Source organism: Lemur catta, chromosome 13 (assembly GCF_020740605.2).
Source record: "Lemur catta isolate mLemCat1 chromosome 13, mLemCat1.pri, whole genome shotgun sequence".
Classification (NCBI taxonomy): domain Eukaryota; kingdom Metazoa; phylum Chordata; class Mammalia; order Primates; family Lemuridae; genus Lemur; species Lemur catta.
The window spans coordinates 36,457,714-36,601,892 of record NC_059140.1 but is presented as its reverse complement, the minus strand read 5'-3'; the positions used below and the strand labels follow the sequence as shown (position 1 = coordinate 36,601,892).

General features: G+C 38.1%; 1 non-coding gene across 1 annotated transcript; it reads left to right on the top strand.

The window, feature by feature from the left end:
* The first annotated feature begins 62,419 nt into the window (after positions 1 to 62,419).
* On the top strand, positions 62,420 to 62,523 carry LOC123649547. The gene has a single exon (XR_006739052.1). It is a non-coding gene; the product is annotated as a U6 spliceosomal RNA (small nuclear RNA).
* Positions 62,524 to 144,179: the final 81,656 nt, after the last annotated feature.

Here is a 144,179-nt window from a genome sequence, read left to right as displayed (position 1 = left end):
TGAGTACCCAGTTTAAGAAATGATATGTTACCAATGCAGGTGAAGTCTCCTACATGCCTCTTTGCCTCTGCTCGTGTCTCTTTCTGTATTGCTCGGGAATAAACATTATTTTATTTCTGTACATTTTGGTTATCATTTTATGGAAGATATATTTGTACTCATACATTAAAATTTTTTGTTATTTTTGGTTTTTACACAAATGGCATCCTAGAGTAGGTATTCTTCAGTGACTTAGTTTTTCCACTCCTTTTTATGATTCTGAAATTCACCCATGTTGATGTGTGTGGCTGTAATTGATCCATGTTTACTGCTGTATAGAATTTTATGTGTTGGATAAACCATAGTAGATTTATTCAGTTTCCCAGTCTTGGTCATTTGGGTTGTTTTCAGGCTTTTTTCTTTTTTGGAAGCAATGCTGCTATGAACATTCTTACACATATCTTTATATATACTTGAAATTTACTCTAAGGTATGAATCTTCCTCCTACCCCAGAACACCACTCTGTTAAAAATTTATACGGTAGTATGTATCTATCAAGGAAAACTTAAATAATGTAAATTTCCATTCATTCTGGCTGGCTTGGTGTGAGTTTGTTGCTGTTGAGTGCTGGCTTCATGGAGTGTGAGCTAAGTCAGACTAGAATATTTTAACTTCAATGATCCATTATTCTTCTTTGGCTTTTGAAGAAAATTTATAAAATAAATCCCTGAAGGTGTAATCGTACTTCCATTAGCTATCTCACTTTGTGAAATGTGGCTAGGTTATTTTGGGGGAATTCTATGCTATATTCACGGCATATCACTTCTCTGAGGTATAGGGTTGTATGTGTCAGAGCTAGGTTTATTTCCTAGAGTCCTCCAAATTTCCTTTCCTGCCTCCTGACTAAGTGAAGTTTCAACTTCCCAGCCTCATTCTTTTATCTTAAGATTTTACTTCCCTTTAAATAGCAGACACAGTTGTTTTTTATTTTTTTTTTCTGACAGTATATAAGGGATAAGCAAACTAAGTTTAAGAGAAGCAGAACTAGTCTTAATTCTAGAATCAGAAAGAATAGTGCCCAGGGCTCTCAAATGAGGATAATTTGGTGGGAAAAATAATGTCTTTAGTGGCATCATCATAGCAAATACAGGATGATTTTCACAGACCTTTTTTTGGTAGTGTCCATTCACCAAGGCAGATGGCATCACGCTGACATGATATTGAGTCACAGATGCCTCTCAGTGGGGTAAATCTATGAGTTTCACATTAAAATAACCTTCCTATAGCCCAGAAGAAGGGCAATGTTTTCCATAATAAGAAAAAAAGTTAGCAAAAAATTAGAAAGACTTCTAAGTAAGAACTATAGGGGAATAAAACCTGTCCTTGTAGCACAGCCTGATTAAGGTTTGGCACATGGCTTGTTCATCAGACACTCAATCTTGTATTTCAACATAAATTTCTGGTTGCTCTCTCACATGACTCAGAGTTTGCCTATAGCTAGAATTTGCCTACGTGGGGAAATCCTTTCAAACCTTACAGGCCTAAAGTATCTGGGAAAAACAAAACAACTGACATTTTAAACTGTGTGTTTATTAAATTACATGTTTGAAAAACTTCTGCAATTTTAAACCACATGATAGTAGAGAACTTTATTTTCCACTTATAAAATTGTGTTATTTGTAACAGTTTTTCTTTGAAAGACAATGAGGCTGAGTGAATGCAGAACTTGTCAACTCCTTTTCTGATTTGCTTCCTCACTGTGAATAATTTCTCAGTCCTTTGACTCTTCAGAATCTGTTATTTGTGGCTTGATATCCTAGTGGCCTAAGATACAAAGTACTAGCACATCCAGGTAAGGCTTTAGAGCCCAAATGCCTGGATTTGAATCCCAACTGTGTCAACTTCACCATGTTCCCAAATCTATCTGTGATTCAGTTTCTTAATTTATAAAATAGAAGTATTTATACTGATACTTACTTTTTAGTGTTTTAGTAAAAAATCCAATAACCTAATGTAGTCAAAAGCACTAATAAACCCTATTATATTATTTTCCTCCTCAACAAATATTAGTGAGCCTACCTTCTGCCAGACACTGTGCTAAGTGCTGAAATAAGAAAATAGTGTTACTTCCTTGGGGAAGGAGCATCACATAGCTCAGTGTGGAGACAGAAACTTTCCGTAGCATAAAAAAAATGCACTCATAATTCAGTAAGTGCCATTCTTGTGTTTGTACACTATTTACTTTCTTCATCACCCTTAATCCCCTGTAATTAATTTTTGTCTTACTCTGTCTGGATTGCTATAACAAAACACCACAGACTGGGTAGCTTACAAACAGCAAAAATAAATTTCTCATGGTTCTAGACGCTGCGAAGTCCAAAATCAAGGCACTGGCAGATTCCGTGTCTGATGAGAGCCGCTTTCTGGTTCATGGATGGTGCTTTCTCTCTGTATTCTCACGTGGTAGACAGTGTGAGGGGTCTCTCTTGGGCCTTTCTTACAGGGGCACTAATCTCACTCATGAGGGCTCCATACTCATGACCTAATCACCTCCCAAAGGCCCCACCTCTTACTACCATCACAGTGGGGGTTAGGATAGCAACATATGAATTTTGAAGGGGAAGAAAATATTCAGACCATAGCAATTTTAAAACAATGGTTTATACTTTTTGTTACTACAAATATCCTTTCTGTAAATAAGAAAAAAAAAGAAGAAAAAAATGTATCCTCATCCTGAGATTCTTTTAACTTTGTATAGGTTCTCCTAAGTCTGGCTAGGTTGTGACAGAGGCAGGTGACAGACTGAAAGACCAGACTGGGGTATTATGAGATGTGTAGGGAACCCTTGGTCTCCTCAGTGAGTTCTTGAAGCATACAGAAGAGAAGCTTTTCCAACACTCCTGCCCTCTCAGTTAAGTACTGGGGAAGAAGTTACTTCTGTCTCATGTCTTCTCCCTGGTTGAGATGACGCATCTTTCCCATTTGCGTGGGTTTAATATGTCCAAGGTCACTCCTCAGGTGTGTTCTATAACCACTTACCCTCTTGAGAGCTCCTGCTGGCAGTGAAGGCATTTCCCTCTCCCCTGGGCCTCTCTGGGGAAGCTCTGTCCTACAACAAGGATGGACAAAGGGGACGCACCTGCAGCTATTCAGCTGCTCTGTAGGTGACCGGCTCCAGGTAGCAGGGCCAGGAAACCCAATTTGACTTGAGTCCAAGCTATGCTCTCTAATACAACTTTCCCAGTTTTGATGTCTAAACAAATCATGTATCTATTTTTCTGTTAAAACAAGATCTGGCAGAAAGAGACATATCATAGAGCGTACAATCCCTAGGTTGTACTCTCTGTTTTGTCATTTACCAGCTCTGTAATCTTGGGTAAGTTATTTCACTCTCTAGACCTGTGGTCCTGAACCCCTGGGCCACAGAACAGTACTTGCCTGTGGCCTGTTAGGAACTGGGCTACACAGAGGAGGAGAGCGGCAGGCAAGCAAGCCAGGATTCATCTGTATTTACAGCCGCTCCCCATTGTTGGCCTCACCGCCTGAGATGCTCCTCTTGTCAGATCAGTCACTGTCTCCCATCACCCCCGGATGGGACCATCTAGTTGCAGGAAAACAAGCCCAGGGCTTCCACTGATCTTGCATTATGGTGAGCTGTATAATTATTTCATTATATTTTACAATGTAATAATTATAGAAATAAGGCCGGGCGCAGTGGCTTACGCCTGTAATCCTAGCCCTCTGGGAGGCCGAGGCAGGTGGATCGCTCGAGGTCAGGAGTTCGAGACCAGCCTGAGCGAGACCCCGTCTCTACTAAAAATAGAAATAAACTATCTGGCCAACTAAAAATATATATAGAAAAAATTAGCCGGGCATGGTGGCACATGCCTGTAGTCCCAGCTACTCGGGACGCTGAGGCAGTAGGATTGCTTAAGCCCAGGAGTTTGAGGTTGCTGTGAGCGAGGCTGATGCCACGGCACTCACTCTAGCCCGGGCAACAAAGTGACAATCTGTCTCAAAAAAAAAAAAAAAAAAAAAGAAATAAAATGCATAATAAATGTAATGCTCTTGAATCATCCCGAAACCTTCCCCCCATCCCCATTCCATGGAAAAATTGTCTTCCATGAAACCAGTCCCTGGTTCCAAAAAGGCTGGGGACCGCTGCTCTAGACTGTCTGTAAGAATGACAGTCATTAGTTTCCTATTGTTGCTGTAACAGATTGCCACAAACTTAGTGGCTTAAAGCAGCACACATTTATTGTCTTACAGTTCTGGGCATCAGAAGTCCAACATACAATCAAGGTTTGGCAGAACTGTGCTCTTTCAGGGGGCTCTAGGGGAAAATCTATTTCTTTGCCTCTTCTCAGTTTCTAGAAGTCACTTGGGTTTGTGGTCTTTTCCTCTGTCTTCAAAGCAAACAGCATAGCATCTTCAGATCTCTTTCCTGCTCTGACACTTTTGTCTCCCTCTTATAAGAACCCATGTGATTATATTGGGACCACCCCAATAATCTAGGATAATCCTCCCATCTAAAGAGTCTTAACTTAATCATACCCGTAAAGTCCCTATTGCAATGTAAAGTAACATTTTTACAAGTTCAGTGTATTAGGATGTGAACATCTTTGGTGGGGGAAGCATTATTCTGCCTACCACAGACAGTTTGGATAATCTCTAAAGTATTTTCTACTTGTTTTTATTATAAGTTGGTTTTGCAGATTTTACAATTTTTCGGACTGTCGTGTCCTCATAAAAATATGGCTTAGTTTAGACCCAAATCCTAGCATTACTTTCTCCATCTCAGCCCTTATCCCACCTCCTCTTCATTCTTGCAGAAACCTATTAATAACTACCTTCTCCTTTATAGATCCTTGACTCTCTATTTAAACCCATTATTAGAAACAAACCCAGCTTCTAATTTCTTCGCATTCCTTCTCTTGTATAAATGATGCGTATTTAGCCTGATATACTATTTGCAGTTCAAATATTATTCTTTGCTGATGTTTTTTATCTTATCAATCTACTTATTCATAAGTGATGAAAGAAATGACTTAGCCTCCCCCCTTCTCTATATTTTAAGGGTAGTTTAAGTCTAGTGAAATCTCAAGGCTTAAAAAATACATACATTTTATTTGGAATAATCAACTGGGTTTTAGGATCAGAAATAAGAGGTAGTAGACACCATGCTATTAATATCTTGCTAAATAATTGTAAAATCTTATAGTAGGTCTTCAGGTTTCTGAAGACATTTGTGGAGAGTGCTTCTGGAATTTGCCAATTAACAGGAGCTTGTTTCTTTCTTATTATTCCTTATTGCATTGTTTGTCTTTCCATAAAATCATCAAATGGAATTTCATAAACATCAACATATGTTTTCTTGATTTTTTCTGACTCTTCTCATCAGGAGAGAACCTCATTTGTAAACAGCTGTATTTCTGATTTGGTCTTGGCTGATGCAACACTCTTGTAACTGTGGATGAAATAATGGGATGGGAAGTGTCAGAAATGCCGGCATTTTATCAGGCCCTTATTGAGGCATTTAGAAAGATGGTGATTGCTTATTCATCCAAAAATTCTCTACCTCTCATTTAAGTGTCTGCTTGCTTCAGCTAATTGTACAATAATGAAGAGATCCACCCCTCAAAAGATTCTTTGGAAATGTAGCAAGTATGGTGATGACTAAATTTCTTCAAGTGATACCTAGAAAAGAAAGTACTTGCTTTGTGTTCATTGTGAAAGCATGATTTTCAGACCTTTTCAATAGGGCTTGAATTTTACTATACTCTTCAAAGAGCTGCTATTATTTGGGGTTACTTCTGGCAATTCCCATGAAAATGATAAACTGCTAAGGCCTGAATTCTTGACACAAACTGTCACTAGCAATGTGTGCATGTGTGTATGTATGTGGTGGGGTAGATTATTAGCTTTGATGTGTTAATTAGGTGGTACCTCTTGCTCCTTAATCCTCTTCCTTAAAATTTGTATGAAATTCAGGTGAAAATCATATCATCCTTGCGGGAATCTATCATATAGAAAGGAGGAAGGATCCTTCCAACTGCTTTTTCTCAATTAGGGCCACCTTTTGGGTATGCAAAGCCTGAGGCAAATATTTATTTTTTTGTAGGGCCTGTGTCTATATAAAACCTATTTTTTAAAAAATGTATTATAATATTCATGAGGTCATGTATAATGCCTTATCAATGAAGATTTAGAATAATAAGTAGAGAAGAGGTACTTATTTATTTGTTCATTGTCCAACAGAGCCTGTGAAGATTCTTTGTAGTGTTCAGGCACCAGCTCTTCATGCTCTTAATTGTTAAATATAGTAATTCCCACAACAAGAATAAGGTAGCAGTGTTGCAATTGCTACCATGCTCTTTGGACCCTGTTTGTGTTGAAACAACATTGGTCTTTTTGCCTCTGAAATTCCCCAGTACCATGTTTCCATTTACCTGATTCTGGGTGCCTCACTGCTCACAACTGGTGTGACACATCCCACGGCCCATGAATACTGGCTTCCACAGATTCTCTCAAAGGTTTTTATCAGGCTTTTTTAGTGATGGTGGCAAATGCAAATCTTATTTAAAGTACACAGAAAATGTGAACAATTATCCATGTTCTGGTCATGTTGAATTTATTGTGCGGAATTTTGTAAAATAAACGTAGAACGAATACATCTTCCAACCATGTCTTCTCTTGAACTCTTTGGGTCATAATCACTGCATTTCTAGATTGTGACATCTTTGAATGTTGATCAACAACCTGCCTTCCACACATGGCTACCAGCAGGAAGGAGACACGAGGGGCCATAGGTGGAGTGAGGAAAGTGATTCTTGCAAGGAAAGTATTCCTTATCCAGTATGGCTTAAGATCAACCCAGAGAGTGTGTTGTCACCACGTGGATGGGAAGGGCCCGTTTGCACTAGGGAGCAATGAAGGTCCTAAGAGCAGATGGATGTGGCCACCCTGGAAGACTACCTGCCACACAGAAGAGATGCGAAAGGGGTGGGGTGAGCATCCTGGCTGCCAGTGCAGGGTGGGGAGGGTTCCACGTAATAAAGGATGCCAGCGCTACCCACCATCCTCAGGTGCTCTGGACCCAAGGCTCTACTTCAGTGCACACATGCAGAGGGCCCATACGTACTGCTTTGGGTTGTCCTTTGTCTGATGTGCCTATGGTAAAATTGGTCCTTTGCCTGATGTGAACAAAAGTCTATCCAAATCAACACGTCAGCAGCACTCTTCTGGCAGCTCAAGTACCACATTAAACAATGAAAATGATCCACTTGCATAGAACCACATCCCAGCCACAGAACTTTAAGACTACTCTGTAGGTATAACTACGGGCATCTGGTCAACCTCATATTTAAGAGAGGTGGATTAAGAGGGTTAGAGGTATGGAGAGCACCTCAAAGGGGTGGAAGAGAAACTGGGGCCCCCAATGGTCTTGACTAAGCCTTGGGGCAAGTGGCCCCTGGTGGTCCCAGAAAAAGAGGGGGACTTGGAAGAAAATATTGAGAATGACCCCCTTGAAATGCAGCAGAGGTCCCACTTCCTTGGATCTAATGACCTCAAGTGATAACAGGGATGTGTATGTGGGGGTCAGACTGATCATATAGGTATGAATTTTTATTTATTTTAGTATTAGCTGGCTGGGTGCATTCTCTTCCCCTCTCCCACCCATTATCCATTCATCAGTGACTGAGAGCCTTTGAATATGCCCAGCAAGGCCAACTTATCCATTAGGCACTGAGGCCAACAATAATTTTGGGGGCCCAGAGAAACGTTCTAATTGCTTTTACAATCACAAGGGAAAAAAGGAACTTTTAGGTCCAACAAAATGTTTTAATATATAGTTTTAATCTATTCATCTTTAAATCAACAGTCATAGGAAATAATTTTTAATATTAATATTTTGTTACGGAGGAAGAAGCACACAAAGGCTAAGTTGCCCAGAACTCAGGGAGATAATGCAGCCCTGGTGAGCAGTGAGCAGAAAGCAGCCCATGAGGGCTTGAGGAAAATGGAAAAGAACAGAGGAAGTTACATTATAATATAATGCATTCTTCCAACAGAGTTAAGCCAAGGGAGCTTATGAAAGACTTGGTAGCAAGATTAAGAGTATGTCTTTGCAAATCAGGGATGGGTTGGAGGCAATTGTCTCATTTCACCATGCTGGATAGCCAGTTCACCAGGGTTTTACCTATTACTCTTGTAACAAATGCAGATGATGATCCAAGCGTACTAAAGCCAGCTACTGGTAGAGATTTAACTTTGATACTGGTTGCTTTGAAGTATAAGCATCCCATTTGAAAGCATTTTTAAATAATTGTGAAATGTGTAATAAATGTATATATAATTTGCTACCTGGCTCTGTGTTCATGATTACTTCCAGGTTCCTTAAAATTATCCAAATCGATGGTAATCCTAACATACCCTACTTGAGCTGTGGAGAAGGGAACGGACATCTCCAAGTGATGTCTTTTTAAATACCTCCCAGAGTTGTGATCTCATTACCTCTCAAACTAGTCCACAAAGGAAAGTTTTGTATTTTAGTCCATTCTTTTTGTAACTTCTTACTATAAAATAACAACAACAAAACCAAAAACCTTCCGTGCATTTATTTTAACATAACAGATAATGATGCTAATATATATGCCTCATTAGTTTGGCTTGTATTTGATAATACCCAAGTTTCTTTCAAACTGTAAGTGCCTCATTTATTTACATTTTATTTGATAAAAGCAGGCATTCACTTAAAGACACGCACCTTATTCAACAAGCAAACATTTACTGAGCACCCACTGTTGTGTTAGACATAATACTACTGTAAATGGTAGTGGGGACATTTAAGCAACACAATTCTTATCCTCAAAGGACTCATAATTTAGGAGAAATTATAGGCAAGAAAAACAGTCGCTACAATTACTTTATGGTCATTCTCCATGGAAGATAGACCCTCCACCCAAAGTTCGGTTTGGATATTAAGATTTCTGATGCCACATGCACGCCGAGAGGATAGGAAAATTTTTATTACTTATGAAATTGAGATCTCTGAGACAAGAAGAGCAGGACTTTCAAGTAGGTCTGAAATGACTTAAGAGAGCAAGGAAAGGTGGCTGGCACCAGGTTTTTGTTGTGGTTACAGGACGAAGTCAGGGTGACAGTTCCTGAACATGGATGGGGGTTTGTGTGGTTTGAAACTCCCACCAGTGTGAATTGATGGAGCATCCATGTTGTCTTCTCAGTTTCTCCAGATATGTGGCACAAGAGAAGGAGAAAAGAGTGAGGCTTAGAGGCTCTCAACATCAAATACCTAAAAAAATGGAGTCAGACTTCTCATTACAAAGATGGTGTGATCAAAAGTTCTACAAGGGAGGTTTGCAAGGGGTGCTTCCCTCAGATGGGCATCTAGCCCAGTCTTGGAGGGTTCCAAAAAGAGTTCCTGGAGAAAAGCCCTCTTGAGCTGAATCACAAAGGGTAAAAGGAAGAGTGAGAGGCTGTCAATCATGAAATTTAATTCAAGGCAAAGCATTTGCAGTGGAAGGGTCTTGTGCTTGAAGCACCAAGGGGTAACAGTACCTTGGATTGGACAAAACTTGAATGACAGGGAACGTGTAGAGGCACAGCCAGGGATGAGCCTTAAGGGTTTGAAGTTTGAGCTTCATTCTGAGGATGAAGGAGAATCATTGCAGAGTATTAATCAGGTTTGCATTTAGAAGGTGACTATTCCATTTAGAAAGCTGTCTGAGGTTTAACAAGAAGAAAAGGAGTAAAATCTATGAATAGTGAGAGAGATGGGACTTCATTAGTTACGCTTCTCTTGGTAATCACAGTGTTCATTTAAAGCAGCTGTTCTCAACAAAGTCTTAGTGCCTTTCTAGTAGGGATGTGCAGTGAAAGGTGGGAAATGGGAGGGGGATAAGAACCTCTTGGTCAGTCTTCTCAAACTACAAAAATCTCTATGCTGTTCCAAACCATTTTGAAAGATTCCCTAAGGGAAGGAATTCTCTGTTTTGTTTGTTTGTTTGCTTTTTAAAAACCTGTTTGGGTGATTCAGGTACATGTCATCCTCCTCTTAGCACAGAATTACTGACATAACAAAGTAAAGCTCTAAAAGTGAATTTCTGGCTCAGGTATAATAGGGACAAGGTGTTGAGTTAGAGGATGGAAGGGAAGCAATGAATAGTGTAATGCTTTTGCAAATTATTAGAATCATAGGAAAGCAGGCTCCAGTGTGGTTATAGACAAGAATAGAAGACCTAGTCTTGATTCTTGAGAAATGTTCAATTTAGTGGAAAAGCACCAAATAAAGAAAGAAAGAAAAACAATACACAGAAAAGGTCAGGGGAAAGAGAGACCTGAAATTGCCAAGAGGGGCTAGACCCTGAAGGGAAGCTAAGAAAAGCTAAGTCTGACGTGCCCATCACATTGGACTCCCTTCCTCCTATTTTTGACATGAGAACTAAGAAAACTTTCAAGACATTTGAGACTGGGAGACAAGTACTAATTAGATATTTGTAATAAGCAGCCACTGTTTCCTCACCAGGTAACCTTGAAATTTTCTCGGCCAGTGGTCTTTGTCTTCTTGCCCACATTTCCGGTAGCTCTCCTGGAAATCCTTGTATGACACTGGAATCAGCTGCCACGGAACCATGGTCTCCGTGCTGTTGGAGGCAAGAGGGACTGGTCTGCTGAGCAAAGGCTCTTTTTTTTTTTTTTTGCAAAGCAGGAGGCTACAGAGTTGGGGGAGGGGGAATTTGGTTAAAGCAAGAAAACCTTCTGTGACCAAGGCAACCAGAAGGCCCCCCAAAGCCTGTGGGAGCTTGGGGGAAGAGGCATGAAGAAGTCCTGTAGATTTGTTACATCAAGATGTTAATGTTTTTAATCAAGGTTCCTAGGTGACCCTTAGGCAATTAACGCATGGTCCACTTGCCCTATTATATATCTTCAGCTGATTCTTCTCTTTGTACATTCTCCTCTCTTTTCTTGACTGGCACTACTAACTTTGAGAAGTGGTTTTGAGCTGCTACATCAGCATTCATTTAATCCTATTGCTTAATTCATTTCTTTTTCTTTTGTAGCTGACTGGAAAAAGGAGGAAGTTATTTCAATCAAGGTTTTATCCTTTTCAGAGAAAAGGAATAATTTAAATACGTGAAACATGGTGTTTCTAAAGCCAAGGCGAACAGCCTAATAAAGTAATTCTGACCATACGAATGAATCCATATTTCATTTTCACTGCCAGGTACACCCTACAGGGGCTGAAATAGCTTTATAGATCCATGTTCATTCAAGTGATTATAGGAAAATGGTTATAAAAGTACTGTTTTAGAAAATTTAAATTGTGAGAGCGTAATTGCAAATATATGGATTCATAATAGTAGACACTGTTTTTAGCATTGCATGAATTTAAGGACAAGGTGAATTGACAGTTTGTATTTAACTCTACAGGTTGATATCAAAGTTTGAACTGAAAATGAAAGTACAAAGAAAAATAGGTAGCTAATAAAAATGGCCTTTAAATAGAAGAAACCTGTATTGTAACTCAACTTGCTGTTTAACATTATTCTTTTTTTTTTTTTGAGACAGAGTCTCGCTGTGTCGCCTGGGCTAGAGTGAGTGCCGTGACGTCAGCCTAGCTCACAGCAACCTCAAACTCCTGGGCTTAAGCGATCCTCCTGCCTCAGCCTCCCGAGTAGCTGGGACTACAGGCATGCGCCACTATGCCCAGCTAATTTTTTCTATATATATTTTTAGTTGGCCAGATAATTTCTTTCTATTTTTAGTAGAGATGGGGTCTCACTCTTGCTCAGGCTGGTCTCGAACTCCTGACCTCGAGTGATCCACCCACCTCGGCCTCCCAGAGTGCTAGGATTACAGGCGTGAGCCACCGCGCCCGGCCTAACATTATTCTTAAAAATGCTTTATATCACATTCTCCCATCCTCATCCAGTACTATTTAAATTTTTTACTCCCTAGTTAGTTTGTAGGATATTGGTTCCTTAGGATATATATGGTTAGTTGATTTTTATCTATGATTCATCAGAGCAAGTGTGCTTCATTAATGGATATGGCCAGCACAGAAGACACTCAAATATTCACAAAAAATAAGTAATATTCATTGGATAGGACTGCCAAGAGCACAGACTTGACCAACTAGGGAGGATTTACAATTTAGCTAAATTTCTAAGAGTTCAATTTTCCAGAGGAGAGAATACCCAGGCACAGTGGCAATATGCTTAAAATTCAAAAGAAGGAATCTGTGAGCATCTTTTGCACTGCCGTTTCCAGCATTTCTAGGGAACATGATGGCTGACCTGCTGGCTTCCAGGTAAATGCTGGAAGAAGGTTCACTTTACAGCTCTTTGATTTTGTCAGCTAGAGAGCAAAATGGGAAAGAGATATGAAGAATGGTTTGGTTCATCTTGGTGGTTAAGTGTTCTGTTTTTCATGACATCGCTTACTGTGTTTTGAATACTCTTTCTAGCAAATGATTGATTTGCACAAGTGTATCTACATTCCTTCAGCTGCCTTCCCAATTGCTAATAGGGATTTATGAGTTAGCTTTCCTACGCTTTGGGAAGGACTCTTTGGTCACATCTTATAGTTGGACCCTAGAGCAATCCAGACCTCTTCAGGGATCCTGACTGTAATTTATCCCTGTGTATGCTCTCTACATTGATGGAAAAAATTAGTAAAGTGTCCACCATTTTTCATTATTAAATATAGCATCTGAGCTAAAATTACTTTATCCAGCACAGAAACTTACTTTTAATCCCATAACTAGATCTGAGAAGAAGCCAGGTCCACATAAGCAAACAGACTTGGACTCTGGCAAGAACTAGTCTGACAAATTGTCCACCACCTGCTCAATAATTCCAAATACACTAATGCTAGGGTGATCTTAGATAGATTCTTAAAATAATCTTACTAATTGGCTTGATCATACCGAATCAAAAGACTGAGAATCTCAAGTGTCTGAAATTCAGGTGTCTGAAATAGGGTTCATAAACTTACAAAAATAATGAAGTCAATGCTATTTATTGAAAATATTATTAAATTTCAGTAATAAAAATCACCTTTAATCATACTGAAATATATTGCACTTTGGCCTGTAGCCTGAAAAGGGGTTTTTGTTTCATTTTATTAAGTTTGAAATACTTATGTTATATAAATCGGAGCTCAATTAATATTTATTCAATGAAATAAACAGTGCACACCTGGTAATAAATATGATGCACTTTGAACACATTTACAGAATAGTTGAATCAGTACTATCTTTAGTAGGTTGTCTTTTGTTATTAGCCTTGCTATGCCTTTTTCCTATGTAAACTTTTTTTCTATTCTTATTCTAAATACTATTCCTTCAATATTTGAAAAGTGTGAATATTCCGAGAATCTCTAGCCTAGGTATTTTCAAGTAAAAAAATAACTTTTTCCCCAACTGTCATTGTCCCATGCTAATATAATAGTGTTGCTAACATTGTTGGTATTTCATTAACACACACTTTGTTGCTTATTTCTACTAATCAGATGTTCAAGGGAAGGGACTGTAACATCTGATTTCTTGAGTATGGCCCATCAGGCTAGAGCTGGTGCTTCATTCTGCTTCAGGTCATACCAGCTGTGAGTGAGCAGGCAGTCTATTTTCAGTTTCCTCAAGACAGAACCTCTCTGTGTACTCCTGTTTCAACAAAGGAGAAACAAGTAACATAAACTTGCCAACTGGAGACAGCTGTATGTGTGTATGTGTATGTGTGTGTGTGTGTGGTTTAGCAAAATATACAGATTACCTATCAGAAATCATAAGCTAGATGTTTATTCTTCTGATGATGGATATAATTTAATATTTATCAGTGAATCATGAAAACGGAGTAATTTTGATAGATAATGAAATGAAATAGTCTTAATGGCCCTGTCTTCTCAATCTTCCACAAAAGCACAAAAAGAAGAAAGGCCTTAAGCAACATTTTATTTTGCTTGTGTATTTTGTGGGTCAGGAATTCAGGCAGAGCACAGCAGAGATAGCTAGTTTTTGCTTTACCATGTCTGAAGCTTCAACTCGGGAAGATTTTAATAACTGAGCATAAATTGAGCCATCAGAGGCTACAATCATCTGAAGGCTTCTTCATTTATATGTGTGGAACCTGGGCTGCGTCAGATAGTTTTATGGACCAGAGCTCTGAGCCATGGGCTCTCCATGTGGCTTGAGCTTACTCACAGCATGGCAGCCTCTGGGTAGCTGGACTTCTGAATGTGCATTCCAGCAAAAAGATGGCGGTCACAATGTCCTTTGTGATCTGGCCTTGGAAGTCACTTCTGCTATACTGGTCAACCATGTTGCAAGGCCTCCCGTATTCAAGGGGTGAAGAACAGATTTCATTTCTTGATAGGAGGAGTGTTGAAAAATTCTGGTCTCACTTTGGAAGAGCACCAGAAGGAATGACTTTCCTCTGAATCAGCTTTATTCAAGGATTGTGGATGCTGCTCAGATTGGTTATTTCTTGATTCACTGGTGACTCTATTTCCATGTGCCTGAGACTTCTCATTCTATGTGTGAGGAACATGTTACTGATATAAGAGAAGTTGAAAACCTAAATTTTGCTGAGTGTTGACTAATTATATGTGTCATATTTATCACCACTAAACTCACATCAGCATTAGATACACCTAATATATTCTGGAACTAACACTTTCTTAGAACCCTTGGGAGTATTTTGTTCTGGGGTCATAGAGGTTTTGGAGAGAAGTTGACTTGATTGGCTCAGTTTCCTCAAAGACTACGTATCTCCAACCAGCTAAATGTGTCAAACCACCATCTGAGATTCTCTCACAGAGCTGTTTTCCATTCTTGAGAACAAAGCAAGTTAGGATCCAGAGAATGGAAAAGAACTCAAATTTCTGCTTCTGTGGTAAACATTGATTACCATTAGAATAAGAAATTTATGAATGCCTGAAGTGCCAAATGCTTTATGAGAAGGTGTGGGGCCTTCCACAGAAAAGGATAGATTTCCTGTCCTTAAAGGAACTTACCATCTCATGCAAAAGGTAGATAAGCATATTCATCCTCTCAAAAATGTACATCCACAGCAGAAATATATAAAACTACACATGGCATGTAAACATATAGGTAGGAGTAACCATTCTTAATAGGCAGTGAAGCTGGAATGCCGAACAATTAGAGCCACATGATGTTAACAGGAGTGCTCAGTGGTGAAGGTGAATCTTAGGGGGAGGAAACAGATTCCATGGTGATGAGGTAGAGAAGGAACAGTAAGAAGGAAATCCAGAGGTCTCTCTAGGTTTCAGAGAGGTTGAGATATTTTGAGGTCCACTTTCAGAGATGTGTGCTTTTTTGACCAAATTGAACATTTGGGTCTAATTCTACCTGCCTGGAAATATTTCCTACTGAATATATTCCCTTCTACCAACTCTCACCTCCATCCAGATACCAAGATCATTGATTTCATTAAAGCAAGGACCATTCTTCACTAGCCTTTGTGTCTTCTGCAGACTCTAGAACGATGCTTCAGTGTAGGATATGCCGGGTACATTTTAATGGAATTGGATTACCATGAGCAGAATTAGCTTTTGATACCTCATGACCAGCCCACATCTTCTTAGATCTCCATTTCCTGCTTTCCCCAGGACTGCCCTGGGGTCCTTCTTAGATCTGCTTTGTAATCTGAACCTCTTCCATAAAACAATGTCATTCCTTTGGAAGCCCACACAGCTGATTTTATTGAGCAGTCATATTATGCTAGTTATGCTCTATTATTTTTTGGTTATACCAGATTTTTATGATTGAGCCCAGGGCCTAAGCCAAATGTAAAATGTATATATAAATATTTGCAAAACTTATATGTATATATATGATTGGGTACTTGTATATATATCCATGTGCATACATGTGTATATATGTAGGTATAGATGTATATTAATATATAGATATTTGCTTTCAACATATTCTTTGAAATAGAAAGAAAGACCCCATCCATATTTCATAATTAGTTCTCTCTCTCCCCACTTAACACAATTTTGTTGTTAGCATTTTCTTTTCTCATTTCCTGTGAAAACAGTTCTAGGTTTCGAGACTTGCTTATTCTTCTTATACATGTGAATTTTATACATTTCTAATGCCAAAACTTCTGTCATTCTAAGGAAGGCAAAGCTCACATCACAATGGTTCACAGGCAGGACTAGCCCACAGAAGCCCCACTGGTTGGCTAAGGCTGGTCCAAGACTCTTTTTGCCAGGACACAGCTGGTACTACCAATTCCCTGCTGGCTCTTTGGAGGAAAGCCCAGAAAGTACAGGTTAGTTTGGGCTCTGACAAGGTTATCAGAAAAGCCCCAACACCAAAGACTCTAAATCTGATGCTCACAATCCTCACAATGGAGTCAAAACAAAACAGAAAGTGATTCTGTTCTTGTAATCTTAGCTCTGCCCAGGTCACCATCTTGCCTGGCTGGTTTTGTTAATGCCAGCATAATGTGACACAGATTCCAAAGGTGGAGTCATCTCCAGGACCAGGGGGTGGTGGATTATATAACCAACCTGGGGTAGTGTCAGATTTATCAAAGACTGATAACTAACAACTCGCAGCTATTTGCCTTGGCCAAAAACTTCCTGAGGCAGAGTAAAACGGCTTGAAATACCGCACAGTCAAATAAGTTTCTGAATACTTATTTTCTATGTAAATCTATAGTTTATTTAAAAATCCATTCCTTAATACTCTTTTCCAGCTATGCACCTAATCTCTGTCAAGGCTGGTGAACGGTACAGGAAATAAGATGTGTAATAAGACCCCTCAAATGATGGGAATGGTTGGGTAGATAAAAGAGCCAGCAATGGGTGAATTAGTAAACTGAGTTCCGATTTTAAGTTTTGTTTCTTCAGTACATACAGGTAATAGAAGACAAAGTGCCAAATATATAAAAGGAAAAAAGCCAAAATTGCATTTCAAGAAGTAATGCAGCCATTTATTTAAGATGCAGGAAGATATCGACTCAGCAACCAATACTTAAGATCAAGAGTGTTTAGTTCATGACCCCCTGTGAAAAGGGTCTGAGTTTCAGGCTGTGTCTAAAATGGAACAATTATTTTAAACGTTTCTCATTCTTTACCTCACATCAGCCCACTTATCTGTATTGTGGCTTAAGAATGTTATAGACAAAGTTGAGATGAAAGAGAAAGGAAAGAGTAGGCACATAAAGGGGAATTTGCCCGGATCTAGTCCTGAAAGATATAGAAGATCCTCCATTTTTTCAGGTTTTTCACTAGTTCAAAGTATTCTTGGAAGTCTTAATCTAGATCCAGCCTCAAGTGAAACTCTAAAGTGATCAAAGCTTAAACATGTGTTCTCAGTGTTTAGTCCCACACGCTCTCCTCCTGCCACCAGCCAGAGCCAGCCTTATCTTTTGGAGAACAAGCAGGTAGGGAATGATTGAGTCATAAACTATGGGAATTATTTTGATCTGAAACAAAACCTTGTATTATATTAATTATTATTCATTATTATGAATAATACATGCAGAGCATTTCGTCACTTGTTAAGACATTAATATGTCTATTATCTTAATTGATCAAACTAAACAACTTTGCAAAGTAGATCCAGAAAACATTATACCCATGTCATAGAGCAATTCACTGAAGCTCTAAAAGGATAAATAATATACACCAGATAAATTAGAAAGTGATAGTCCAATTCACTTCCCATTAAAGGACTTTCGTGACTCTCTCCAAAGTGTGTTCTTTGGAATACTAGTTGTATCAGGCAGAAAAGTGGCCCCTTCAAAGTTGTCTGTATTCTAATCCCTGTATTACTTGACATTGCAAAGGGTAGACTGCAGATTGAAGTAAGGTTGCTAATTAACTGACCTGAACGTGGGGAAATTATCCTGGGTTATCTGGGAGGGGTCAGAGTAATCACAAGGGTCCTTAAAGGTAGAAGAGAGTGGTAGCAGACGTGATGCCCAGCGAGAAGGACGCAGCTTACTGTTGTTGGCTTTGAAGATGGAGGAAGGGGACCATGGACCAAGGAATGAAGATGGCTCTAGAAGTTGGAAAACACAAGCAAATGAACTCTCCCCAGATCCTTCAGAAAGTAATGCAAATACCTTGATTTTAGCCCAGCGAGACCTGTGTCAGACTTCTACCTACAGAACTGTAAGGTAATATGTTTGTTTTGCTTTAAGTCACTCCATTTGTGGTGACTCGTTACAACAGCAATAGAATACCAGTACACTAGGTGCTGTGATATGCTTTATTAATAAGGGTTATGGTGGTAAATGTTTAAGAACTAGCTCCTTTGTGGAGGTTGTGGGGGAGAAGCTCTGTTAGTGTTTGTCAGTTTCTAGGGTGTAAATACTCCCTCCATGGCCAATTTCAAACCACCATGGTGACATCACTGAACTCAGAGTTAGGAAGAGATGGCCACAGTCTTTCATGAACTGGTTTCAGCCCTGCAGCATACCACTGGAGTAAGTTTGAGAAACTATATATGTAGCCCTTTTGGAATTTCACTATACACATTAGCTTTATCAGAGGTAGCCCTTCACTAACCACTTTGCAGGGCAAGGCAAGTAGCAACAAGGAGCTGATTAAAAAATGATCTCTATTGACATCAAGATCTACTGACTGAGGAGTTCTCCTCCTCTGCCCTGATCAGTCCAAACTGTCAACTGAATGAGAGTCACCTCGCTTCAAAGGGCCCAGCTTTTCAATACTAGGTGTTAATGTAATAGGATAAATGACATTTGCCCTGTGAATACTACTCCATATAATTCCCTCTCATAGGCTTTTCAGAAGCTTGGGGAGAATCTTTTGATAATGATTTAATTTTTCTTCTGAGCTTATTAACTCTGCTAGTTAGAAACATGGGATTGGGGGTTGGAGTGCTTAATCTTGCTAATTAACTGCATTTCTGTCTCTTCCTGTTTAGATAATTTCTTTAGATGACTCAGCCTCTTTAGGTAAATGTTCAGTCTGTCAGAATTTCCAACTGTTTCTCTGCTCTTCCCTGAGATAGTGTTGTATGGCTGGGGGTTTGGGGCCAGGGGGAGATCCTGTAATCCTGTGGCAACAAGGTTGGGCTTGTTTGAACGCAGGTCCTTGTTCTGTGCACTGTTCTCAGGCTTTGTGGTGAGGAAGTTAGCCTGTACTGGCCCACTGGGGTCCACTGACATGTGGCTGGCTCCACACAGCCTTTAGAGAGACCATGCTGATAGCCACACCTGATGTTTGTGGGTTCAGCCACTGCCTGCAGCCTCGAGTCTCCCTGCTACACTGCCCTTGCTTGCAGCTAGACTTTTGCCAGCCCTCCCAACACTTGTGTGGCCTCTTTGGAGCTTACAGAATCCAGGCATGTCCCACACAGGAAGGTGCTACTTCAGGCTATTCAAGGGACATCTCTCCTGATGCTGCATTATCATACTGGTGGCACGTTGGATGAGACACAAAGACAAATGTAGAACTTTTCTATCCCCCAAATTATAGCAGAGAAAGTGGGTCACTAGCTCCAGTGTTCTTGGATCGCCCAAAATGTTAGGGGGTAGTGGGGATTAGACATTTAAGAATCTGATCCTATCACTACTACCTGACACTTCTTTACTTCTCTTTACATTCCACTGTGCTCAGAGAGGTGGCTTCCTGTTGTGCCTCCTTACCATCTTTCTAATTGGAGCACTTTTTAGGCCACATCTAATTCAATAAGCTTCATGGCTTAGCTTTCACGGGTAGCAGAGAGAAAAACTTTTAAAACATGAGGTAGCCAGGCTTAGTTTTTTATGTAAGAAATCATGGGGATGCTAGGAGGTAAGGATTGCCTGGGATGAAAATATATTAATTTATTATCCTGGTTATTCCCATTATACCTGCTGATAGAACTATGTTAATGAGAATGTAAAACTCCCTCGCCCCTGCCCTCATTACAGGATCACTTAAGAATATAAGTAAATCACACTGAGGTGTTTTTGTTTGTTTTATAGCTTTAGGGGGTGTAAGTGCAATTTTGTTACATGGACATATTGGGTAGTGGTCAAGTCTGTGTTTTTAGTGTAGCCCTCACCCAAATAGTATACATTGTACCTATTAGTTAAGTTCTCATCCCATACCCCCCTCTTACCATCCCTCTTGCTCACTCTTCTAAGTCTCCAATGTCTATTACTCTACTCTTTCTGACTATGTGTACACATTATCTAGCTCCCACTTATAAGTGAAAACAAGCAGTATTTGACTTTCTGTTTTTGAGTTATTTCATTTAAGATAATGGCCTCCATTTCCATCCATGTTGCTGCAAGACATTTTCTTTATCCAATTATCCACTGATGGACATCTAGGTAGATTTCATATCTTTACTATTGTGAATTGTGCTGCAATAAACATATGAGTGCAGGTGTCTTTTTCATATAATGGGTAAATATCTAGTAGTGGGATTGCAGTATTTGAATGGTGGTTCTATTTTTAGTTCTTTGAGAAATCTCTATATTGTTTTCCATAGAGGTTGGACTAATTTATATTCCCACCAACAGTGTATAAGTGTTCCCTTTTCTCCGTATCCTCACTAACTTCTGCCATTTTTTGACTTTTTAATTATAGCCATTCTAACTGGTGTAAGATGGTATCTCATTGTGCTTTTAATTTGCATTTATTTGGTATTTAGTGATGTTGAACATTTTTTCATATGCTTGTTGGTCATTTGTATGTCTTATTTTGAAAAATTTCTGTTCATATCCTTTGCCCACTTTTTAATGGGGTTATTTGTGCTTTTTATGTTGAGTTGTTTGAATTCCTTGTCGATTCTAAATATTAGTCATTTATCAGATGCATAGCTTGCAAATATATTCTCTTGTTCTGTAGGTTGTCTGTTCACTCTGTTGACTATTTATTTTGATGTACAGAAGCTTTTTAGTTTAAGTCCCATTTGTCTATTTTTGTTTTTGTTGCATTTGCTTTGCAGATCCTAGTTATGAATTCTTTGCCTAGGCTGATGTCTAGAAGAGTTTTCCCTAGGTTTTTTTCTGGTATTGTTATCATTTCAGGTCTTACATTTAAGTCTTTATTTCATCTTGAGTTGATTTTTGTATGTGGTGAGAGAGAGGGATCTAGTTTCATTCTTTTGCATATGGCAATCCAGTTTTGCCAGCACCATTTATAGAATAGTGTGCCCTTTCTCCAGTGTATGTTTTTGTTGATTTTGTCAAAGATCAGTTGGTTTTAGATAGGAGACTTTATTCCATTTCATCGATCTATGTGTGGTTTGTGTTTTTTTTTTTGTTGTTTGTTTGTTTTACCAGTACCATGCTGTTTTGGTTATTATGGTCTTATAGTATAATTTAAAGTCAGATAATGTGATGCCTCTAGCTTTGTTCTTTTTACTTAAGATTGCTTTGACTATTCAGGCTCTTTTTTGTTTTTATATGGATTTTAAGATTTTTTTTTTAATCCTGTGAAAAATGACATTGGTATTTTAATAGGAATTTCATTGAATTTGTAAATAGCTTTGGGCAGCATGGTCATTTTAATGACATTGATTCCTCCAATCCATGAGCATGGCATGTTTTTCCATTTGTTTGTGTCATCTACAGTTTCTTTCACCAGTGTTTTGTAGTTTTCCTGGTAGAGATCTTTTACCTCTCTGGTTAAATGTATTCCTAGGTATTAATATTTTAATTTTTCTTTGTAGCTGTTGTAAATGGGATTGACTTCTTGATTTGGTTCTCAGCTTTATTATTATTGTGTGTGTGTAGAAATGCTGCCAATTTTTGCATGTTGATTTTGTATCTTAAAACATTATTGAATTCATTTATCAAATCTAGAAGTCTTTTGGAGGAGTCTTTAGGGTTTTCCAGATATAAGATCAGATATCAGCAAACAGAGATAATTTGGCTTCCTCTTTTCCAATGTGGATGTCTTTTATTTTTTGGTGGGGCAGGTGGTGGTCTTTGGCTAGGACTTCCATTACTATGTTGAATAGGAGGAGTAAAAGTATGCAAACTTGTCTTCTTCCGGTTCTTAGGGAAAAGCTTTGAGCTTTTCCCCATTTAGTATGATGTTGGCTGGCATGTATAGGTTTTATTATTTTGAGGTATGTTCCATCTATGCCTAGTTTGTAGAGGGTTTTTATCATGAAGGTGTGCTGGATTTTATCAAATGTTTTTTTTTCATATATTGAGATGATCATTTTTGTTTCTACTTCTGTTTATGTGGTGAATCACATTTATTGATTTGGGTATGTTGAACTATGCTTGCATCCCTGGAATAAAACACATGTGATCATGGTGTATTATCTTTTTAATGTGTTGCTGGATTCAGTTTGATGGTATTTTGTTGAGGATTTTTGCGTCTATGTTCATGAGGAATATTGGTCTGTAGTTTTCCTTTTTTGTTGTGTTCTTGTCTGGCTTTGGTATCAGGGTGATACTAGCTTCATAAAATGAGTTAGGGAGGATTCCCTCATCCTTGATTTTTTGGAACAGTTTCATTTCTAAAGAACTGAATTGGTACCAGTTCTTCTTTGTACATCTGGCAGAATTCAGCTGTGAATTCACCTGGTCCTGGGATTTTTGTTATTGGGAAATTTTTTATGACTGGTTCAATCTCACTACTTATTTGTCTGTTCAGGGTTTCTATTTCTTCCCATTTCAATCTTGGGAGGTTGTACGTTTCCAGGAACTTATCCATTTCTTCTAGGTTTTCTAGTTTGTGAGGGTAGATTTGTTCATAATAGTCTTTGATGATCTTTTTATTTCTGTGGCATTAGTTGTAATGTCTCCTTTCTCATTTCTGATTGTGTTTATTTGATTCTTTTCTCTTCTTTTCTTGGCTAGCCAGTAGTCTATTAATTTTATCTTTTCATAGAACCACCTTTTCATTTTGTTGATCCTTTGTATATTTTTGGTATCAATTTCATTTAGTTCTACTCTGATCTTTGTTATTTCTTTTCTTCTGTTAGCTTTGGGTATAGTTCATTCTTGGTTTTCTAGACCCTTCAGGTGTGATGTTATGTCGTTAATTTGTGATCTTTTTATTTTTTGACGTAGTCATTTAATGCTATAAACTTCCTTCTCAGCACTGCCTCTGTTGTAAGCCAGAGGTTTTGGAATATTGTGTATCCATTTTCATTTGTTAAAAAAATTTTTTTAATTTACATCTTAATTCCTTCATCATCCCAAAGATCCTTCAAGGGCATGTTGTTTAATTTCCATGTATTTGTTTAGTTTCAAGAGTTCCTCTTGAAATTGATTTCTAGTTTTATCCCACTGTGGCCCAAGAAGATACTTGATATGGTTTTATTTTTAAAAATTTACTGAGATTCATTTTGTGGCCTAACATATGGTCTGTTTTGGAGAATGTTCCACACACTTGTACATTCTTGCATTTTTTCTCATAGTAAAGAAGGCATTTAGCTTCATTTAGCAGAATTTTCTTTCCATTATATTCAAACCATCTTTTGTGTTTTTAGAAATTTCTTCTTTTTTAAACATGAGAATTTTCTTAATTGGGCTATGCAATTGATTAATAAATTATTCCCTGGGCCTGGTTTTTAGTCATAGGCTCAGCTATGAGCCCACATCAAGAACTTAAAATAAAACAGAACAATAAAAAATATTCCTAATACACTGTAACATCCTAAATAAACAATTGCCACTTATTTGTTATTTGAGATAAACAAAACAAGCTGAGTCAAAGGGAACATTGTATTTTGTATAGAAGGGGTTTATAAGCACATTAGTAGGGAAATCAAATTAGATGGATGAATGTAAAGAAATATTAAAGGCAGAGCAATTTAAGCTCTTCATTAGGACATGTTCTGTATAAAAGATTCTAATCTTACATACTTTCTTCTTATCTATATCATAAAGTGCTATGTAACCTCTATCAGATAAAATATTCTGAACAAAACAACAACTTTTGGCTTAGTTTGGGTACTATGTAAATTTGAAGATGACAATACTGCATTCATTTAAGTATGCTATATTATTAATCTTGCTATTCAGAATGTCTCTCTTTTTATAATCTATTGCACTTATAGCAAGAGAAATTGTCAATTGACGGTGAGTGCATTTTAGCATCACTATCTTGAAATAAGTTGGTATTCCTTTTGATACTGAAATTGATAATGTATGGTAGAACAGTATAATTTTTGCATGGCATAACAGGTCCCATAATTTAGTGTAATTGAAAGTCAAAGATTTTATGGGAATGGAAAGCAAAGTATTAAATGACTGGTTGCCTAGGAATGTTTTCTAATTTTTCTAGAGTATTTATCAGATAACACAAACTTCAGAAAAAATATTTTCTGTGACTTATGTTCTACTATAAAATATTTAATTACATTTGACTCTAAGTTCTTTGTACATGTGTGTGTGTGAGAGAGAGAGAGAGGAGGCATGTATGCGTTTATGTGCTAAATTATGATGTGATGCAATTCTAAATGTATTCTATGAAACAGAAGCTAATAAGGAGTAGGAGCAAATTCTGGGGAAGGGACATCTGCAAATCTCAGTGTCTAATGAAAACAAAGAACAAAAAAGTAAATACTTCTTTTTCTTACAGACATTGAACTTTTTGTATGAGACAGATATTATTACATTACCTGATTTCAAATGACTACTAGAGAGTGAAAAATGAAAACAGCATTTTACTTTTTATGTTTATAAAGTTGTGATCTAATTTTAATTTGCTCACTTCAAATAAAAGGCATTTTATAGTCCTATAAACTAGGATTCCATTAATTAACGGAGAGTTCTGCAGAAATAAGATATAATTCTATTTATCTCTGCTGTAGACAAAAATTTACTAGTAGCTTTATGAAAATAATTCTAAGTGACCACAATTATATTTGTTAAGCATAAAAATCATTGATGTCTAGAGTCCATTTCACTTTAAAATTCTATTCTAAGTTATTTCTCAATGAAGCTTAGCATTTTCCAAGTTGTTTGAGAAAAAGAATGTTCTAGTCTTTTTTCAACATTGCTGAAACAGAGTGTTTACATTATTTTAGACTCCTTAAATTGCAAACGAACTGTTCTGCCATCTGTGCAAGTGAATGCACAATAATACATAAGATTATTTGCCACGAATTAAGCTATTTTATTTTTTAAACCAGGAATTAACTACGTTTCAACTATGAGAAACTGAAATTTAGACTTTTCTGTATTTAAATAGCATGACAAAAATGACCCAAACTGGTAGGATAATTTCTAGAAAGTCTCAGTGTAGATTTTAAAACACGCAGGCTTTGGCACACTAGCCTTTGGGAGTGGAGATGAGCCCGTGGAAACAAACAGCTTCCTCTTGAAGTCTCCAGTCTTGGCATGCTCTGAGCTCACCTTTGAGAGCCTTAGAGGGCTGGAAGTAGACTGTGTACTTGTGAACATTTAAATCCTCCAGTAGCTATGTAAACACGGTCACCAAAAGGGTTTTAGAAGATTAGAAATGTTAAAGACGAGGTGGCCATAGAATGTAGAAAGGGATGATTATAAATTAGAAATGAGCTAGAAAGTAGATTTGGGTTATGTTGTGACTTATAAGGGAATTTTATTGATTCTTTCAACAAATGGTTGTTGAGCAGCTGCAAAGTATAAGGCACTGTGCTATATGTTGTAGAGGGTCTAGCTATGCTGTTCATAATAGGAGATTAGGTAAAAAAAAAGAGAACTACAATAGCAGTGTTTGATGTGAGCAATTTAAGAGGTATAGATAAGATAGCTGAATGAGTTCAGAGAAGAAAAGATCAAATCACATAGGATGGTCAGAATAGAGTCGCAGAGAAAGTAGAATTTGAAGTCAGGACCAAAGAAAATATGAGTTTAGTAATTGTCTTAGTTTGGGCTATTAAACAAAATCTCATAAACTGAGCGGCCTAAACAGCAAACATTTATTTCTTACAGTTCTGGAAGCTGGGAAGTCCAAAATCAAGGTGCTAAAAGATTTAGTGTCTGATGAGGGCCGGCTTGTTGGTTTACTGATGGCCACCTTCTCATTGTATCCTTGTATGGTTGGGAGAGAGGAAGCTCTCTTGTGTCTCTTCTTATAAGGGCACTAATTCCATTCATGGAGGCTCTACCCTGATGACTTCATCTAATCCTAATTACATCCCATAGACCCCACCTCCCAATACCATCACATTGGGGGGTGAGGTTTCAACATTTGAATTTTGAGGAGGGGGATACAAGAATTCAGTCCATAATGACATCGAGGACAAGGTGAAAGCATTCTCTACATAAAGGAAAACGTGAGTTCAGGGGCAGGCATGGATGCCAAGTAGGCTGGGGCAAAGAGCTCAGGAGGGGAGTGAGCAACATGGCACCTGAAGCCATTGATGTGCTGATTGTGAAAAGCCTTGAGGGCTAAGAGTTTAGACTTTTTTTCTGAAGGGATTGGGAAACCACTAGAATTTTTGAGCAGGAAATGTGATCCAAGTGTTATTTCAGGAAGATATATCTGGCAGCAGTATGCAGACTGGATTGGGCAGAGAGAAAGTTGATAGACCATATTAAAGCGTGTTGAAAATAGACCATATGTGCAGTTGTAAGGACCTGAACTTGAATATCAGCAACTTCCTTTGGACACATACTATAGTGAATCTTGAATAAAAAAAGCTTTTTTTTGGTAACAGCATTATTAGAATTCCAGGTCCCCACATCTCCCTAAATAACTGATTTCTTTACATCTTTCTTTCATTTTCTTCACAGTCACAAGGATGCAGATTGCCCAAAATTCATAGCAGAGCAACAGGAGGGACTCAAGGACAAAAAGGTAAGATCAGTGGGAAGCAGAAGTAATTCAGTCTGAAGAGAGAAATAGAATCAGACCATTTTATGCTGGAAGTCACCTGAGAGATTTAGCGAGCTGCAATCTTTATCTTAACCGCCTCCATCCTCAGTGCTTGCTCTGCTTACACAGTGGTGTGGGGGAACCAGCTGGCAGTGGCACGTGAGATGCCATTGTGTGCGTCTCTTCTCAATTTTGCTTTCAGTGAAGTCTCATGTTGAGAGTGTTTACACCACGGAAATTGGCAAATACTATAAATCAGGGCCGTTTCCACCCCCAGCTGGGCCCACAGAGCTGTGTCACTCCTATGCCCACAGGAACCACACAGGTAAGTTTGATCTCCTTTTTAAAAGACAAGACTAGAAACTAAAGACCCAATTGCACCTCAACAGCCTTACCAGGGGCAGGGAGACCAGTTCTTCCAACCTAGAGTTTATAATCCCAGGTGTTCATATGTATCTACACTGTTTTGTAATGTCATGCACATCCTAAGCTACGTATAAAATGCTTCAAATGTACTAAGTGATTTTAGGTTTACTCTTCCTTTATTGCTTTGCCGTGGAGCTATTCAGGAGTCACTTTTCGATTTTCTTGTTCAAATTTTATGTAGCTTGACCTGTGATTTATGAACAGGAAAGATGTCTGCATAGTTACACTCACTAACTAATATATATTGCACATTTCCCTTTAAGTTTAAAGAATAAAAATTATTCTTTCTCTTCTAATGGACTTAGGCTCCTCCATACTGTGTGTTTTTCTTACTATTCCTCCTGCAGCATTAGGGAATGATGCCTGCTACGGCTGCTGTTTTACTGTAAGTACAAGCTGCCATTTGGTCAAGTGTTTATTATATACCTAGTACTATCCTAACCGCTTCCCCTGCACCATCTCATTTAATCCCCACAGCCATCCTTTTAGTTAGAAACTGTGAAACTCATTTGCCAGATGAAAAAATTGGACCCCAGAAGTTAAGAAACTTGCTCAAAGTCACATAAGCAATTGAGCTGGGATGTCAATTCAAATCTCTGACCTTATAATGCTGATTCTTCATACAAATGCCTAAGCATTAAGCCACGTTGCAGGGAGAAAAACTCTTTTCTGTTAGTGCTGAGGACTGCCAGGTGCTATATAAGTGATGAATGGCACCCCCAAAGGCTTTGGTGACCAGGAATGAGGCTTTTTTACAGTGTGCCCAGGAGGATGCATTACTATTGCTTTAAGGGCTTTGGAGGGGAATAAAGGCCAGGATGCACATGGACACACAGAGGCCCTGGTTATGGAGATCTTACATTCTCCAAAACCTTACAAGGAATTAATGGAACTGGTTGTTCTGATAAAATGCTGGTGAGAATTCCTAAATTGAGTCAGGGTCCCCAGATTGAGAAAATCTGTGACTAAGTTTTTCCGTCTTGCCTTACCCCAAAACCCTAATGTTTTAAAAACAGCAACAATAACAAACTATTTAGACATTTCTGAGATTCGTAAGTCACAAAAGAATTATTTCTGAGCTGCATTCTACACATACAGTTGTGGGAAAAATGATTCACTTGCAAATACTTAGAATACTGCAGCATGGATAAATGATTCTGAGGTCAAAAATGCACAAAATGTACTTGCAAAAGGACCCAATTACAACAGTAAGGAAGGTTTGTAGAACTGATGCCATTTTGTGAATTGGGTATATAACATGGCAAAACTATCTGTTTTTATAATGTCATGTTTGTATATATCCACACTTATGCATGGACATGCATCTATTATAGTAACCTGGTAAAATAACCAGAGGGCATGGAAATTCCTGCCTAGACTTGGGTTTTTAGACATGCTTCCTTTATTCTCAACACCCGTGCACATGAAAAACTGCAGCTCGAGCACAGATTTGGCAAACAGAGCCTGTTCACTGTTTTCTTAAATGCTCTTCCTTTCTCTGCAGTGGTACCTATTTTGGGGGCACTAAGCAGCCTCACACTCGCCTCTCAGGCTTCTGAAGGGTATTGAAGACTTGTTTGGAGCACATAATTTATGCTGCGCTGAAAAATAGCTGAGATTGTAATGGTGCTCAGAGAATCCAAGTCCTCTGCAGACCAAGATCACATTAATATGCAGTATTTCATTTACAATCCCCTTCTAAGTAGGTTTGAGAGGCTAATGCCTTGTTTGAATAATAATATAGCACATTTTACTATTCAAAGTACTTTCACATAAATCATCCATCTCATCTTATTTTTGAAACAATGAGGGAGATAAGGCCAGGATTATTACCTACAGAGACTCAGAAGCTCAGAAAGGTCAAGTGATTTACTCAAAGTCACATTGCAAGTTCTCAGCAAAGCTGAGATTAGGAGCTGTGATGCTTCATTCCTCGCTCAGCTGGGTCTTTTTAATAGAATGTTAGTACCCACAGCTTCATGGGTAGAATACTGAAATTCTCAGGCCCAGCCTCTTGCTGCTAAGTGTTTCGTTTCTATAGTTTGCTTTTAGTATCATTTAGAGTTTGTGGCCTTCTAAAATGGCAAGGAATTTTGAATTAAAAATTTATAATTTCACGTTTTCTATTAGTAAATAACTTTAAAAATCCAACCTGAAAGTATATCAATTTCTTAAACTAAATTTACAAAATGGGATACAAGTTGCATATAATGACAGTGATTCTCAGTATTTGTTTTTCAGCCTTATGTTTAATCGCAGGCAGTAGTTTGTGTTTTGTATGAGACTATTAAAGAGAAAGCACTTGGTAATCTCTGAAGCACTGTGATAGTGAGAGCTAACATAATAGGCTACAAGTGTCAGAAATTATGTGATTCATTGAATTTGTAATTTTAATGGTTTCAACTTGTTAGAAATGGCATTTTGACTAGTATCTATGCTTAGTCCCTTTTTATAAATTTCATTTTAAAATTCTTTTACATACATGAATATTATTTTACATAATGCAGGATGCGATGATATATGTGTATATGTGGATATGCACTAAAGATGTTGCGTGTGATACTATTTTCTTATACTTGTTTCCTTGCAATAACTGCTTCCTCTGCTCATGTTTCCCACCAGTGACCCATAATAACAACATATTTATTCATCTTTTATATATTTTACCATGTTCATATAATTGCAAACAAAAATATACACAAATACACATATGTATATATATACATCTATGCACATGCATAATAGCGATTATTTATGATCATTGTTCTATAAATACAAAATTGTATTATAAAACTTTCCTGCAACTTACTCACCAATACCAGTTGAAATACTTCTACCATATGAAATGGTCTAGTTCTGTTTTCTTATCACTAATGGCCGCACGATATTCCTTGGTAAGAATATACCACATGAATTTAACCATTCACTTATCAATAGACATTCATTTGCTTCCACTCAGGTTCTTTTGAAGCAATGCTGCATGAAATACGTTCAAACAACACTGCATAAAATATCCTTATATAATACTGTTTTTATTTCTATAAGATGACCAGAGTAGGAATTCTGGATTGAAGACTGTTTTTAATTTAATAGATTTTGCCACATGGCTTTCTATAAAGACTGCAACACTTCATATTTCCACCAATGCTGTGTAGGGGTTCCCATTGTCTTTTATTCAAGCTATACTATTTTTTTAATCCAAACTCACAAACGTTCTTATTTCTCCAGTTTGAGGGCAAACTGATAGTGATATATTGTTGTTCCTTTAAAGTTCTCATTCCTGACTGCTAGTGAAATTATGCATCTTTTCATATAATTGCTAGTCATTTGGATTTGCTCTTCCATGAACTGCATATAACTAACTATCCCATGCCTGTAAGACAATAGTTCTTCCTTTTCTTTGTTTATTTGTAATATCTATCTATTGTAATACACATATGTATTAACCGTTTTTCTATTATTTGGTTTAAAAATATATTTTTTCCCATTCTGAGTTGATACTTTCACTCTATATATGATATCTTTTGCCAATTTAGTTTTTCAAAAGTATGATATATCTGCTTTTCTTTTAGAACTTCTTGGTTTCCTATGCTGGTTAAAGTTGCATATGAGGTATCCAAGATCTTTTCCAAATATTTTTTATCATTGTGTTATTTACTGTTGTCTTTAGTCTATCTGGATTAAAGGCTGCAAAATTAGAGTTCATGTTGATTTTTCTCCCAGTGTCATTGCTAGTAATTAAGTAAATAATCCATCCTTTTCCCAATGAATTAATTACATCGCTACTTATGTCTTTATTAAATTCTCATACATACTTGGATTCTCTTATTTAATTTCCTGATGTTTATATTTTAAAAAAAATTCTCAAAGCTGATGTAAAATGTACCAATTAACTCAGTCTGGCACCACAATCTACCTGATGGTAACTTCGAAGGGCTACACTCAAAATCCAAAAGCCATGAGCTTCTGTGGCAATTATTTGACATTTCAGAGGAAAAGGAAAGCACTACAAAATAAGACGACAAAGTATAGGACTCACATCACAAACAGCTCAAGGGTAAGGAAGTTTGAGGGAGCTAAGTTACTGGCCATATGTTTCATAAACATAAGCATGATGGAAGTGACTGTATTAATGTCAGTGAAGACAGAAGTGTGAAGGTGTGTAGTCCAGTGTGGACACTATCTGGCAGGCATTGTTCTTTGTGTTCACAAGAGTCTGGACCGTGTCAATACTCAAAATTGTTTTAGCTCTACTGTGCAATAGGTAGGTGTCAGCTCTGGGACTGATGCCATAGTAACAGTAGATTTACAATGACAATAGAATCAAAATAGATCTTTGTCAGCAAAGTATTTGACAAGGTCTTGGGATATCCTTATATGTATATTAAAGAAAGCCAGACTGGATGAGAACATAACTGGAGATTCAAAGCTCACATCCCAAGGCTGTTGATTAGTTAAATGAAATTCTGAATTTTTATGCTACTGAATTCTTTTCTTAGCCATGCATTTAATATTTTTATCAAAGTCTTGGGTGAGAACATTGAGGGCAGGGTCATCACATTTCCAGATAACAAACAGCACTGAGGAATAATTTCATGACAGGTAAAAGAATCAAGATTCAAAAGCATCTCAACGGGTTATAACCACATTATGACATTTACCCAGGATATCACAATAGTTAAGTTCCCCATATTGATTCAAGAAATAAATCATATAAGTAAACATTGCATTTGAGCGTTAGAAATATTATAAGGTATTTATGCATTTGTCATCTTTTTCAGAGACAAATGAACTGTATATCCTGACCAGAAATACCTACATAAACGTGGTATTTCTCTATTTTACTTCAAATATAAGATTCAACCTCAGTATTCTAAGTATTAGAGAATATATTTTTATAAGTATTCTTGTTCCAAATCACTTGACATCAGTTCAATTCAGTAAATGTGTGACAGGTGCCTACTATGACTTGGGTGCCATAGAACATTCCAGAAAAAAGGAAATGATGTCATCCCTGATCTCAAAGAACTCAGGGTTTAAATGGCGTAGGCAGGCCCCAGAAACACACAGTGTGAAGTCACTCATAAGAAGGGCACTGTGGTCACCTAGCTGTTGGCTGTAAAGGTTGTTAATGGATTTTCATTTTCATTTACACCACTTTTACCTGAAAGGTGTCCCTTGCTCCCTTTTAACTTTGCCATATGGGAGTGAGGCAGTGAGCTATTCTCACACTGCTATGGAGCCATGAAGTCCGGCTTTCCCTGACTAATGGCTATAAAGCAGCAAGAGTTTCCTAAATTGGCATTTCAAAGAACAATAAGGATCATTTAAACAAAACATGTTTATTTATAGAACTATCGTAAACTACAGGTTCAGTTTGTTGAACCCTCTAATAATTAACACAGATTTATAATAGAGAAAGCTAGGCTATTCCAAATAATTTTACTATTGTTTTTCCTACAGGAAAGAATTAAAAAGCTCACAAACCAGCCAAAAGAGTAATAGCAACATTTTCTTCCGGGCAAAGGCAAGAGCAGAAAGGTTTACTCTACCTGTCCATTTATTTGCCTCAATCGTCTTTCTATAGGCAAATACTCATTCTCGATCAATCACGTCTGGATTTGGAAATAATTTCCTTGTTTATGAGGCGTTTCTTTTACTCATATTTCTCAAACAGCAAAAGTGTATTGAAGCCCTTCAGATTATCCCCATATTGTTTTTCCCAAATTGTTTTCTTCAGAACACCAGACCAGGGAGAATTCAGTGGTAAAGGGGTACAAAAAGTTAGGAGAATATTTCATACTTTCTCCCCTCAGAATTTTACAATGTACTTTATCGTATGAGTCCTATCACTTGGGTTGACCAAATATCTTCCAAAAACCAAACAGCTTTTTATATAAAACACGTATCAACATCCCTGGGACCTTGGAAAATATTACTTTAGATAATAGAAAGTATGTGTATTGGCAGAATTTGATAATCAAAGTGCTAAATAGTTTTATTGCTTTCAGAAGCTTAGCATTACTCCTATTGACAATATCTACCTTACCAGAGGAAAAATTATATATGGAGAAAAAATCCTTGAAATTTGGAATGGTTGGAGATGGGTAAATTCACACCTAATGGGTGCGGTACATACTGTCTGGGGATGGGCACGCTTGTAGCTCTGACTTGGGCAGTGCAAAGGCAATATATGTAACCTCAACATTTATACCCCTGTGATATTTTGAAATAAAAAAAAATTTGGAATGGAAAGAGGAAATGAAGTGTGTGTATGTGTGTGTGTGTGTGTGTGTGTGTGTGTGTGTCTGTCTGTCTGTCTGTCTGTCTTAGGAGGAACATTGGGTGAGAGAATATGAGAAAATATTGTAATTGAGATTTTCTTCAATTAGCATTTAGGAGCACCAAATAAATTACACTGTTTACAGAAATTTAAAAAACACATGATATAATCAAAACCAATTTAAACTAAAGTATTCCTTTGGCAGGTAATGTCATGTGGTTACAAACTTTTCAGACCCATGAAATGTACCATAGTTAGTGTCATTTAAAACAGGTCAACATCGCTTTAAAAGTATGTTAAACTTTTGACACCTGTGCATTGGTAACACTAATGCCCAATTTTACAAGTAAACAGGCACAGAGAGGTTAAGAGACCTGCCCAAGGCCACAGAGGAAGTAAAAGACTGAATCTGGAGCAGACTTTCTATTATTCTCCGTTTCCAGAAAAAACTACTAAACCATGCTTCCTCTTGTCATGGAAGCTTAAAATATTTGATATGGTTGTCTTGCCTTTTTTTCTTTCCAATGACCATGTAAAGGCTCTCTAGATGATAGTGGTCAGGCTGTCCTTTGCTTTTGCAGCCTTCCCCGGTGCTTGCTTCCCTGGTGCTGCAGGAGCAGCTTCTATTTTCTTTGCTTGGCTTAGGAAGCTCCTTTTTGAGGGTTTCTGAATTGCTGGCCGTTTGGTGACGTTTGATGCAGCAACCCCTCTCTACCTGCAACCCACATCCCTGACCTTGGCGCTCAATGAACTTTTCATTTACATGCACAGTCAAATTAAATTTGCCCGGCCTTTGAAAACTTACATCTGTTGAGTGTATAATTTGTATTGCCATTTGTTCCACAGATGTGTAACAAGACAAATACCTGTCCAGGCTTACAAGGGATTCAGAAATGCTTACGTTAATCATGCTGGTAGAAAGAGGTTAAGGGCGATACAATAAATCAGTCTCCAAATGGTTTCACTTGGAAAGGCCTGGGAGAACAGGGTTATTTTTATCCTAGGATGCTTTTAATTTGAATCAAAAATGCTTTACCACATGTTCTGCCACAAGTTCAAAAGGATTGGTAACAAACATTTAATCTTTTTCTTCTCGGATTGGCGCTAAGCCCTCATCAAAAAGCGTACGCAGTCAAGCGGCTTATCTCCGCTGAGCTGCTTCCCTTAATGTGTTCCTAATTATAATCGTATATATTGCTCACTGTGGCCGGTTGAACAATATGGCAGTAATTTCTTTACAGGCCTCCCTGCTCTTTGAACTGTGAGTACAGAGGGCTAGAACAGAACCAGATCAATGGGATTTGAGTACTGGCAAATCAAGCCAGATGCGATCTTTAAAGAATGAATTTCCAGCTGTTTCCCAGAAAGGGACTTCAACAGACAGCTGGGGACTTTATCATTATCATCATCATCGTCATCATCATTCCCACTGAATACGCTCACAACTCTTTACAAAATGTGCAACTATTCTCATCTCTTCCTAAATCACTACCCACCATAAAGTCTCCCAAACGCTTTGAAATGGTAGCTGTGTAACACAGATAAGCCCGTGACTGATGATGTGGGGGATGGAGATACAATAATATTATATCGACACTACACATTTGTCAGTACTGTGTGATGTGCAGCTGAAAGCATTGTCCAAAATTTATTTTTAAGATACCAAATGCTCACAACATGTCCACGTGTTTGTAAAAGGAGATAACATAATCCTCATTTTCTTGGTCAAAATGGCATGTTATTGCTTTGTGCGTACAACTTTGTATCTTCTACATCACTGTCACCATGGCTTGTCTGAGGTAATATCCAATAAATGTTCCTAGGAGGAATAAGTGCTTGCTTTGTATAGAGCCTTGTGCTGTAGGGAAAGAGGACAAGCTTAATACATTCAAGAGAAGTTGCTGTGGCCCTGAAAGAGGCTCCCAATGTAAGAGAATAGAATATACATGAGTTTAAAATGATTGTTACTTTGGACAATTTAAGAACTGTCCCAATGAAAAAGAATGTCCAATAGCAGAGAAACTCACAGGGTGAGTCCACATGCAAGTTTCAGTTAGCTGGTCTATGGGAAATGATTTATGCCCCCTTCAAAAGCCTGCCTCATAAAAATCTTTCCCCTCCAGCCTTTTCTGTTGCTCCAATATCCTGCCCTTGGCCTCTCTTTTCCAGGACTTTCTGTGGATATCTCATTTCCATTGGGTTATGGCATTATATCTCCAGGAAGGAACTTCAGAAGAGCTAGGATTAGTAAATCAAATTAAACTCAATATAATCTGTTGTCACCTAAATAAGGTTGGTCAGGTAAAATACAGAGAAGGTTGACATGGGAGGTCAAGGGCAGGAGAGTGAGACTATTCAGTGATTCCAAGATATGGGCAAATGAAGAGTAAGACCAGGGATCTGTTTTGTGGAACAGTGGTCACAGAAGAGGAAATCTGAAAGAAGGAGCAGAGGGAGGTAGACATAGAAGAGACACAGGCTATAGGACTTTGTTTATACTTTGCTTATAACGCTGTCTCCAATTTATTTCAATTTTTATGTTTCTTCCATTAGCTTGTACATTCCATGAAGATAGGAACCACCAATGGTCTAATGGTCTTTTGTTCATCACTTGTTCCACAATACCTAGCACTTGAAAAAAAAAAGCAAAAACTATAGTAGGTGCTCAATAAATATTCGAGGAATAACTATTTACAATTTCAATTTTAACTATCCTTAACAAAACAACTCTTCTAGACATTTTTAAACTCTGGTTCTCATACAAAACAAAACAAAATAGAAACCTTTTAGAACTCAAAGCATATTATACAATACACTTTCAAAGTGCTTTCGAAACAGACCTAGAGCATGTAGGTGATGAATCACGAGTATTTAGTTTCATTTGCTTAGCTAAACTAAAAGTTCTAGTAACTATGCCACTTTATTAGGGAACAGAGAAAAATAATTTATTTTAATTTGACACATGTATATAAGAGTACATGAATATTACCTGAATGGGATTGAAATCATGCAATATGTCTTAGAATTCTTTTTTCTAAGGTCACACAGATAGAAAACATGAATTGCTTAAAGCTATGATCTCCAAATATTTTTGAATGATTACTCTTTTATCAGTTAAAAATATTTATAAGAAAAACTTTTAAGCATGCATCCCCAATATATGTATATTTATTCATAAATTATACATGTACTACTGTTAATATTTGTATTAAGGTTTAATTTCTTTCTTCTTTGCTTTAGATCAGAAGAAATTTAAACAGGAATTAAAATGGCATCTGTCCATCACCTACTGGCTTATTTTGCTCTTGCCCTGGGTGGGCACATCCCATTTGGGGACCAACCACAGCTCTAAAGTGACTGGAAAGTTGTGGATGTCATTATTATCATGCTTCAAATTTGCCCTCCTCTTTAGGACACAGGCACGGCATTAGGGAAGGGCATAGAGCTGCCTTTGGCTGTGCATGATGAATGCCCGAGACCTACGTAAGCAAGGGAGGGGACTAAATGCAAGGAGAGAAGCATGGGTTTTGAGGCCTTTACAATGTCTGTTTCTTCTTGGAAAATATTTCAGTAAGTGTAGCAAGTTTATCTCTACAGTAGGGTTAAGAGAACCAGTGTCTTCTCAAGAATATGTGAAATCATCACATCTGTGCTTTGCAAAAATTAAAGTGAAACTAATTTTCAGTATGAATCTATTACACTTCCCTGTTCCCAGGCCGTACGTTGGTGAGCACATTCGAGTCAAGAGTTGGATAAACACGGATAAGTGGTTCCCTCTGAGGGGCATTGGCAGTAATGTGAACAGGCATGGGGAAACAGAGGACTGCAACTCTGTATGTTTTATTTCAATGCATGAGTGCAGAGGTGATTATTGTATAGTCTTTATTTCTCATTGAGTATCTTTTCTAAGTGGATAAATAGTAGACATTACACTTGAAATATTTTTAAAAATTTAGAAAAGTCATGGAATTGGGTTTACTATTATAGAATAATTTAAATAATCAGGTATATATGGGATTGGGGACACATAAATTAGAGAGATTTGTTGTAATAAGGCCCAACTCAATGGAGCAAGTTGTTAGAAAATTTGGTTGTCTTCCTTTAAGTCTGACTTTGGAAGAATGAATACTGTGGTATTAAAAAAAAAAGCAACTTCCTTTCAGGAGTGCATACCAGTTCTTATAGCTTGTATAAATACTCTATTTTATGCCAGTGGGGTCATCACAAGTTCTGTAAAATCCTCCACTAACATTTTCATGGAGAACAAATCAATTCTAATTCAATTCAACAATTACACATTGATCGTCTAAAATGTGCCAAACATAATACAGAACATGCATTTTACAGGAAAATTGGACTGCACTAAGATAGGCAGTAAATCATCTGCAATTTTATAAAAAGGGAAACCAGGCATGTTAATGGAGTTTGTTTTTATAAACATGAAGTGTTTGGGCATGTTTGATTTTTCAGTTGGGCTGCTCAGCCAAGCTTAGTTAACACCTTGTAAAAAGTGAGTTGCTTCTCATTTCCTTAATGGAAAGCAGTGAGAGTCATAGTTAAGATCTCCGTATCAGCTGGAGGCCTTCCGCAGCATTCCTTAAGCTTCTGAGGTTAGATCTAGGATGCAAATCCATCTGGATACTTGAGACCAGAAAGTGTGTTTCTTCGGAGAATTCAAACTCTCTCCCCATCAATCTTAGACGAGTAAACTATCTAAAAGCAGATCTTTGTTTCAAATCTCTAAGTTGGAAGAAAGGTTCTACTTATAACCATTTACATCTTAATAGTTTCTTGAAATATGTAGCTGGATCATCATTTTTACAACCCAGTTGGCCTTCAGAACTTGCCATATTTCTGCATCTGCATGGATATCACTTTTCTTAGTAATATAATGTTAACTTAAGAATGTGATAAAACAGGAAGCACGCTGGAACTTTTCCTTGTCCTGTGGCCTTAACAAGCCACAGCTGTATCAGCAGCTGGTCACTGAAGGCGCCTGGTCCTAGCCTCTCCCAGCGTCCTTTTTCAACTAGATCAAAAGGAAATAGACCAGGCAGAAGGTTTTATCATCAAAGCCTATAGAAATCTGTGGGAACCAATATTTCCATTTAGATTGCTTCAGCCTCATCAGACTGAAAAGATTTTTCTCTAGTGGGACAGAGGTTGATGAATCAGCCAATTTGAAAAGCTTTTTCATCCTCGCTGAGTTTATCAAAGAGGAGGAATATGGTGTCAAAAAGTTTGTTCGCCCTCCAACATGCTTTGCTGACCTGTCAGCTTATTCTCTTACTTATTATTTTAAAAGTTGTGCTAATTACCACGAGTGATTGTTTAATGGCATTTTTACTGAAAGTAGTTGCCACAAATTTAATTAATGAACCCCCAAATTCTTCCAATGCAGGGAAAGCTAAGGAACAACTACTATGAGGGAATGAATATATTATTCACTTCTAGAAGGAATAAAATAGAAACTGTTTCATTTAAAGTAGTAAAAATAAATATTTATCTTAATTCTCTTAGTTGCCACTGTTGTCATCAATACAATCGTTTGCCCATCCCTGCAGGTTAAGTTCAACCTATCATTCAGTGGACTCACTGATGCCATAGAGAAATGTTAACACATATTCTGTGTTAATTTTTAACCTAAATTCTACCTATGGTCATCTCAGGTTTTTTTAATTCTAAATTTTACTTTAGCATTGTATTAATATGTGAAATATTTTCATAGAGAATATTTAAGTATACTAATAGGCATTCTTATCATATGCTTCCTGGATTTTTGTAGTAGATTTCACTATAATCAATATCTTCATCTCTGTTCTTTTCTTCCTGAAGAACAATTCTGCACACAACTTCAAGATTTATCTTCTTGAAACATTGATTTTAATCAGTTTCTTACCTACTCAAAAACCTTCAATGACTTTTCCATGCATACATGATCAACTCCAAAATTCTTAATTTTACATTAAATGAATTCTTATGTAGTAGTCCTAACCTGCCTTGACTCCACCTTTATCTCTGATTGTTTCCAGTGAAATCTCCTGTTTTCTACCTTTGTCTCATGAAATATAAAAACATTCATTAAAAGTAAATCAAGTTTTATGATATTAGATTTGGCAATGATTTCTTGGATAGGATACCAAAAGCACAGGCAACAAAAGAAAAAATAGATAAACTGGATGACATAAAAATTAAAGACTTCTGTGTATCAAAGAACATAATCAACTGTGTGACAAGGCAACTCATAGAATGGGAGAAAATATTTGCAAATCATATATCTGACAAAGCATTAATCCAGAATATATAAAGAACTCCTATAACTCAACAATAAAAAAGCAAACAGCTCAATTAAAAAATGGGCAAAGGGCATGAACAGAAACTTTTCAAAAGAAGACAGAATAATGGCCAGCAAACATACAAAAAAACGCTCAACATCTCTAATCATTAGGGAAATACAAATCAAAACCACAGTGGGCAAAGGACTTGAGTAGACATTCTTCCAAAGAAGATACACAAAAGGCCAATAAACACATTAAAAGATACACAATACCACTAATCATTAAGGAAACAACAACAAATGATGGGGCATGTTAAATGGACACAGGAGTCAACTGAAAGAGTCAACTGGCCAAAGCTGGAACAATTTGAACAACAAAGTAAATAGTGTAGTATTGGACTCAAAGTATAAAATAAATACCCATGAGTCCATACTACTATAAATATGTGAATAAACCAAAAAATAGAAGAGATGGGACAAATCTTCCTTACAGAAGAATTCTGTGTATAGACACACTCTTTCGAGGTGGAGCTTAATTCCCCTCTTCCCCTGGAGGGGAAGGTGTAACTGGCTTAGTGAATGGAGTATGGAAAGGGAAAAAAAAATAGTAATTTTACAGTGGGGACACCTGGCAGACACTACCTCAATCAAATTAACATCACTGGTGATAAGTAAAGTTGAGATCGTGCATTCGCTTACATGATGTGATGAGGAGGCACTTCTCTGTGACATTCTTCTCTCAAGGCCAGAACCCCAATCTAATCATGAGAAAAATAGACAACTTCAAATTGAGGGGCATTTTACAAAATACCTGAGTAGTACTCTTCAAAGTTGTCAAGGTCACTAAAAACAAGGCAAGACTGAGAAACTATCACAGGAAACTAAAAAGACATGATGCATCAGTCCAATATAGTAACCTGGATGGGATCCTGGAGCAGAAAAAGAAAATTAGTGAAAGAACTGTAGCGATCTGAATTAAATATGGAACTTGGTTAAATATAATGGTATGTGCCAATGTGAATTTCTCAGTTTTGAGAAATGAACCATGGTTATATAAGTTGTCAAATTAGGAGAAATAGGGTAAAGGGCATGCAGGAACTCTCTGGACTGTACTTTTCTATAAACCTAAAAATTATTTTAAAACAATTTCATTTTAAAAAAAAGAAATGCAAGGTTCTTGTTTTTGCATGATAAGCTGTAACTATCTCACACTAATAGCCAATCAGCTGTTTATGAATATTGGAAACATTCTTTCCAAAAAAATCAGTAAAAATATAGGACAAAATTTAAATAATAATAATGTTTATTAAGCAATTACAACAAGGTTAAGTATATTATGTGTTCAATAAGTGACAAATGTTATCATATAACATTGTTTTGGAGATACCAATACTTGAATATGAAGCGAATAAAAATTATATTTTGGGGAAAGACAGAAATAGTATTTCCATTATCATATATTATTTCTATGATACTGTATTTGTCCATCTCTGCAAATAGTAAAGAATAAAACTGAATGACTATTATTAGTAGCAACTATAATTATTAGAAAAGTTTAGTGATGTGACTTAGCACAAGGTACTTGTACAACATACACGTTTAATAACTTTCCTATGTGCCAGCAATAACCATCTCCATAAATATATCAGAAAAAGAAAGCATTATAGAATCAAATGATGTAAGGTATGTAGAAATAAGTGCCCAAAAATAGAAAAATAAAAAAGTAACTTATGATTTATGTACATGATGTAATACTATGTAAATATTTATCATTATCTTTTCACAATTTGCATTAATTCAGGTGTCTGACAGTATAAAGTTAAGTGAAAATTCAGGATGACAAAGCATTCAGTAAGTAGGTTTGCAACTGGGAGGAAATTATGCAAGTAAAAGGCCCTAAAATTGATCCACTTGATAATCAGACATAAATAGTCAAAGAGTAAAACTTGTCAGTAGAGGTGGGGCATGGAGTGAATACCTTTTATAAAAGGTAAGGAATTTGGTTTTTCATATATTCAGTGAGGGTTTTGGATGTAAACTGACATGAACCAATCTGGCCATTCATAGTTGTTGGCTTCTTTTTTGTAAATTTTAGGTGGTCCCATTAGAGAGAGATAAGAAGGTTAAGTTTGAGATGTGCAAAGGAGACAGTGAATGGGCAACTAAGTAAAAAGCAAGGAGAGTTCAGAACTGCTGATATAAATTCGGAGGTCACCCAAGGCTGGTTAAAGCCATAAGCCTAAACGAGATCCACTGTGAGTGTGAGGATAGAGAAGAAAAGTGAGCTGTGGACCAAACCCAGACTACTGCAACAACTTTTCCTTTGACTTGATTTCAATTATTTAATTTAGAAATAAAAACACCTATCTCTTTAAGTATATTTCAAGGATTTTGCATGTTTAAAATTATGAATGACTTCAAACCTCCACTGGAAAGAATGTAGAACAATAGGAACACTTACACATTGCTGGGAGAAGCCTAAGTTGGTACAACCATTTTGGAAAACAATTTGGCATTATCTAATTAAGTCCAGGCTTTTTTTGTGTGTGTGCTCAATTTGTATCTAAAGATAAAACAATGATATGCTTTTATCTGTATATATTGAATTAGTCTGAATGTTCCTGCCTGCTTAAAAATTCCTTTCTCCATACTTCTCTTTTCAAAGGATAAATAGCAAAAGGGGGAAAAAGGCATAGGGTAACAGACATGAAATGAAGCCCCCTGCTATTTCAAAGGCTCTACAACTCAGACTGACTCATGCCTCAACTCGTGCCTTTAAAATGTATGCAGTAAGACTTGGCATGGCTAGTACAGATAATCTGGGATGGTTGGGGTATGAATTACCTGGCTAGAACAGGTATGGTTGGAGCATCTGTCCTGGGCTTCAAGGAAAAACTGAAGAACAGCAGCAGCATCTTGACAAACTGCTATTGTTCCTCGAGTTAGTACTTTATACCAAAGATCACAACACACCCATATTCAGTCAAAGCTACCTTTAACAAATTCCTGCTTTAAAAAAAAAAAGACTCTCATGATAAACATTGTACTAGGCATAAACAAAAAAAATTTGTACAGCAATAGACTTCCAAAAAAAAAAAAAAAGTCTTTTGTGTCACAGTGTGAAATTGATTGGAAGGTTTTGTCTAGTCCATGCACAGTGTTGGTTCTTTGCAATTTCTGCAAATGCTGAACAGAAGTGGAGATCTGCTGTGACATGTATTCAATAATAAAATTGTCCCTTACAAGGACATTGTACTTGAGGCTATGCTGAAGAATCCTTCTAACATTGCAGTGCAACTTGACACCATCCCCAAAGGCTGGGCTGAGCCTTAAATCATTGCATCAGCCCGAGTAAAATGTCCTTATTTCCTCCCCTTCCCCCGTGCTCTTTATTTCTATTAAACTTCTTCGTAAATATACGCTTTGTAAAGTTAAGAGTGAGAGAATGCAAGTGCTGCCGGAAAGAATGAAGAGTTCACAAGCTTAGAACAGAAAGGGAGTTACTAAACTATTAAGTTCAATTAACAAGTGAAAAATGAACTAAGTTGTTCCAGCGTGATTTTTAATTCGGTCAAATAAAGAGGAACCAGACTGCAGGGTAAACTCTTATTTATTAGTTTTGGTTAATGAGTTTTTCCATAAGCAGAATTTCTTAAATTTTATTGAATCAATAAAGTCACCATTTGGAAATCTGGTTTTTCCCACCAGAGTAGGATTTTAATTGAGCATACAGCAAACACCCAAGTGCTGTAAAGTGACTCTCTGGAGGTGAAATGGTCTATGAGTTGTATTATTGGCTTGGCTGACAGGGTTGCACAAGCCCTTCGTTTGAATTTAAATCTCTACTATGTACCTCTTGTGCATTAATTTTTATCTTCAGGATGATGCTACTGTATTTTCCTTATGTTTATTACGAAGGAACCATGATAAAAACAGTAACGTCAGGGCCTCCCCTTAAAGGAGGAGTAATAGATCCTTTTTTTCTAGGCTCTGACTAGATAGAGTATCATTATATGGAGAACATGCTGGCAGGTCTTAAACCTCTGCAACGAAGGACCATGGCTGGGGTGTGACAACCGCTTTATAGTACAGATAGCTTTGCTGTGTTCCGTGGCCAAAGGACACATCCTACCCTAGTCAGCTGCCTTGTGAACACCTGCCTTTGTTTATAAGAGAGTCAAGGGGGAAAAGCGTGCTGGAGGGGCATAAATCTGTCCCCACAACTCAAAAATGGCATAAAGAATGTGCTTTGAAGATAGTTGGTGAATACTTCCTTCCTTATTTTGGAGTTATTGGTGTAGAAGAAAATTCCTTTAGTGTGGCCCCAAGTCCTCATATTTCTGTTTGCATTATATGATTTTAAAGACACAAAAAAGAAATGAAATGATGAGGGTTTGAAGATTGTAGACTTACTCCTGAAAAACTGCCCAGATCAGGTAAAATGTTTCAACGCTTGTTTTTTGTTAAATGAAAGTCATATGATATAGGACAACAGTAGTACACTGGGGTTGAGAAGAATTGGTTTTCAGTCCTATTCTCCAGACCGTGTGTGTATTTAGCTACCAAATGGACGGCTTTGCCTGAATTCTACAGGGCTTCAAGCCAGACATGTCAAGAAACCAAGAAACCAAGGGTATACTTACTTCCCTTCTCTCTCCAAATACTCCTTCTACAGTTCCACCTCATGAATGGTAATCCCAGGGGTAAATTCAGGTTCTGTGGGGTCTGGAGCATATAAAATCTAAAACCCTTAAGAGATTTTTTTTTTTTCCTAATTATTGTCTACCATACCACGCTAATTGCAGAGTAACTGTAGGGTTAGTATTGGTGTTAGATTCATTCCACCGCTCTAGATAGCTGTGCTTTTCTAGTGTTTTCTCCAACCGGGTAAACCTAAGGGCCATGTCCTTCAGAAGCTGTATGCCGTGTGAGCAGACAGGCATGGCTACATAAAGGTTGCACTGGCTGGCAATGTCAATGGCCTCACCATTACCACTCTGATTTTCCAACTTGAGAGTGTTTATCGTGGAAGCTTCTGAGTCCAGGATTAGGTTTGTGCCTTAGATGCAGATGTTTGACTTGCTGTTTCTAGTCTCAGCATGTTTTCCATCCGCTAGTAACCTTGCCAGGTAGCCTAGGTATCCTCAAAGGCACAGGAGAGTCTGCTCTGCCTCTTACCTCCCTTTCTGTTACCTTCAAAGTCTAACCCTAGAAAGTCAAGTTGAGAGCTCTGTGGCAGCCGCCGCACCCATCACCCACTACTAACCTGACATCCCATTGGAAGTGTGTTCCAGATGAAACAGCAGTCATCCTGTTACATGTATGTTTTTTCTGAAAAGAATGATTTCCAATTTTATGATATAATAAATAGTCAGTTAAGCATTATCAAAAACTCAGGGAGTTTGAGGCCAGCCTGGGCAACACAGCAAGACCCCCATCTCTAAAAAACAAACAAAAAACTGTAAACTTCTGCCTTCAGATTTTACCACAAACATTTTCAACTGTCATTTTTTCTATTCAAAGGAGAAAAAAAGACTGAAAAAAATCATCCTTTGTATTGGAAAGGAAACAGCAAATATCCAAAACCAGATATTAATTTCTTACGGGTCTATGTCCTTCTTTCCATGAGTAACAGTTTTATTATATTTTTGTTCAGCCTAAGGTAGAAGATATTATAGAAACTTATCTGTAGTCATTTTTTCCCCAACTGCTAATAGTAATGCTTATATCATAGTTGTTTTTCAAATTTGCTGTACACTTTGGTCATTTATTTTTGGAGTCCTTTCCCAAGATTCAGCATAGGCATGATAAAGGTTTTAGAGAGGAGGAGATCCGGAGTAAAGGTAAAATATTTAAATTGTAAGTAATGTGGCTATTAGTTTTGAAATGGCCTTAGACAGTAGAAAATAAGATAGCACATATATATAATTGGTATCACTTACTGAACCAACTTATTGAAATAATAACAATGAAAATCGTTAGCCTTTTAAAGATATGCTACATTAAGACTTTCTGTACTGATTATTTGGAATGATCTCTCTGCAGTCTCTGGAGTTGCAATGCATCAATTGATACAATGAGACACTCAATATTTGAAGCATAAGCATCCCTGATGATTGCAGACAACCACTGCCTCTAGTTTTGCTTGTAGGATATTCCAGTAAAGGTCAGGTCCATAAAATGGAAATATGGCTGGTATGAAAATAAGCTTCTGAAAATAATTTCTGTCATATTAAAAAAAATAAACTATTAATTCTAAGCTTTAGAACGTTCTAATTTTGTTGGCAACTGCAACTTCAGCTCTCTTTCTGTATGTAACATTTTCCACCCTTCACATTCTATTGGTTTTGTGCCTCCAAGAAAACACAATTCACCCAGCCTGGCCTGTAATTATCTAATATTGAATAATCAGGCTTGTGTACACTTGGGCATTTTGTGACTTTTCTAACACACCTAGAACACAAAATGGACAAATCCATTATGACTATCAGTGTTTTGTATATTTTAGTTATCTGATTGTTTTTGATCATTTTCTAATATTCTCACAAAGTCCTTTGCACCGTCTTTCCCTATGTTATGAAGACACTTAAAACTAAGAAGAATATTTTGGACTTCACTTTTCTGTTGTTGTTATTGGACACTACAGGCTTCTGCTGAATTTTCGTACGTTGAACTACTCTTTGATTTGTGAGCAAAGGTTTAAAAGGTTAAAAAGGGGGAAATTGGTTCAATATTTCAGGCACAATGAAACATTTCTTTTGTCATTTTATTTCCCTGCTGTATTAATTTGTGGTTACTCACCTTCTCCTCAGAGATCCCCCGGGAACCCCAAATCTGACTCTCTATGATCTGACACATGAACTCAAACATTTCTCCCAATAAATTACATCTCATGTGTAATAAAACAAAATTGCCTTCTTTGGGGTACAGAAGAATGTTTCAGGCATGAATTGGCCACATTTTAGTGTGCTGCTCACATACACCCTGACGATGAGGATCCCTGTGGCCTACGTTGGTCTGGGAAGAGGAATGTTGGGTTCGCTCACTGGACCAAACAATGCCGGCATGTTTTTTCCTGTCTATTCACTTAAACAATGTGCCATTCTGTACCTCATAAGCACTTAATTTATTCCAACTCTTTGGCCTGACCTGTAATCCCCCTCTCCTTACCCATCTGACCCATCTGTGTTTCATTTCCCACTCATCAGCATCCAAAGAGCTAGGCCCAGGCCCTGTTTGGAACCATTAGACAGAGATTGGCACTCTTCCCTCTTCCTGCGCCACATCCTCTGCTGGAAAAAAAAATGACCATCAGATCAGAGAACAGAGCCTGCTTTGTCCCCTGCAACGGGGATCTGGAAGCATTTTCAATCATTTGCACTCTATACCCACTCAAACGCATTAATGTGATCAACATTAGGCCTGTTGTGGGCATTTTTTCCAGCAAATAGCTTGCTAACATTCCAGGCATGTACTTCCCTGAAAACAAGACTGAGACAGGGCCCTGAATATTCAATTGGAAAATCACCAAGAGCAAAAGCTTAGCTTGGCACGGCTGGTGTTGATTCTTAATAAGTGACTTCCTAAAGCTGAGGCATGGGGCTTACAGCGTCAATGACTTGTTTGAAAAATATTTTGTAGGTGCCTCATACCACTCTATTTCCTGTGGTATGCGTCATATTGTGAGCTATTCCAAGCCAGCCTGGTTAAGCACGCTAACTTTTTTCCCCCCCAAGATTGTGGTGTTTAACTAAAAATGTCTTTATACAAGATGAGCTCATAGCTATTAGTGCTGATGTAGTTTTAACTGCTTGGATACCAACAGCAGTTGCTTGAAAATGTGCTGAAAAAGGGTAAACCTGAGCAAAAACATATCTCACCCTGTCTAAAATGGCGGGATGCAGTCCCAGTGGCAGCGTTTCTTCAGGGGAAAAAGTTCCAGATTTAAGTACAATGCATACCTTTCACTTTCATTAAAAAGACTTACTGTTCTTAGTATATTACTAAAGTCAAGGTGCTGAAGACATCTGGAACACTGGAATAAAATTAACCCTTTTTATTGCTTCGGGTATTTTGTAAAACTTGCCAATGAGCAGAGCTAAGGTAATTGGAGAAAACGAGCGTATCTTTTCAATCAAATTTCCAAAAAGGAAACAAAAAGAAATGCAAAGACCTAAAAATCTGTCTCTGAGATTAAAGTAAATACGAGTAGGATTTGCGTAAGGATCAAATAAGATATCTTGACAAGCATTTGGAAATCTAGAGATGGGAAAAGGAACTAATATTGTTGAGCACCTACTGTATGCCCCACACAGCTTTTGGCATTTTTACAAACTTGGGTAAAGTGTTCTTCACAGCACTTACGATGTACATATTATTGTTTTCATTTTGTAAACAAGGAAAGAGAAACCCAGGGAGATTCAGTAAACTCCCCAAGGCCATGCAGTTGGTTAATTATAGAAGCAGGATTCAAAAGTAGGTCAGTGTGAGTAGCAAGCTTGTGATCTCTCCCCTACCTTGCTACTCACAGATAAAAAATATTCTCATCTCTATTATGTTGTAATTGTCTACTTATTCAAAGGATGTGTGTTAGCCATGGTGTCACCGTCTAGAACAGGGGATGAATAAAAATCTGTGTTACATTCTTTCCTGCCTTTCTCCCGTGAATAGGTACAGACAATGTCTAGTTTGGGGTCCATACCCAGTGTGTGCCCAGTGGCTATTAAGCGATTAGACACTGTACATGCCATCTCTGAATGATTTGTGTTTCTACAATAGGGCCTTTTACAACGGAGAAGAGGAGGATTGATACTCTCGACACTGCCTGGGCTGTGTTTGCCTCTTGGGGCAAATAAGTTTCCTTGGTGCCAGGAGCTGCTCTGACGTGGCTGCTCTGCCCTTATGTGGCCTGGGGCTTTGAGCTCTGGAACAGGGGCCTTGCCAGGTCTGGGATGAGGCAGGAACACTGCAAGGTGGAGTCAGGGAAGCCGAACTGTCAGGAGAAGAGCCGACCAGGAATGTGTTTAACTCTAGGTCGCTGGAGAGGGAGGAGGATGCCCCTAGGAAACGACCAAAACATTTTCTGAAGCAATGAGCTTTGGACAAATGCACCGGACAGCACTGTAAGGGGGAGGAGGAGCCTCTGTTCCCGTCCACATTTAGGAGGGCATGTAATGAGGCTCTACCTGCAAAGTGGAAAAAGGGGCTTTTGTGTTGGGTATTATCTGTAAGTAAGTGCGTGCTTGGGCTCTGTCGAGCTTAGGGGCTACAGAATTATGCACCAGGACTAGAAATTGTGAGTTGGTCCTTTATGACCTGATATGTGTAGTGCATTATCTGAGGGAAATAACTTGTAGCTTCATTGAGATTTACCAAGTGGACAAGTTTTCTTTTCACAGTACGGTGTTTTAAGAAATATAAAATTTTGGAAAAGTTCTGTGACTTTTTCTCACTCCCTACAATTGAATAAGTTAGTGAAAACATTCAGTTCAAAATGTTGAGCCGAATGACAACCATGAGATTGGGTTTCTGTTCTCAAGTTATAAGTAGTGTTTCTACCTGAGGCATTAGAAGAAACCTTCCAAGTGACTAAAGAAAAATACTCAGTTATTATTTTGAAGCAATTCTGACTTCAGGAGCTTACCACCACTGGATCATGACATTTGGGAATGAGCCATATAAATATGTTCCTAAACTAATAAAATGTTGACAATTTTTAGAAATATATAGATTTCTTCAACTCTTGTAGTTTAAAGCCTACATTGGAACTATTTAACAAAAAGGAAACATTAGAAAAAAATGGATTGTTTTCTAGTAAAAGCAGATAGAGTGGGTGCTGCTCAGAAATCAGTTCAATTCAGGTCTTTTGCAACCTCATCAAAAGTCAAATTTTTTTGCACTGGATATTTTTGTGTTATTATTATATTTCTTGCAAGCTGATTTGCTCTCTCTTGTTTGAGAGACTTTCATCCTTAGCAAAAAGTAATGGGAAGGGAACATGTAAGCAAATGTCGAAAGACTCAGATTGTATGATCCATCATGGTGTTTCAGCATAAATTTGGAAATATTGGCTACAAGTAGCTGAGGTCCTAAACCCATGACGTGCTTGCTGATTTGAGTTTTTCCTAAGCCAGCTCCATAGCAGGCTTTCGTGTTTACCAGGGACATAAATTCACTATGGCTCTTAAGTAAGGACTATGTTTGAAAGAAGTCACTAGAATGCCGGGATTTTTCTCTTAAGATTACACGTACCCCTTCAAGCAAAGCTCCATGCACCTTTCCTTCCCAGGGCTGTGCACACAAAATTTCAGGAAACAGCAGGTCTTAATTAGGCCTCCAGTTTATAGTTTCACCTGAAAAAATACATTTAAAAAAATCATATATATTCGGCTGTCGAAATTTTTCACGTCAATAAATTCTTGCTAATTAATCACATTAACGGTGCTCCTTAAAAGTTGAAACAGAATCAGAAAACAAACCAAATTCCCCATAAATATCCAACATAAAGGCCTATTCACTGATGCGTTTTCAGTTTCTAAGAATTTTACAAGTGTTTTTTTCTCCTTGACAGGACACACACACACACACACACATATACACTATGTCACTATCTGTTGCTGTCATTATCTGCAGAGGAAAACAATTCTGGTGACAAATTTTAATACTTCAGAATGATGTCATTATGTGGGTACTTTGCTGCTTGGTGCCCATGCGTGTGACAGTTTTAAGAGATTAGAGCCTAGAAACCCTAACAGCAACATGTCGCCTCATCTCAGAGCATCTCCAAAATGAGGGAATTAACCATGTGGGGTGAAGAGAAGCTAAACTGGGAAAGCAGAAACTACAGGGCCAAGTGGACTTACTCCTGTTTGTCCCCCATTGCATTCTTCAAAAGGACGATAATCTTGATATAAACTTGCCCCATTAATATTCTATTTGATTCTTTGGTCTGAGGCGGCACATGCTGTACAAAAGCAGGATTGCTTAAATCCCCTTCAGAAGCCTAAATAAATAGATCTAATATCTCATCTCCCTCTGTGGTATGTTTCCTGAGAATAGTGCTACTGCTGTTCATTAAGAAAATAACCTTTCAAACTCGTAAACCTTAGTTGTCCAAATTTCTTGGGTGTGTGTTTATCAAGATGTTGTATTGAGTGTGCTTTGTCCAGTTTTACATCTTATTTGTTACTGCTCTGTGTGTAGCAGCTAGCCACTTCTCCAATAGGATTTCTGAATGTGATAGATCTTTCAGAGAGAGAAAGGATCAGTTACTACTTTTGATATATAATTAATTTTAAATCAATGAAATTGGAGAATTTCACTATTGGGTAAACAGATTTTAATTTCTGTTAAAACTTCCATGCATCATTATTTGTATCTATCTTTAGGGGAAAATGTCTATAAGAATTTTTTGCTGTAATTCCTCCTCCACAGCCACAAATAGTTGATCATAGCAATTGTAACAAAATGGTAAGTATTTGCATATCTAAAAAGTATCTAAACACAGAAAAGGTAGAGTAAAAAATATGGTATTATAATCTTATGGAACCACCATCGTATATGTGGTCCATTGTTGGCCAAAATGTCACTATGCGATGCATGGTTGTTCTTCCCTTTATTGGTCAGCAGGTTTGCTACTCCATTATTCACTATTTGGAAAGAAGTAGGAATCAAGGAAAATATTAAGTAAAGAAACTCATTGCAGTTCCAGGAGCAAGTACAAGAGTTGAGAGAGGGGAACAGAGACAAAGAGAAGCAGCAAGCGTCCTTTGCTATTCTCCCATCTTCTCATTAAAATTCAAGGTGAGCAATAGAGGTAAAATAAAAAAGATAGGTTAGCTTTAAAGCCAAAACCAGATGTCATGTGGACTTGTGTCTCATTTCCAGTTTGGGACTCTGGATGGAGATAGCCTGGCAAGGCACCCTTTGTTGACAAGGAGCAGCCACAGTAAGACATGGTGGCCTGGCATAAGAGAGAGTGAGAGAAGAGAGAAAAGAGAGGGGCTTCTTTCCCTCCCCTTCATTCCCCTCGCACCTGGTGGCAACACTGGAGAGGTTCAGAATTTCCCATATGTTCTCAGTGATAACCGAGGTTTGAGGGCCACCAGGCCTGGGATGGGGCTGCAGAAGTGAGGGGAGAAGGGAACCCCTATCAGAGCCTCATCCAGGGTTCACATGGAGTCCAAGGCTGAGACTGAGACCATTGGAAGGGCAGAAAGAAATGAGATGAGACTGAGGCTCGGGGAATGAACTGCCGGACCACGGCTGGACTGAGAAGAAAGTAGCATGCCATCAACCGTGCTATGGAACTTCACGAGCAGGTACAGAGAGGATAGAGACCAACGTGGAGACAGGTAAAATGAGTTTACCTCAGCCAAGGGCCACTGGGAGCCAGAGAGGAGCGTGGGATCCTGCCATAATACCTTAAGGACATGTGAGCGTTTCCTTGTACTCACATGTTATCTAGGAAATCTGTGACTCCAGTAAGAGAGCCTGAGGAGGAATTTCAACTTTACCTTGACTGACTTCATCAGAAACGCTCAGAATCAACTCAAAAGGAGATGTTTTCAATTGAAAGAGATTGAGCCACTCTGTATTGGCAGGTTTAGGTCTTCTCCCACCCCAAATTTCATTACCTTGGGGGCTTAGAACAAGATGAAAATCTGACGTGGATCATATGCATATTTTTTGCACATCTGTATTTTAATGTTTATGATACAGATGTGTCTTCTTTTCTGATAATATTAATATAACAATAGCTCATCTTTTATGATGCTTCCTAGTCTTTCAGGCACTCTCCCATCCATCATTTTATTATTTTATTTTGTTTGAGTAGGTATGAGAGGTTGGCAGGGTAAGCATCATTGCCTTCATTTTACAGGTGAGAAATCTGAAGCTTAGTGAGGTTGGCTTGTACCTCTTCATCTACAAAACAGAGATAATAATGCTTAGTCAGCCAATGTCTCATGCTTTTTGTGGGATCAAATAGAAATGGAAAACTGCTGGGGACATCTGATTTACTGTGACCCTAAGAACATCTAAAAGCAGATGAAGCAAGATGATACTGTCATCAAAACGACCAGGATACAAACAATGCTGTCAGATTGCAGATAAGTGTCTCGCTTAGCAAGAGTTTTCCTCTGAACATTTCAGTAAATCCAATTCAGACATGCAATGCAATGGTGAAACTCCCGTTAAATGAAATACTGGAGTACTGCAAGTGGGTTCAAGGAATAGATCTCTTTTTGTGACGTCATAAAAAGGACACTGATTTGGAACAACCTATTTAAGTTTGATCTTCAGCACTTAACAGAGCATTGTTTGATAGGAGATATTAAATACATTTTTTTCTGGAAGTTCAAATTTATCATGCTTTTTCAGCTTTCTTAAATCTATGAAAGATATGATGGTTGTACGCTTCTTAAAGAATACCATTTAATTTATACTGGCAATTTCTGTAGAATAATAGAAATGTGGTGCAAATTAATCTTAAGATTTGCATCATTGGCAGAAGGTAAAGATCACCTCTGAGCACTTCTCTCTTAGCCTAAGCTTCTCATGGCGTAAGGAATGAAGCAGCCTCCTCCCCTTGGCCAGTGTGGCCCTACGAGGTCTAGTCCCTGCTGGCTTCTTCGTATCACTTTCCCTTTGCTTACTTCGCACTAGTCGCAGGCCCTTCTTTCAGTTCCTCATTTTCCTGAGTGAGGTTTTTGCATATGCTCTTCCCTCTGCAAAAAACTCTTCCCCTCCCAGAAACTTTTTGCTTCTTTTCATGACTTAGGGCCCTGGATCAATGGTCCCCTTCTCAGGAAGCCTTCTTTGATTATTTCATTTAAACAGTGCCCCATGTTATTCTCTATTTTAGCACACTCTTCTTTTTATCTTATTTCATATTTTATAATTATTTGTTTGATGGGTATTTATTGTCATCATCTCACTAACAACAGGAAGGCTGACACCTTGTTTTGCTCATGATTACACAACTAGTCACTCCCTGGAACATAGTTAATAGCTGTTGAATGAATAGATAAACGAATGAATAAACCAGGTGTGTGAAGTCCTTAGCCAAGTGTATGCCACATGACAAACGCTTAATAAAAACTATTTTTATTACCATAGTATTGATGGCCTCCAATCATTATTGCTCTATGTGTACATAAATTTAGGGGTAAAATATAAAGAGTGGTGAGAGGTTTTGGCATTTTCTACATGATTACCTTATCTATATTCTTAGGCTGATTCAAATTATTCATAATTTAAATTGTAAATCCCAAAAAAGAAATGCAAATGAACAGTAAATGTATGAAAAGATATTCAAACCAACTGGATATTAAATAAATGGATATAGAAACAACAATGAGATATCATTTTTCAACTGTAAGATTGGCAAAGATAGAAAAACAGTTAATACTATTCTGTGTTGGTAAGCATATGGAAAAATAGACCCTCTTATACATTTTTTCCTGAAGGGCAATGAAGCAATACATAGCAAAGTTTAAAATGTGCATATCTGTTGTCCTAGCATTGCAATCCCAAAAAATTATGTTATGAAAAAAATAGACAAGATAAAAAATTGTTATATATGAATGTTTAATCCAGGATATTTTATAATATAAAAAATTTGGAACTTACTCTCTTATAAGTACTTCATTATACTGCAGAAAATTTGGCAATAACTTTATTATAAATAGTGCTGCATTTATAACTGGTGGTGAGAGTAAACTGGCACAATAAGCTTGGAAAACCATTTGGCATTATTTTTACAGTTGAGCACGAACATGTCCTATATCCTAGAAATTCCAGACTTTAGGTGTATGGACCTTAGAGAACCTTGCACATGAGCCCAAAAAGACATATACAAGAATGTTCTGTCTATGTTCAGTAAACTGATACACATGAATTTCAGCATTGTTTAAGGTATTTTAAAATTTCCATTATATATTTTTTCTTGGATCCATTTATTATTAGAGAACATGATTTGAATAATATCTATTCTTAGATGATTGTTGACATTTGCTTTATGGCCTGGCACATGGTCAATTTTTATAAACATTCTATGCATTCTAGATAAGAATGTTTATTCTAATTTCTTGGGTACAGAATTCCATATACATCTATTAAATGAAGTTTATCATATTGTTCAAATATTTTAAATATGTATTACTTAGAAATTCATTTAGCTACGAGTAAGTTTTTTCCTTCTCCCTGTGAGGAAAAAAAAAAGATCTTTCTCTTTGTCTGTAACTAATCATTTCAATAGCTAATGTTCTAATAGAGAGGGTCTAATTCAGTTTTTGATGGCTTTTGTTAGCTCTCTCAAGTTGGTTTTATTGGGTTTGTGTTTTGTAATTGTGAGTTGTGAGCTTATCTTTCTCTGGACTATATCCAGCAATTACATGAGGCCTAGGTAGAGAGCATATGTCTCTCTCTAAAGAGCTCCTTTTCTTTCTTTCTTTCTTTCTTCCTTCCTTCCTTCCTTCCTTCCTTCCTTCCTTCCTTCCTTCCTTCCTTCCTTCTTTCTTTTCTTTCTTTCTTTCTTTCTTTCTTTCTTTCTTTCTTTCTTTCTTTCTTTCTTTTCTTTTCTTTCCTCTCTCTCTCTCTCTTTCTTTCCTTTCTTTCTCTCCCTGTCTCTTTCTTTCTTATCCTTTCTTTTCTTTCTCTTTCTTTCCTTTTGCTAGGCACCACTTAAATTTGGCTATAATTTTAAATTTATTTTTCAGCCAAGGATTTTTTAGATCATGTAAATTGTATAAATGTGAATCTCACACCTGTATACAAGCTGACTTTGGTTACAAATTCTTAGAGGAGATCTTTTTACTTACAAAGTTTTTAGCTGGAACCAAGATTTGACCTTATAACTATAAAATGTCATTGCTTTTCAGTGGACTTTTCAAATCCAAATTTTTACTGATGATGTAGCTCTTTAGATCCTGAATTTATTCAGAGGGGCTCTTAGTTTTAACTTTTATATTTCATAGGCCCCAGGCCATGTCCTCAGTCTCCAGTACTTCACTTTATCTTGAAACCTAAACCTCTAAAGTTCAAGTATTTACAAAAATTCTGATATTCACGGTACAATTGGTCTCAGTTTACCACTCTGGTTCCTATCTGCTTCCCAGCTTTGAGCCTATTAGTATTTTGTATGCTATTTTGCCAGATTTGTTATGTATATTAAAGGATGTTTGCTAACACATTTGCTTCATAGTGTTGGTGTGACATTAAATGAGATAATTTATATACAGCATTTAGTTCATTGCCTGAAATATATGCCAATCTAGAGGTTTGGGTTTTAAAAATACTGGACTGACAGAAGAAAAAGCATTTGGCATATACTATTAGCGACAAGAAATTGTCTAAGGTTTCTATTCTGTTCCCTCAAAAAAACCATCTTACACTATCCTGCAGATGAGTGCACAATAAACATTCAATTAGATGAGAAGAATATCTCCCTGCATGTGCAGGGCTTTACACAGAAGTAGCTGTAAATAGGTATGTAGAAATATCAGGTTAAGAGTTTCATTTCCTGATAGCCCGTGGACTTTGGAAACCTATAGAAGAAAAGACCTTCACAAACAATACGGATATTTCTTTGCCCCTTCTCTTTTCAATCTAATTTTCTTTCCATTGAAAACAGCTGTGCTTTTCTCACTCTGACAATTCAGAAATCAGGGTAACTCGTTCTTCAGAAATGCTTTAGAATATGCTGGCAGAAGCTGCTTCTGACAGTAGGCTGCTAAATGTTCAATAGTGCTTGATTATACAGAAGGTTAAAAAGACCACTGTGATTATTTCCTTCTCTGTAAAACTGTCCCTTGTTTTATTACAAAACTGCTAATTCTTCCAGAAACCAGAGATTATCTAAATAAGCTAGAGCAGAAGCAGTGTTATATAACAAGGGCAAGTTCTTTTCTTTCCTTTTTTTTCCCCTGGGGGATGGGTGACATTTTTCTTAAAAAAACAGCTTTATTAAGATATAAATCTCATACTATGCAATTCATGCATTTAAAATGTACAATACAGTGGTTTTTAGGATAGTCACAGATACATGCCATCGCCATCACCACAGTAAATTTGTAGAACATTTTCATCACCTCAAAAAGAAACCCTGTGCTTTTAAATAATTACCTCTGCTGTAGTTGAAATGTGTCCCCTCCAAAATTCAGGTGTTGCCAATGTTATAGTATTAAGCAGTGGGGCCTTTCAGAGGTAATTAGGCCATGAGGGCTTCTCCCTCATGAATGGGATTAAATGCCATTATAAAAGAGCTTGACAGAAGGAGTTGGTCGCTTTTTGCCCTTCTGCCTTCTGCCAGGAAGAACACAGAGGATGCAGCATTCAAGGCGCCATCTTGGAAACAGAGGCTGGACCCTCACCAGACCCTCACCTGCTGGTACCTTGATCTTGGACTTTCCATCCTCCAGAAAAATGAGAAATAAATTTCAGTTCTTTATAAATTTCCCAGTCTCAGGCATTTTGTTACAGCAGCACAAAAAGACTAAGACAACCCTCTACCTCATACCTTTTTCTCCCTAGCCCTAAGAAACAACTAACCTACTTTATGTTTCCATAGATTTCCTTGTCCTGGGCATTCAAGTAAATGGGAACTATATAATACGTGTGTGTGTGTGTGTGTGTGTGTGTGTGTGAGACTGGCTTCTTTTGTTTAGCATAATGATTTCAAGTTTCATTAATGTTGTATCAGTACTTCATTTCTGTTTATGACCAAATAATATTTCATTGTATGGATATACCACATTGTATTTAGCCATTCATCAGTTGATGGATATTTGGGTTGTTTGTACCTTTTGTTGATTAAGAATGATGCTGCTGTTGACATTCATGTACAGGTTTTTGTGTGGACACATGTTTTCATTTCTCTTGAGTATATGCCTAGGAGTAGAGTTGCTGGGTCTTATCGCAACTCTATATTTAATCATTTGAGGAACTTCTACACTATTTTCCAAAGTTATGGCACCATTTCACATTTCCTCCAACAGTATACTAGGATTCTGATTTCCCCATGTCCTTCTTAATACTTGTTATCAACATACTTTTTGATTCTAACCATCCTATTGGATGTGAAGTGGTATCTCATTGTGGTTTTGATTTGCATTTTCCTGATAAGTAAAGATGCTGAGTCCCTTTCCATGTGCTCATTGGCCAGTTACAGATCTTAGTTAGAGAAATGTCTATTCAAATACTGTAACCATTTTTTAAATGGGGACAGGCAGGTTTTCCCCAATGTTTTCTAATGTATTTTTTAATAAAACCTAACAATATGTATGTCATATTTAATAACATACTTAGGAAACTTCCTTGATTAAGAAGAATAAAAGTACCTGAAATTGGAACTCCTTTACAAAACCCAGGTCATTACCTAGATCATTCAACAAAAAGAACTTCAAATAATAAAGATTATACATTGCCGGTCACCATTGTCCTAGGTTTTGGTGTTCTCCAAGGTCTTCTACACTAGGACTTGAATCTACATGACTCAATAATACCATTTATTAAAATATGCTATTTGGCTGCCATGTTTTTTCCTTGCAAGTTATTGCTCTCATTGTGGGATATCTTCTCAGGTTTTCACTTATCTACTCCCCTGTCAGCCCTTTAAGAATAATTCAGAGTTAATAAGAAAGGTGTTTTAATTTTTTTTCAAACACTATTCACCCCCTCTTACTTTACTATTGACAGAAGCCTACTACTGATCTATAATAACTAGAGATCACCGATGTTTGACACTGGGTCTCTGCCTTCTAACCCCGCCAATAGAGTGCAGTGAGCTTTCTCATACCCTGTTGATCTTACCCATTTCATGTCTGCGTAAATGGTAACCATAATTCTTGGAATTTCTAGCAGAGTTTCAATTTCAAGAAGTTGATCATTTTTTACATGTATAAATAAATAAGACTGAATTTCCATAGTGTTTTAAAACCTTCATATGAATAAAGTCACATATCTTTTTTTTTTTTCTGACCTGGTGTCTTGATTGGTGTTTCAGAACATGTGAGCCAGCTTAAGAAGAACCTAAAATTCCCAAAGCAAAGTTGCATCATCTGGGGACCCTCAGGAAATTAACTGCTGACCTCCTCCTTCAAACTAATGTTCTATACAAATTAGTTTAATACTTACTTTAAGTCTACAGAGAAACAGGTTTTCAATTAGTGAAAATTATATACAATAGGGGATTTTCCCCAGATATTCTGGAATACATGTAAAATGCTATGTGATAGAGATTGGTTGGAACATCAGTTACAATGTCAAAATTTATAAATAACTAAAATGTCCATCAAGGGGACTTCATATGTTAATTATTGTTCAACCACACAATGTAATATCATGTGAGCCATTTAAAAATATGAAATTCTGTATTAATGGTATGAAAAGGTTTCCACAGTGTTTTAAGGGAAAAATATAGAAAATTCAGAACAGCATATATAGCATGTTGCCATATATGGGGAAAGATATTTCAGTGGATACCTTTAGAAATGCGTGGAATATCTCTTGAAGTTTATGAAAACTGGTTGTCTTTGAGGAGTGGGATGGTAGCTGAGGCATGGGAAAAAGGGAGACTTCTCAATGTATGTCATATAGTATATTTCCATCGTATATCATGTATCCTATTAATCCTATTTAACATTAATCCTATTTAATAATTCATAAATCTTTAAATACAGCAAAGTAAGGAATTTATCACATATTTTGTTACATGCTATTTCCCACATCATACAACTTGTTGGGAGGTACTCTTAAAATTTAGGTAATCATAAATAACTCCTTCCTAGTAAAATGGACTTTACTTCCATGATTAGTTTTCAGAAATTCTGCTGAGACTGCTGACTTCATACAACTATATACCAGCAGACTTGAAGAATATGGTGATGCTCTTGATTGAGAGCCTATCTGTGAAGACTGTTTATTTTTTTAATCTATTTCCATTCAAGGTACTTTCTATTTCTATGGTGATTTAGGAAGTTGAATGAGGAAACCTAAATTAACTGGCACCATATTTCTGATTTATTCCAGTAAGGTTTTATTGACATTTCAGACTGGAGCTCTGGGAGCCTGCCCGTCTAAGTTGCTTCTTAATCCTACTGTGGTTTCACACCAATGTAAGAGTTTTGCTAATGTTATAGTACTTAAAACTAAGTAAAAATAAAATGAGAGTCTAAAATCTTGTTTCAGTTTCATCTCAGACAGAAATTGGAACATTTGGGACCCCTTAATGAGGGGACCAACTGTTTTTAAATCCATTGACTATTTAAAATATCTTCTTAAAGATGGCATTTAAATGAAAAAAAGAAAAGAACTCAAGGAGCAATAAGAGATGTTAAGAGAATTTATAAAAGGAAAGATGTAGGGTTGATTCTTCAAAGCTTCATAGTTTTGGTTTAGTGATATTATTCTATCTTTCCAATTTAATTTTATTTCAGTTTAATGATGTCTGTTATAAGTATTATTTGTGATAATATTAAAAAATATCTTACTATAGGAAAAAAACTTCTTTAGCTGTTATGACCAGAGATCTTCCATTAAGTTTTAAATAGATTCTTTCTCCTTTTCTTTTTGTGTACTTATTGGTGTATGTGTGTGGGTGGGTGTCCTCAGGGTAAATATAGCACTTTTGGCTTAGTTACAAATGAAATCTGATTTTTTTCCAGTTATCCAAATAGTTCGTGTATGAATTACCTAAGAAATCTTTATTAAAAAGATTTTCATTTACTTGAGAATGTCTTTGTACAGCATTCTTTTCCCAGAAAATGGATCCAAATTACAGAAATACTTCTAAAATTTTGCAGACTAAAGTTTAATTGGGGAAAAAGATGCCAATTCCATGTTATTTAATGTTTAGCATCAACTAATCTTATACTCTGAAAGCTGTACTATGATCCATGTTTTTTAAAAAATCTAGTCCTATAGTTCACCTGTGGAAAGCATGAGAGGGAAGAGAGTAACTTCAAGTGGATAAACCGAATAAGCAATACCTCAGCCAGGGGATCAAAGTTAACATTAATAGTGATAAGTAATGCTGATAGTATGTGCATTTGATACAATGTGATAAAAATGACACTTTACCTCTGTGGTCTTCCTCCCCAAAACACATAGCCCTAGTTTAATCATGAGGAACGTATCAGACAAATATCGGTTGAACAAAGTTCTATCAAATACCTGACTGATACTCCTCAAAAGTGTCAAGATCATGGAAACCAAAAAACATCTGTAAAACTGTCCCAGCAAAGGGAATATTAAAGACACATAACAACTACAGTTGACCCTTGAACATCATGGCTTTGAACTTTGAACTGCACGGGTTCACCTATACATGGATTTTCTTCCACTTCTGCTACCTCTGAGATAGAGGTGGCAAGACCAACCCTTCCTCTTCCTCCTCCTCTTTTGTCTACTCAATGTGAAGATGACAACAATGAAGACCTTTATGATGAACCACTTCCATTTAATGAATAGTAAATATATTTACTCTTCCTCATGAATTTCTTAATAACATTTGGTTTTCTCTCATTTACTTTATTGTAAGAATACAGTATTTAATACATACAGCATACAAAATATGTGTTAATCAACTGTTTATGTTATTGGTAAGGGTTCTAGTCAACAGCAGACTATTAGTAAAGTTTTGAAGGAGTCAAAAGTTATACTTAAATTTTCACCTGTGTGGGAGGTTGGCATTCCTCCCCTCCATGTTTCAGGGGTCAACTGTAAATATAATGAAATATTATGAACAGGACCCTGAAACAGAAAAAAGACATTATGTTTCCTTAACTAAGAAAATCTAAATAAAATGTGTATTTTATTTAATAATAATGTATCAGTATTGGTTCATTAGTTACAGTGTATGTTATACTAGTGTAAGATGTTAATAGTAGGGAAAACAGCATAGAGTATATGGGAATTATCTGTACTATCTTCTCAGTATGTTCAATACTAGAACTATTCTAAAAAAGTGTTTTAAAAAATAGTTCATACATTTTTTTAAAAAATCATCTATTTTTTACATCCAGCTGGAGAAAATGAGCACTACTACCAGACCCTGTTGACATTAGTTTAACACATGGTATAGCAAAGGGCATTTAATATTACTGTTTTTAAGTTGAGATAAATATGACAGGAAAAAATTAATAACATACATGTTCATAGACTTCTTTCTTTTTTCTCCATACCCTATACTCCATGGAAGAGCAGAGAAAGGATAAAAGTTTGTGCAGGTAGATTCTCACTACAGAAGAAGTCAGAGCTGGAGGGGAACAGGGCTCGTAAAGACCTGTTCATGATGAGGATGTTGTTTGTGTGCATGTGCATGTGCGTGTGCGCGCGTGTGTGTGTGTGTGTGTGTGTGTGTGTTAAGGGTGTTGGGTGGGTCCAGTTAGAAGGTGTTCTGTGGCTAAAAGCAGCATAGAGAAGACTCAAGAGATCAGGATGGAAAGGAGGAGATATGGAACTCTTAAGGTGAAGGAGGGTGAGTGGTTCCCAGGAATTTCAGAGACCTGAAGAAATGAAAATTTTTAAAACTGACTTACCATTGATGTGCTTAAATGATTGAAAGAGAGGTAAGAGTAAATATTGGAATACTATTGGGCTGGTTGTGCTATTCTTTAAATGCAATCCACTCTGGCACAGGAAGATGTGGGTTTATGCATTTATAAGCATTGTAGTGCTCACTTTAAAAGCACATACACTGAAACTGGAATGATAGAGAGATTAGCATGGCCCCTATGCAAAGATGACAGGTAAATGCATGAAGTGTTCCATATAAAAAAATAAGTGTTGTAATTATATTATATATATATACATATATATTGTTTTAAATGTCATTTGAAAAATGGAAAATAATTTCCTACAATATGGGAGGCAAGAATATCATGTCAGAAAATAAAATTCCACAAATATTAATAGTTAAATTGTATTCCCAAATGTAAATAGAAGTATAACAGTTGCAAAATATATCAGAATAGTGAGGTAATATGAACTTTTTAAAAAAATACGTGTAAGTGTTATATCCATTATTTTCTTGTAGACTTTTTTTTGAATAATCAGGATAATTTGTTTCTTTTCTAATTCCTTTACATATGATATCAGTATACTAGAAACTAAATTCAGAAAATTCAAAGATCTACATGCAACTCTGATTGAGTGTTCTTTCTGATAAAAGAATCACAGCACATATGATTTTGAACTCTTGCATTAAATGCATAATTATTATTTAAAAATAACATTCTAAGTGTCAGTTTAATATATACGTACCTTTTTGGCTCATTAATAATCCCAATTTCTCTAGGATAATAAAGCACAATTTGTCTCATTTCTATTAAATTTTAAAGTGATTACTTCATTGTAGTTATTAATTCATAAAAGGCACATGCAAGTATGAACACAAGGAAAAATGTGAGAAAACAATTTGAAATACTCCTAACAGATGGTTAACTAATTACTGAGCTATTCTGTTGATAAAATATGAACTATAAATCAAACATTGGTAAATAGTATAATATATGGTATACAAAGTTTATTCATAAGTTCTCACCACTTAAACCCTGTACTATCTTTTTTGGATACCACTCTATACCACATAAAACACTAAGAGGGACAGAGAAAATACAGCAGAAATGACATCTTCTTTTAAACAACTTCCTATTAAGAGATAAGTCACATACAGAAACAACTGCAGTATGTAGTGAGGATGTAGTGAGGATGATGTACAATATCAGAGGTGGGATAAATTAGTTTTCTCTAATAAAGACAAGCTGTGTCTGAGTTAGACCTAAGCATAAGTAGGCTTTAAACTTGTAGCTTTGGAAAAGTAGGGTTTTCCAGGCAGAATTAACAACACGAGCAATGCCGCAAGAAAAGAAAATTGTGGCAAATATGGCAAGAATTAAACTTGACTAAAGTGTGACACAGGAAAGATATGAGCATGTAATGAATGAGATAAACAAGTCACTGAATCCATAGCTACTTAGATATTCGATTGAATTGACTGATTCATTCATTGTCACTTGAGCAAGCATTTCTTGACTGCATACTCTGTGCTGAATCATTGATTATCCCTTGAGCCCTCAAGACCTTGCCCAGAAAGCTGTTCCCAAACTTAACTTTATTTCTTCGCAGAAGTATTTGAGGGTGAATTAAAAGCTAACCAAGATAAAGTAAACAAAGATATTAACACTTCAAGGCTTTTTGCTGCCTTCAGTCTTCTCTGACATAACAGCAAGAGGCTACTGGATTTGTTTGTCAGTGATTTGTGTCCCAGGACAGCAATGTGATGAAAACCCAGGCCTCTTCTTCTTCTTTGCCTTCTTCTTCTTCTTCTTCTTCTTCTTCTTGTTCTCCTTCTCCTTCTCCTTCTTCTTCTTCTCTGTTACAGAGTTTGCAATATACATTTACAATTATTCCACGTAAACTTTAACACTGTGCCACTTCATGGGTAGAGCGAGTACCTTATAATAACAAAATATTTCTAATTTTTCCTCCCTCCTGTTCCTTGTATCATTGCTTTCATTCATTTCACTTATATAAGTATATATGCACATACATATACATAAGCATTGTTAATTAAATACATTGTTGATATTATTTTGAACAAGCTGTTATCTGTTATATCAATTAAGATTAAGAAAATAAAGTTTTTATGTTTTCTTCGTATATTCCTTCTATGCACTTCCTTTTAAAGTGTATATTCAAGATTCTGACCTATATCATTTTTCTTCTCTCTGAAGAACTTTTTAAACATTTTTTACAAAGCAGGTATACTGGCAAAAAATTTCTTCAATTTTTGCTTGTCTGAGAAAGGCTTTATTTCTCATTCACTTTTGAAGGATAATTTCACAAAGTACAGGACGCTAAGTTGGTTGTTTTTTTTCTCTTAACACTTTAAATATCTCATTCCACACTTCTGTTTGTGTGGTTTCTGAGGGGAAGTCAGGTGAAATTCTTACCTTTGCTCCATTATAGGTAGGGAGTTTTATTTTGCCCCTTCTGACTTTCTTCAGGATTTTTTTTCTTTATCTTTGACTTTCTTTGTTTGTTCTTTTTTTTTTTTTTCCAGACAGAGTCTCACTCTGTTGCCCAGGCTAGAGTGCCGTGGAGTCAGCCTAACTCACAGCAACCTCAAACTCCTGGGCTCAAGCAATCCTCCTGTCTCAGCCTCCCAAGTAGCTGGGATTACAGGCATATGCCACCATGCCCGGCTAATTTTTTCTATATATTTTTAGTTGCTCAGCTAATTTCTTTCTATTTTTAGTAGAGACGGGGTCTCGCTCTTGCTCAGGCTGATCTCGAACTCCTGTATCTTTGACTTTCTAAAACCTGAATGTGATATATCTAGGTGAAGGCTTGGGAGGTATTTGTTCTTGTTAGATTTCTTTGAGCTTCCTGAATCTGTAGTTTACTGTCTGACATTAATTTGGGGGAAATTCTCAGTCTTTATTACTTCAACTATTTCTTCTGTTCCTTACTTTCTTTCTTCTTCTACTGGTATTCTCGTCATCCTACAGTTCTTGAATATTATGGGAGTATTTTAATTCTTTTTTTCTCTTTCCTTTTCTCCTGAGGACTGTTATTCCCTCAAGTTCTGAGATTCTTTCCTCAGCTCTGTTCCGTCTACTAATGAGTCCATCAACAGCATTCTTCATTTCTGTTACAATATTTTTGATCTCTAGCATTTCTTTTTAATTTTTTCTAGATGTTTCATTTTTGCTCTTATAATATCCATTTGTTCTTACATATTGTTTACTTTTTCCTTAAATCCTGTAGCATATTAATTATAGTTTTTCTTAACATTCCTGGTCAGATAATTCCAACATTCCTGCTCTACCTGACTCTGGTTCTGGTGTTTGTTCAGTCTCTTCAAACTATGTTTTTTGCCATTTAGTATACCTTGTAATTTTTTTCTTGAAAGGTGGACGTGATGTACTGGGTAAAAGAAACTGCTTTTAATAGGACTTTAGTAATGTAGTGGTAAGGTTTGTAGGGAGGGGAAGCCTTCTATATTCCTATAATTAGGTATCAGGTTTTTGGTAAGCCTATGCCACTGGATTGTAAATTTGACTAATGCTTCTCAAACTTTTTTCCCCCTCTGGTGAGACAAGATGTCTAGAGCTGGCTGGAGTTGGGTGTTTCTATTCCCCTGGCTAGGTTAGGCTCTGGTAAAATGATTTCTTCTGATGGTTGGCCATGTTAAGAACAGAATGCTCTGGTGTATTTCAGAATGGTTACTTCCCCCTTCCCCCTGATGGAAGCACTAGGAAATTTTTATCCAGTATTCACTATGAGAACTTGGCAGAGCTCCTGGAGGTAAAACTCTAAAAACTGTTGTGGTGGTCCCCCATAACTGGGCCCCTCTAGAGTTCCTAACTTCAACTTGTCTATACTTAGCCTCTAGCAATTCATCAATTATAGTTCAGATTTTCCTACCTTGGTACTGGTTCTCCTCCAGTAAGTTGTGATTCTCTGTCTGTTTCTCCAATTCTGGAGGCAGCAGTTTGCCCTGTGACCTCACTCCTCTGAAGGAGCTAAGAAAAAATTGTTGATTTTTCAGTTTGTTCAGGTTTGACTTGATAGAACAAAGTGGCGACTTCTAAGCTCCTTTCATGTCAGACCAGGAATCGGAAGTCACTCGAACTCTCTTTAAAATATTTGCATTTATCCACAATATCTGGGAAGCCCCATCAATTTTGGCTATTGCTGGCTTACAGTAGTCTAGGTTTAGATTTCCCCCTTTTAAAAACTTGGAGAATTGGGGATATTTTGTTATGTTCTGGTACATCTGGTTCTCACTCCATCCTACAAACAAAAAACATCAAATCCTGATTGTCAGCCTCTGAGACAGCAGAAGTTTGACTGTAAAGCATGACTCTGCCTTGCCTGTCCCTCCCAATAAACAATTGCTCACTGTGGGCCTGGGGTCCCCACCCAAGGTAAATGACTCAGTTGCAATTTCAGAAATATCATAAGCAAGCACAGAATATTTGTGCAAGGAGATAGAACAATAAAGCCTACTTTAACCAAGTTATGCCTCATTTAATGACTATGGCGTTGAATGGCATCGAGCAGAATCCTAAGAGCAATAAAAGTAAGGATGGTCATAACCACTAGAGATATTGTTCAGTGTTGAATTTTTGCCTTTATCGCCTCTTTTTATTCTCTTCCTCTACAGATGTTGTCCCAGCACTGGTTAGCCTGTGCAATTATTTATTCTACAGACATTCAGTGACTTGCTTAGTTTCAGTTTGTCTCCTGGAGAAGCTGTAATAAGCACTTCTTTTATTCTATATTTCAGTGTTTCCCACTGAATTTCTGAATCATAGATTCTCTGGAGTTTCATCTTCCTAGTTCTGAAAATATTTAATAAACTGTGGAAGAGAAAGCAAGGGAGTCATTTAGAGTAATGTTAGCCAGAAAAAGCAACTTTGGAGATGGCTTATACCTGAAGAGTCCGTCTCTCACCTTCCTTCAACCCACTTGGGCAACTTTCTGCAATGCCTCCCAGACTTGGTTCCAATGTCACTTCCTCTGCAAGAAGGTTCCTAACTTCTCCTGTGAATGACTTCTCCTTTCTGGCTCACCAGTCTCTTCATATGATATACTATAGTTGACCTGTGCATGTGTCTGCTTTTCCCCATATGCCATGAGTTACATGAGAACAGAAGACCTATCTCACGTGTCTTTGAGCAAACAGAGCCTGTCCTTCTTATAATATATATCATTTATTTCAGAAGATTTTAATAGTTGATAAAATCTCATGTTTTATGAATGTTCCACGTACTTTATGGATGCTCTAAAGAAGACTATAAGTGTCCTCAGCACTTACCAAATCACTACACCATGTGTGTGCCTTCTTTTTGTGTTTTCTTCAGCTCTGGGTACATGGCACTCGGAAGAAGACAGATGGCAATATTTCTGACGAGCCATTTCTTAGGAATCTCCCCTGTTTATCATCACTAAAAAGCACTTATTAATTTACTTGCACTTTGTTCATGTAAAGTAGAAGTTTAAACGAAATGATTTAATCTATGATTTCAGACAGCTAAAAATATGCACACAACTGTTAGCTCCTGGAGGGAAGGGAAGGTTCTAGTTTATCTTACCTTACAGTGTACATTAAACAGTACAAAGTATTATAGCTGTTTTTAAAAGTATTCTTTTATGACAGGGCTGAATCACGGGGCCAAGGAGCTGATATGAGCAAGCAATGCCTTTGCAGCTCAGAAGGCAGAACGCAGAGTTGAGGCAGGGATACTCTTAATGGCATTGCACATTCTCCATTCCAAACTCTCTCCATCTCAGCCCTTTCTTTGTGATTTGAGCAAACAGAGAAGAAAGTTGATAGCATTCTCTTGTGCACTTTCATTGGCAGTAAGTGAGGTAAGTGCAGTGTTAATCCAACCTCAGGCCTGCAGGCCCAGTGGAACCCAAGGTGTCCTGCTAGTGGCTAAGTATTCAGACAGGAAAAATGATTTGGGACATTGTAAATTCTCAAGTGAATTCACTTAGGCAAAAAGAGGCAGAGTTTCTTTTTCCTAAAAAGCTATACAAATTTTTAAATGGAATCATTCCGGTAATTGTCTGATTATGTTTTGCCTTTGTGGAACAGCTTTTGTTTGAGTTTACACTCTTTGCCTGTTTTATTGATGATGGGGCTGTAAGTCTCTTGGAAGACCTTGACACCTGGCCAGCAGTCATCCTCTCCACGCTCAGGCCTGAGGTCATCCTGGGTGACTCCACCTGACAACCTTGTCTCATGGTTCCTTGCCTGCCTCACCTTTGAGAACTTTCCCCCACCCATGGCCACACCTAGACCTTGTCAACTCCAGACTGGGTCAGTTCTCAAATAAAGTCATCAGAGTCATTCTTAACCATGTGTTAACCACCTCTCTTTCACCCACTTTATTGCTCCCAACACACCAGTTCTTTGACTTCTTTGGTATCTTTAGTTTATAGAGTCCCTTGTCCCTCTACCCTGTCTTTACTCAGCTCCCTATCCATGCCATAACCTTGTCCCTTTGTTCACCGGTTTTCTAAAACCTCTTATTCTATGGTCTTTCCGCCACTCCTAATTGGAGAAAACCATACAAACCTTGAGTAATCTAACTGCGACATTCTCTGCTTTTGCATGTAGCTCATTAACATTTCAAGAGAAAAATCATAGAGTAGTCAGGATTGCTCAACTGTGTGTTTATGTGTCAGATTTTGGTGGGGCACATGTAGCTTCCTGAAAGCATGATTATACTTTTCCTGGTCAGCATACAGCCATTCCATGCGGCATTTCAGCAGTAGCTATGCCTCTCAAAACTCCAGCACCTCCTTAAATCTGATTATTCCACCTCACTCTTTACTTTTAATGTCTCTTAATGTCACTGGCACATGCATATGTACTTCTACTGAGGGGAGGACTCCCTTGCTTCCAACCCCCCCTCCACTATTTCTCTCTCTAGCTTTCTTTTTCCCATTTAAAGCCCAACTTCTTGAAAGAATTGTCTCTATCAGCTCTCTCCACAGTGCTCTCTCCCAACCACGACTCAGCTTAGCCTTTTATTCTTACTGCTCTACTCAAGCAGGTTGTTAAAAGGCCACAAATGATTGTAAGACTTTATCTTACTTAATCTCTCACTGATAGAAATGCAACCAATTGCTCTCTCCTTCTTAAAATACTTTCTTCACGTATTATTTATGTCACTGCACTCCTTGGTTTTTCTTCGTGTCTTTATATGTTCATTCATGGTTACCTTGCTGTTTCCTCTTCCTCTGCCCATTCCTTTTACATTGGTGCCACTCAAAGTGCTGTTTCGGGTGTGTTTCCTATGTCATTCCACACTCTCGTAGCAGGCAGAGGAATAGCTCCCTTCCCAACGATGTGCACGTCCTAATTGCTAGAACATGTGACTAGTGACTAGGTTACCTTTTGTGGCAAAAAGGGCTGTGCAGATGTGATTTTGTTAAGGACGTTGAGATGGGAAGATTATCCTAGATTATCCAGGAGAGACCGATATAATTTAATAAGAGAAAGTAGAAGGCAGGAGAGTCAGTGAAGGAGATGTGATGATGGAAGCAGAGGTCAAAGTGACACAGGAAGCCTCTAGAAGCTGGGAAAGGCAAAGACAGAGATCTTCCTTCAAGCCTCCAGAAGGAATATGGCTTTGCTGACACCTTGACCCTGTAACACCCACTTCAAACTTCTAAACCTCCGGAACTGTATGATAACACATTTGTGTTATTTTAGGTCACTAAGTTTGTGGTAATTTGATAATGTAGCAAAGGATACTAGGCCAGCTCTTTCTCTGGGTAATCTCACCTGTGGCTTCAGGTCTTTATTCTCTACCCATCTTCATTCAGAAGTCTCCTGAATTAGTTATGGTCACCTCATTGCTGTAACAAACTCACGCCCTGACTGTATAATTCCTCATTCATAATTCAGTTTAGATATTGCTCCTGTAGCAGTATTAGGTAGATGAAAAGGTTAGCAGAATGGCCCCTCCCTTGTCATTCAGTAACTTAGGCTGACAAAGGTCCTGCTGTCTTCAACATCCAGTTAAAAAACAAAAAAATTCCCCATTCCATGAAGAAAAGACCATGGCATAGTCCACATGAGAGGTTTTTATAGGTCTGGCCCATAACTGGGGTATTTTTCTTCTCCTCACATTGCACTGACTAGATTTCAGTCACATAGCAGCACCCAACTGGAAAGGATATGGGGTGTAGTCTACTCAAGTGCCCATGATAACAGAGAAAACATGGATTTTGTTCAGTGTCTTATGGACATGTCTCCCAAGTATATATTTCTAAGTCTGACCTATTTTCAGACAACTGGAGCCACATAGCCAACTTCTTACTGAATAGCTTTGACCAGAGGCATCTAAGAACCTTGAACTCAAAATTTCAAACTTTGACCTCATTATCTTCCCAATGATGTGCCTCCTCCAGTGTTTTTATGTCAGTGAATGGTAGCAGCGTTACCCACGCCAGACACCTGGGGCCATCTGTGACTTGCTTCTCACTGCTTAATGCATTACCAGGTCAAAAAACAGTGAAGAAAAGAATTATGTTTCAATTCTGTCCATCTCTCCAGCATTGCTGCCACAACTTTAATCCATTCCATCACCATCACTCAGCTAGACCATTGAAAATACCTCTTAACTTGGATCCTTGCCTCCATTCTTAATTCCATAAATGTATTTTGAACACTGTAGCCCAAATGCTCTTCTATAAATATCAATGCCCCAGTTCCTGTCATTCCCCAGTTCCAAACATTTCTGTATTTTCCCACTATTCTTAAGACATCAAAACATAGCATGACATGCAAGACCTTCCATGACCTGTACTGGTGTCTCCTGCCTCATCTCCAGCCTTCTCCACCCCATTCTGTATTTTCTCACCAACCCCTTCAGTTCCTTTAAGGCTCCATGCTGCCTTTGTTTCTGGATCTTCATACATCCCTTTTTCCTGCCTGGCTCTTTCTTCCTCTCCTCTGACACTTCACCAATCAAATCTTATTTATCTTTCAGACTCCAGCTTAAATGTCTTTTCCTCTGAGAAACTTTCCCTGTTATCCCTCAAGAACATAAAGCCTGTATCACACTCTGTCATCTGTCTTTCCTGAGATACTGCAAGTTATGTTAGTGCAAGAAAAAAGACTGTCTTATTTTTATCCTCAAGGGCCACCATACTGCCTAGTACATAGTAGTGCTGAGTAAATATTTGTTGAAAAAATGAATAGATCCTCCTTTATGTATATCTAAGACTTATGAAGCTAGGTGAAGACCAAGACATTTATATTATCATCACTGAGGTCCAATTCCCACCTTCACTTCTAATTTCTTTGCTGGTTAAAATTAACATTAATAACAATAGTAACTGCTATCATGGTGTGATCTTCAATCATAAACAGCATCTATGTTTTATGTATACAGATAGAGTTATTGAATGAACTCATTCATAGTGTTTCAAAGGGACACAATAATAACTGAAACCTCTACTCAATATAAGAATGCTTTATAAATAAAAAATGAAACAAAATAAAAGTTATTTTCTAATTCAAGAAAATACTTGTGTGTGTATATATAAAAACATATATACATATATATATGTATATATATATGTATATATGTTGTCTTAGTCTGTTTCTGCTGCTATAATGAAATATCTGAGACTGGGTGATTTATAAAGAACAGAAATTTCTTTCTCACAGTTCTGGAGTCCCAGATCAAGTTGCCGGTGAGATTCAGTGTCTGGTGAGGGCTGTCTCTCCTGCTGAGACACAGCTGTGCTGCTGCATCTGCATGTCACAGGAGGGGCAAACACTGTGTCTCACATGGTGCAAGGTGGAAGGGTAAAAGGGGACTAGTGAGTTCCCTCCTCTGATATAAAGCTGCCAATCTCATTCATGAGGGCTTTTCACTCATGGCTTAATAACCTCTTAAAAAGGCCTTCCCTCTTAATATGATTACTCTGGGGTTTAAGTACCAACATGTGAATTTTGGAGGGACATATACATTCAAACAGTAGCATATGTATATTCATACATGTATGTATATACACACACTTTATATATAATTTTCTTTTAACCCAACTTCATGTGTTTATACCAGCAGGAAAAGTATACAAATTTTACGGTCCCTAAACTACTAGCTCAATTCAATCCATCTTTTAATTCAGAAAGGGCCTAACATAGTACCCATAAGGGATCTGGTCCAACACTCTTATATGACAAAAAAATAATAATTGTTTGTGAAATCATTATGGCCAATATGCTCTGCATTTCTCTAACTCAAAGCAAGATCAGCCCCAATTGTGAGAGATAAAGTGCCTTTTATCTAACTTCAAGTTTATAAGCATTTGCTTAAAAAATAAATCATTTTGATATGGAGAATCTTTGAAGAATGCTTATGAAATAATTAATATATTTTAATGTCTTAAACTATGTTAATATCAAATTAAGAGTAAAACTTCAACCACATCAAAGTCTGAAAATTCAAAATTTTATTCCCAAGGAAACCATAGTCTATCTCCCTGGTGTAAAATTCTGTTTTCATAAGAAGTTCTTTTAACACAGGACAATGCAATCTTTTATTTGACAGATCAAGCAATTCAATAAAATATTATGGGAAGGAATGGATCTGTGCAAGATTTAGAAGCTTTGATTTGCGTTTAAATGGCATCATTCCTTAAGGCTTGTCTATGCCATCTCCAATGGTGAGTTTAATAAATCATGGAAAATAATGCTGACTGTAAAAATATGTGTACAATTGGTCTTCCATGGGAAATGTGGAACACTTTTATTGGAAGATAAATAGAAAACATTTTTCTGATGAAGCCAAGCCAGTTAGTGCCCCCAAGCCAATTCCTCCTCCAAGTAATTTGGTAAGTAGTTTGATGTTTTTGTCTATAGTAACATTCTCACAATTTTCTTTGAGTTTGGGGCAGCAAGTTGTTTAATAATAATAACCAGATTGTAAAAATTTGTCCTGAAGGATACTTGCTAACTCTGAACTGTTCAGGGGAGACACAGAAAGATTTGCTCACAAAGAGGAGAGAGTGAAGAAATGAAAATTAAAAAGAAAAATAAAACGGCTCTGAGGAAATGAGGAGAAAGAATGAAAAAAGTAAAAAGACCAAAAGAAAAGGTAAAAGGGCACACATGGTAAGTGAGGTAAAATGACACGTAGAACTACTTTTGATTTTCCTCAGTAGCGATAGTTCTAGACGGCATCTACTTTGGGTCTGGCATATCAAATGCGGCTTTGGAAGATCCTTGGCTCTGCCTGGAGTGTCTGTCCAGCATACCTGCCTCACCCTTGCAGTTTGAGCCAATAGTGACCTTTCACTGAGCTAATTCACTCTGTTCCATGAACATGGGGACACAAAGTTGATGAAGTCTCAGCATAGTTGAAGCTCGACTAAAGAATCACCCTGAAAGTTATAGAGCAAGTATTCATTTATTTAAACAATGATTTTTCAGTTTCCAACATGTGCCAGGAGTATAACAGATTTTTGGAATGTGAATAAAGATAACAAATACATTGCATTCACTCTTAAAGTTTTTGTGAACTCATTTAATTCTTACAGCAACCTAATGAAGCAGCTCTTGTTAACACTCCCATTTTCCAAGTGAAGAAACTGAAGCATAGAATGGTTCCATGACTTGCCCAATGTAACACAAACAGTTAAATGGTGGAGGCCTTAACAAGTGGGACTGGTGGAGGAGACACATAACATCACATGTGGTATGATGAGGTATGGAACGGCATTATATGCAGAAGGTGACAGAGAGGCAGAGCTATTCCACCTAACACAGAATGAGAGTGTCAGAGAAGACTTCTTGGAAAGACGGTGCCTGATTCTAGTCCTAAAGAATGGAGAGGAGTTAGACAAGTTAGACAAGAGGTGAAGAGAAGACTTTCAATGCAAGTGAGGAGCTGAAGGAAAATCCTAGAAACCAGAAAGGGCACCGATGTTTGAGGAAAAGCCCCAAGGCCACTGGAATAGGAGTTTGGTGAGAAGTCGGGGTGCAGGTAATAAATGGAAGGACAGAAGTAACTACTGCCCAAGTCCTAAAAAACCTGGTTTACCATTCAGGTCATGGTGAGTCATCAAATGAATTTTAACTGAGAAAAACATATTTAGTTCTTAATATTAGAATAAACAATAAATATTGCTTATTGGCTAAAAGAAGTGGGTTTTTTTTTTTAACTTAGGCAGATCTTGGTTTTGAATCCTGCCTTCTACTTAATCTCTGACAGTGGGTGAATCACTCCCTGGACCCCCACTGCCTTGTTTGTAAAACAGTCTAATTATACAGCTCACAGTAGGATGTTACAGTGAGGTGAGATCATGCTTAGTAATGGCTTAGTAAATGGAGATGCCCACAATGTGTATGACAAGCTAGAGAAGACAGGAAGGAAGGATACTTGTTAAGAGCTTATTTAAGTAACTCAGCAGTGATATGATGATGGCTCAAACCACTGATTCTCAATGGGGTGGAAGTGGGGCTGAGTTTGCCCCCTTGCCGGGGACATTCGGCAATGTTTGGAGACATTTTTTGTTGTCACAACTGAGGGTGGGTGATACTGACATCCAGTGGGAAGAGTCCAAGAATGCTGCTAAACCTCCTACAATACATAGGACATCTTCACACAGAAAGGAATTATCAGTCCAATATATCAATAGTGCCACATTGAGAAACCTTGTCTTAAGCTAGGGGGTAGCAGTGAAGATGTGATGAAGTAGATAGTTTGAAGCAATTTTAATGAGGCTAAATCTAAAGGTCTTTGTAACTGTTTTGATGTGCAAGGTATCAGAGTTATAAGAATGAGGTCTGATTTGTTTATCCTAGCACCCATTAGAGTACCTTACACATAGATGTCACTCTAAAATATTTGTTGAGTGAGAAAAGGAATGAATACATGAATAAATGAATGAATGAGTAAAGAAACAAGAAAGAAGAATAACCTCTAGTTTTTTGGTCTTGGCTATTCAGTTAATGGTGGTGCCTGCCTCTGCAGTATGGGACACAAGAAGAGGAGATAGTCTTGGGAAAAAGATGGTGAGTTCAAGAGTGAATTTCAGATGCCTAAGACAGCCAATTAAAAGTACACAGAGTCTCAAATGTTCAATCGTTTGATGCCCCAATTGTTGAATCTGCCAAATGGGGTAAAAATTTTAAGAAATAGAAACCCTCATTGAAAAGAGTCTATGAAGACAATATTAGATATTTATAAATTATAACCAAGGATGAATTCAAGTTCTTATTATAGGTAGAGAAATCTACATTTTGTATCTGTTAAGTTTTATGAGGAAACCACGTTTTAAAACTTTCACATGGTCTTAGGGTGCTAAATAGTTCTCGTCATTCTTTCTTGCCTCAGGACCCATAGGACCCATAGGACATCGCCCAATAGCCCCTAGAATCTGAGTAGAGACATTTGTCCGCAGGGCTCCCTTTGCCCACACTCAGAGGGTGCCACTCGATGGCCTGGTTTCTATGTCACTAGTGAAGCACAGGAAAGCTACAGATACCAGCGACATTGAGGTCATTGCCCCTGCTCTGTTTATACCCTTGTCACTTCCACTACGGTTATAACATTGTTCTTCACACATGCCTTTGCCATAAAGCTCTTTCTAAGCTTCTTCTAACCCCAAAAGTCACCCTGTTCTTTCAATTTATAAACCATTGCCTAAAACCAGTTAGAGCAGGTTCCCTGGAGCCTGGGTCAGAGTATACTTGCAAAGTGATCCACCACCGTACCCAGAAAAGATCTCACAAATCTTGAGCCTTCCTATCTCAGAGTGAATTCCTTGCAGGCCAGGGCACCTCCCCTCTCCTGTCTGTTTCAGTGGTGTTAATCTTCGTGGCTTTTATGTTCTCAGGGATCAGAAATGATCATCAGTTCCACAAGTTCTCCTTATACTTTCCAGAAATTTTGGAGTCTTTTTTTTGTTTGTTTTCTGTAGACGTAGCCCATACAGCTAGTGTCCAATGACTAAACTTTTACCACATAGGAATATTCCAGAAAAAAACAGATCAGTAGATCCAGGCAAGCTCCATCCTGGCCTCCAGCTGCTGAACCAATTGTTTGTCCATATGGTAACAGAATGGAGGAAGTAGTTTGCTGGGAAAGGGTAGGTGTTCTGCCAGGGCGGCTGGAGGCATTTGGACTATTTCCCAAGACAATCAGAACTACCATGTCTGTCACTGTTGGGTTCCTCTAGGGAAGAATCCAGGGACAGAAATTTTGAAAGTCTTAATGAAAACAAGACATATGAAAGCCTGACCTGATATCTCAACCTGGTTAAGGCAGACACCCAGAAAATGGCCCACATCTGTCATTTCCTGCATAACTTTTTAGTTGATTATATTTTATTTTCATATTGGCACTGGCTAGAATTTTCTTCTTGGACCATCTGCATCTACTGAGTCTTAAACCCAATAGAACTAGCTATTCAAAACACAGCCATAAAGACATTGTCCATTTTATTTTCCACTCTCTTTATTATGTACCTTTAGGATATTAAATGCTACCTAAGTAGGATTTTAGTAAACCCATTCGAAAGGGAGTTCTGATCAGACCACGTTTTTCATCATGGCCTGAAATTATTTATGGTCAGTCTTTTAAATCCTAAATCTATCCTGTGATTTCTGTGGTCAGGGGGTTTGACAATCTTGCTTTTCAAAAATATTGAGACACCAAAGAGAGCCTGAAACTAGTGCAGATGTCAGCACCTTTATTTATAAGAACTCACAGCACCGTCACAGAAAACATGCTAATGCCAGAAGGAGGGAAGAGGAGATTAAAGGAGCTGGGAGCAACAAGTTGGAGCTGGATTTCCTGGTGGTAGTACGTGCATGCACGCATAGGAGAATGTCAAAAACATTTTTAAAGTTTTTCAAAAGTCTAGCAAAAGAACATTTTATCCATTTGTCAGGTCTGTGAGCTGTCCTGCCTCAATTGCATTGGCTTTCTATTCATTTTTAAGTGACTGAAATGATGAAAACAAGTTCCTTGTGAAGTCTCGCCAAATAGCATCAGGAAACACAGTAACTGTTCATGTACTGGATCAGAGTTCACTTTCTGATGGAGTATTTTCATGTCAAAACGAGTATCCCATTGTTATGTAGTCTTCTTGTCAGCTATTAAATTGCTACCAAGGACTACAGGGGTTTGGTTTTTTTCCTCTTTTTAGTTTTAATCTTAAAAATTTCTTGCATTGAGCAAATCATTTTTTCATGTTGATTTTGTGATCTGCAACTTTCCTGGCTAGGTCTATTAGTTCTAACTATAGCTTTTGTTTGTTTTTTTTTTTAATATATAAAATCAACTTATATGCAAACAGAGAAGAATTCTACTTCCCCTTTTCTAATTTGAATATTTATTTTTTCTTACCTAATTGCTCTTGCTCAATCTTCCAGTACTGTGTTGAATAGGGGTGGTAAGATTGGCCTTCCTTGTCTTGTTCCTGATACTAGAGGAAAAACTTTGAGTGTTTCACTGTTGAGTATAATGGTATCCCAAGGCTTGTCATATATGCTCTTTATTACGTTGAGATGCATACTTTGGAATGTATATTGTTTCAAGTTTTTATCATGTGAGCGTGTTTTAATTTTACCAAGTGCTTCTAATAAAAATTTTGAGATTATTATAAAAAAAATTTCTTCCATTGAAAGAAAGTAAGTGAAAGAAGTCATTGGCTTAACAGAAATCCTAACATGATATTGGGAAAAAGATATTTTGTGTGATCACATGATCAAAGTTTCTCCCATGAAGGATTAATCTGGTTCTGGGAATAGTTCTGGGTTTTTATACTCATTTTTGTGAAGCTTGAAGAGGCTTCAGTGTAACACCATACCCCAAGAGGCCTATAAAGTTGTTGAAATATTAAGAAAGGACATAATTGTTAAAAGACTAGTTCTTAAATGAAATCCCTTGTGGAATATGAAAATCTCCTAAGGCTACAAGGCGACAGTGTTGCATTGAAGACTGACATGGCTCAGTTCATTTAGGAAATACCATAAATGGCTTTATTATGGGAATTTGGGAAAGAAATCTTTCATTAATAGGAAATATTTGGCTCTACACTGCAAATAAAGTGATGTTTACATAATTTGCTAAGATCTTTCAAAGATTCAATATCCTTCTGCTCAACCTTAATCTGAGTACTATATTAAATATGTGATGTTGGAAAAAAAAAACACCATGAAATTCAGTTGTGTGTAATGTAGTTTCTCATTTTGTATTATACCCTTTTGTTGCTCAAGAATTCATTTGATGTCATTAGGGGAAATGATTCAAATTCCTACGATGAGCTGATGTGGTATAGTCTTTGTAGTGGACTTTCATTTGTCAGGATTCCGAGTCCCCAAATTCATAAAGAGGAATCTGTGCTAGATCTCTAGTGGCATATGCAGAAGAAGCATTTCCATCAAACTGTGATTGATTTGTGCAGGTTTTGACTCCAAATACCAAAGAAATCCTAAACTGGCTAGACCACATGTCTATCTACAAGACGCTAGATAGTCCAAGCAGCCTGCTTTCTTTTTCCTCTGAGGACCACCCAGTTTTAACTGGTACTATTAGAACTCCACCTGTGCCCTTGGTTCATCCCAGAATCTTTTTCATGACAAGTGTGTTCCTTTGCCATAGAACAGAGATGGAGATGAGCCACGTATGACCAGAAACACTGAGTAATCTCTAGAGTTTAGAGCATGTAGCCAAGAGCCGATAAGTCAAAGTCGAGATGACCAAAGTCAACTGTGCATATTGACAAGCACTGGGTTAGCCTTTGGTGTGCCAGGCCTGGTGGGTTGAATGTACACTGAGTTGACCAAGCCTTCCCTTCTCTCCCTTGGCCCCTTGGACCCTGCTGGCTTCCTTTACATCTACATGGGAGCCAAGGTTTTATCCCGGAAGTCAGGAGAGTAACATGGTGAGACATGCATTTCAAAAAAAACAAACTAGAAGTTATCTGAGTGACAGATCCAAAGGGGAAAAAATTGGAGCCAGGGCCATCATGGCCATTAAAATATTCCAGGTGGGGAACCAAAATGGTGAGCACAAGGCAAGAGAAGTGGTTAAAACAATAGTAACAAAAAATGACTCTCAAAATGCAGTGAAAGATCCCCAAATAGGAAGAGAGGGGTTTTTATTTTCGGAGCTTATCAAATGGCATGGAAGAAAAGCGTGCAGGAATGCAGTAAACCAAATATCCAATGTTGAAAACATTTCAAAGTAAAGAAGATGGTAAGAAGATTAGAATACTTCAAAATATAAGGAGTTTGCTGATGTCTCTTTATGTTCTCCCTAAAAACCCAACTAAGACAAATATTAATTTTATATTACATAGAACTAACTCTTCACTTTGTACACATTTTGATAAAGTCCCTCCTGTAACATACTAGCTAAATTATTCATTGGGTTGCTTTGGTTCCGCCTGCAGCAGTTAGTTCTTCTTCCTTAGTGGTTTCTACCATCTGAGGTGGTGGTTCCCTAGCACATAAAAGCAAGTGATCGTTATCATTACCCACCCCCCTTCATTATTATTTCACAGGATGGACTACCAAAGACAAAGTATAAATATCCCTTTCTTACCGTTCATTACCACTCTCATTTTCTCATATTCAATTTCATTCTTCCCTTCCAAGAAATCTAAATAGGAGTAGATATTGATTTTGAAAATACGTTCCTTCAATAGGAAGAAATAGCAAACTATCCTCTGCCATGTGAAATTTAAATCTATGTTTTAGGTCCTTTAGATAAAACAAAGATCTGTGCTTTGTCCTATCTTTAGGGGAACATAACAGAAGATGGGTAGTTTGTGTTAGCAAGAAAAAAAAAATTTAGCATTTTTTTCAGCACCTAGAATGAATAAAACGTCTACGTTTTCTTGCTTTGTAAGCCCTTTTACTGTTTAGCAGAATCAAGAGGGAAAAATTAACCTGCAATTTTGATACACAACCTGACAGGACCTGGGCTGCAACTCACAAAAAAAATTCTGATTGAAAGATTTATCTCCTGGAAGGAATCCATGCAGATAAAGTGGTTAGATAAAGCAGGATGGAATAGCACACAGTTGAAACTAGTTCTTGCATTTTTCATGTAATGGTATTCTTTTGTTCTTTGTATTAAATATTCTAAATCATCAATTTCACTCTCTATATTAATTGACGGAATTAAAGAAGACCAGATTTTTTGTACACATGCATCATTTTTGATTGGCCTAGTTTGAAAGCTTACTGGGGCATGAAAAAAAAATCATCATACGCACAATGCTTTCTTTCTGGGCAGCCTAAGGAACACAAGACTAGAAACAGAAATGGGAATGTATTCTGAAAATCACAGCCTTGCATCAGCAAGCTATTATTTTCAGCAGTAAAAGCCCATTTAGACTCAGTGTGAGGATAATATCTCCCATTTCGCCTCATATGGAAAGCACATCACACCCCAAACCTTCCCATTGTAGCTCTCTGTGGTCACACACAACATTGCTGATGGTGTGATTTTTCATGTAGGCGAGAGTGGAAGAAAAGCCTGGCTTTTGTGTGCAATTTCTGCCTGCAGACAGGGCCAGCTTCATGGGGTAGACCCAGCAGCCAGAAGGGCCCTGCTCTTGGTTTAGCGCTCTACTGTCCGTGAGCATTGAAATTCTTAATTTTTAAACAAGCCCTGTTATTTTCATTTTGCACTGGGCTCCACAAAGTATGTAGTCAGTTCTGCTACTGGACCTATCATTTTGCATGACATCCCTTTCTTTTCCTTTTTTTTTTTTTAATTGCACAGTATCATTTTTGGGCTGATTTATTTATACTTATGGACTTTAATAACTCATGGCTCTTGGATAGCAGTGTCCCATTTTTATTATACTTTTATGATTGGAATTAGGTTCCCTTCCCCCAACATACACAAGGTTTAATAACACGTCCTAAGTCTAACCTCTAACTAAATACTGAATACGTTCCTGTGCTGTTAGTCCTCTAAGATAGAATCTCTGCGCATGTTTCATAGTCACTTGCTTTTTATCTGATAGTCTCCCAATGCTTACTCAGTTTCACTTTTAGGCTGTGTCTCAATGAGTTAGTTCTATCAAAACTGTGCTTCAGAAAAGCCTAACTAAAAAGAGTGAAGCCAGATGTTCACAGACATTTTGATTAACTTTTCCCTTTTGAACCACTGTTCAATTTTATAATGCTTTCTGTGGACCAGACTTAATTCTTTGCCCACTGATGTATCATTTGAAACAAGATTAACTGGATTACGATCGAAATTGTGTCTTGCATCTCTACTGAGGGACTCCGTGTTGCTGAGAGGGTTAATGCTTTGAATTTTTTTAAACCACAAGATTCCTGCTAATTAGATACAGTTAATTTCCCTTTTAAAAAAATGGAATAGTTATGAACTATTAAAGTTGCATATTTTACATAAAACCTGGATTTCTAGCTGCTTCTAAAATATGGGAGGGGCTTGTATCAATGTTCTAGCTGTTCTTTAATGAAGTCCAGTTTACCTATCATTTTCTTATATGGAGAGTTTTTGTGTCCTGCTTAAAAAAATCTTTGCTTATCCTAAGCTCATAAATATATTTTCTTATATTATTTTTCAGAAAATATATTGTTTCACTTTTCTTATTGAAATCCGTCCCATCTGGAGTTGATTTTTGTATATGATATAAGATAGTGAGGTGGAATTCAAGGTTCATTTATTTTTTTACCCTTTATGGATATCCAATTCATACAACACAGTTCGGGGGGCAGTGTGGGGAAGGAAAGGAAAAAGAAAACATCATTTCCACTGCTTATGATGACACTTTTGTCATGAATGAAGTATTTGTACATATGTGGGTTTGTTTCTGCGATATTTTTGTTCAATGAATTTGTTGTCTATCCTTAATAGATAATAAGGTTTGAAATATAATGTCTATAAGTTTGTTTTTTCTGCTGACACCTTGATCTTGAAAAATAAGTTTTAATATCTAATATTATAGATCTTCCAATTTTGTTTTTCTTCTTCAAGGTTGTCATGGCTATTCTTGGCCTTTGACATTTCTGTGTTGATTTAAGTCAGCTTCTCAAATTCCACAAAAATACCTGTTGAGATTTTGATTAGAAGTACACAGAACATATGCATCAATTTGGGAGAAAAGACTTTCCTACATCAATGAGTCATCTAATGATGAGTACAGTATACCCTACATTGATTTAGGTCTTCTTTAATTTCTTTCAGTAATGTTTTGTTGTTTTCCCTCTTACATACTTACATATGTATATCTTACATACTGTTGTTAGATATAATCCTAGAAATTTAATTTGTTGATGTTATTATAAATAACATTGTACTGATTTTAAATTTTATTTTCTAATTACTTTTGGTATTTTATAAGAGTATAATTTATTTTGTACATTGACTTTGTATCCATTCACTTTGACAAATTCACTTATTGACTCTAATATTCATCTTTAGGATTGGATTTCCTATGTACACTCTCATGTCTCCTCTTTAATCCTTATACAGTATCCCCCTTATCCACAGAGGATATGTCCTGAGACTCCCAGTGGATGCCTAAAACTGCAGATAGTACCAAACCTTACATATACTATGTTTTTTCCTATACATACATATGTATGGTACAGTTTAATTTATAAAGTAGGCACAAGAGATAAACAATAACTAATAATAAAATAGAAAAATTATAACAATATACTGTAATACAAGTTATGTGACTGTGGTGTCTCTCTTTCTCAAAGTATCTTATTGTGTGGTACTCATCTATTTTCAGACCACTGTTGACCATAGGTCACTGAAACCTTGGAAAGCAAAACCACAGATAAGGGGGACGGACTATTGTATATTTTATTTCTTTTTCTTACTTTACTGCATTGACAAGACTTCCAGGACAATATTAGATGGAAATGGTGCTTATCTGCTGAGATGTCCTTATTTGGGGAGGAAATTTTCTGATATTTCATCATTACATGTATGCTGTAAATTTTGTTTGAAGATATTCTTTATTACATTAAAGAAACTCTTTTATTTCAGTTTTGCTAAGAGAGATTGTTGTTTTGTTTCAATTATGAATGGCAAATCACAGTGATTGATTTTTGAATGATAAATCAACCTTGCACTCCTGACTTAAACCCAATTTTGTGGAAATATATTAGCCTTTTTCCATATTATTGGTTTCAATTTGCTACTATTTATAATTTAGTATGTTTGTGTCTCTATTCAGAAGAGAGAAAATCTGTAATTTTTGGATTTGTTCCTTTATTTTTTTTGTCTTTGTTGGGTGTTGGTGTCAAGATTATGATAGCCTCATAACAAGTTGAGAACTCTTTCCTCTTTTCTAGACTCTAAAATAATTTGTATAGATTTGAAATTATTTCTTCCTAAACTCTTTAGAATGATTGCCTTTTGAAGCATCTGGGCCCAGAGTTTTCTCTGTAGAAGGATTTTTAATTTTGAATTCAATCTCTTTTACAGATTATAGTTTCATTCAGATTTTCTATTTCTTTAAATGTATCAATTTTGGTTAGTTTTTTAAAATTTATTTACTTAATTGGAAAATCAATTGATACAAAGTTGTTTATAACCTCTTATGATGCTTTAATATGTGCAATAACATTCTTTTTTATTTCTGATATTCAAAATTTGTTCCTAATATTTCTCTTTTTCCCATCTTTCTTGATCTGTATTATAGGGAAATCATACATTTTATTGATATTTTCAAAAAACCAACTCTGGCCTTTTTATTTTCCTCATTGAATATTTACTTATTTTTTTATTTCATTGAGTACTGCTCTTTTAAAAAAAATTGCTGTTTCCTTCTTTTTTCTTTTTTTGTTTGATTTGTTCTTTTTTTCAGATTTCTGAGTTGGATTCTTAGATCAATGATTATTGGCTTTTCCCCCCTCTTCTAGTACAGGTATATAGGGCTTTAAAATTTCTCCTCTAAACAATACTTTTTCTACTTTGCACAAATGCCATTCAGTTATAAATATTTTCTAATTTCCTCACTTAAAACTTTGATTTTTATCTCTGCAGTGAAGGGAGAATACTACAAACCCTATGCCACTGTTCTCTGTTTTGCCTCTGTGCTGCGTGCCAGAAACCAGCCTATTCCTTAAGGGCGTGTAGGGCTCACCTCAAAGCATCTCTCTTCTATCTAGAATCTTGGCTGAATCCTTCAGGATGCCAGATCTGGAATCCTCAAGTTCTGGCGGCATTGATTTCTTTCTGTAATCTTCAATTAGCTGTTTGTGTTATTTTTATTTTTTTGTCACAAATTTTACAGTTGTTCTTGGCAAAGGAAGAGTATGATACAAGCTACTCTCTCAGAGCCAGAAGCAGAAGTTCATCCCCAGCATGTTAGTATTTTACCGATAAGATATGTTTTTCATCTCTGTTTATGTTATAGTACATATTTGCTCAACTCGTTATTGTCTAGAGAATGGCAACCTAGAAATATCAAGATTATTTTTGAGAATATTTAGCTTAAACATTAGTCATATTATTTTGCCTTTTCACATTATGTGTGGATGCATGTATTCCTTCAATATCTGATTTTATCACTTACAAAATTGTAACTTTTTTTTGAAGGATTGCCATGGCCAAAACTGTGTTTTGGAGAGGCCTTAACCACTAATTGTTTTTGGGTTTCATCAAACCTGTGTACTACTTTTTAAGTGTAGAAATATGTGAATTATTGCAGCAGGGATGATGGTTGAGAACTCCTGTGAATGAGTGCGGATCTGTAGCTGTGAAGCAGAGAACCACCCACTGAATATACATCTCATAGTTTTCACTCATTACATTGCAAATCTTTTCTCACTGCTGAAAACATTTCTGATGGCTGTCGGTGGCTCAGTATCATCTTTCCATAAAAAGAATAATCCTTAACAATTATCAATACTTTCTAGTGCTACTTTGGGGAATGGGTCAATCATAAAACAGGTCATTTATTCACCATGTACAAATGAGTGAATCATGATGTGGTAACTTGGATCTAGGATCCATTTGTGATTATTTCTTTAATTCATTAATTTATTTAGTTCATTAACCAAAAAAGAAGACTTTTGCTACCAGTGTTTGATGCTCTCACTGAGAAGCAACATGCTCATATTTTCTCTTTCTGTCCCAGCTGGTATAATTTCTGTCTCTTCAGTTATGTCGAATGACTTTCTTTATTAAGTTTTGCAGCCTGGTTTCTTTCTGGGAGTCTCTAGACTCAGACAAGTGACCCTCTATGTACCTTCTAAGTCATCCATTTATCCAGGTGAGTTCAGGTTATGCTGAACATCAAGGGCGGTCTTAAAAGAGAAAGGCCACAAAAAATAATATGTAGTCGGAAGGGTGGGAGGGGACAGAGGCAAGCTATCCTGCCAGTTTGTCTTGGGGCTAGGAGAAGATTTATGTTCTGACTATGAATATTAGACTACAGAGTGATGAAACTTGTTCGACAGGTCACTCAGGAAAATCATATCTTCCTAGCCACACCAAACAGCTTTAGGTCTTTCTTAGGAACTGACATCAGAGTCATTTTCTTCTTCTTCATTCTACAAACTGACTCCCTGCACCAGCAATGTTCGTCCCCATCATCTTCCACCCAGCTGGATCTGTGAATGGAGGACCACTGTGGGAACTGATTGCGTTCAGCTGGACACAGAAGGCTTAGGGACTGAGGATAGACAAAGCATAGAGAGAAGCCTCCGATGATTGTACCATTTCATTCTCTAAAATTATTGTCATTGTTCTCTATTTGAAACAGATCCAACAGAGAGTACATTGTTTTCCTCAAAAGCCCTTGTGTGCTTGTCACTATCTAAGCCAAAAACAGAACTGGGGATAGTGATGCAGAGCACCTGGAGAAAAGGGATTGTCAGGATGGAGAGAGGGGAGAAAATGTTATTAGAAAATACAGATCAGCTATGAGTTGCCCTATTGGACTGTTTTTGGAAGGGGAACCATGCTTTAGGAAGGTCATAGTCAGTGATGACAATGTGAAGAATGAATCAGAGGAGCCAGTGAACAATGGCACCTGACCAGGACATGGTTAAATCAAGAAAGGAAAGTAGAGGATGCTGCATTTTATTACTTCTGTTGGTTTCCAACACTTGTAAAGGCTGGAACACTTGCATAGGAAGTAAAGCTGGAAGAGTTTGGATGTATAGGGGAAAACATCAATATGCACGTAGTAAATGCATGGTGCCTCTTGTGCAACTGGTGCTCATCAAGTATCCATTTCCTTCTAGTTCCCTAAAACAAAATATTAATACCTAATGAAGACTCTAGCTCCAAGTCCTTCTTCCTCTACGCACACAAATGGTGGCAAATTTCTTCATTTGTATAATATGGTAAATTAAACCAGACAATCTCCAAGGTCCTGACAACTTTTAGAGTAGAGGCTCTGCTTTTGTGAGGTTCTGTGACATCTCACCTAGTTTAAATGTTGGGTAACATTTATACAGTACTCAGTGATATTCTTCTGATAATCTTCTGGATCACAATGATAGAAGCTGCTAAGTACTTAATATCAAACTTCATTTCCTCCAAATGGATGCCAATGCCTTGAAGCTAGAGGACACAATTGCCTTTTAAAATATGATGTGATAACTGATATTACAGCAGTGCCAGCCATGTCACAAGAAAGGTGACACTGTTGCTTGTCTCAAGAGGACAATTCAGGTACAGGCAGGGTGGACTTTGCTGGACTAAAGTGGAGCTTGCTGATGAAGAGCAACTTATAAAACCATGTGCCAGCCATTTTCTTTTGGCAGGACACCAGTGTCACTTAGATCCCAATTTAGTAATTATAGATGCTAATTGCTTTGAAGTTCATCAGTCTACCCAATGCCAAAGGCAATCATCTGATGAGCCCAATAATCTCTCACATCAAGAATCATTAATATGTCTTTGCCGATCAGAATAAATGTGTAACTTGGTAGAATGGAAAGGAACTTGTATGAGGAGTCAAAGATCTGGGTCCTGGAATTTCATCATTTATTTGCTGGGCATCCTTTGAGAGAAATTATTTATGTTCTCTGAACTCTTTTTCACACTTAAAATTTAGAATAGTCCCTATGCAACCCCATTTCTATTTTTTAAGATTATTAAAAGAATATATTACTTATGTTACCATGTACTAGGTTAATTGTTGTTTTTAACAAATTAATAAATATGCGTTGAAACTTTCGTACAAAAAACAAGATTATTAAGAGAACCAAAAAGAACATCTAATTTTACCCTCTAGTTTTAAAGGTGACTAACTGAAACTCAAAGAATTTCATTAACTTAAGCAATGTCTCCAAGTTTGTGAGACTGGAAATTCAATGTACTTTCCACTAGGTCAGATTGGCTCTCTTTTGAAGAGCAAAACAGATGATATATAGGAAAGCTATAATATAGAACTGTAATATACTCTAGTGAGTATTTGAATAGTATATTGGCAAAGAGTAGTAGGTAATGACAGCTCTATTTTCCAAATAAAAAGCTAATACATGAATAAATCAAAAGATTATTTGGGATCAGCTATTAAGGGATAGAAGTCAGATGTTTTTTAGTACTTAATTCAGTCATCTCTCCCTGATGATATACTAAAAGGGAGTATTGTTTTCAACAGGGACTAAAATTAGTAGTCACTAAGTGGCAGCATAGAATAATGGAAAGAAGATAGGCTCCCAGGCAGCCACAAGTGGGTTCCAAACCTGGACCCATCCTTACTGGCTATATTACTTTGGGTGGATATTTAACCTCCCTGAATATGAGATTCCTCAGGGAAAAAAAAATGGAGACATATCTAATTAACAATGATATTACTGAATATTTATGGAACAAACGTCATGTAATAGTTACTGCTCTAATAGTTTGACTATTACTGTTTTAATAGTTTTAAACTTATTAGCTCACTGAATTTCCAGAATAAGATTATTGTGAAAATTAATGTAAGAAGATTAAATATGTAAAGCACCTGTCATAATCTCCTTCCTTCCTCTTAAGTACTACATACTATAGGTAAGTTTGGTATTCACGCTGGTGACAAACATATGCGATAGTAAATGGGTTCCCTTATCTTTCCATGGTTTCTCAAATTAGGACACATGGGAATGAGAAAAGAAAAAATAATGATATTGATTGTTTTGCATCTGTCACAATTGGGAGACAAATTATTGACGTTTAATTTTTTTTGCCAAGTATTAATGACAATAATGCTCTGGCAACGCTCTGGTCTACCATGATGGTCATCTTTACCTAATCTGAAAGAAAAGAATAATTTTTATTTGTGTGTTTTTAAATTTATGTTGTTGATGTTTGTCCATGACTCAGCAAAAATATTTTTCTTCTAACAAATGTCTTCTAATAAAAATATAGGCAATCTGCATCCATTATGTAAGTATGTATCATCTGATTCTTGTAATTTGATCTTGTTTTTTACAAAGAAGCATAATGAGAAGCAACCCAATTCTCACAGAAGATTTTTTTTCTCAAGAAATTATATCCTATAATCAAAATCAAAATTGACTTTCCAATTAGAAAAGGAATTCAGGTCAAGTATGTGAACTAGCAGTTTCAAAATACAACCACATATATGATTTAGAACAAATATTAAAAACAAGCTCTTTTTGCTGTCTTATTTACCAGAAGATCTTTTCAGCAGTTTCTGTAAATTCTTACCTTGTTGCCAAAGAGTGATTTGAGGTTCAAAAGCAACTAGAGAATAGAGCTATTATTTCTGTGACTTTTCATTAATTCTGGGCCTTATGGTGACTGAACATCTTTCTTTCCAGAAGCTCAGAGACATTGTTTACTGAGCTGCTATGCTAATTTGTACTTTGGAACAAAGCTTGAGCTAGTACTTACTTCAGAGATGGTGCAAATGAATTGGGTAGAAGCAATGGTACCCAGATCTTGTAGTTTTAGAAATTGCCAAAACCTCAACAACAAACTGTTTCATGATTGTTCCTAAATCTGTATCTTTAGCCATAATCCTTCCTGAATTCTAAATATATTACATTAACCATACATAATGTCTTCACCCAGAATTCCCAGAGACACCTAAAATTCGACTTGTCTCTTACACACTCATTCTCCTCCAAAGCTGCTACCTCTTTGGTATCTTGGTTAATCATTTGCTATCCACCTAGAAATCCAAGCCAGAAACCTGCCATCATTGTTGATTCTTCCTTTTGTTCAGCATTTATACCCAATGAATCTCTCCAACCATCGGTTCTACTTCCAAAATGTCATTGAATCTGCTTGTTCCTCCAACCAGTATCCTCATTTTCTCTCTCCTGGATTATTGTCATAGCTTCCTAATGGGTCTGCCCGTCTCCAGGGTAACCACTTTCCATTCCACCCACTGAACTGTGCCAGAGTGTGCTTTCTGAATAACAAATCTGATCTCGTCACTTGCACAATTAAAATCCTCCAGTGGATCCCAGCCACTTACAGCATGAAAATTCAAACTCCTGAGTGCAGCCCACAAAGGCTGTTTTTGATCTGGCTCCTATGTCTTTCATCTGCAACCCAAGACTATCCTCCCTGAACTTTTCACAGTTTGGCCTCACATAATGCTCTCTCGTGTTTCCCTGGCTTCGCACGTGCAGTTTCCATGCCTGGAACAGCCTTTCTCTCCTCCACCCCCAAACACCTACTCATCCTTCTAGACGTAGTTCAGGTGGCACCTGTTCTGGGAAGCACTTCCTATGCTCCTCTATGCATATTCTGAGTGACAATCACATGCACATCCTTATAATAGTTTTTCCTTCATTGTATTTTAATTCTGTTCATATATTTGTTTCCCCCTCCTTTCTGTGAATTCATTTGAGCATTGTCTTTGTATTCCCAGCATCTAGCAAAGCGCCTGGCAGTAGAGTAGAAGCTCAGTATGTGTTTGCTGAATATGAATGAATACTCAGGCAGCTGGTTTCAGTCAAAGCGCAGCAACTCTGGGCATGCAACTTAACGTCCTCTGAGACTGTGCACTCATTTGCAAAATCAGGGACGACAAGATCTATCTTCCTGTTATGTTAAAAGAATTAAATAAGACATGGAAATACTCTATAAACAGTAAATTGATATACTGGTATACAAGTAAATTATATACAAGGTCATATAATTATGGTGACTCATTGCACACTGAACAATATACTTTTAAAAACTGATTTATCAATACCCGTGGCTCATAAGGACCCTTCACAAAACAGGCTTAGAATGGCCCTTCCCTCTACTCTTCTCCTGGTGAACTTATCCTTCAAGGTCTGGCTCCAGAGTTTGATACTCTTCCAAGTCTCTCCCGTCTCCACCCAGGAAACACTTACGCTCCTCTCTGGGCCTCCCATATGCTTGGTATATGGGTCTCTTACACCTGACACCACTGTATAGTTTTTATTTACATGTTTACCTTTTCCACATTCCACTGGACCTCTTCCCGGTGTCATCTCATTTTTCCAGGATTGTGACTTCTCTTTTCTCAGTGATTTGTCTCTTTGGAAAGTGGGTCTCACTCAGATTCCCAGACCAAACTGGGGACAATATAGACAAAATATCTAAACATCCACGCTCCCCCACATTGTCCCTCTCCTGCATGAAGTGTATGGTGCCCCAGGAGGTACACTGGGTTCACGAGTTATTTTCTGAATTCCCTTTGATGAGCACCTGACTTTGCTTCGGGCTCGGAAAAGCAGGGTGTGTTGGAGGTTTCCCAGGCATTTTGCAGCATGATTTATTTTAGAGCTTTAAATGGATTCGGTGTCCTTGGTTTCCCTCCTTGTATCAACTCAAGTCTCTGTATGAGGCTTGGCACACTCTCTTTCCTCCCTGCTTCACTCTTTGCTAATGTCCTGAGCTTTGTTCAGGAACGCCGAGCTATTCAGGGGCATATCTCCTGGATGACAACCAACAGCCTGCCTGGATCTTCTCCCATTCCTCCTTCTCTGTCCTCCGTTCCCCTTCCTTCACTTCCTCCTTTCTCTTCTTCTTCTTCCTCCTCCTCCTACTCCTCCTCCTCCCCTTCCTAAATTAGAACCTTTTTAAAAAGGCCGTCGATCGTCTCTGCAGACTTGCTCAGTGCCAGGCACTGCGCTTAGCACTGTGCATGCATTATTATCATTTTCCTTGCAATCAATCTGTGAGAAATTCCTATCAACGTCCCTTTTTAAAAAAGAAAAGGACACTGAAGCTCAGAGAGATAACATGGTTTGGCAGACATTTCAAACAACTCGGGTCTTCTTGACTCTAAAACCCAGGCACTTGAGAGGGGTGCTATCTGCCGCTGAGGCAGCACTGACCCCAGCTCTCTCACTCCTGTCCGCTTCCCACGCCTCCCTCTGAGGCCTCTGTGCTACCGCCAGTGGCGCTCAGCTTGGCCTGCCTTGTGACTCGGGTGTTTATGGCCAGGTGTGCACCCGTGCCACCCCCCATCGCACCAGCTGCGCCATCTCCATCCGCCCGCCTACCCTGCCTTTCTTTAAGCGCCACACTCGTGACCTCCAGCCCCTGACTCAGGGCAGAGGGCAGGAACTGTGATTCCTTACATTCCTAAATTCTACAAGTGGGCTCCACACAAATGTATTCAACAAATAAATGGATTTTATTAACATAAATATAGTAGGTAAAGTACGAATAAAAGCAGTTTCCAAAATTCTTAAGGCCACAAATGATTTGAAGTACTGTTCAGTTTTGTTTTGTTTGTTTGTTTGTTTGTTTTTTGAGACAGAGTCTCACTCTGTTGCCCAGGCTAGAGTGAGTGCCGTGGCATCAGCCTAGCTCACAGCAACCTCAAACTCCTGGGCTCAAGCGATCCTCCTGCCTCAGCCTCCCAAGTAGCTGGGACTACAGGCATGTGCCACCATGCCTGGCTAATTTTTTCTATATATGTATTTTTTAGCTGTCCAAATCATTTCTTTCTATTTTTAGTAGAGATGTGGTCTCGCTCTTGCTCAGGCTGGTCTCGAACTCCTGAGTTCAAACGATCCTCCCACCTCGGCCTCCCAGAGTGCTAGGATTACGGGCGTGAGCCACTGCGCCCCGCCCTACTGTTCATTTTTGATATGTTAATTTACATTTTTTTAAAAGAGATTCCCCACAGCTGACTACCAGGCAATCTTGTTGGTTTTAGTTGAATGAAGGCATTATATTGAAACCTAAATATAGAAAAACTGAGCAGTATAGTTTGGGTATGGTTTGTTCCCAGCAAAACTCATCTTGAAATATGATGCCTGAATGTGGCAGCGTTGGGAGGCGGGGCCCAGTGGGAGGTGTCTGGGTCATGGGAGCAGATCCCTCGTGAATAGAACCTCACAACAGTGGGTTCCTTAAAAAGAGTCTGGTTTCCTCAGTTGCTTTCTCTTGCTTCCTTTCTCACACTGTGATTTATTTGCACATGCTCACTCCCACTCTGCTTTCTGCCATGAGTAGAAGCAGCCTGAGGCCCTAACCAGATGCAGCTACCCAATCTTAGATCTTTTAGCCACCAGAATTGTGAGCCAAATAAACTCTTTTCTGTATAAATTGCTCAGTCTTGGGTATTCTGTTATAGCAACACAAAATGGACTGAAACACTGGGTTCCTTTAAAATAGGAAAGTCAAATTTAGCCCCCTAAAAACATTTAATTGTAACTTCTTCTCAATCTTAACTTTAATGTTTTACATCATTAGAACCAAATATGTTGTTTGTAATTTCTTTTTTCAACATTCCTGTGAAATAGAAAAAGAGCAGGTGATCAGAAACTTATTTATGGAAAGATGTCTTGGTCTAGATCCCACAGTAAGCCCCCAAAACTGGCCCCCTTGGCATGATTTTGGTCACTGGCAAACCCCAGTCCAGTTTTGAGCTTTCCAGGATCTACTTATAAAATCGGGCAGTTGGTAGAGCAAAGCTCATTAGAAGTCAGACACTTAACTTTGCAACTATGAGTTGTAGCATGTAGTATTTTGTTTTGTGTAAAGTAACCTGAATCAGGAGTTCTATTCCTTCAACTCTAAGCATGTGGTGGGGAAAAAAAAAGAAATAAATATTCTATATGAGCCAAGAAAAGCATTACTTTAAAAATGCCATTTGGATCTGGGAATTGAATCCTAACGTGTCTGTTTACAGATGTTGCTGTCTATTATATTAATCTAAGTATAATACCTCAGAACAAGTGAGCACTTATCTGTTTGAAAATAGAATAGCAGTACAGGCCTGCATTGTTTCATTGTGCTTCATTTTATTGCATTTCACAGATAATGAGTTTTTTGTAAATTGAAGATTTATGGCAACTCTGCATTCAGCAATTCTATCAGTGCCATTTTTCCAACAGCATGTGCTCTCTTCCTCTGTCACGGTTTTGTAATTCTTGAAATGGTTCAAACTTTATTATTATTATGATTATATCTGTTATGGTGATCTTTGATCAGTGATCTTCCATGTCACTATTGTGATCGTTTTGGGCACCATGGATCTCCCCCATATAAGATGGTAAACTTAATCAATAAATGTTGTGTGTGTTCTGACTACTCCAATAATTTTCAATTTCCCCATTTCTCTCCCTCTCCTTGGGCATCCCTATTCCCTGAGACACGAGAATATTGAAATTAGGCCAATTAATAACACAACAATGGCTCCTTAGTGTTCAAGAGAAAGGAAAAGTCACATATTTCTCACTTTAAATCAAGTGCTAGAAATGATTAAGCTTAGTGAGGGAGGCATGTCAGAAAGCTGAGATAGGCTGAGAGCTGGGCCTCTTGTGCCAAACAGTTAGCCAAGTTGTGAATAGAAAGGAAAAGTTCTTGAAGGAAATTAAAAGTACTACTCCAGTGAACACACGAATGATAAGAACGTGAAATAGCTTATTGCTGATATGGAGAAAGTTTGAGTGGTCTGAATAGAAGATCAAACCAGTAACAACATTCCCTTAAGCCAAATTCTAATCCAGAGCAAGGCCCTAATTCTCTTTAATTCTATGAAGGCTGAAAGAGGTGAGGAAGCTGCGGAAGAAAAGTCTGAAGCTAACAGAGGTTGGTTCATGAAGTTTAAGGAGAAAAGCCATCTCCATAACATAAAAGTACAAGGTGAGGCAGCAAGTGCTGATGCAGAAGCTGCAGCAAGTTATCCAGAAGGTCTAGCTAAGATCATTGATGAAGGTGGTTACACTAAAGAACAGATTTTCATTGTAGATGAAACAGATGAATATTACTTTATTGCAATAGTCACTTTATTGTGGAGGTCTGGAACGAACCTGCGATATCTCTGAGGTATGTCTGTATTTAGCTATTCACCTCACTGTCCTGTTCTACTGGCTCCACCAACTCATCTGGACAGAGATTAGCAGTGAAGAGATGCAGGAGCAAGGACTGAATTAGAAGGAAAAATAGTGCAGCACGAAAGGTCGTTAGACATATCAGTCTCTAGAGTGAAATGAATTGTCTCTCCTTGTCATCCACACATAGAAAATGTCTTCCACCCAGATTTATAATCCAACCTTTAATGTTCAATTAAGAGAATTTTCTTTGAGAAACTGCTTTAAGATTTAACGTCACATGGTAGATGTATTGTGATACTCCTATAGTTCATTTTTTATTTAATATCCACAGTCATATGGAATTTATATATTTACATGATGCCATAGAATTATTATTTTAATTTTTGTGTGTTTTATAAAAAATCTTTTCCAATTGGTTTTATAGATCAAGTAATTAATACAAACACTGAATTAAAGGAAAATTAAAAACACTTCAGCCAATCAGTATGTATTTATAAAGGCATTTGAAATGCAATTCTTAAAATAGATTTTAAAGGGATGAGTGTGCCAGAGAAGATTAAACAAATGGAGGAAATACACTTTGGTCTTTACAGAAATATAATTTATAGTTTTTTTAGAAACATATGTAAAAACAATCTGTCTACTCTGCCAAATGCCACCTGAGATTATATCATTCATTCATTTGTTAATTTAGCATGTTGTTACTGAGAAGTTGCTTTAAACGCTGTGTTATTCTACCCTGGAGATATTTATTTAAGAGTAATCTCTATGATTTATCAGCCAGTAAGAACAAATTTGCTGTCATTTTAGCAATTCTACATGTTGATTTTCCAAACCCCTGCTTTCTTGAATAATAGAGAACCTAGTGGCTTCTATATGTGCAGCTAAAAAGTAGCCCAGAAGCCACCAATATTTATATTCTTGGTATGATTAATTTCTAATTTGTCCATAGTTCCATGGGATTAATTGCTAAACACTAAGAAACAGTGTGCCAGCTCTTTGCTTTTTTAGCTCTAGGAATCCTGCGTAGGGTGGGGTGGGGTTATACATGAGCTGCTCAGATACAACCACATGCAATCTGCCCACTGCTCCATAGCACCTATTCTCTGCCTCCTGCTCTCACCAACCATTTGTGGCTGATGATGCTCCGAGGTCTCTGTCTGCCATGGCCAGCCCCATCCAGACAGTCATTCTTCTCTCCACACTATTAATGCTCTTGCCTTTAAGATACACTATACTCTACTAAGTCATCCGTGGTAGGCAGACTAATGCCCCCCAAAGATGTCCACCATCTAATCCCCAGAACCTGTGACTATGTTAAGTTGTATGGCAAAGAGGAATTTAGGTTGCAGATTGCATTAAGGTTGCTAATTAGCTGATTTTATATCAGGGAGAGTATTCTAGATTATCCTGGTGGGCCTAAACATAATCACAAGGGTCCTTAAATGGAAGAGGAAGGCAAAAGAGGACATCAGGCTGGGCGAGGTGGCTCACACCTGTAATCCTAGCACTCTGGGAGGCCAAGGCGGGCAGATTGCTCGAGGTCAGGAGTTCGAGACCAGCCTGGGCAAGAGCGAGACCCTGTCTCTACTAAAAAAAATAGAAAGAAATGATTTGGACAGCTAAAAATCTATATAGAAAAAATTAGCCAGGCATGGTGGCACATGCCTGTAGTCCCAGCTACTCGGGAGGCTGAGGCAGGAGGATCATTTGAGCCCAGGAGCATGAGGTTGCTGTGAGCACTCTAGCCCAGGCAACAGAGCAAGACTCTGTTTCAAAAAAAAAAAAAAAAGGACATCAGAATGGAGCAATGTAGAAGGACTTGACCCACCATGGGCTGCCTTTAGAAGGGACCACAGTCCAAGGAGTGTGGGTGGCCTCTGGAAGCTGGAAAGGTCTGTGTAACAGGTACTCCACTAGCTTCTCCAGCAGGAGCACAGGCCTGCCAGCATCTTCTTTTTAATTCAGTGGACTTCATGTCAGACTTAAGACCTTCAGAATTGTAAAACAATAAATTTGTGCTGTTTTAAGCCATTGAATTTGTGGTAATTTTTTTACGGCAGCCATAGAAGTAAAATGCAGCATCCCTACAATGAGATGCCTTGTCTTCCATGACTTCTGGGAAATGGGATCCCCACACTCTCCCAGAGTCCTAGAGCCCTCGTAGGTCTGATTTCCTATGTGAGTGACTCTTTCTCCCGAGACAGGAGGCCGTGTCTACCTTTCCCACGTCAATACCCTTTTGAAGGGAGAGGGGGGATCCCACAGAGAAATGCGTGGGCCTCTGGTGACACGCTAATTTTACTTTTTATTTTATTCTTTATTTCTTTATTTTATTCTTCCATCTGAGGCACAAATATTCCAGACAGGTGTGGAGAGTACTGAGTGCGCAATTGCTCATACTCCGTCTCACCAGTACCTGAAACTATTGCTCCTTTTTTGTCCACCTGAGCCCCACCTGCAAGACGTGATGTCCTCTGGTGATTTTTCCTGTAAGGGCCCAGGGTCTCTTCGTGAAGTCTGGCTCCTGTTCCCCACCCTCACCGCCTTTATCAGCGATGTCTGCATCTATCAAAAACTAACAGCACACAGGTCCCACACTCTTTCCCATGGAGATTTGGAGCCCCGGGAAAATCAGGCTTGTAGCCACATCACTGTTTTTGTGCATCATCTCATATTTGTGATGGGTATGGAATTTCATGAGCATTCTAGAACAAAGAAAGAGGTACATACATCTGAGCATTGCTCCATATACTGCCCTAATTCAGCTCCTGCATAGCCAATGTGTGCTACAATAAAATTAAGTATCTGATAGCCCCTGTCCGCAAAGAAGCTGAGATACCTATTGAAGAGATCAGCACAACGTGGTTTCCCTGGCAGCACAATAGATACTTAGCAGGTGCACACGAGTGTCGCCCGCGTGGCTGGACCTGTTCTGATTGGCCAGAGCCTCTGCTGATTGGTTGCTAAGTGTTTTGTACGTGGGAAAATGGTAAAATCAAGCTTAAGTCATCTTCAGGGTGGAAGTGGAAGGCTGCTGGGAGAGAGAAGTCAGAATCTTGAAGAATTACTAAGAGCTACTAAGTAGTGGGAAGAGTATTCCGGAGCAGGAGCAAAGGTTAAGGTTCAAGCCATTGTTTGCTGTGTGTGAGACGTATTAAGTTGTCCAAAGTGGCCAGGGTGCTAAGAGCGAGCCCGGGGGAGCCAGAGGACACTAGATAATTCATCTCCAAAGCACTGTGATTACAAAACGTTTAAAAAGCTGATCAATGCGACAATTTGCTTAAAATTTTTTGTTGTTCAAAATAAGAGTGTCTCCGGTCATTTTATTTCACCCAAAACTTGTTTGTTTTGGTGCAGTGTGAAATAGTCTCTCATGTGGCTGTAAGCATTATTAATTTGTTAAATGAACTTTTAATTTTTATTTTGCTTTTTGTAAATTTGAATTAATTGTTTAGCCATTTATTTCTTCCTTGTGCTGTTTATGATAGTTGGAAACACAACTTAAGTATCTGTCAGTAGCAAGGAGTATAATGACTTAGGAGCTTGGCCAGTCTGTGTTCAAATTCCAGTGTGGCCTTGAAAGTTACTTAGCATCTGTAACTTTCCATGTTTGTATTTATAAAATGCCATTCATAATATTTGGTTCACAGAAACAAGGAGGATTAAAATATATAATTAAAACTGAAATTTGCCACAATGCCCCACAAACACTGAGCCCTCCCTCACTCATTAAAGGTTACTACTTTCATCATCATCTTTTTCTAGTACTTTCTCATTATTAAAAAAGCAATGAAATTATTGCTGCAGAAAAAAAAACCCCAAAACAATAAAGCATACAAAGAATACCATAATCTGACCTATTTAAAGATAATTACTGTTAATAACTTGCTGATTATTTTTCATACCCTTTTATATAATTTCTATACATTCTTGCATGTTATTGAATTCTTTGGTAAAATGAGAATTCCATGTGTGCTTCATTATAATGCACTATAATTAATTTGTACAAACCACCATTTGGTGAACATTTATGTAATTCCAAGTTTTTGCTATACAGCAGTGCAAAACAAACTGAAAATAATTTATAAAATAAAATGGTTCTAAAAATTGACAAAAATACTTAAAGGCACATAAAGAGTAGCAAAATACTGCACAATGGCCAATACCTTAAAAATCCCATTTGGTCATCATTGAAACCTCATTTCCACATGGACCTGCTTTCTTTCCATTAAAATGATGTTGAAAGTGCTTTATTTAATTAAATTGTTTCTGGCTGAGTCATATGCTGCCTGGACAAACGTGAAACTCTGGTGACAGGAAGAGGTGAAGGCACGAAGAGTATGTACAACACATTAAAGGATTTAACCATGGAGGATGAGGAGCCTTTGAAAAGTTTTAAAATAGAGGCTGAGGAGTTTCCATCCCAGTTTTAGACCTTGCAAAATAGAGACCTTGAAAGAGTTATCAGGCAACTAAGTCACCTTTAGATGGGGATAAAATTATGAGTTAAACCAAAAGTTCCAGTAAGTTAGCTTGAATCCTTTCTAGACAAGGTTAAGGACAAGTACGTAATGACATATATAAGCAGTAATTATTTCAAATTCTGACCTGTAGGAACTTACAGGAATTCCTTTATATGTTGTAAAATGTGTTGCATTAATAAACTGAATACCTGTTGCCCACATTAGTATTCTAAAGAAGACAGGGAAAAATAAATTAGCTGTTACTCTATTTATGGGCTGGCTGACTGCAAAAGGAAATAGTTAATTCTTCATGGCTGCCGGGAAGCACTTTATCTCCAGTGACATGTCTGAGAGTTACTGTCCAGAGCAGATGCTTTCTCTGGCTGGTTCCTGTTTCCACTTCTCTTGCGTCTGCGACAGACCTGTGCAGAATATTTGTCCTCAGACTTGCTTAGTGATCTTCTAAACAACTTTGCTTTAATTCTATCCATGAAATATATATATATTTAAAAGTGTCCCGGACCTTTTAAAAATATGCCTCTCTGGCGACATGTCTGATTGAACGGCATTTGGGCCACAGTGGCACAGGAAAATTGCCAGTAATCAGCGCTGTGAATACACACGCCTACCTGATTCATCCACTGGGCTCAGCTTGGTACTATTGCTTTTGTTTTACATTCATTAAAATTCCTATCAGGACACAAAATGCTGAACATCACCCAAAACAAAACCAAACAAAACCAACCAACCAAAAGAAGAAAAAAAAAAAACCCTTAGGCACAGATACAGCAATGTTGTTTAATGAAGAAACAAAACAAATCAAACAAACCCATTTATATATTGCTTATTCTTCTTCAGCTCATCGGTAATTTTTTTTAAGTTTGAAGTTTTGTGGAAGTTATAAAGCCCTCAGAATTGTGGTTTTGCTTGTTCAATTCCCTCTTTGTTTCATGAAGAGAACTAAAAAATAAATTTTTTTAAATGGAAGTTATTTAGTCTTTCACATTTCCTATACATGTTTAAATATAATAGAAAATCCTGTCTTATTTAAGCTCAAATATTTTGGTCATTAAAACTTCTAAAAATAAAACTTTGCTATAAGCAAGTTGAGGAAGCACGTAAGGGTTAAAATAGATATTTTACTAGGTTAAAGAGGTGCTTTATAGATAAAATGAGCCTGTAGCAACTGTATGTTACACGCATGCAAATATTTTGGTCTTTATTTTCAAAAACTACAAATAAAAGTTAATTCCAATTTTAGGAAATGCAATTACATCTTAAGGGAAAATTATAAACTAATCCAGGATAGAATTGTCATTTGATATAAGCTATTAGGTTTTATTTTTTTAATTGAATACATATGCACCCACTGGTTTTACATTTTCATGGAGCAGGGAAAGAAGTAGAGATCGAATAGGTGACATGCTATACATTATTTTTAACACACATTGTGTTAAGCAGAGAAACAGCCATTTTCAGTGACTACGGCTGAGCTTCTGGTTGTCTCCATAAGGCCTATTCTTGTTCTCTCTTATGACACCAGAAAGCATGAGTTTTGGTCTGGAACATTGGCACCAGATGAAGATCACATTTCCCAAACCCCCTTGCTGGGTGCGGCTCTGTGACAAGTTCCGGGTATGTGTGTTCAACTTCCGGAACGTATCCTACCTCTCCTTTCTCCTTTCTACTGCTGGGAGGGGAGTGTGATGGCTGGATATTCATTTTGAACCGTGAGAATAAGGAAGTCTCCCAGTGATGACCTTAGTGAGGATGATGTGGAAAACTGGAGGAGACCTGCATTCCAGATCTGAGTACGAATCACCACGCCATCCTGACCTACCTTGATATAGATGTTCGTGCAAAAAGAAACAAAAATTCATCATTCTTATACTTTAGGTATTTTGGATCTCTGTTATGAATAGACAAATGTAAACCCTAATGAACAAACAATTTAATGCCTAGAGTGGGTGTTGGCCATGACAAAGCCTAAAACATGGGTGCTGAGAACTCAGGTAATAGAAGCCAAAAAACTAAAAACATTTGTTATACAGTGGCAAAACATATGATGAAACTATTACTATGATGTCTTGGAAAGCAGACTACATGCCATGATCATAGAATTGGGGAAACTGTAGAAACGATCCAAGATGTTGTCTCATGTTGGTCACTTCTTGTTGTTTTAGCAGAGTCTACAAAAGAAGTAAACTCAGGTGTGAGCTACTCAGTCTGGTTGCAGATTGCATCCTGCAATACAAGTTGACAGAGCCTAGCAATCCTGCATTAGCAAGTTAATACTAACTACACATAAATGGAGTTTACTATGTGCCAGGTATCATTTTAGTGCTTTATATATCTTCAGCAACTTAATCCTCAAACCATACAATGAAGTACGTGCTGGTTTTAGCCCCATTTTACAGACAAGGACCAGATAGGTTAAGTAACTTGCCAATTTCACAGCTAGCAAATGAGGAACCTAGTTTGAACTAAGCAATCTGGCTCCAAAGTGTGTATTCCTAACTGCTACGTTAAACAGTCAGTACTTTGGGACTTATGAGATTGAGAAAAGTAATTGTTTTTGCACCCCAGACTGAAGCAGTTCTAGAAAGACTGCAAAGGGTCAGACTTAGCAGAAGACAGGATGGTGTCTGTGAGCTTCCCCCCCACCCCCCAGTACCTGTAGTTAAGAATTGTCTGCCAGACAGCTGGAGCCAACTCAGCGGCAAAGATCAGATGAAGAAAGCTGTCTCCCCACCCAGCCTCTTTGTTTCAAATGGCTTTGAGAGAGCTGGCCTGAAAGGGAGAGAAGGGAGACAGGCAGAGCCCAGAGTCCAGAGGTAATAAGTCAAAGAACCTATCTTTGGTCCTTAAAAACTCTGACACTATAAGATTTTTATCTGTGGTTATTAGCACATGAAACTGACCAGAAGCAAATAAACTGAAAGCCCACAAGGTATTTGAAGAAATCAGATTACTAAAAACCCCAAATCCTATTTAATCCCAAAAGCATTCCCTTGGCCTCCAAACTAGTACCAGCAAAAGACAAGCTACAAAAGCTGTACAAGTCCCAAAAGGACACCCACTCCAATGCCTACTTCAGATGAGCTATAAAGGGCAGTGAACAACAAAAGACCACCCAGAGGTGCTTTCAGATGGGAAAACCTAAGAACTCACTCTACTAACAAGAATAGAGTCATCATTATTCCCATCCAACAGGATGTGATAATTTCCAAGATTTCCCTGTTTCCCATTCTCATTTTTCCAAGTGAGAGGTTTTTTTTTTTTTTTTTGTGGTTTTCTTATTTTTTTGGTGCACCAAGGCATGCTGGTGTTAGGGGCAGATGACTGGGCCATCTCCATATCTGTACCTAACGGTGCCCATCAATGCATCCCAGAGATCCAAGACTTGGGCTTTGTATCTCTCTTTTGAAAACAGGAGTAGGAGGGGCCTGTAGAAAGAGGGTGCATATGGTATTTGGGTGGCCAAAGTGTCAAGTAATAACAGATACTGCTAGTTGTCTCATAATATCAGTTCTGTCCTCCTTCTGTGCAAACCTGATATCATGACAACTAGGAATAAAGGCTGTAATTCCCAGCCTAACTCACAGCTGCATGTGACCGTGTAACTGAGTTTTGCAATTTCTGAAATATGCCCTTAAAGGAAGTGGTGTATCCCTTCTTCTCCCCTTCCATCTATCTTGTTTCTTCAAACAAGGATACACTGGCTAAAAATCCATTGTAGCATGCTGTATAGTGCTCCTCTCCCTTGGCCAAAAGATATCCATATTCCAGTCCCTGTGAATGTTACTTAACAAGGCAAACAAGGACTTTGCAGGTATAATTAAATTAAGGATCTTGAGAAAGGGAAATTATATTATACAGAAGGGCCCTAAATGTAATCACACGTATCTTTGTAAGAGGGAAGCAGAAGGAGATTTGACACAGACAGAAGAGGAGACAGCAATGTGACCACAGAGGCAAAGGCTGGAGCGATGAGGCCACACAGCAAGAAATGTTAACAACATCAGAAGCTGGAAGAGGCACGAAATGGATTCTCCCCCAAAACCTCTGAAGGAAGCGCATCCTTCTTGGTTTGAGTCAGTGAAACTGACTATAGACTTCTGACCTCCAGAGCTGTGAGAGAAAAGTCTCTGTTGCTTTAAATAGCAGTTCATGGTAATGTGTTAGAGCAGTCCTAGGAAATTCACACATCCACCTTGGATAAGAATGAGAACTACATTATGGAAAAGGTGGAGAGGAAATTTGGAAGTGGCTAAGCTACCAGGTAGCTACAGAGCCTCCCTAATACCTATGAGCTTCCTTCATCAAACTTTTAAATATGAGAAATGATAAAACTTCCATCTTCTTTTAGTCACAATTATTTAGAGTTTCTGCTACAGGTAACCAAACCTAAAAACAACCAGGAATTGTGTTATTTAAACCTCTGTCTCCAAGCCAAGATAGAAATAAATCATATAAAACAAATGGATGTCTACCCCAGGAATGAAGTTTATTATCACTTTTTCCATATAGTAATAGGAGGCAAGTAAAGAAAACCTTTTCACCTGAGCTTGACATCACTTGTTTCCATAACCAGACTCAAGATATGCAGAAATGATATTTTTACTGCAAATGGCTTTAGAAGTCAGAGGAATGGTTTGAGTTGTATTAAAATAAGCATGGTGCACCCTTAATTGTATTCTTTATAGAAAGTAGAAATTCTGGGGGTTCTTGGACACATTGAAGCATGGTTGAAAATAACTCAGTGTTTGCGTTTTTCTTATGTTCATTAGGGATTATCTCATTATCAACTGTCTGTTCTGTTTAGTTATTAGCAGATCCAAGGTCCACCATCTGGAACAAGCTGTGTAATCTCTGTAAGCTTCAGTTTCCTCGTAGGTAGAATTGGACTACTTCACAGGGTTGCAGACCAATGAGATAAGGCTGTCTTAGAGTGACTGCCACAATGTTGGATTTCAGCAATGGGAAAGTCATAGTGACTGTCACTATCAAGATGAGACAGGCCTATGAAGAAGCCAAGAAAAGGACTAACAAATGTACATTTTGTGACAGCAAGAGAAAGTTTGGAAGATCGAGTTTAAGTTTTATAGTAATCTATTCCCACCAAAGTTTTGTTTCATCCAAAATTTTAGTTTGTATGAAGATTTTGGGGGTACAATTATTCAGTTACCGTGGGAATTTTATTTCTATAAGGTGTGAAGTGTGAGAGGGACTGAGAGGGCAAAACAAAGAAGTTTGTGGGGTGACATTATTTCTAGGCAAATGCTAACCTATATAGCCTTTGGACTGGTGTTGAGTTTGAGAAACACCTATTAAAACAACTACAGATTACTGAAAGTATTTTTTTTTCTCCCATCACAAACACCTAAATTATTTTGTAGGTCTAGGACTATGAATGTCAACAACTCTGGGTCAAGAAATCAGAGAGCCATTTAAATCAAAGCAAAGACAGGAAGAGCTGAGATGTTTTTGTGAGCCAGTTATTATGCCAAGTGCATTAATATGCTTGTCTTACTTAAGCCACACAAAAATCCTGCATTACTATTTTCTATTTCACATGAGAAATTTGGAATATATATCTCATCCAAGATCAAATACTTAATAATATTGATATATTAGGAATTCTAATTAATAGGTAGGTTATATTAAAATCCACATTTGTTCCATTACACCATGCTGTCAGCATTCTTTACTACTGGTACTCTTTGTTCTTCCTAATAAATTTTGGCTTTTTCCCCCCCAATGTTATCTTTATAGAAGAAGGCTAATGTAAGTATCTTAACTATAATAACTTTTCAGAAATATGAAGGCAATTTGAAGCCTCTACTTAATACTGTCTCCTTCTCTATGCTATATCATTTTCGCCTGTCTATTTAAGACCCTTCTAACTTTATTTTCCTTTACAAATGACATTTTACAATGATATGGTGTCTCCCAACTTGGCAGAAGATTTCATAAAACCAAGATTAATGCTAGAATAAAGTTCTATGCAGATCAGGAATCACTTTAATCTCTTACACTTTGATATGTCAAAGATGAGAATGAGGTTCCAGAACAAACAGTACAGCAACAACTATATAATCCTAGAGGAGAAGAAAACATGGCACATTTCCAGTAATTCCAGACTGTGTAGGAAGATAATATAATCTATGGAGAGGAGATGGATTTATAGATTAGAAATTGTTTTATATAGCTCTGAGCTCTGATTGAATTTGTTGCTTCTGGACTCCAAGAAATGTCTTTTTATCAGGGTAATGTTTTTATTTATTTGACTTGTATAATATGTCCCACTGCCTCAAGAAGTAAAAGGAGGCATTATTAATGTAAGTGAAGAGTTAGACCCAAGCAGGGATGCTTTGGGAAGCTTATAGGTCTGTCGGAAGGAAACTAGAGTGGGTGTCACTGTTAGTTATCCCCAAGTCAACTTGCCTTTATGGCAGGTAAGTATAATTACAAGAATTGTCTAATAAATAATTGTCCTCAGTAAGGAAGGAAGAGAATTCCTAGGTTCTCTTCTTAACAACTAGATTCCAACAAGAGATAAGGACACAAAATAATTTGGAGAAAGCAAATAAATTGGTCACTAGAAGAGGCAGAAGAGACCCACCCCCACCCACGGGAGCAGCTTTCACCCAAAGGGGACAATGCAGTAGATGTCCTGTGGGAACAAAGCCTTCCTCTGGCTCGGGGTTGGTGGACAAACATTGGATTGTTGCCGGGCTGGCAATAGGTGGTGACATGTCCTTGCCAACACGTGTCCTTTTCCTTTGATAATGGTGTCCACAATTCTTGATGAATAGTTGGGTAAATTTCCTAGGTTTCTGGGTGGGGACTCAAATCAATAGAACTGTGACACCCTTGAAAGATAACATGGGCGTTAGTTACCAGAGGTGTCTGTGACAGGCTGTTACATAACCTTGCATTTCTTTTTCCTTTTTTAATACTAGCCAGACCAAATACCCCAAAATTATACTTGTCATATCAAGAGGGGTTTTCTGTTAAAAACTAAGGTCTTCTTAATATTGCAACTATTCAATATTTGAAATGGGTTTGAACCAGATATTTCATACTAAGTTAGCCTTGGGTTTAAACCCACTAGGTTGTCTTCAGTTATTTCACTAGGCCTTGATACACAAACACACAGTAAAATTATAAAACCCTTATGGCGATGAAAGGGAGGAGATCACAAAATAAAACACCAATATCATGTCGAAAGTTTAATGATATCTGTTCTAATTCAATGTGACAAAGTTAAAAGGAGAATTGCCTTCAGTTGAATTATTTGAGATAGACTTGTGTATTTACAAGCTGTTTGGATAATTTGGAAGAGAACTTCTACTTGCAGCATGCATTAATCTCAGACCATATTCTCTGAAGTGCAAGTCACATACTAAACAACATAAATCAAATTTATTTCATTTTTCAGCCTCCCTTACCTGGGATGGGGCAGGGGTAGGGACAGTCAGTTTTGAATACTTCCCTTTTCTAGGTTTGTATGCATGATCGAGGGACACTACAGAGGTGCCTAATTACCCTGATATCTCTTAACATATCCATCATCTCATCTGAGCCTTGCGCATTAGCCCACACAGGTAGCCTCGGAGCTATCTCTCATTCCCATCCACAAGTCCCCTTCAGAAGTGTCACTCTCTATACTTGTTCCAAGCCAGGCCTAGGTAACCCGATCTTCCTGCTGTTTCTGTGCTGAGGCATGGCAATCACCATCTCTTTATAGTGCATCTGCCTGCACAAAGCACACAACCATCCTCTGTCTGAGACCCTAACCTGGGAGACAGGGGAGGAGGTGGAAGGAGGGGACTTCTCCCTGGATCTCTAAGGCTATCTCCGTTCAACTTGCCTCCTCCTGTCTATCCTGTCTCCATACTCACCCAAATGAGTCGCTTTCTAGTCTGTGGTGGGGGAGCAGTAAACTCTCTGATGATATTCCTTCCATTTGTTTTGTCTTTGCAGAGTCCTCACTGTCCCTCAGGCTCTGGGTTTCTCAGTGTCATCACTAATGACATTTAGGGCTGGGTGTGTTGTTGTGGCGAGGGCTGTTCTGTGCATCATAGGGTGTCAACAGCATTCCTGGACTCTGCCCACTAGATGCCAGTCACACCCCCAGTCATGACCGTGGAAATTTGTCTCCAGATCTTGCCAAGTGCTTCTGGGAGGCAAACTTGTCCTTGGAGAAGGACCACTCCTTTAAAGGCATAGGCTTTGGAAACCAAAGCCAGTCAGATGCCTTGGAGACCAGAAACCGTGAACAAGCAAGCTGGCAGAAGGGATGGGTGAAAAAGAGGTGGGAAAGTGGGCATTTCTATTTTAAATTCTTTATCTGCCTTTTACGTAACATGCAGGAAAAGTGGATAGAAAATATTAGGATAGCTACACACAAACACTTCTATACTGAACATAGGTACTTAAATGTTAGCAGAGTTCTGGCTCTGTATTTTTTGTGAAGTAATTTTTTTTCTCTTTATCAGCCACAGCTCTCACCTTTCCAAACTGGAAACATTACGCCATTAATGTAAATAGACACAAATTGATGCAAATAAAATAGATTTCAGAAACATAGACATTAAAGCTGTGCGTGTTTAGGCTGGGCATGGTGGCTCACGCCTGTAATCCCAGCACTTTGGGAGGTCAAGACAAGCCTGGGCCTGGTCTCTACAAAAAAAAAAAAAAAAAAAACCAGGAAGGGGAAAGGAGGGAAGGGGGGGGGGTATGGGATAAAGAATTCCCTGTTGGATACAATGAACACTATTCTGGTGATGGACACACCAAAAGCCCTAACTTAAACATTATACAATGTATCTATGTATCAAAAACATATGTATCCCCTTGATATTTTGAAATTAAAAAAAAAATAAAGTTGAACATGTTTAAAATTGCATTTTTCTAAAATATATGAAATTTTTCTAATATAGATTAAATCAGAGAATCTCATATAGAACATCACTATGGCATCTTATTGAACAGACACAACACTAAATATTGACATGTATCTGTAGTATCCACTATGCCACACCCCCAAGAAGGAATAGAAAAAGTACTAAATTGTGAAGAATTCAATTTCTGAGACACCTCGAGTTTCTGAACTTTAGGGTAAGGGAGTCACTTACCTCGTATTTCCCCATGACTGATCTATGATTAGCCAAATAGAAATGTCAAAGGCTGCTGACAGAACAAGAATAATGAGTGTATGTTTATGGCTTTTGTCAATGGCCCAGAAGATGAATTGCCCTGTTGACCAAGACCAAGTATTTCCTCCAATAGATGAATCTTGAAAAAAGAGGTTTCCAGATGCAATTCATATCCAGGTGGTTCACTGGCCTTTTTGACACTTTCTTTCTCAATCACCTTTCCCCAGGCAAAGGAAATTTAAAAACCTACAAAGATCACCAATCTTGCTTTCTCCCAGTCAGTGTTTACTAAGCAATGGACTGGCAGATGTGTTCATTCTAGCAGTCAGAAATAGTTTGGGGAATGGTGGGGCAGTTATTTAGGACGTTTGCCAGTGCATACTTGGTCCTTCTTCCCACTCAATCACATGAGAAAAGAACCTAAACCATTTGATGTTGTGCATATTTCCTCCATTTGAAGGTGATGGTCTTTAAACCTGCCACATCTAGGACAATGTGCTTATGCTGGGAAAGATTTGGGGGAATGAGTTTATGCTAATATGATGATTTTTTTACTTTGAAATTATTTTTCTCAAACACAATACTAATTCTGTCTGAGCTCCAAAGGTGAAAATTTGAAGGTATGAGTTATTTTATATATAACAATTACTTCGCCTATACCAGCTAAAATGTTTTATTTTTTCAGGTTCCATTTTATTTTATTAATTCTCAAAGATTTATACTCACATTCTTTCATAAATAAATGTAAGTAACAAAAGTTAATGGAATTAAAAATCATCAGGAAATGGATATAAGAGAGAATATATTTTGTTAGCCAACACAAAAAATATTTATTTCCTTAGTAAACAACTAAAAGAAAATTAAAACAAAAATAAAATCTAAATTTTTACTTATCAAATTGGCAGAGATTAAAAAAATTAGGACACTCAATACCGGGGATAGTATATTGCTAGTTGGAGAGAGAAATGTTATTATAGCTTCTTTGGAAAATAATTTGACCATATGTAGACAGGGTCTTCTAAATTTCCAAATCTGAGACAGGTAATTCTAAATCTTGGAATCTATCCACAGAAGATCATCTGTGGAAAGTGAGGCTACAGGTAAATCTTTTAAAATTTAAATCAAATTTTCCAAATTTTCCAAAAATTCTATATTCACCCTTTGTTCTTTTATATTTGGAAAAAAATAAATTTTCTTTTTAAAATGTATATATATTTTTAAGTGGTTACTCTGTAACCCTAATCTTCACAAGTACAGTGTTTTGACTAACTACTGTATTTTTCTTTCAAATGAAAGGAAAACACTTAAAAAATGACTATAACCTCATGTCCTAGTCATACCATTTTTTTTCAGTTAGTCCAGTTTTGGCTATCTTTGGTAAATTGATCATCCTTCTTAAAATTATGATAATCTCATGTTTCATGGCTTGTTACAACTTTTATACGTTATTAGTCAATTTTATTTCTAGAGCTTCATGTATCCAATCTTCTCTGTTAGGGTTGCAAGATATTCTCTGAAACTATCAACAAACTAATTTTCGGCTACAGCTTGTGTTTCTTTCCTTATTTGCTTCCTAGTATAATCCTTTTCTTCTAGCTAGAATTTCAAGAGGCTCTCATTCCTCTGTTTGGTAAATAAAAAAAAAAATGTTACATCTGTGGGCCTTCCTTCTCTGCTCTTCTAATATTACTGGTGTCCTGGGTGGTTGGCATGAGAGGTATCAGACCTAGAGTTATTCTTGCTGTCTTCTACCACCAATAATCAGAGGATTCCTGGACTATGGAGTAAACTTTTAGGTCATGTGTGTGTGTGTGTGTGTGTGTGTGTGTGTGTGTGCGCAAGCCTGTACATGCATGCAAATATCAGCAAAAATAAAAAGTGGAAAATATAAAAGAAATAACACAAGAAAATCATTTAATTTCAAAAATCTTAGCTAATACTTAAGTAGTTCTCAATGTATGGCCTCAGGCCCCACCACCGACCTGCTGAATCAGAAGCTGTATTTTAGAAAGCCCCCAGGTGATGCTCATGCACACTAAAATGTAAGAACAGCAGGTAGGGGTAAGATGGCTGACTAGAGACATCAGTTGCCAGATTGTCTTGGAAGAAGGAAAAGTTTTAGATAAAAAAAAAACAGCTCAGGTGGAATTCTGAGGGAAAAATGCCAGAACCTACTGAAGATACCATGGGAAGAAATTGTGGAGCAGAATAGGAAGGAGTGAGATTTCTGCAGAGATCAACCCCCAAGGAACCTGGAGCCCTATGGAAAGGGTAGGTGGGGGTTTTGTCCTACTCCTCTCACACCTCTGGCAGACTGAGGGTTCATGAGCTGCTGGAGAGCTTCTCTACACTCACAACCTCAACAGCTGCTGCCACCAGTGAACTGGGAGCTTCTTGAGAAAAAAGGACCTGGCTGCCAGTCCCCTCGGGGACATGCCCCGTCACCACAGACCTGAGCCAAAGTGGTGTACACCATACTGCTTCTCCACCCATCGTGTGTCTTTGTCCTCCCCAGGGAGCTTCAGCCCTTCAGTTTTATTGTCAACGATCCCCACACAAACGTTTCCCAACCCCTGCCCAGACTGCAGTGGCCACAGGGGGCCAGTGAGTCCCAACGGAAATGTGTGATCCCAGAGCTTGGACATTCCGGGTGGGCTGCCTTCAGGGGAGAGGGACAAAGGGGATCAGAGTGCCAGCTCTGCTCCATTCAGACTCTGTTCCTCCCTCTCCCCTCCACCCCCAATGCTTCTGAGTGTGACACAGGTGCCTCCAGGGATGATTGAGCTGGAGCTCTCAGGAGCAGCTGCTTCCCCTCTGTCGGTGCACCCGCCACACTGAGGCTTCCACAGAGAGTGGGACTCATGTCTTTCCTCTGAAAGACTCGCAGTGGACCGAGGGGTTAGACTGTTAGCTCTGTGCCTGTCGGCCCTGCTCAGTGCTGATCCAGCAGAGCAGGGCACACACTGAAGCGGAAAGACATTATGCCTGAGCATTCCTCGAGCAACTTGGGACCAGCACGCTTCTCCCTGGCATGGGCAGGGATTTAACTTGGTGGACTAGCGGACAGGCCTACAGGCCGGATCCTATACCCCCGGGACTCCAGCATGTTGTTCAGGGGCACAGAGGGAAGATTTGTGAGCTAATCTTGGGAGGTGAGGGAGCCCAAGCTGGCTGAGCTAAAAGGAGAGTGCAGTGTGTGTCTGAGCTGCAGTGCACTCATGGAGCACCCCTTCCTCAACAGGAAAGCTGCATTTTGGGTCCACAGTGGGATCCTGGGAAGAGAAGCTCCCATCCCACAGCACCACTGCTGGTGAGCTTAGCTAGTTTGGGCTGCTGCCTGTGGCCAGACACCAGAACGAGATACATGGGGCAAGGGAAGAGACAGAAAAGTGAAACCCACTCCTGACTGCCAGTCTGTGAATCCCAGACGGCCCCTCCCTGACTAGTAGACTTTCTGGTTTGGTGGGGCAGATTCATCCCCTCCCTGGTGGCTTTCTCCAGTGGCCTGTGATAGAAAACCTCAACAAAGTAGGCACAGAAAGAACATATCTCAAAAGTACAAAAGCCATATAAGACAAACCCGTTGAATCAGGAAATGTTGAAAGCATTCCCCCTAAGAACTGGAACAAGATAAGGGTGCCCATTGTCACCACTTCTATTCACAAACTACACATCTGACAAAGGACTAATATCCAAAATCTACAAAGAATTCAAATAAGCAAGAAAAAAACCCAAACAATCCCATCAAAAAGTGGGCAAAAGACATGAACAGAAATTTTTCAAAAGAAGATAAATGGCCAACAAACACGTGAAAACATGTTCAACATCACCAATCATTAGGACAATATGAATTAAAACTACAATGAGCTAACACCTTACCCTTATCAGAATGGCCATTACTAAAAACTCAGCAATAGATGCTAGCGAGGATGCAGAGAGAAAGAACACTTATACACTGTGGGTGGGACTGCAAATCAGTACAACCTCTATGGAAATCAGTATGGATATTCCTCAAAGAACTAACAGTAGACCTACCATTTGATCCCACAATCCCACTACTGGGTTTTTACCCAAAGGAAAAGAAGTCATTTTTTCAAACATACACCTGCACTCAAATGTTTATTGCAGCACAATTCACAATTGCAAAGATGTGGAATCAACACCAAGTGCCCATCAATTCATGAATGGATTAAGAAAATGTGGTCTATGTATACTGTGGAATACTACTCAGCCATGAAGAATGACTTAATGCCTTTTGTGACAATTTGGTTGGAACTGGAGACCATTATCCTAAGTGAAGTATCTTAGAAATGGAAAAACAAATGTCATATGTTCTCACTAATAAGTGGTAGCTAATAGATGGGTAAACACAGGCACAGAGCAATATAAAGGTCATGAGAAACCAAGGAGGGGAGATAGGGAGGACTGTGGGATAAAAATTTACCTATTGGGTATAATGAACGTTATTCTGGTGATAGGCACACAAAAAGCCCTGACTTAAGCATTATATAAGGTATCTATGTAACACAAGCACATGTACCCCCTTAATATTTTGAAATTTAAAAAAAAAATTAAAAATAAAAAACATTTTCCCTCCAAAAACATAAAATAAAATTTGAGAACCACTGATTAAGAGGAAGTCCTCCCAAAACTTCAAGATAGTATGCAAACTGATTTTGTACAGTACATTTTAAATAGGATTGAGGCTGGTCAAGGTGCGAGATGATTATTCTTACTGCTTGAAGCCTTGCTAGTGTTCCTCTTTTACCTCAAAAGTGTTAACCGCTCTTTCTCCAGGCCTCTTATGAATTTGTTTTGTCCCTTTCCTCTCTTCTAAACCAGGCCTTTCATGGTTAGACTCAGTGGGCCACAGTGTTGGGATGTACCGAGGCAGTAGAAATCACTGGATTTCCTTTTCCACATGTTCTGCTTAGGATGGTCTTTGTGGCCTGCTTGCTGCTATTTCCTACACTTTCCTGTTTAAAACCCTGCACCTGTTACAAGCCAGGCTTACTGTTCCCTTGAATAACACCTGTAGCTGATGTGTAGCTTCCATATGTACTCATACAAATAAAAAACATACAAAACTTTTATCTCCTCTCCCACAATTCAGATTCACAAAAGTATTCCCCATTTGGAATGTGAATCTCAAGATAGATTTATTTTCTGGCAGTCTGCAGCTGTATCAAGTGTTCTTTGAGCAGCATTCTGGGAACATTCAGAGAAAGAAGCTGTATTAATAATTCTTATGGATCTGTAAAATAGCATGCCTTCCAGCCACTCCGTGTTTTCATTTCCGTATATATGTTCCAGAATTCAGTATCTATTTTCCAAATTCTAAACTTACTCAAACTCTTTCATGCCTGGGCACTGTTCCCAGTGAATTATTTATTATGCTTTCTTCATATAGTTTTTTGCAGAACAGTTTCTTATCTTTACCCCATTTGTCTTATTCTGGAAGCCAGGATAAGTTCTACTGGTAGATAAGGAAGGTAATATGATTTAGAGAATGGTAAATGGCTTCCTTGCAAAATATCTCCCTTACTAGCATGATGCGAGGACTGCGTTTTCATTGGTCTGTCAAATTTCCCAGCTCTGTCTCTCTCCCATGACCCTGCCCCTTATTTTCAATTTCCTGCTTAATGTCATTTGGCCTCTAGTACCTACTCTAACCCTAGAACAATGGTTCTTACACTATTCTTTGCATCACAATTACCTGTTGAGCCTAAACCACAGATTGATGGGCCCACCCTGAGACATTATGACTCAGTAGGTCCTGAGTAGGGCCAGTGAATTTATATTTCTAACAAGCTCACATCACACACAGGTAATGTCAATGCTGCAGGTCTGACAAGATGTTTTGAATAACATTCATTTGCTCCATTGTTTGTGATTTTCCTTTCTATGTGAGGCAGATGCTGTTGATGTCTCAGCCATCCAATGGCCATTTGCCCTTTTTTCCTTAATATTGATTCCCACTTTCATCTTAGGACTCACCAAAGCCTCTTGCTTCAGGAAAGCCTGCCTTCAATTCCAGTCCCAGGATGAGAATCTTAGTAAGTTTAAGATGATCAAGTTAATAAATTGAAAGCAATAGGAATTTCATTTCCCTGTGAATTGCTTCATATGAGACATGAATAAAGTGGGGGTGGTTCTAAGAAAGGATTCTTGTCTCTCAAGAAGATACACCTGGAAAAGATAAATCTTTTTCAGGGCTCTGGATTGGTAGAGTGTGATTCCAAGAGTGCTACATCCAGAGAGAGTCTGCCAAATGCTGAGGATGGTCAAGTCCTCAAAAAGAAAGAAAATAATTAGGTTCTTAAAGAGACGATGAACCAACAACTTCACTAACCTGGAGCCACTTTGCTTCAGTACTTCTTACTATGTGGGATTTCTGTTTCCTGTAGCTAAAAGTGTGTCTATCCATCTATCTTTAACTTGTCTCTACAATTAGATTTTATTTCCTTAATAAATATTTAGTGATCAGAAAAGATATTTATAACAGTTAGAACACAACTCAGTTGGGAGGACTAGCTTACCATTTATCAACATCATATCAAGAAATAATCACATTTTCTCCTATCGTGCAGAGATGTGGAAAGAATAAAATATAGGAAATTAAGTGTGGTGGGATGTGCATAAAAGGACAAAAATTTCAGCATCTACTCAAGAGGGCAGGTGTAAGAAGAGCACCAGAATGGCCTCGAACTCTTGGGTTCAAGTGATCCTCCCCACTCAGCCTCCCTACTAGCTGGGACTGACGGTGTGCACAACCATAACTGGCCTTTCATGCACTCTTGCACCTTAGTAATTCATTCTCCACCCTGCACAGTGTGATTAAAAAAAAATCTGATCATGCCACTCTCCTTAAAACCCTTTCAAGTCTTCCCATTTTTCTTAAGGTAAACATTTGAAGCCATGCCCTTGGCTGACAAGGGCCTGCATATGCTGGTTCCTACCTGTCTCTCAGCCCCGCATAGCACCACTTCCTCTGCCTCTTGTTCTTTTGCTCTAGCCCCAAAGTCCTTCTTGCAATTTTGTGTTCCTGCCATGTGCTTCTTGCCTCAAAACCTTTACATACAGCACTTCCTCTTCCTAAAAAAGCATCTCCCCACATCTTTTGCCACTTCATGCTTTACCTTTCATCTTTCACAGCTCTACTTAAATGTCACTCCCATGCAGAACCCTTTCTTGAGACTAGAATAAGTCTTGTTCTGTTCTTATACACTTATGCATAATTCTCTTTTGTGGTACTTATCACAATTTTAATTGCATAATTAAATGTGCAATTAATTATTTAGTGTCTGTCTCTTAAATTACCATGTGAGCCCTCAGGGGTAAGAACACATCTGTTTGCTAGCTTATCCCTAGCACTAGACACTAAACGTGGGTTGAAACAATCTTTTTTTCCTTCAGGCACATTCTCTAATAACTGTAAGTATTTTCACCCACTCTTCCTTCATCGAACATTCAATAAGTAATAGTCAACCTGATTTTGCACATGACCTTTGCCGCCATTACAGTCAAATGGGCAAAAACAGTCATTAAATTTCCTGCTTCGCAGATGAGAAATTGAGGCCCAGAGAATTTAACTCGCTTGCCCAGTATTTGCTCTGTGTCGACTCCTACTCTCTGGCTTCTCCCTGGACTAGTCACCTTGAGGACATCATTACTCAGCCTGCTCAGAACATGCACACTCATGCTTAAACAGAATGCAGCTTTCTCCCATTTTCTGTACCAGAATTCTACACAGCTTACCCTTGCCTGAGTCATTCATGGAAAGCATCGGACAACACATTATGTGAAGTACACCAGCCCACCCAGAAATGTCCTTCCATCACTCCAGACACAAAGGGTCAATGGAATGTTCTAGGAATATCCCTGAAAAGGAAGCAAGAATTTGGGGAGAACATAGCTCCCCAATCGCTATCCCATGCCTTGCCTGTAGAATAGCTGACATGTGCTTAAGTATAAAGAAAGGCCTGGAAAAACTTTACAATAAGTGGGAGAATTTGAGTTCCTTCTACAAGAAAGTAATTCTAAGGGGTACATTAATGCACTCATGGAAATTAAGATCCCTGCTGTGACCTTGAACCTCTGAAAGTAGCACTTGTGCAACTAAAAGGTCTCATACCACGTGCTAGGGCTATAGAGAAAACTTGCAGAGTAGTTGGTGTCATTTGTGTAGGAGGTAAGTGGCTTCTGGGAAGTTCCTATATGGCTGCGGATTTGTCTCCTCCCTTCTTTCCTCCCTCCTCCTGACACTCTTCTGACTACAGCTCAGGAGTGAGAGTCTTCATCATGGGCACAACTGTTGGCTTAAAGTTTACATGCTTTTGTTTTCACACCAGCAAGCAGCTATCCCTGCTTCAGGAAGCGTAAAGACAGGGAAATGGCAAGAAACCACATTAGAGAAGGATAAAGGCCCGGTTTAGGGGCTGTTAGAGTGAGGGAAATACGTATTAAAATTTTGACATCCAAAGTTATATGCCTCTCTCTATCAATAAATAATATTTATTGAGTATCCTCTCTGAGTTCATTTATGATGGGAGCGTCAGGAAATTCAAAAGAACAATCAGTGGTTGGAAAATATGTATTAAAATTTCGACATCAAAGTTATATGCCTCTCTCTATCAATAAATAATATTCATTGAGTATCCTCACTGAGTTCATTTGTGATGGGAGTGTCAGGAAATTGAAAAGAACAGTCAGGGAGGTAGAAAGGCAGAGTGGAAAGAACAAAGGCCTTAAGTCAGAAGAATAGATGTGGTTTCAGATCATCCACTTACTGGGTCAACTTCCTTTGGGCCTGTATATCTTATTTGTGTAGCACTAATAGCCTTACCAACTTCAGAAGCCTTCTGTAAGAACTGGGGAAGCAAACTATGTCAAAACAAAACCAAACAAAAAAAATCCAGCTTAGCATTTTGTTAGCTCTTTCATTCAACAAATATTTTCGAACGCCTGTAACTAGACATCAAAAAACTTACCAGACAAAATCCAAATGCTCATGGTAGACTCCTGTTTACCTTTCTAGGTTAAAATCAACTATTACCTCTTCTGTTATATCATTGCTTAAAATAAATCTCTTCCTTAATTAATCTTGAATGCCCTTACTTCACTGCATCACTATATATTTGTTTACATGTTTGTGAGTTCCTCAAACACAGAGACGGTGCCTTATTCACACTTCTGCTGTCAGGATGCCCAGCGCAGCACCTGGTCCAGGAGGCTTTTCATGCAATGACAGACTGGACGCATGACAAGATGAATGAACATGGCATAGCCTGGGCTCTCAGAGGAAAATCAGCCTAAATGCAGGAACACTTCCTTGACTAGAACAGAAGGCAGGGTTTGACTTGCAAGAGGAAGTAAAACAAACACAGTGAGGTCCCATGGTGGAAGCCCGGTGAACTATGTTGAGGAATTTGGACTTAATTTTGTAAAGTATCAGAGTCTGTTATTCCATTAGTAGAAACACGGTACGATCAAACTATTATCCAGACAAGAAAAAAAGTTTTTATAACTGGAGAATTGTCTTGCTATATAGGTAGTAGAAAATTGCCTGGAGCCAAAGAAGTTCTTGCAATCCTGGGAGATGCCCGTCTGCTAATCTGTGGTAATGAAAATTAATAATAAACACAAATTAATAATAAACACAACATTCTTCTTGTTGAAGAATGCTTATATGAGAAGGGTTAAAAGTAGGCTCATTTAAAAATGTAAATCTGAACTTTTCCAGTTTCTTTTTTCAATTTTCACTTGCAGTAAGAAAATGTCCTTGGGCAAAAATGATAAAAGCAGTTTTAGTACGACTCACCTTAATGTCATATTTATTCTTTAGAGATAAATATATGCAGAAGAAAAATATGACCTAAAAATTTTAATCCAAATGATAAAGGGTATCTTTTATTACCAAAATCCTGTTCAGTATCTACTACTGTAAAACTAAGGCATTCTCAGAAACTGTAAGATCAATAAAGTTTCTGAAATTAACCTACATTTCAAGGAGTAATTTAAATGAGATAATCTAATTTACTAAATCTTTTGTCATAGACCCAACCTTTGCAAAATTGAGTAGAAATTTCTATCTTCCCAGATTTGAAGAATCTGAGTCCTCCAACATTCTATCAGATGTTTTTACTTTATATTGGCTAAGTGTTCCTGGACAGTTTCAAGTCAGGCATTTTTAAGGGAATACTTAAAAAATATAAGAGGGACCCTAGAAAGAAAATCACCAATAAATTCTTTATGATATGAACAAGTCTCTATGTCACATGTGTTATAGGATCAACATTTCTTGCGTCAGGTTTTTGTAAAGTAGAATATAAATGGTCACAGAATTGGGCTCTTTTCCTCAATATTATAAACAAGGTTACAAGATGCTGTTCTCAAGTACCATATGTCTTCCTTTCAATTGTTAAGAACCATTTCTAAAGATCTAACACAAGAGCAGATGAGCCACACTGGCTGGATTTGGGGGTAATTGGATTTTCTTTTCTCTTCAGAAAAATTATGCATGCCTGGAAAGAACAGCAAGAATGAACTTCAACCGATGCCTACTAATTACTATCAGCTAGTGCCTGGGCTTTTGAAATCTGATTTAAGGAAAAAAAAATGAAATAAAACCACAGGCTTGGCTGATAGAAAACTGTATAATGTTTAAGCAATGATGGGGGAAGCCCAATCTTAAGCAGGCTAGACTTTGGACCGAACCCAACTGATGTTTCTCATCCTTGTTTATTTTGTTACTTGACATGATTCAACTCATTAAGGATTTCAAAGGTCCAAGAGAAAGTACTTCTACTTTGCCAAGGCATCCTTAGTTGGAATTCCATTATCTCCCATGATCCGAGACAGGGATTTCCTCCTACTCAGTTCTGAGTAATTATGTGTAAGCAAACCCTTGGTGTTCTTGCGGAGTGACTGTACTGAGTTGATGGTTCACCATGAATCATTCATGTGGCAGGCATCTTCAATGAGAGGGCGAGGAGGGCTAACCTTGATCTGCAGTGTTTAGATGAAGTGTGGCTTTCTCATTTGTTTCATTACTTCGTCAGAGTTGATGCTTATCCCTGTAAACCATACCCTCTCCTAACATGATTACAGGAAAAGAAGAGGGAACAAGCATCAGTCCCTCCTGCTCTACCAAGTTTAATTTAGATTGTGCCTTAGGAAATACTGTTTCCTCCTTGCAGGAATTGGGAATGAGTTTCTCTCTCTTCTCTTTCTCTCTCCCTCTCCTTCCCTTTTTGTCCACTTCTCCTCCCCCAATCCATGAAACAATATAGGCATAAACTAGGAAGTGAGATTTTAACACCGCATTTTATACTTCAATTTTTTTTTTTAAGACAGAGTCTCGCTCTGTTGCCCCAGCTAGTGTGCAGTAGCATCATCATAGCTCACTGCACCTTCAAACTCCTGGGTTCAAGGAATTCTCCTGCCTCAGCCTCCCAAAATTCTGGGATTACAGGCAAGAGCCAGTGTGCCTGGCCTATACTTCAAATTTTTTAAAGCTTCCTTCTTTTTGGCAGAATGTAGGGGAAGCAATAGATTCCTCTGAGACTATGATAAAAGTGACCCCTCCCAGAACAATTCAACTAAGCTCGTATTTATAACTGGCATAGAACTCTGGAGCGGTTGAGGTCTGAGGTCATCTGTGGATCCCAGCAGCCTCCACGCCTCCTCCCTCTCTCCCATACCCAAGGACGTCAGGTTTAACCCCTGCTCTAAAAGCCCAGGATTTGAAGGCAATGGGACCTGAGGCCATTCTTTTCCTTAATTTTTCAATGACATATCCTGACAGGTTCAAGAAAGAACAGCTCAGAGGAGAACTGCATAGTGTTCAGGACTCCAGGAATCATGTACTGATTCTTACATGACTTTAAAAGGTTTTTAAGAAAAAAGCAACAACACAAGAGAGAGGCTGCCTTTCAAGTTCCTCAGTTTTACCCATTCTTTTTCATAACAGTCTTATTGGGATATAATTCACACACCATACCATTCTCCTAAAGTGTACAATTCAGTGCTATTCACAGAGTTGTGCAACCATCACCACGATCAATTGTAGAAAACTGTCATCACCCCAAGGAGAAACCCAATCCCCTTAGCAATCCTGCCCCATATCCCCACCCGCTTCCAGCTCTAGGAACCACCAATCTAATTTTTGTCTGTATGGATTTGCTTCCTCCAAAAGACTCCACACCTGGGATTTGCCCATTGTGTTAGCTCTTCTACAGGACTGTTGCCCTAGAGGCAATTACCATAAAAACTACGCACTTGCAGTAAACAATTCAATGTGGGTGAAGCATTCTTTCAGGCATACAGAAGTTTCAACGGTGATCTTTCTAGCTAGTTATGGTAGTTATTCTAAAAGGAAGTGGTAAGTACCACAAAAGCAGTACACAGTGCTATGGCATGTCCAGGTATCCCACCCAGCCTTGCTCTTTATAGCTGGCAGTCTTTAGCCTCACCTCTAAAAGTCAATACCGACCAGGAATGACCCCAATGTGGTTGTTCATCTATGGTCAACATCCTGAACCATTCACTACAATCCTCAGCAGTTTCTGATTTCCTTAGGTCCTGATCCCTAGAACTCTTTTTTGTTTTATAGTCTCACAGTAGTTTTTAGATCTTGTGGCAGAGATCTGTAGTTCCCTCTCCAGATGTATGTTCTCCTCATCTACCTTAGCAATAGACCTTCCAATTGTCAGCTGGGCACACAGCCGCCTCACAGTTTCTCTTACAACTATATGCAGCTCTATGACTAAGTTCCGGCCAATTATATGATAGCAGAAGTGTTGTGTAAAACTTCAGGGACAAGTTCTTAAGGGGTAGAAAGATTCATTTTTCTTTTTCTTTCTTTTTTTTTTTTTTTAAATTCTCTTCCTCCTTTCTTCTGGCTTAATTCAGAAATGGTGACTACAGCCAAACAGCCATCTTTAACCATCTTCAGCCATCTAATGGACTTCGCATATTAAGGTTGGCTGAGCAAAAAGATAGGTGGAGTGTGGGTTCCTAGAAACAGCCTAGGAAACAATACTAATCTAATTCCCCTATGTAACTTCCCTATGCAGTAGATTGAGATTGGGCTGGAAATAGATTAAGCTCAGAGTCTTGCAACCCTTGATGAGGTTTTTACCTCTTGGCCTGGGCTGTTTCAAACCATTTGAAGACTTTCCAATCACCTCAATCTTCTCCTCCAAACAGCAAGAGGGACCGTCCTAAAATGCAAATCTGACCATGTGTCCCCCAGCTGAATTCCTTCAGTGACCTCCCATTGTTCTTAAGGTAAAATCACAATTGTCGACATGACCTATAAAGTCAGCCGCATCTGGCCTCTGCCCACTTTCATCCAGCTCTCCCTCACTCACCACTTCCTTGTCACGGCATTTTCCTTTGTTTCTTTATCATGTCAAATTCCTACTCAGCCCTACTGTTCCCCTACTTACTCTTTGACTCCTATGATTTCCTGAGTTTCAACCAACCATCCTTCAAGTCTAGGCTTGAAACATACTTCCTCGTTAGACTATACCAGATGAGGCCAGGTTCAGCTTGGCATATGCCCTTAGGAAAACCTGAAAGAATTCCTTCTCAGGGAGGCCTACCCTGGCTGTCCTAGGTAAAGGAGCCTCTAGTTACTTTCTAATTCATCAGATTATTTTATTCATTCATCACTATCTGAAATTATCTCGTTTATCTGATTTCTAGTTTGTGACCTCCCCACCCCCTAACTAGACCATTAGCTTCTTGAAGCAATGGATCTTGTTTTCTTTTTACTATTCTTTTCCCAGCATGTAGAACAGGCCCTGCAGCACAATAGCCCTTAGCATATCTATGTTGAATGAATGAATTAATGGAAAATGAATCTTTGTGGGGATAGGCTGAACTGAACAGGAGAAGTATTGACAGTGGTAAAAATAACAGCACATCCTTGACAAGAGGTAAAAATTAAAGAAGAAGATTCTAGATGTTAGGTGTGGGTCATGTACCCCTTTGCAAATGTTGTGACCTTATTTGGCATTCACTTTTAGGGTGTGCAGGGGTCATGGATGCCAGAGTAAGAATTTTTAGAGATTGATCAGTGACAGCTTTACCTTCTGAGAGAGCACTGCATTCTGAAGCTTAGCTTTCGTCTACCATTGCCAATTTTTGACACTTCAACCGTTACCTCAAATTCCCCCTTCAGACTGGGAGAAACGAAAATATACCCAGTTGGTGCTGTACTAACCTTGCAAAATTTTAGGTTAGGAAAGGTTGTGTAGGACAAAATGCAAAGAAAAAGAATTGCCTTGAGAATCTGTTTCCTGCAGTGGATTTACTCCAAATACAGATCACTTTGCCAGGTCACACCTTAATCGTAATTAAAATATCATTATTAAAATTTCTCAGGATTCACACTGTGCTCATAGCTTCCAGAAAGAAGTAAATTACTGTCAAACTCTGTGTGGATACAAGGGCTTTAAAATGGGATCCATGGGCCAAATATAATTTTTCCGTTGGATTAGTCTAAAGGATAAGAAAATACATGTCTTCAGAGCAACTCCTCTTGTGCACGTCAAATATATGGCGTGTTGAAGCCCTGGGAAGCCGTCCAACCTCCTACCTGCTGGATTACACTAGAATAGTGTCACATTTTACTAACTAGAAAACTTTACTTTAGAAACATTTTCCACCCCATTTTATCTGAGTTTGCTCAAGGAACTGAAATCATCGTGTCCTGACCTATACGCCATGTGCAAGGTCTCTGGCTAGCACACAGAAAACTCTGAGGGATCGTTATTCAATGACTCCCGCCATCTGCAGGCCTGCGGAATTCAGGTGCCCACAGGAAGCAGTGGAGAGGTTTTTCCAGCCTGACCGTATCAGCCGTCTCACCACAAGAACCTTCTGTTTTGGCTGAAGTCCTCCTATCAGACTCGGGCTGTTCTTTACGGCCAAATGTGAGTTTAACTTGTCTGGTTTAAATTCTGTTGGTGAAGTGTTTCTCATTCACGGGCTCCTTTCCTGCTAGCCAATGGCTGGACCGCTTTGTGCTCATGTCTGTTTTTAAGAGGAGGTAGGATGGGTGGACATTGGGGACCCTAAAACAACTCAGGGAGTTTAGATTCAGGGAGGAGTGAAATTAATGATAATAAAGAGAAAGGCACTGACGGTGCAACAGAGAAAATCGAACAATGGCATCCGTGGCGTCAGGCTATGGAAGGTGATTAAACAAGAATGTGCATCTGGAGAGGGCGGGAAGAGTCACAACTTTTTTGATGAATTAAGCAAAGGTTTTAAGACTATCCTTTTCTCGTATTTGTGAGGTGTGGGTTGCTGTAAGCTATAGTACTTTGGCAAAGGGCTTGGCGGAGAGGAAAACAGTTATAAAATTTCTCTTAGAACCCAGCCCACTGGAATTATGAAAGCAGCCTCAGTGAGAAAGATAGACTTGCAAGCCTCCAGTTACAGAGGTGTAGGAAAAGAAATGACTCCGGTTACTGGAAACTAGTATTTGCATTGGATAACATCATTATTTGAATTGGATGGTGGAGGGAAAGGTGCATCTTAACTTTATCAAACACGTTACAGATGTAATTCTTCATTCCTCCACTCAAGGCCATTTTGTTTGTGGATGCAGGATGAAAGTTAATATTTTTAAACACACTTTAAAAATTACCTCTAAGCTCCTAAAGTATTCTAAGAATATTCTTAAGCTGCTTAAGAATTCCAAGAATAATTTGTTTGCAGGTCAAAGACTGACACCTGCTATATTCTGTTGATTATTTTTAAAGAGTCATTTAGATATAGAGGCTGCTGTGAAAGCATGACTCACTCCTCTTTTATTGTGTGCATAAAAGAATCAAAGAAACCCATTTAATAAAATATTTTTCCCCTCCCGGAGAATAAAACAGGCTGGGCTGTACACACCTAACACACCAAACAGCTCGCATTTTAAGGTTACATTCACTGGGAGGAAAAAAAATCATTTAGTTCAGGTGATTTGGCTGGTGATTTCTGAAAATGACTCAGTTAAGGGCAAACGGAACATCCTTCTCAAAATAAAAGGAGCTCGGCATTTAAGAAGCTTGCTTTTCTGCGTTCTGGTCCCCTGCCATTTTCACCAGCGTGTTGGAGAGGGGGCTGTGCTCGCCGATCACCACCAGGGATAGCTCAGAGCGCCGACGCTTTCCAGCTCAGTAACTTGCAGGAAGCGCTTCCCGTTCACTCACAGGCGCATCACGCTTCAGTCTCCCTGAGGAGGGTGCACTCGAGGTTTGAGCGTGGGGGTGGCAATGGAGGCGTTTCCGTTCTATTTTGGTGTCTCCTACTGACTGGCTGCTCAGCTGTTCATGAGTCACCCTAACCTCAAAATCTGTCATTAAAACAGAAATAATGATACCTATTTTCTGTGCCTTGCATGAATTGCATAAAGACATTATTCATAGCTCTGAAGTGCATGTGAGAATTAGTCAAGGTGAGATGTGAGGAAAAGTACAATGGGATTGTTTTGAAGCCTTGAGGGATATGCTTTTATCTTTTAGATTTTGAGAATTCTGTGTCCTGAAAAATTAAGAATGAGAAGAAATTCGAATACGAATTAAATCTGGCAAAATATATATTTGACAAACTGGATCAAGAATATATGTGTTTTTTAAAAGATGTATGGCATTAGAACTCATTTATTCAAATGTTCGTTTAATAACATTCCTGGCACTGAATTAGACACTGGGCTTACCACAATGACACAGAACCTCTCTATAGGAGACTACATGCTAGAAATAAGGCAGTGAATGATTCTAGGTAACAGCATATGTAAATCTGGTGGTATTTAAGAGATTTGCACTTTAATATCGTCTATTATAGTGATTCTTAAAGCAGTAAAGAGCTTCAGAGAGAAAGAATTCAGCTTAATAGGAAAAAAAAGTTTACATTATCTTAAATATGTTTTTCTACAGCTTGTGTTACCTTACTTAGTTTTCTTTCTAAACTTGTAACTTTGATGTTTCAATTTGTTTTCTTTGTTACTCGTTCATATTTACAAATGAAAGCATTAAAGGACCTGAGTTTGTCTCTAGACACCATTCTGTCCATTTCCTATGTATTGTTTTCACTATTTAGTGGTGTCTGTATTATATGATAAATACTCTATAATTATAACTTTCATTAGGTGATCATATTAGAATTTCTAAGTGATAAACAAGCCTATGCTTTAATTTCTGCTGTCACTATCCAACTAGCTTACATAAGCAGATTTGTTTGCATAGCAGTTTCTTTTGTCTTTGTCATAAAGTTCAGTTCCCCAGAAGAATTGTTATATACTTGACCTCTGGACTAGGAAGCATATTTTATAGAGGCTCTATTTAATTCTTCCTGGTCCACCCACACACAGGCTTCTCCCATACTGAGCAGTCTTTACTACGGGCCCCTATAAACAGACTTCCCCTGAACTGAGCAGTCCTTACGACAGGCCCCTACAAAAAATGAAAACAAGTTTATTTATTTGGGTTTGGGGAACAAAAAAGGAAGGGAACCAACTACCTGCTCTTTATTCTCCCATTCTAGAACCAAGAAAGGATACTCTCATGAATTGACATTCTTCTCCTTGGGATGGATGGGAGAATTCTGTGTGTGCTATTATTGACCTATCTTGGACTTCAGCTCAATTATGTGGTTTCCCTTATTTATTTCCTGTCCTGGGGAAAGATGACAGAGCAGCATTGAGTCTCTGTGCAGCAACATACAGACACCATGGCTGGAATCCCAAACTCTTAGCTCAGTCTATGAGCTGGGTTCAGATCTTATTTTTTGTTTTCTATTTCAGCAAATTATGGGGGTACAAAAGTTTAGGTTACGTATATTGCCCTTGCCCTCCCCCCTCCATGAGTTGGGTTCAGATCTTTTATCATGTTGCCCTGCTCCTCTCAAGCAGGGCTACCTAATCACAGGTTCCTCTCTCTCAGCCTTGTCACAAGAGATACAGGGGCTGGTCTCTCTCAGTGCTTTATTTTCTCCACCAAAAAGCCATTCATAAAGAAGTGGGCTTCTAACTGTTATTGTCACAATGATTTTAGGTCATTTAGGAAAAGAAATAATAAATTCAATTATTATCCTAGCTAGATCATGCTGACCAACATATAAAGTTATTTTTGATTCATGTCATGTTTTAAACCAAAACACTTGCCATCTGAGCCCTAAACACACAGTAGGATGTTTCCCTTTTTCTGGCTAAGGGACAAATTTCATAACATTTTCTACAAAACCCACATACACAGGTGGACATTTTCTTTCCTTTCTTATCCTTCAAAGTAAGATAATGAAAAAAAAACTTTAGAATTTATATAAGAACTTAATTGAAATTAGATTTCTTAAAAATTACATAATTCTCAATTGTCTACTTCAAATTCATAGTATTTTGCATACTCCTTTGGGCATTCTCTTTTTCTCTTCACAGTTTCTTTGTTCCCATTATGCAAAATGATCCTTGCTAAAAGTACCAGCATCACTCCCAAGCCCCTCATTCTTCAACTCTCCATTTAAATTCCATCAATAGGCTCAGCTGAATTACAGATGTTGGGAACAATCCTTTTATTATTGGGAGAAATTGAAGGAGCACTGTTGGAGCAGTTTAGATTAACCAGCATCAAATCGACCTTGCTTAGTCTTGCTCTGACCTAGCAGCGTGTCTTCTGACCTCCCCCATTAGCAAGTGCCCATCTTCATCACGAATAGCTGGAGAGGTGACATATTTAGCCATCCTTGAGTATTTACCTGGATCTCCTACTCCTCCTTTTAATGGTACTCCTTTATCTTCATTTTTCTTGTCAGTTCTCTGACACTCAACATCCCACCCACCACCTCTTTATTAGGACAATGGTTGTTTGCCTCCATCTAGCCAGACTTCCTGATGCCAAATGATGTCCTGCCCAAAACTCTGCCTCTCACTTGCTTCCATTTTCTCCATCATCATGTTTTCACTGACTTTCTCCTGAGACATCACCTATCGTGTCTTTCAAGATCTCCCTTATATTAATGACCTGTCTAAGGTGCAAACTATCACCTGCCACAACATTTTAGCACTAGAAAAGTTGGAAACTATTCACAATATTTATCAAATGTCTTTAACAGAATCCAAACATTTACATACAACTTCTGAAGATGTAAGAAAATTCCAGACTGCAGGAAAAAAAGATAAGTACACAAAGATGTTCAGTATATCTATTTGTAACAGGAAAATAATTAGAAAACAGCAACAACAAAGTGGTGTTTAATAAAAATAATAAACCATCTGATGGATGTTAGTGCAACCATTAAAATCATGTCTCTAAAGAGAAAACACGTAATAATATGGAAAGATGTCTACACTATCATGGTAACTTTTTTAAAAAACAGGATTTACTGTACAGAATGTGATAATAACTAAGTTTTTATTTGTTTGTTTAACTTAATCATAGAAACCAAGACTGGAAAGAAAAGAAGCAAGGTAAATGTAGATGATTATTACACTGATAGCCTTCTTTTAATTTTTCTTCATTTTCTAAATTTCTTTAATGATTTAATGAGTGTGGTAGATGACCACCCATAATACCCATCTCTAACAATTAACACATTATAATATAATCTCCTCTTCTTGAGGGTGAACTGTACTCATTTCTAACCAATATGGTGTGACCAAGATGATGGAGTATCACCTTCATAATTGGATTATGGAAGATTGTGACTTCCATCCTGCTAGCAGACTTTATCACCTTTTTGGCTTTCATGCTTTAATAAACAAGCTTCTGTCTGAGAAAGGACCACTTGGGAAGGAACTGAGGGTGGCTTCCAGTCAATAGCTAACAAGAATAGGGCTTCAGTCCAACAACTTGCAAGGAAATGGATGCTGCCGAGAGCTAGCAGCTGAGCATGGACGTGGATCCTTCCTCAATCAAGCTTTCAGATGAGACTGCATCCTTTGGAGCCTTGTTAGAGAATGTGAAGCAGAGGCTCCAACTAAGCTGTGCCCAGATTCCTGACCCTCAGTAACTGTGAGATAATAAAAGTGTGTTGGTTTAACCTGCTGAATTTTGGAGTAATTTGTTATGTAGCAATAACCAACTAGCACATGAAGGTATTATTTTTATAACATGGTAGTAAACTTCTTTTAAAAAGGACATTAAAATTAAATGAATTTGAAATACTAAAGGACTTCGTGAATGTCTCCTGTACAATGACTCTTATAAGCTGACCCTCTGCCTGGAAAAGAGGGAAAGAGAAAGAATGAGGATGTCATCGCTCATAGCACAGAATATTTGCATGAGCTCACAGGAGTATGGGATCACTGTGGGTGATTCAGAATTTGAGTTTTTAATCCTTCTGCTCTCCCAGAAGACTCAGTGATCTGGAAGGTAGAATACTCATCCTGGAATTAGAAACCTGTCACAAACATATTTGGGAGAGATCTTCACCCTCCTATAAAGATTTACACTCCAGGAATAGAGGAAAATGAGATATCATAATACTGAAGATCTCTTTTGTCCACCCCATAAGAAAAGCTGGAATTAAAGGGCTCTAATGCTGACCATATGATATTATCTGAGGAGGCGCTACAGAGGAGCCTTTCAGAGAAGAGTGATGACTTCCCAACTTCCACCTCTGGGGGCTCACCTGAGGATGGGCTTCAGGAACCATAGATTGTGGTGGAGAGGGCATGGAATTATTCATCTTTGACCACTGAATCTTTAAACTAGCCTTGCCAGAAAGAAAGAAACAATTATAATTTGAGGAAAGAAGTAAGAAATTGCACCCAGAAGGTCATGTCTATAAGGCTTTGTATGTCAGAATTTTCCAAAACCAGGCATTTTGAATTTTTAAAACTATATATGTATATATGTGTACATCTGGGTCAGGAAGGAGCTCAAGGAGGAGGAAGAAGGATTGGATAAGTGGCTGAGTAGAGCCAGGCAAAAAAAATGGTGGTGGTTGTGGGGAGGGAGTCTTTTTTTTGTATAAAGTAATCTTTCTCCTTTTTCCTCCTACTCTTGGCTCTGCCCCACACGAGTTTCTCCATCCAGCTGAGCATTGGCCTCTTCCCACAACTATGTCCACTCCAACTTCTGCCTCCACCCTGAGACTGAGTCCACCTCCACGGGAGAACTACCATCATTTGGACACAGTTTCTGAAGCACGACCATGTGGACCTTCTGAAAAAGAAAACAGCTATTAATAATGTAGCTCTTTCTAAAGACACGATTTGAGTTCTGGAGACACAACTTGTTCTCGTATACAAGACAGATGGGAAATACATACTATTAGTCCTGCCTGAGTCACCGACATTTAGAATGTTTCCTTTCAGAAGTTGTCACTGCGGGGAAAATGCATCACTATGCAGGAATATGTGAAGGACAGGCAGTCACAGATTAATAGTCAGAGCCCAATCATGTATTAGAATTGAAAGTCACAGGTACAATCTCATTACTACAAACATTTGCTTATAAATGACATCTGTTAATTTTTTCCCCATCGGTTCTGTATTAGTCAGCTCAGGCTACCATAACAAAATATTACAGACTGGGCAACTTAAACAACAGAAATTCATTTTCTCACAGTTCTGGAAGCTGGACCTATAAGATCAGGGTACCAGCATGATGAGGTTATGGTGAGGCCTCTTTCTGACTTCCAGGTGGCTGTCTTTCCACCGTGCCCTCATGTGGGTAGAGAGAAAGCAAGCTTTCTCATGTTTCTTCTTTTCTTTTTTTTTGTTTTGAGGCAGAGTCTCCCTCTGTTGCTTGGGCTAGAGTGCTGGGGCGTCAACCTGACTCACAGCAACCTCAAACTCCTGGGCTCAAGCGATCCTTCTGCCTCTGCCTCCCAAGTAGCTGGGACTACAGGCATATGCCACCATGCCTGGCTAGTTTTTTCTATATATTTTTAGTTGTCCAGCTAATTTCTTTCTATTTTTAGTAGAGATGGGGTCTCGCTCTTGCTCAGGCTGGTCTCGAACTCCTGACCTTGAGCGATCCTCCTGCCTTGGCTTCCCAGAGTGTTAGGATGGCAGATGTGAGCCACCGCACCTGGCCCTGATATCTCTTCTTATAAGGCACTAATCCTATCATGAAGGCCCAACCTCATCATTTCTTCTAACCTTAACTACCTCCTCATCTCCAAATACCTTCACATTGTGTTTTAGGGTTTCAACAGATGACTTTTGGGGGAACATAAACATTCAGTCTATAGCAAACTCATTGTTCCATGTGTGGTGTTTTCCAAAAGTTTTAATTACATGTTTTCTAAACAGCAAAATTCAAGCTATTCTTTATAAAGTGTCTTCTATATGTCACAGAATTTTGCCATATAATAAATGGTTTCTGGTGATTGTGATTATATTTAAACTTTTAGCTTACAGGAACATGGAAACAAAAAATGTAGATTGTGTTAGTATTATATTATGCCTTTTAAAATAATTTCTATTTCAAATAATATTGATAAGAAATGATGCAATACAAGCATTGAAGGTAGATTCAAATATAATTTTAGGTGTAATAAAATGTATTTTACACAGTAACATCAAACTGTTAAGCTACACTCACAAATTCCAGTTACCTTATATACGAAAACTTACGCTGAGTGGCCTGAAATAAGGTCATTATACCCTGATGCTTTCACAACCTTCTCCTTTTCTCTATAACAAGTGCTCACTATTATGGGAAGAATGCCTGCCTTTTCTTTGCAGCTTTGCAGAGCTTTAAGGAAGCAGGGCTTTTAATCACACTCTTCTTTTCTTCCTTGCACTTCTGACTTCTCCAAGTTGGCAACAGAATTTTAAGTTCATCTCAGAGATAGCATCGCTCCTTAACCTTGGACAGTTTAAAAGTCTCAACCAGGGCATTTCTAGGCATTTTATTGCTTCATTCCTTTATTTTCATGTCAGGGACAAGTGGACTTGAGCCAAAAAACAAAATTAGAGCACAGCCCTTACTCTATTTCCAGATCAGCTAAACCAATTAATACAATTTAATTAAAACTTATTTTCTTTCTTTTCTGCAGAAGGGGCTCAGAGTGCAGCTGTTGCGATCAGGTTTTCAGTATGTGGCTCCAGCTTCTTTTAACTCTTACAGGGACACTTCCAGAGTACAATACACAGCGTGTGACATTAACAATTGATTTCCCCTTAAATTTCCCATGTGGTACCCTGGCAAACTGCCCCTTGAAATCAAGTATATTTTTTTAATCTGGAAAGGGGCAAAGTTGATTTCATTCTCACTTTTTTCCCTGGGGATTTAGTGTTTCAGTAATACCTGTACCTACAATAAACTATTAGTATTTAGCAGGTCTCAATCAACTCACTTGAACAAATGCAAAGTCCTCCAGCTACAAGGAAAAATGCTCCCTAATCATGTCAGAGGATGTGTTTTTGAATTGCAGTAAAAGTTCATGATCCTCATTTCCCCCTGTTATGTTTACCTTGAGCGTTCCTGTAAGTTATACTTAAATCTCTGATCCATTTGGGTATAAGAGAAACCAAGCAAGAGCCTCCTTCTTCACTTACATTTCCACATTCTCCTTGGGTTTCTAAAGGTTCCTCCTGGGATTCAGCCTGTTGTGAGGACAGAGTTCAAACTCCTTTCTCAAAAGTACACAGTTGCAACTTACTGCATTGCTCTCTTCCACCCCTCTTTACCCTTCTCTGGTCCATGAACCCTTTACTGAAACTAAGGCAGGAAGAGATGGGCTTTGTATCAGCTAGGATTGAGTTCGGCTGCAAGTGACACTCACTCCCAGAGGCTTACACACATACGTGGCTTGGTTTGCTCATGGAGAGATCTGGGGATGGGTATCTTAGGCTACCACAGCAGCCAGGACACCATGTGGGACCCGGGCTCTTCATTTGCTTTTCTGTCAACCTTCGTGGATGGCCTTTCACTCATGGATATAGGCCAGTTCTAGAACCTTCACACACCCATCCATGTTCCAAGCAGGAAGAAGTAGGAAGGGAAAGGACAAAAGTCTTAGGTCAGAAGAGTCTGTACTAGTTTTGAAAGGTTTCCAGGAATCCCCATCTAGTGACTTCGCATACCTCTTTCCGGCTTCAGCTAAGTACAGGAGAATATGGAAAGGGGAGTAGTTTATTTTGACACAATAATTCACCCAAATAAAAGCGGGGTCCTTATAGCAGAAAAGATGAAAATATACATTTAGTAAGCAATTAGTTATGTCTGCCACAGCGTATTTCTTTGGCTACCCAACATCCACATACACATTTATTCTAGTATTCTATGTCCTATGCTAGTACACTACATTTATTCTAGTACTCCACCTCTTAATGAATATTGTAAAATGTGTGGAGACATTTTTACTGGTCATGATGACTGAGAGAGATGATACAAACATTTAGTGTATAGGGGTTAGTGATGTTAATGGCTCTGTATCATGTGGAATACTCCTGAATGACAGAGAATTATCTGTTCTACAATCCCAATATTGGCTTCTGTTGAGAAACACTCTCAAGCATAGGAATGCTATTTCTCTCCTGAAAGGAGATTATACCCTAAATTCATAACCATTCCTCTTCTAGGCAAAATCATAAGTTGCTGGGACAGTATCACTTTTACTATACATAATTTCTCATTATTCAGTAATCTAGTTATGGACTTGCAAAATGACCAACATACAATGGTGGAGTAGAAACAGCATTAGCTGCAATAAAAAAAAATCCCATTTGGAAAAAAGAGAAGTCAATGGTTATGGCATGTATCAGATCTTGTGGAGAAGAAGAGCTACAACTCTTCATTGACCAACTTGGTAGCCCCAGTTTGGGTACCTTGGAAGAGCTCTCTGGTCTAATAGTCCTCCACTCCCACCTCACTTGAGCATTGGGGTAAGACCACACCTTTAGAGTTACATGTGCTCTTGGTGCAGTTTAGAGTCTAAGGATTGTTTTGAGGGATTGAATAGTCACAGACAGATATCATCCTGCCCTGAGATTTTTTGTTTATTTAGTCAGACAATACATGTCCCTCAAAACTTAGCAGATTTTCAGACTATTTGCTTCAGCAAATTCTCTGAGTAACTATAGCCAAGGATCCTGTGTGGATATAGTTTTATGCATAATATTCTTTTGTCTATTGACTTCGATGACCTGACCATTTTCCTAAACTCCTGCTGGTTGGTGCCTTGAGATAATTAGAAATAACCTTGTGTGGGGATACAGACATTTAATGTAACATTTTTTTCAAGCATTACTACCTGTATTTGTCAGGGAATTTTTGTAGAAGAGGTGTGGAAAGGCCTACGGTATCAACCTAAAACTGTTTCTTCTAAGCTGTCCTCTGATTAGGACAGAGAGAACTGAACTTTAACCCTTCAAGGCTCAAACCATGAGAATTTCACTCAACTTTGTTTCCAGGTCATATGCATGTGTGTCTCTCTCAGCCGATTTACTTTCGTAATCTTCTCTACTTGCAGATGTCTAATTGTAGTCTCAGCTCATTTATCTCTTATAGAACTTGGCTCAAAGAGGAAAGAAGAAAGAGCAGATCCCACCACTCTGATTTGTTCCCACCATTTTTCCTAACACAACAGCCTTGGTTTGCACATGGTCAATACCCAACATAGTGATAGATTAACCAAATGTTATATTAGTGAAAAATAAGTGTCACCAGTGGCATGTCATTGAATCCCATGAAAATGGCTTAAGCAAATTAGAGTTTATTTTTCTCATAGAAAGGTCTAGAAGTAAGTAACCCAGTGGTTTCATGACATCTGCGCTGATCCAGGTCTTTCTTTTTATTCCATCAAAATTAGTATGTGTAACTGGGTGTGGTGGCTCATGCTTATAATCCTCGCTACTCAGAAGGCTAATGCAGGATGATCCCTTGAGCTCAGGAATTTGAAACCAGCCTGGGCAATGTAGTGAGACCCCTCTCTCTTTAAGAAAAAATTAGCATGTGATATTTGTCCTTAAGTTTTTTGCTGGTGATTACACAATGGCTATACTACCTCCATCTCCATTATTTATTGTGTAAAATGGAACATTCTGTTAATTTCTTTAGGTTTGACTTCCATAACTATAAAATGGGCATACTAATATGTGAACCAAGTATCACCCTTCCCCCAAATCTACCAGTTCTAAGAAGGGAGACAACCCTAGAAGAGTTACGGTCAACTTACTGAAGACAGGCCTTGAAGGATGAATAGGATTAGGAGAGATGGAGAATATTATCAGTAGGACTACTTCCAAGGATGGGAAACCATCTCAAGGGAACCTAATTAGGATGTGCAAGTAGAACAGTGGGAAGAGACTGGTTTAAATAGATTGGATGTGTACATGGTAGCAAGTGTTGTGACATAAGATTAGATGAGGCCTGGCTACGGCGGGCCTTCAGAGCTGGACAGATACTGAGTGTCAAGTACTTGTTCCAAATTCCGCAGGCTTTGCACTCCCCCCCCCCCAATTTTTTTTTTTTTTTCTTTATACTGGGGCTGGTTCTGTTGCCCAGGCTAGAGTGTCGTGGCATAATCATAGCACACTGCAGCCTCGAACTCCTGACCTCAAGTGATCCCCCTGCCTCAGTCTCCAGAGTAGCTAGGATTGCAGGCATGTGCCACTGTGCTAGGTTTTGCACTCTTGATCTGACTGTTTTAAGGAAGCTGAACTGGACTGGTAAGTATATTTAAATGCTTATTTCCCATGTTACGATCTTCGGTTAACAAAATGTCCTCTTCCAAGTATCCCTCTGTAATCTCTAGGCAAACTTAGGTTTTATGGGCAGGTCCAGATTTTATGAGGCCTGATGTTTATACAAATTTGGGGCCCCTTTTTAAGAAAATTAATATAAACTTATAAAATAAAAATGAATTATACAAGTAGACATTTATTTAGAATGAAAAGAATATACCAATCACAAATTTTTTAAAGTTGACAAATACTTCAAACACGAAATTCAGAAAAGCAACACACTATTTTACTAACTAACTACCTCACCCCTTCGTGCAATACATTTTTTTCCTATACTTTTGGGTTTCAGGCTCTTCAATTGCCTTCTCATGAGACAATCGTTTTGCAATATTTCCTGTAGCCACATCAGGAAGATAATTCAGTCATTCTTCCTGTATGGGTGATCAAAATTTTATTTTATTATTTATATTTGTGAAAAGTTGATTACAGTTGTACAACCTGGTATTGGTAATATTTTTTAATACTTAGGTTTGTGTCAATTTGGGGAGATTTCAGACTTTTCTCCTCTACGAGCTATAGGATTAGAGAGATTTCAAATTTTCTTGTATAGCGACTTCTTTGAGAACATTCATTAAATAAGTATGGACACTGTTGTGTTATTACTCTCAGTGAACTAGCATAGTAGCAATACAGGTGTTCCTACCCTGTACAGTTAGCAATAACTTAACTATACGTGGAAGTGACCTCAAACCATAACACCATATACCCAATTTGACTTCCCCTTAGCCTGGCCCCCAAAATGCCACTGCCATGGGCAGGATGGATAGGTGTCACCAACTTGGCAAGGATGGTAGAATGGAAAAGGACAGCCAGTTGGGATTAAAATATTGCACTTTTGCAAATTTTACAAACCTTACAGTTATGGTGTTAACAGTTCACAGCCACTTCCATGTACAGTTAAGTTATTGTTGGCTGTCCTGGTTTAGGAACACTCCTACAGCCCAGTGTGCTGGTTCACCCGGAGTAATGATGTCACAGGGTCCCTAGCATATCACTCATGTGTCCCCTATTAAATGAGTCGCTACCCAAGAAAAGTCCAAATGCCCTCTAATGGCTTGCTAAGACGTCTCACAAAGTCGGGTGAGGCCTGAACTTAAGCTCCATCAGTGGCATTGGAAATTGTTCGCTGGTAACTTATTCTCAAAGTAGTCTATAAATCACTCAGTAAAAGCCAATCAGAAAATCATGCCCCTAATGGCTCTACAATCACTCTGCTTGTGGCAGCCTGAATAGAGGAGGGCAAAGAACTTGCACTTTTATTTGTGTCTCTTATAAAAGTTCTTTATCTAATCTTAACTAATAGTGGGAGTTTTGTTACTTTTTAATTTCTAAATGTGTTACGCTAGCTAAAAGCAATGTTTGGCATTTCATTTTTTATTTTCTTTATTCTACATACAAGAGAGAACAAAAAAAAAAAAAAAAACCATGTCACAGAAGCAATCAGGCAAATACGAAGCTTAACAAACAGATTGAACCTTAGGGTAGAGAAAGCTTTGTTACACCTGGGGAAGCTAAGCTTTGAGGGAAGTTAATACTTCTTCAACAGTTGTACTAAGAACATTAAAAATACCTTTGCCAAGAAAGGGTATCAACATTTTAATCTACCTTACACTGATAAAAAGAAAAACACAGAGCAAGGAGGAGGCAGGGGCAGGTTTTCAGGGAGCCACAGACGGTAGAAACAAAACGTCCTTTGTTCGGAGAATATTGCACCTGCATTAAATTTACTGCTGACATCTCTTCATAGAAATTTGATTTTTCTCTCATTCCCCCACCTTTTATTGTTTTCAACACTGAGGAATGTGAGGCATGCCAGTTGTCCCCCTTGTCACTGCAATGTCTCTGTCTTCGACGGTGAAAGAGAACAGGGCTTCCTCACCTCCCTTGCCATCAGCACGTCATCTCAGCAATGCACCTGCACCCGTAACACTACACTCTACCTTGCAGAGCCTCATACTTCTGTGACAGACGCAAGAGATCAATTTCCTGCCGATCTGGGCCTCAGAGACCAGGCCCTGTTCTGACAAGGAAGGTCTCTTTCAAATAATCCTAACAACTAAGGACAGCTCAAATACAGACGCTCCATTAGCGGAGCTGCAATACCAATACCATAAAGAAAGGAATGATGGCCATAGGCATGGTGGTTGTGGGGATTTGTGTCTGTTTTTTCAGGGGAAGAGGTATCCGTAATCTCAATGTCAATAGAATGAGTTGCCTGTGACATTTTACGTGTTTTCTGAAAACTCCACGTGGTTGCCAAAAGAGAGAACGTGAGTGTAATGGATAGCACAGAGGGTGAATGTTGTTCAGAAATTATTTTTACCTATGAAAGTGTCATATAGCATAGATTAGTTTGGCTTTGGTACTTAGGTTTAAGCCCTTGGAACTTTGTCGGAGCCACCATAAAGGCAAAGTTTATCCCATTTTGTACCTTGTGCTCACCTCTATTGTTGCACCTGTAATTCTACTTGGCAGTCATTTATTTACTCAGCTATCAGCTTCTCTCCTAGACCGCGAGTTTCTTAGGTCAGAGATGGGCTGTATCTCCTTATTCTCAGTGCTTAACTCTGCATCTCCATCTTGGTGAATCCCTACTAAATGTTCAGTTTTTAAATGAATTTATGGGTTGTCACTCAGATTAGTCACTTCCTAGGGAATCCTGGATGTGTAATAACACTTCTGGCTAAAACTATGACAGTATGAGGCTACCGCAGAGTCTAAGCGAGATAGGATAAGGGCTTTACCTAAACAAGGTCAGGGAGGATAAAGAAGATGGCATGAAATTAAGAGATAAGATCGCCAGCAAGAGAAGGACAAAGGCATGTGATAACTTGTTCCAACATTTTTTGAAAGTGGTAGCAAAGACAGTGGGAGAGAGAAGCGTGAATGTGATGGGGATGTCAAGAGGAAGAAATGAAGGAAGAAGAAAGGCAAGCTGATGGGAGAGAAAGAGGGAGAAAAAAAGGTAATTAATTTTTTAGACAAAAAAAGAAAATGGCTTTCCACGAATCCTCAATTTCCTTAAACTTTTTCATAGCCTTTGTGTTGGCCAACTCTGCATACCCAGACAGCCATCATCATAATTCTAGGTAATCTTGGCCTTAGGCATTAACCTCAGTTCTATTACAATATAACTTGGACCCAACAGACTTTTACCACTTTTTTTCCTGCAAAAGTTATCAGGAAGCAGTTACCTTCGTAAAAGGATGTTTTTAGAAACTCAGATATGCTCAGACACCCAAATAAACAAAAACAAAGTGGGCTGAGTTATACTGGTATGGGTTAAACCCAAGTTCCATGGTTGCTGGGACACTAGGAAAGGTCAGTCTAGGCGGATTCCATCTGTGCCCGTAGCAAGGATTCAGAACACAGAAAGTACCTTTATTCGTTCATTCAGGAAATAGTTATTAAGCCCTACTGTACATCAGTACAGTGTAATAGTACAGATTCTGGGAATATAGCACAGAATAGGACAAACAGGCTCTCTGCTTGGGGAAAAAAAAAAGATTGTTTGCACCACTATAAATATTGTGCCAAAAATAAAACAGAGTAGATAGAACTTGACCTGCCTGGGGGCTGGGGTGGAGAGAGGAGTGCTACTTGATTCAGATGATCAGGCACTGGTTCCCTGAGGAGCTGTCCTATGAGCTGAGAGCTGACAGAGAAAAAAAGGCAGCCACATGCAACTTTAGAAGGAATGGGGAGGAATCCTCTGGGTAGAAGCAAACTGAAGGTTACCAGACAAAATCTGGAGCCAGACTCTCTGGGTTTGAATCATGGTTCTTCCAATTACCGGTTGTTTAAATTCCTTAACCTTTCTGCCCCTCGGTTTTCTCATCTGTAAAATGGGACCAAGAAGAAGACTAAGTGTGTAGAAAACTTAAAGTGCTTCTGTGCTTGCTAAATAAATAAATATTTATACTTGGAAGTAATTGGTAAAGGAAAGTTTTAAGGGTGTAAGTATTCTGCTGAACTTTGATGTTTGGAGCAGGAACTCTCTAATCAGAGGGGAAAGTAGATGGAAAAGCTGTGTAGAAAACAACCCAAACTACTTGGATAACTTCAGGTAATTTGGAAGATAGGGGAGCACAGGTGTGTTCAGGGAGATATTCTGGTTTTCTACCACTATATGACAAACTATCCTCCAAACCAAGTGCTCAAAACAACAATTCCTTATTATCCCTCACAATTCTGGGAAGTGATGGGCTCAGCTGTAAGATGGTAGTGGGGGCTGGATTCTTCTGAAGACTTCTTTCGCCATGGTTTGGCTCCGGGATGGGACGGCTGGAGCAGTCAGAGGCCCCTCTCTACAGCGCCTCTCCACGTGGCTAGCGTGGTCTCTCACAGAGTGCTGGGCTCAGGGTGGTCCTACTTTTTACCTGGCAATTTCTCCCACAATGAGATTTCCAAGAGACAGGAAGTGGGAACCGCTAGTCTCATAAGGCCTGGACTTGGAACCTGGCACAGTGAAACTCCCACCGTACTCTGTTAGTTGAGTGAACCACAAACCAACCTAGATGCAGAGGAGGGAACATAGACTCTGGCTTTGACTGGAGAAGCGTCAAAGAATATATGGACATTTTTCATCTGTTTCATGGGATGATTGAGAGGTAAAGTTCTGGAGGTCATGGCGGGGTTAAATTCTGGAGAGTCTTGTATGGTATTCAATCATGTTTGAACTTATTTGATAGGTAATGTTGGAATCATTTTAGGTTTTAACTGTGGAAAATACCAAATCTAAAGATGCTATAACTGAAGACAAGATGAAATGGATTCTTTTCTCCTAAAGTTGAGGTGAAAACATGAGAATCAAGGGAGAATAGAGAACAATGTATCACCCTTCGACTCTGAAACATTGTAGTTTCCTTTCAGTATTGCTTCCCTGAAGAGACACTCTTTAATGGTCACAGATTGGTCCTAAGACATAGAATGATGGAATTGTGACCACACTGCATTATAGAGAAGAGGTGAGTTTCCAGATGGTTCTCTGCCCAGTACTCAGAATTTCTCATACAGTTTTATTGTTTTGATGTACAAGAGAACATTTTGGGGTAGAAGAATCAACAAATACTGGATGGGTAGATGTTGCCTTTTTTATACAATTCACTTTAGAGATGCTGATCTGATTTTGCAGTAATTCCTTAAGCTAGTTCTACAAAGAGTGTAGACATAGTTCATTCTGTACACAATTTACATATGCATTAATTAATATTTTCTTTCCCTCAGTGTCTATTTTTTAAATTAGGGCCAAAGAACTTAGAGAGTTGGTCAAGGAAGGAGCCCTGATACAGTTATAAGATCTAAAGCAAACTGACTTTCCTCAACAGAATCTGGGTTAAATGGAAGAGTTCTTATTTTTTGTGTAGATTTCCAGCAATAATGGAATAAGTAACTAGTATGGATAATATGTTGCCTTCTTCACCATGAAAAATTCATCATATGGCCAAATATGGTGTCTCACACCTGTAATTCTAGCACTTTAGAAGACCCAGGCAGAACTGCTTGAGGCCAGGAGTTTGAGACCAGCCTGAGCAACATAGTGAAACCCCGTCTCTATAAAAAATAGAAAAATTAGCCAGGTGTAGTGGTACTCATGTATAGTCCCAGCTATTCAGGAACCTGAAGCAAAAAGATTGCTTGAGCACAGGGTTTTGAGGTTGCAGTGAGCTATGATGATGCCACTGTACTCTAGCCCAGGTGACAGAGTGAGACCCTGTCTCAAAAAAAAAAAAAAAAAAAAAGAAAAGAAAAGAAAAAAAGAAAAGGAAAGAAAGAAAAAAAATTCATCATGTACCCCAAAATAGTTTCTTCTCTAGTCATTTTCCCAAGCCACAGGGCTTTATTTATTTAACAAACATATCCCACTTATTATGTGCCAGGCATGATTCTAAGTACTTTATAAATAACAATTCATTTTCTCATCATCACTACCCTAATGAAGCGAGAGTTGTCATCATTGTCCCTGGTTTTGTTGATGAAGCATAGAGCAATTAGGAGCACAGCTAATAAGTGACAGAGCTGAAATTCAAACCCATGGAGCTGGGCTCCAGAATTCATCCTCTCAAACACTATGCTGGGCTGCCTCTATTTTCCCTTAATGTCACTATCTTAGCCTCTCCCTAACCCTATTTCAGTATTTTACTTACACTACTCCCATTACTGTGAGTTCCCTGAGAGCATAAATTCTGACTGATTGTTCAGTGTATACACAGTTATCTAGCATTGTAAATTGGCAAATAGAAGGAACTCAATAAGTGGGTTTGCCTAAACTGGGTTAATAATAGGACAGGATGTATAAATGCTTCTATAGCCTTCTGACCCATCATTCAGTAGGACTGTATCATCCAACAATTATGATGCCTACACATGCTTTTCATTTTCAATCACATTGTGATGAATTTACAGTTTATTCCATTTTCTACTTTCTCCTGTATGTCTAAGCACTCACATTTTATTGCTCTCTAGAAAGTGTAAAGTCTAGTAAAGTCTTATAATTTATATTTGATTCCAAGGCAAAGGACAGCTGGTAAAGATTATTGCATGGCATTAATATTGCACATGAATCAGAAGGTCAGATGGCATCTTTGGATCTAACAGCTCTTATCACAATGAACCTTTTTTTTTTGAGATAGAGTCTCATTCTGTTGCACAATGAACTTTTAAAAGAAATGACATCTTGCACAATAACTAATGGTTTTTAGGCCCATTGAGAGAGCACGTCTTTAACACTAGTAGGTTAATCGTATTTGATATTTGTGAACTATAAATTCTCAGGATATGCTATTTGAGGGTATTGCTCACAAAACATCTATGTTATAGGCAAAGTCACTGAAGTATATCACTTGCCAATGTATTACAGACATTTGAAAATGCTGTTAATTTTATTTGTTCATTTTATAGTGATTACCAAATTTATAGTAGAAAAAGCTATACTCTAATCATTGAACTACATATATTCAATTTTGAAACAAGCCACTCGACAAATAGAAAAGTTTAAAAAATGTTTATTTTTCCTATGTAAGAGAGTAACATTTTAAGAAAGTCCCAATTATAATCCTGATTTCTTAAGTTTATTAATTTGAGGTCATGATTAGAATTGAACCATTTTTCTTCTGAGAACAAAATACACAAACATACACAAATATATATATATATATCAAAAACTTTCAATATTTAAAAAGTATTTCTTCTGAACATACTTAGCTACAAATGCTGTTGTAAATTTTTTCTGAAATGAATTTATTTAGAAATATGGATTCTTTTATACTGTAGGCTCCATGTATATGGTATTTCTTATCAAAAAAAACCCAATTCTTTTTTTTTTTACAAAAATAAAACAAGTTCAAGGCCGGGCGCGGTGGCTCACGCCTGTAGTCCTAGCCCTCTGGGAGGCCGAGGAGGGTGGATCGCTCGAGATCAGGAGTTCGAGACCAGCCTGAGCGAGACCCCGTCTCTACTAAAAATAGAAATAAAAATTATCTGGCCAACTAAAATATATATAGAAAAAATTAGCCGGGCATGGTGGCGCTTGCCTGTAGTCCCAGTCACTGGGGAGGCTGAGGCAGTAGGATCGCTTAAGCCCAGGAGTCTGAGGTTGCTGTGAGCTAGGCTGACGCCACGGCACTCACTCTAGCCCGGGCAACAAAGTGAGACTCTGTCTCACAAAAAAATAAATAAATAAATAAATAAATAAATAAATAAAATAAAACAAGTTCAGACTCTGAAAAAATAAACATATGAAAAGACAGACAATTTCAATATTGTTTTAATAAAAGCATGATTTTCTTATTAATCTTTTGGGATGGATTTAAGTTACATAAAACACAAACTTAGGATATTAACACTGAGACAGCACACAATTTGGGCAACTAATAAAACTGCATCTCCTTTTAGGATGTTATCTTGCGCCTCCATCTCCTTTTAGGATGATGCTATCTTAACTCCTAAGTGTAGCTGCTGTTAGTCTGACTTGTCAGTTGTCTGAATTGGATCAAAAAAAGACCCTCCTTTACCTCATAAAGGGGTTGTTCTTACTTACAAGGGGGAGCTAAGTGACAGGTAGGCAGGGACATACAGACTGGTACAAGGGACCTTGGAGATTCAGAAGAGGGGAGGGTGGGAGAAGGGTGAGGGGTGAAAAACTACCGATTGGGTGCAATGTACACTCTTCAGGTGATGGGTATACTGAAAACAGACATTACCACTATGCAATTTATTCATGTAACCAAAAACCACTTGTACCCTTAAGTCTATTGAAATAATAAATAAATAAATAAACAAACAAACAAACAAATAAATAAATAAATAAATGGGAGATTGGGGCAGCACAGAACATGCCAGGTGAAATGGTAAGTTTTAGCAGAACAATTTTGTAGTTTTACCTTTCCTCTTCAACTAGTGCATAACCCTAACTATAACAGAGGTTCTGACGGCAACCAAAGCAGATCAGATAGTGCCTAGTGAAGTTGAGTAGAGAGATACTAAAAAAGCAGCAAATGTACTTAAAAGGCCAAAAACTTTAACGTACCAAGAAATTAGCATCCATATACTGAAGAGCGAAAGTCCTCTAATATAGAGAGGACTACTTAAATGGTAATTGAAAAATGAAAATGCACACCTTCAGGAAATATCAGTTATACCATAACTTGTTTTCTTCCTATCTAATTCTAAGATTTTCTGTTTTCAGGTTTGAGGCAAACCTGTGCCATGCCAAAGACATAATTTAGCCCCTAATCATCTTATGCTTGCATTCTTTGACTTTCCCAAAAGCACCAGGCTGAAGGTAGGAATCATTCATGCAATAACAGAATGGAAGAGATCTTGAGATCATGAAATCAACCTCCTTTCTTTTTTTTTCTGGTAAAAAAATAAGTGAGTTATCCAGGTCACATAGCTATTTAAGATGTAGTTCATCCCAAAGCCAGAGGTGAAGTCCCACACTCCCAGTGTAATCTTTTGATTAGTGTGCATGCAGTAAAGTGATTGCTATGAAGTTATCGTAATAGCAAGGAGAATGTTATTTATATGTGAGGGATTGACTTAAAAACTTGACTTAAAACACTCCTTCCGTTTCGACAATCCTAATGCTATCAACTCAATATTTTTTCAGTTTTAGGCATAAAGAATCCAGTCACTGTTTCTGTTATTAAATCATGGACTGTAACCTCTTACTTAAATACTTGAATAAATTGAATCCTCCGAGGGTAGAATCACTTGCTCAAGGACATGCAGTCAGTTGTCAAGCAGACACCAGGTAACTGAGTCCTGGTCTGTGAATTTCCTCCTCTCCTTCCTCGTGCTTTGTTCAGAGCCTTCCTCTTAGATCCAAGAAATGATGAACTTTGGAGTCATGCAGGAAAGGAAGACTGGAA